At 44.7% G+C, this 113,400-nt stretch overlaps 3 protein-coding genes and 1 long non-coding RNA gene across 8 annotated transcripts; 2 read left to right on the top strand and 2 right to left on the bottom strand.

The window, feature by feature from the left end:
- Window positions 1-6,733: 6,733 nt before the first annotated feature.
- Window positions 6,734-17,701, bottom strand: LOC120750565 (uncharacterized). Of its 2 annotated transcripts, none has more exons than XR_005700046.1 (4): window positions 17,610-17,701; window positions 16,097-16,190; window positions 10,996-11,309; window positions 6,734-7,823 (listed from the first exon to the last, which is right to left on the bottom strand). It is a non-coding gene; the product is annotated as an uncharacterized LOC120750565 (long non-coding RNA). The 2 variants fall into 2 exon arrangements; XR_005700047.1 differs by lacking the exon at window positions 17,610-17,701 and adding an exon at window positions 16,927-17,104.
- A 6,997-nt stretch (window positions 17,702-24,698) lies between these two features.
- Window positions 24,699-65,612, top strand: GPCPD1 (glycerophosphocholine phosphodiesterase 1). Of its 4 annotated transcripts, XM_058419987.1 has the most exons (21): window positions 25,243-25,351; window positions 32,653-32,738; window positions 36,130-36,214; window positions 37,115-37,202; window positions 43,397-43,472; window positions 45,326-45,367; window positions 46,176-46,299; window positions 48,621-48,864; window positions 49,879-50,041; window positions 50,124-50,256; window positions 50,474-50,528; window positions 52,045-52,137; window positions 53,175-53,252; window positions 54,094-54,133; window positions 54,878-54,939; window positions 55,793-55,858; window positions 56,632-56,768; window positions 57,479-57,614; window positions 57,966-58,126; window positions 60,787-60,889; window positions 63,831-63,967. In XM_058419987.1, exons 2-20 carry the CDS (start codon window positions 32,690-32,692, stop codon window positions 60,839-60,841), a joined length of 1,887 nt encoding a protein of 628 aa, XP_058275970.1. In that variant the 5' UTR covers window positions 25,243-25,351; window positions 32,653-32,689; the 3' UTR covers window positions 60,842-60,889; window positions 63,831-63,967. The 4 variants fall into 4 exon arrangements, with proteins under 4 accessions (XP_039915506.1, XP_058275970.1, XP_039915505.1 ...); XM_040059572.2 differs by lacking the exons at window positions 25,243-25,351; window positions 60,787-60,889 and adding an exon at window positions 24,699-24,765 and having other exon boundaries at window positions 63,831-65,612; XM_040059571.1 differs by lacking the exon at window positions 60,787-60,889 and having other exon boundaries at window positions 63,831-65,612.
- Window positions 65,613-65,749: 137 nt separating this feature from the next.
- Window positions 65,750-75,049, top strand: MAL (mal, T cell differentiation protein). The gene is made up of 4 exons (XM_040059574.2): window positions 65,750-69,818; window positions 73,609-73,776; window positions 73,883-74,008; window positions 74,177-75,049. The coding sequence occupies exons 1-4, from the start codon at window positions 69,732-69,734 to the stop codon at window positions 74,249-74,251; spliced, it is 456 nt and encodes a 151-aa protein (XP_039915508.1). The 5' UTR covers window positions 65,750-69,731; the 3' UTR covers window positions 74,252-75,049.
- Window positions 75,050-77,747: 2,698 nt separating this feature from the next.
- MRPS5 (mitochondrial ribosomal protein S5) lies at window positions 77,748-98,817 on the bottom strand. Its single transcript, XM_040060553.1, has 11 exons — window positions 98,751-98,817; window positions 97,115-97,252; window positions 90,626-90,751; window positions 90,071-90,304; window positions 87,810-87,844; window positions 82,614-82,704; window positions 81,902-81,948; window positions 81,481-81,538; window positions 80,641-80,703; window positions 79,552-79,688; window positions 77,748-78,288 (listed from the first exon to the last, which is right to left on the bottom strand). Exons 1-11 carry the CDS (start codon window positions 98,815-98,817, stop codon window positions 78,064-78,066), a joined length of 1,221 nt encoding a protein of 406 aa, XP_039916487.1. The 3' UTR covers window positions 77,748-78,063.
- Between the last annotated feature and the right edge of the window lie 14,583 nt (window positions 98,818-113,400).

Here is a 113,400-nt window from a genome sequence, read left to right as displayed (position 1 = left end):
GACATCCTGGCTGTTTTACCAGGGCTGCAGGCAGTGTCGCGCTGGATGCTTCTGGAGCAAAGAGACCGCGGCAGTGCCGCCTGAGAGCGTGTGCACGGCACAGCCAGACATCCCGGGCACAGGGCGAGGATCCGCCCCGTCACCGTCCGGGCAGGCAGACGGCAGGAAAGCTGCCGGCAAAAGGAGCTGCCGCGGGAGAGCTGGCTGGGCTCTTTGGCACGCGTGCTGGGAGAGAGACTGGGAAGGAGCTGCTGTGGAAGCCTGGGAGTTACCTGGGGCAGATCGAAGCTTAGCTCAAGTTCCCTGCACTGAGGGAATAAACCTGAGACCTTGGGAGGTGGGACATTGGGAAGATGCTAATAAAGCCCCGTTGGTTCAAGACCTTAGATTTATAAGGTCGAGCTCCCGCCCTGTAACCGAGTTTGGACACTTATCCCCAGGTAAAAGGCTGTAAAATGCCAGGCTAACCACGCCCCTGGTCTTTGGATGCTGCCTGCGGTTTGTGCATTAAATCCTATCTCGGAGCTATCCATTGTACCCATCTCGTTTATTAGCCACTTGCAACCCAGCCAAACCAGGACTGGGGTCGTGGGGATCCCCCCACTCTCGATAAGATGGGAGTATTTTCCAAGAGCCTTTGCACTTCAGAGTTACTGTGTTTAGGACAAAGTCACTAAAAGGAGGAAAATCAATTTGAAGTCCCGTGGCTGGGGCTTTGTTTTTCGCGCAGTTGAGCTGGCTTGAGCTGGGAAAGGTCTCCACAGGCAGAGCCTTTGGCTCTGTTTGCGGGCACAGCAGTGACACTGCCTCGCCCTTACAGCATCTCTGGAGCCAGGCCTGGGCATTTGGGGTCACTGCACAAGTGGAGATGCAAACCTAGCTACACCCTGAGCTGTAACTGACCCTGAACTCTGTTCTAGTACTAGGCTACCTCTTGCCAGTCACGTCTGTCTCCAAGAACAACCCATCACTCTCTGGGGGCCTTCTGTGACCTGGAAGGCAGCATTTCATTTCCTTGCAGGGATTGGGGCTGGAGCTGAGCTGTGGAATGCAAAACATCAGCAGATCTGCTTTATTTAGCAGTGGCAGCACAGGCAATATTACAGCATCCAGAAAACAGCCATCTCTGTGATTTCACCCCACTGGATCCTGCCAAGTCTCTGCCACTAGAAAAGCTCTGTCAGTGGGGAACACGGCTGGCTCCTGCAAAAAGCAAGGAGCTCCAGCAAACAGAACTGCCAAGGAAGCTGCAGTACTTATTAATAAACACACACAGCTTAGCACTTTCTGTTTGTCATACTATCTTTGAACTTCATTTTCCTCCTTTCCCTCACCAGGATGAGGAAGTCCTGCAGAGCTGGCACCCCCACCACTGTAGTCTACACATTGTAATCTTTATTCCTTATGAACTGCCTTGTCAGTAAAAAGATTAAGTTTGCCTGTAGTATTTAGGGCAAGTCTCTAAGTGTGTACTACGCTCCCTTTTATCAGCATCTTATTGTTAGCACGTGATAAAACTATCCCAGCAGTCATTTCTGAAGCTGGTTGAAACAGAAGGTACCTGAGAGCCAGGAAACTCAGAATTAAACCCCACACTTGACATTTAACAAAGATCAGAATACTGAGAGTCAGCTGGGGAAAAGGAAATACATTTTGACTGTTTTCAGTGCTGACAGTCTCAGGGCCAGATTGTACAAGCTGTGAGGTTCCATGTCATTGAAGATAATGTGTACCTGCCAGCTAACCATCTTAAATATTTAATACATGACATGAAGAAAAAGAGTCTGTTTTCACAAACAGCAGAACTTGCACGTTCATGTCTTTTCAGTCCTTTCCCGTTGTCACACCACAGGGGAGCCTGCCTGCTTCCTTGTTTCTTACACAAAAATAGCTCAAAGTTAATTTAGTACCTCAAAGCGGAGTAACAGCTGAATGAATAGAAGCTAATCCAGGAAGTGGGCTGAAGGGATGCTAAGGAGATGTGAACAAGGTTGTTGATTTTTACACCGTTGAATTTACGGAGATTGTTCTGTTGATTAACAGAAATGATTAAACCAAGGTTTGCTGTCTATACTTCAGTGGTTTTGAGTTCACTCTTCACCATGAACTAGTCCTTTGTTATCAGAACTAAAAGAAAAAAAAATAAAATTTAAAAAATAATTAAATTTATTAATTGCATACACTCAATACTTAAATTTATTAGATAAATTATAAAAATACTTAAAGTTATTAATTGCATGCATTTTACTTCTCAGCTGGAGACACTGTTACTAAAACAGATGGAGTGTCAGGCTCCATCCTAATTTCCATTCTGAAGCTTTCCCCAAGCACTGCAGACAGTTTTAGTGGCCTTTGCTCTGGAAAATCCTCTTGTGGTTACCCCAGGAATGAGTGTTTATAGGCTTCAGGCCAGTGTGAGTGCGAAACAGCTCTTCAAACCCACGAGATGAGAAACAGCAACTGGCAACTCATCTCCACTCCTTCCAAACCAGTGAGGTTTGCTGACAGTGCTGCGAGTGGCAAAAAGCAGAGGAAGGCTGTAAGAAAAGCTCTTTTTCACCACTCCACTATCCCATAAAATGTCAGAAACGTGGCATTCTCAAGTAACTTTTAGTATGATCATCATTCCTTCACCTGTTGTCCTTCGTGTGCACACCACAGTACAGCTTTGAAAGTGCAGCTCAGCTGCAGAGGCAAAACACATTAAAAGCTGACTCCTACCAAGGCCAGAACAGGGTTAGCATGCTTGTGGGGAAAAAAGAGAGGTTGGTTACCCTAAAACTCATTGAATTATCCATCTGTGTTAGCTGATCAGGTCAAGAGTATTACAGACCCTCCAAATTTGCCAAAGTTTTCAGGCGGGCACATAAAAAAACCTTTGTGCGTTTCATGTTCTGCCACATCAAAGGCAATCACTCAAAGCAGCAAACCTCCCTCTAAAGGGTCACTTGTACTCAAACTGAAATACCCCTCCTGGTCCTTGCTATCTCCAGGCAGTGATAACTGCGGGGCTAATGCCTTTCAGGGTTTGGACTGGGCTATGACAGAGGACTGGTTGCTGACTCAGGTTCCTGGTTAACTCTAGGGTTAACATGTAAGCTATTTTACCTGTCTCCCTAACTTAGAAGAGAATCTACCTGTCTTTCTCACCCACAGTCCAGTGGCATCTCCCAAGTTCCTCATCAGCTCTGTTCTGGTTCTTCTCTTCAAGATAGGTGAAGTTTAGGAGCAGCGAGCACTTGCATTACAAAAGTGGGTCAGCCAGGCAATCCAGAGCATTCTTGGCCTTCTCTTCCCTGGCCATAAGACAAATAATTTTTTTTGCTTCCTCCTTCAGTAACAAGAGGTTTAAGCCTTTTGCTTGCTGCAGTCAACACCCTGAGGTACAGGAAGTTTCAAAGACCACATTATTTTCTGGTGTACCACGTGCCAGTAAAATCGACTTCTATTTTTTTTCCCTCCTTTTTTATGAATCTCTTGTTTCGGCTGTGACTTGCTTTTCCTGGTGTCTGACTTTTTAAGGTGTCACTTCTAAACTAAACATGAAATCATGGTGTTAATACCATGTCTTAGAATTTTGTGATTCCAGGAGAAATCGGTTCTCTCTTCAAAAAAGTAGTTTACTGTGGCAAAGGTTTGGCAATGTGGATGTTGAGGATATTTCAGTACAAGCAAGAGCAGGAATTTTTTTTTTTTTCTTACAATGCTGTACCAAATCTCACCTCTCTCCTTTGAGATGCTAGAATGGGTGCAGAGGCATGCCTTCCAGTGCTCTGAATGATATTACCTCCCCTCTTTTCTGGACTACCTCCTTGGCATCTGCTGCTTCTTGAACCCGCTTTGAATGAAAGCTTTTTAGGACCTAACACTATTATTTTTGTTCTGAACAAGATTTTAGCACTGTGGATGCCGATGTAGTGCTCTGTGGGGCCTTATTTCCTCTCTTCTGCATCAAAATCCACAAAAATAAAACAAAAGCATTATGTGACTCAGGAGTAGGCACAAAGCACACTGTAATTTAGCTCTCACCTAAGCACAACTCGGGTCTCCCTTAACCAGCATCCTGTTTCCTTCTGCCAGACTTCTCCTCTTGCACTGCATTCCTGTTTAAGTCTCCACACCCACACCCTTGCATTCCTGCTGCCCAGGAGCTCTGTTCATCCCAACGGCTCTGCCTGGCTGTGACAGCTGCTGCCCATGGCAATGAGTATAAAGCAGAGACGTTTGGAATTCCTGAGCTCAGTTTTAGTCTTCCTTTGGGGCAGAATCACCCTTTAACCATTGGTTTATCCTCTGCTGTTTATCTCCTTGCACTCTTGGAGCGAGTGATCAGCAGTCTCTTGAGCTTCTCAGTCACTGCACACACCAGCCAGCAACAGGACTCCTTCCATTCCTTTAATTTCCTTTAATCTGGCAGGGAGCATGTGTCTGAGTTTCCAGTCCTTGTATTCCTGGGATCTGGATGGAAATTGTTACAGCTGGACCTTCATCCATCTGTACACGCACAAATACCCACCAGGGATATGTCATGTTCTCATGCTGTCGAGCCTTCGGGGAATTTCCAAAAGATGCTTCCAGCCTCACTTGAAATAAACAGTCACAGGAGAACAGTCACAGCCTGGCTCCTTGCCTGGATCTTCCAGGGCTTGATACAGCATGGAGGTAGAACAAGGAGTGTCAATTGCAGTAATTATGCACTTCTCTCTACTGTGTTTAGGAGCTGAGCTCATTTCCTCGGCTGTCTACACTGCTGGGGTGTCTCCCCTGTCCAGTGGCAGGCTTTTGTTACCACAAGCACACCGGGCTCTGAGCTGATTACCTATCAACCTGCTAGATTGGATCAAAAGTTCAAAAGTAACCTGAGATTAGCACGTCCACGTTGACCCTGTTTTTCCTAGAAGCCAGATCAAAGTAGAGTCAGGTATGTCACCTAAAGGGGTGGTGTTTGTAGATGGGTGATGATGAAGAGTGAAACTGGAGGGCAGAGATTGTAGAGTGCCCAAGGAAATCACCCTCTGCTCCCACACAGTGATATCTGTTCCCTCAGCAGCTGAATTGTTTCAGGGAACTTCTGGGTAGTTTTTGCAGTTGTGAGCACATAATTTTACTTTAATTGAGTTTCCATTCGTAGGACATAGACTTGACAATGGCTTTGGTATTCATTTTACCCACCAGTTCTAAGAGAGCATCTTTATAACTTAAAAGGGAGGCTCCATTCTGATCCCATTCAGAGTTTCTTGATTTGAGATGACAGTCTTATGACCTGCCCCATGTGTTGTACTGGGGTACGTTGGGGCTTTTGGGTTGGGGTTTTTTTGGGGTTTTTTTTTTTGAGAAGTTACACATTTTCCTATAATTTCTGGGAGAGACACTGCTGAGCTGCAGCTCTCTGCACAGACATGCTGCTCATGGAAAGTGGCAAGGATATGCTCAGAGAGAGCTTGGCTTCTAGCTATTCTCCAGGAATCTACCTGGGCAGGGCAGAGCACAGCAGGGCAGGGCAGGGCAAGACAGGGCTTTTTCCTGAGCTGTGAAGTGCTCACAAAGTCCTGCTGGTTTCTTTGAAGGCCTGGCAGTAATACCAGAACAAAAAGAAAAGTTTCTCTTTGCTGCTTGGGGCTATCTCAGCAGTGAGAGAGTGGGTTTGGGCTTTCCTTTTCTGCGCTGTCAGCAGAATAGAAGCACAATGGAAATTGTCCCCCAGGCTGGAGATCAAGAGGAGGGCAAAGCTAAACCTGGCAGGGTGAAGTTCTAATGCACAAACTGATCTTCCCCTCAGCCTGGATTTTGAGTATCCACGTGAGCTGCCCCGACCCAGTGCCACCAACACTCACAACATGCTGTTGTGCAATGAATCTGTGTGAGCCCCTCAGCAGGAACAGCAAACTGTCCTTCTGGCCAACCACTTCACTCTTCAGAGCTCCAAAAGCCCTCACTACTACTGGAAGGTTTAAACTAACTATGTTTGTTGTTTAAAGAGGTTGTAGCCTTGTTGCTGCCATCTTTCTGGTTGAATTTATCCACGACCTCCCACAAGTATGGAGAGTCCATCCTTTAGGAATAGGAAGAGCCATGCAGCTTCCAGAGCTGGCAATGCTGCAGCTCAGCCTGTTTCTCCGTTCCCAGGGCTCACACAGCCTGGGAGAAGGGAAACAGAAGCCTTGGGCTTGCACTGAGGCAGGAGAACCCCACAAGACCTCTGCCCTGCTGGAGCAGGATTCCATACACTGCATTCCTGAGTCAGCTCAAGTCAGCCTTGAGCTGGGATGAAAACATCAGACTGCCTTAAACCTGGAGAGTGAGCAGATACAGAAGAGACCCTGCCCCTGGCCTAAGGGTTATTTATTGCCTAGAGGCAAAGACACTTTGCAGATAGAGAGCTGTTCTTAGTCTCCAATGTAAGCTCCTTAACTGCTCTTCTGGAGTGCTCCCTCCCTATTCTTTTATTTTTAGATTAGCTATTTTTAAGTGATTGCTTGCTGCCTACTTAGAGGTTTTTGATGCTCACATTTCTCAGTACTGAACGCTGCTTTATTTGCAATTACATCACACCAGTTATTTATCTACTGGCTGGATCACAGAATTTGACCTTGGCAGGCATGGGAACAGAGACCTCTAATTAAAAAAAAAAACCCAAGTCACTAAAAGAAAAAAAAAGAAAATTAAAATCAAAGCTGCAATGACTCAGTCACTGGTTCACAGTACACTGAGAATAGAGCAGATTCTCGGGGCGGAGGCCTGTTTTCCAAGAGTGATGCAATCTGTGAGTCCTGACCTCTCAGCACTTTTAAAACCAGGCTGCAATACACAGAATTTGTCAACGTACTTCAAGGCTGCAGTGGGAGGCTCCTCAGCCTGGGAAATTTCTGTTGCCCTTTATACAAAAAAAGGAAAGATCAGCGTGCCTAGGTATGGATACCACTGTGGCTCTAGTAAGGGATCACCTGATGGGGAATGAGAAGTTTGTCACCCTTTTTGCCCCAGGAGGGATCCCAAGTACTCTGCAATGCAGGCTTGTGTTTTGCTGAAGGTTTCTATGAGCTGTCACCAAGTCCCTGAGCCCAAGACAGCAACAGGCCAAATGTTCGTCAACCTGTTACCACTTCCTTTTATAAAAAAATAACCCCGATTGTGGAGGAAAAAATATCAGCACACGTGAACATAACTTGAAATCTGAGGAGCCTGAGCTGCCTGTGTCTCTGATTTTGATCAGGCTTTCAAAATCAAAGGATGACAGGCCTGTCAAACCACAACTGCTCTCCAACAATAAATAGAGGTTTGAGGGTATTTGTGTGTAGAGGCATCAGAAACAGCTGAGAAGTAGGAAACATCTCTCTGCTACCTGAGCAAAAGACATCCCTGTGTGCTCGTGTAATTTTTCCTCCTGATGGAGACAACTGTGGTTGGATCCCAAGTGCTCAGATTCACTCAAATCTGCTTTTGGGTGGAGGAAGCAGCAGCCTTCTGCCTGTTCTGCACCCCAGTCCCATCTGGAAGTGACACAGTCACCAAAGCACACTTTCAGTCACCGTGGCTTTGCTCGGCAAGGCTTTCAGATCCAAAGCCAGAAGACCGAAGTCAAATGTTTCCAAGTCAGAAGATGACCGAGCTGATAAGAAGTATCGGATTTCTGGAATGCAGGCATTTTGGAGGAAAGTGTATCACTTTTCAGTGGCTGTTAGAGTAGATGAACTTCTCTGTCCAGCTCATACATATTCAACCTGACAAAGGTAAGCTTAAGCAGCTTTTGGCTAATCATCTCCAGGAAATACAGTACACAAGGAGGGCTTCTGATACATGACCACAGCATCAATAATGAATCCCTGTTTAAAAAAAAAATTAAAAATAATAATAAAAAAAAATCCCTATTCTCCAACTACAAAACTGAAAAGGCTGGATTATACCCCAGAAGCTCCAGCTGGTCCTGTTCCTCTGACCCAGGTTACTCAGAGCAGATGCTGCCCATAGCAATTTTTGCTGCAGCTCTGAAGGAGTCAAGCCAGGAGCACATTCCGAACAGCAGCAGCAGCACAGACAAGCAAGCCAAGACACCTATGGTGCATTTTTGAAGATCAATGAGGAGCTAACCAGTAGCTGCACTTAGGCCTCCAAATCACTGCTGAAGCTTGTATATAAACAGCACAGAGGGGTTTTTTTTTTTTTTTTTTCTATTTTTAATGCTAAAAGCAAGGACTGAAATAGTTTCTATACAGTATCTATTCTTACTTTCATACCAATGTTTCTTCTTGCTAGAGGTCATGCACCTCTTTTCTCTTTTCTTTCCTTCCTTCCCGCCTCTCCAGCTGGAGTTTGGACACACACAGAGCAGCTCAAGTCCCTTGAAGCTGGGAGAGGCTGATCAGTTCCTACTGTGGCCACATGGAAACCTGTGCCTTCTTTTCCAGCATCACAAAGTTGTTTAGAAAGCAAGTCAGCCCCTCACGCTGCTGCCTCATGTGGTTGTACCTGCTATGGCAAGACTGTCAGTCAAGCTGTGTGTGTCTGTGGCTTAGAAGTACCAAATATTCTTACCTCCACTTGACCTTTTAAATCAGAAATTACAGCAAAGGCATATTTAATATTTCAGTGGCATCTGTTACTGAATCTAATCTGCTGCTGTCTCACCATCGGGGTAACGTGGAATTACTAAATAACAGCAAGTTGCCATAGATTGGAATGAAATCTCGTCTTTTTCGAGTACAGCATGTTCCATCTCCCAGAAATTAAAACAGCTACGTGATCCTTGTGAGAAATGTTGTTCTGGCAATAGATGCATCCTCCCTCCCTGCATTTCCTCCTCCTTTGGTTTTATGTGAAAAGAATTCCACATTGCCTCATAAACATCATGTCTATTGATGCTTCCCTCGCCCTCATAAACCCTGCTTTGGTATTTGCTTAGCAATTCCCTGGCACTACTACCAGTTTCCATAGCAAAGGGTGCTAAATGAGACTGTAACCACAAACTCCAGGAACTGCCAAGGACTGAAAGTCAACCAAGCCACACATGAAGCAGCACAAAAGTGCAAAATATCCTTGGAATACCCCTACTGGGAACTTCCTGAGAGACAGTGGGAAAATGCTCCCTTTAGAAATCCTGTCCTGAGGTGAGCATCCAGGGCCTATGAGACACCGAGCTGAAAACGCCAGCCTAGATCTGATATGTCCAAAACTGTCATAGGTAGGGCAGGGAACACACCACAGCCAAATCTGCCCCTTCTGCCCTAAAATGGCTCAGGGTAGAACAGCACAGACAAGGCCAAAGAAGGACAAGCTGCTCCTGCTGGCTGGCAGTGATGTCTGCTCCAGAGGCCACACAACCAGCTGCCCTGTGCCAACAAGAGAGCAAAGGATGGACTTCCACAGCCCAAAAGCTGCTGCCAGAAACCTTGCACTGATGGAGGATACCCCTAGCAGCCCAAATTTGCCCTTCTCACCCGGGGTACAGTCAGAGGGACAGAAATTCGCCGTGCAAAGCTTGCTCCTTGTTCCTGTTGTCTCACAATCTCTGAGCAGGAAAAGCATTACCTCATTCAGGATGAGCATGGATACTGATCCATTAATTGGACACTTTCTAGTGCTAATGGTACATTTAGGTGCCCCTTAGTGCAGCAGATTTTTGCATTAGCACTAATGGCAATTACCCGTCCAGCTGCCAAGATACAGGATTAATCTGAATTTTCCCCTTGAAAACACAGTTTTTTGTGTTGTGTAAGCCTTAAAAATTACAGAAAAGGTTCAACCTGCCCTAGCCAAGGACTAGAATACAGCTGCCTCCTTGTAACACATGCAGCCTCTGGAGTGCTCCAATTTCTTCCTCAAAGGCCTAGCATGCTTTAAACTAAATTATTCCACCTCCCCTGCTCCCCACCACTCCAAAAAATAATTGAGATGTTGTTTACATGGTCCCTTGCTCGTTAGCTTTTAGGTTGTACATGCTGTTTTCTTTCAATATTTCTCACGACAGTAATTTTTACTTTCCCTGCCAAGAAATAACTGACCACTGATTCATCACAACGAATGCCAGAGACTAGAGATCTGACATCTTAGCTATTTTTTAAAAATGCCTTTAAATACATTTTTTGGACCAAAAATTATGTCCAGAAGAGTCCCTAAAGACCGTGCTACCTGCCTCTAGGGATGGCATTAAATTTCTGCAGGTAATAATGCAGCTTCTCAGTTACTGCAGCCTTGAGCAGCTGGAGGAGTTAATGTCACATTTCTGCACAAACTCTAAGCAAGTACATCTGCATATGTTCTGGGCAGACTTAGGTAAGATATGGGTATGGGTTTTAATCAGCACTTGGGCTTTCACACTGATTTTTAGCTAGCACAGGAAGTCAGGCTGACTGCCCACAAGGCTCTTCAGCTCTTTCCTACTCCTGCTCCCCCTGATGATGTTAGAAGTGGGGAAATATCTGTCTGCTTGTATCTTTAGTGGATCCTCTGCTGCAAGGAGTGTTTCCACACCACAGAACTGTCCTTGCAGCTGCCCACTGTCTGAAGAAAGGCCAGAGGGGTCACTTGTTGGTGGAACAGCATGAGAGCTGCCCCGGAGGCAGCTGGCCATCCGCTGCCATTTGGGTTTTCCTTCCTCCCACGGCACAGTCAGACCTGCAGTTACAAATCCACAGGCTCTGCCCTAAGCCTTCCCACAGCAAATGCCAACAGAGAGATTGTCACGCCGTGAGTATTTGGCTGGAAGGGACCTTTGGGAGTCACTGTCTATCCCATCCTCCTGGATGATTGCCAGTGCTAAATCAGGTCTGCTGTGGCTTTGTCCAGCAGAAACTTGAACCCACTCCAAGGGTGGAGGTTCCCCCAATCCCTCTGGTGACCTGCCCCAGGGCTGCCCATCTTCCCCACGATGACGTTTTTCCCAAGCCCCAGTTTGTGATCTTTGCCTCTTATTACACCAATTCCCACCACCAAGCAGAGTTTGGCTCTGGCATCTTTTCAGCTGCCCTTCCAAAGACTGGTGGCTACTATTACATTTACCTCCTGGCCGTGCCAGTGCTCTGTTGCTGGCGCTGAAGAGGTGACACTCTTCACAAATGGAACGGTTGTGAGCACTCGGAATCTCTCTCTCAGCCGAGGTTGCCAGTATTTGCAAACAAACCACGTAACATCCACGCCAGTGGGTGTGTTACACGATCATGCGCCTTGAGTCAGAGCGCCAAGGGCAAGATTCTCTGCCAGGAATCTCTAAGCAGCTGCTCCTTCAGTCCTCCTGCATCCCCTGTGGGATAGATCGTATTGCCTGGAGCTCAGAGGTTAGTCAATCACCACCACGTAAACAAAAAATACTAAACCTGTAAAAAAGACAAGAAGGATCGCTGAAGGATGTTTATTTCCAAGACAAGGCTCAGCCACATTCATAGAAATCTTGTGAAGGACGTGCTAAAGGAGACTGCTGTGGAGCTAAGTCCAAACCAGCGTCACAGCCCAGTGTTTGGGAAGGGCCCATGTGGACACGATCGCCGTCACTCCGTGCTCTCCAATCTTAGTGACAGAGCTCAATTCCAGTACCTTCTATATTCAGTACAGAGGGGGAAAGGAACTCAGCAATACTTAAAATAAAAACAAAATAGATCACTGAGGGTGGGCAGCCTAGCTTCCCTACAGGCCAGCGCCTAAGTCCTTTAGGCTCTTCCTTGAAAGCCATTGGTCAAAATTCCTTATTTAGAACAAAATCACAGCAGCAAGGAGCTAAAGCTTCCCCCAGGCCCAAAGCTACACACGAACACTGATCAATTCCTAATGACAGCTGTACCTGGCTCTCCCTTCTCTCGTCTGTACAAACTGCCTCCCCAGCCCAAATCAGGTGCTGGAGAGGCAGGACCACAGTTCATTAAATCCTTTCCAGCCCTGATGTTCCTTGAATGCCTTATTTACTTGTTCCTGCAGGAAAAGGGGAAAATAGGCGTTTGGTGTGTCCTTGACAAAAAGAGGTTTTAATAGGATTCAGAAAGGTTTAAACATATTCCCCCCCGCAGGATTGCGCTGCATTTTATGGAGAAGTCAGATCCCAAGGGTGTGTAATTCCTGCCTCCCAGAAAGGAGTTGTCTCAGGCTTCCAACAAAACGTGCTGGAGCATCACGATCACACACTGTGATTTGCAGAGGGTGAATTTTATGGGGTTTTAGTGAAGTGACCTAGAAAAGGCTGTGAGGCTCCCCTTATCTCTCGATACCTACACAGGGATATGATTCTCAGCTGCCAGATAAGAGTTTGCATCAGTGATTCATTGATTTGCAGTGACTTAAACAGAGCTGCTTGCTTCCTGAGCCAACATTTCACAATATTTGGGCGCAGGACCTGCCTCCCAACCACCCTGACGAAGTTGTTTATGGAAAGGAAGAGATTCTTACTAGACTGGAGATCACCAGACACACTAATTTTAAAATGGTGTCATTCTGTGACCTTCTAACTGCAATAATCCTCACTGCACTTTGCCAGCTGAGAGGAAGATCTTACCATGCTGACAAACGGGCCAAGGATGGGATGGTTCGACTGCACTACTGTGATCTTGGTAAATTAATTTCATGTACTTGTGCCTTGTATTCCTGCTTGTCAAAGCAAGCCTCATTTCCTCCCCAATGTGGTAATGCTGCCTGTTCAGGTGGTGACTTTTCAAGACAGGACAATGCAAAGCAAAGCACAACCCATGAAGAATGCTAAAGCAATAATCGATGTCGTGCATTTTTTGGCACCAGTTTGCAGAAGTGATTTGCTGGTTGTAAATTGCTGAGAGCCCGTTGAAAGAATTGCAGAGAGCCCTGGTTTTCAGAAATGAGGCAAAATCTGCTTTTATAGTGATCATCTGTAAATTCTTCCTAAGTGAAATCATCTTTTACTTCCCAAAGGAACAGAAAGATTAAATAAAATCCTGAAGTGGCTTACTTTCAGTACTGGCAAAATAAATCAAAGTGAGAGACGTTATGAATCTGAGATGTGTAGGATTAAAACAAATTTGGGAAGACAAAAGGAAGAAACACAGAGATAGTTATAGTTTGGTTAAAACAGCACAGCTCATGTCACTCCTTGCATACCCTGAGCTGAGCTCAGCAATAAACCAGGGGCTCGGACCTTTTCCTTTTCTAACTCAGGTCTGTTCATAAAGAAGAAATTATGTTTGCCTTGAGAATTACTAATTTCTGGTGTGTTCACTAAATTCTTTTAGGTTGACAGTTGAAGTGCTGTGGATCACACGGACAGACTCATTACTTGACCGGTAAAAAGGATGTGAAAAGATCCATAACTGACTGATGTCAGCTTCCCCCCCAATTTCCACTTAAGCAACACTTCAAACTAGGTCAGAGCACTAATTAATTTTTGTATGAAAGCTCTCCTCAGCCCATCCAGCCTCCCATTGGCTAGTTAATTAAAATCAGCGCCATTATTTGGCTGCTACTTCGCAGCAAGGAAAAGAAAAAGCTAGTAATTACCCACTGGGGGAATAAATTAATTAGGTTACTATGTGTTAATGTTCAGCGGCTCTCTTGTAGCCAGAAGCCAGAGTTCTTTCTGTCCTGCCTGGGTTTCTGGAAGGTAACTGGGTCACAGGAACATGTGCCTTGGCTTCAGCCTTCGCTGCGCTTCCTCTTGACAAATCTTTGTTGAAGATAATCTCCTTAAAATAGAGGCTGTTCCTTCCTGCCTTCTTGTTGGAAACTGGCTCCCTGAGCACCTTACAAGCATCTTGGAAAAGTCTGGGCTTTCCATCCACAGAGCAGCCTCCAGAAAGGCAGGCAGGGTTTCTCCTGAGGCTTTGCTGGCCACCCATGCAGGTTCCTGCCCAGGTGTGCCCCAGATGCCTATCTCTCACGGCTATTGTCACATCCAGGTAACACCCAACACGCCTTGGCAGCGTGGAGCTGGAAGCTTCTGTGCAGCAATATTTAGGCAAGGAGCTGATTCCTGGTTTGGGATAGATCTGTGCCACTCAACTGGCAAAAAAGTGCTGGTGCTCACTAGCCCTTTAAAAGAGAATCCGACGCTGATAAAATGCCGTTTATATCCTGACCGGTGAATTTATACTGTGAAAAGGCAATTTCACGTTTTAGATAGATGAGGAAGAGCTAAAGAGGTGAAACAAGATAGTTGCCAAGGGAGTTAATTCAGAGAGACCATGGCAAGCAGAGGGGTTGAACTAGGGATTAAGAGGACAGAGGTTCTCCCCTAGCTGGCCACCAGCACAGTTCCCCTGCACCTGAAGGAACTTGCCTGTGCTGCACCAGAAAACTCCTGGTGTTTGAAACTGTGCATTTTGTGCTGACAATACACTAAGTCCTAAAACCAAGCACCATTTTCTCAGTTGTTCACATTACACCAGCAATATCCATAGGGATATGCCTCTTGCACCACCTCTGAGATGAGTGCCACAAACTTGCAAGCAAATCCCACATTTTTGTCTCTGCAAAACCTTTCCCACTGATAACTGAATCCCTAATGCCAAGGTTCTTTCCTCCTCCTTTGTAGGGAAAATTGTTGGCAGCTTTTCTCAAGCCAGTCTTCATACCCCATGGTTCCTTTGCTATCTCTATCTAAGATGCTGCTGTTGTTAGAAGTGCCAAAAACAATGCAGTGATTTGTCTCCAAAAAATAACAGTCACATCTATTCTTTGCAATCTGAGTATAATTAAAGACTAATGAGGCTCCTTCCAAACCCTCAGGTCTCATGAATTCTTCACCTGTCTTCCAATTTTAAGATTTTTGTCTTCCAGATCTTATCTATCCATATCTATCTAAAGTTTATCTGCGGTTTGTGCAAGATGCAATCGCACCGTGAGATAAAGAAGACACAATGATTACACGCTTCAGAAGGAAACAATACTGACTGATTCCTATTTTCATTCTAAAAATACTGATTTAGCCTAGGATTTGTTCCCTTAATACCACAGTTGAAAGGCAATGTCCGAGGTAAACAATGACAATTACCTCCTCTTGCCTTTTGAATTCTGGCAGTGACAGTAAAAGAGGCGTTTTACTGCTCATAATGTAGCACGTAGTTGTTTACTGGTCATAAAGTAGCTTTGCACACCGAGATATAAAGCAGACAAACATCAAAAAAATAGAGTTAAGATCTCAAATCTTCTGAATTTGAAGGGTTACACACTTATATTGACCCTGTAGGCTTTGCTGACCTGCAAGGAGGACTGGTTCCTTTCCTTTGCCTCCCACCAGAATCTACAACGTTCCCAACCCTTGCCCTCCTTTAAAGAGGCATTCAGTGGAGAAGTCACTAAATCATTGATGGATACAGATGTTGGATCAGGCCTTCAGCAAATAAAAAAATCACTTCTTGAGCTGAGGACAGCTGAGTGGAGTGTAGGTAGAGGATGTATGGACATAGTTTCCAGATAATAATTTATTCCCATGGATAATCCTCCATTGTGTAAACAGTCCCACTGAACACAGGGATTACAAAACAGTTAAGGGCAGGAGGATGAAACCCTGAGATAAGTTGCAGAGTAAACAACATATATTACAGCTATGAATTCATGTGTGTAACAGGCAGATAATGAAGTCAGGACGGCCATAAGTCACAAAGCTTCACTGGATTCTGAGCTTATCAGCAAAACTGTTCTCGGAGCAAAGCCAGAGTGCCATTTTTAAATAGAGCTACTGTCCATAAACTGAGGCCGTGACCTATCTGTGACTGGGCAACTAGAGGTGACAAATCACCCAGGGAGTAAAGTTGCAACAGGAGCTCAATGTTTTCTGTTCAGGTCACTCTCCCTCTCAGCTAGTGCTAATTCTGCTTTATTTTTTTGACGTGCTTAATTTCTTTTGCCCAGTACCCTGAGAAAAGTCAAGGTTTACTTATCTAGTGTGTTTATATTTTCCTGCTTTCTAGTACATTCTGAATCCATACACTGGTTTTGGACTGTATTGACAAAGGGAATACTCATCATGAGGCTGTCCCATGTCATTTGCAAACCAGATTCCCAGCACCTGAAGGGATTCAGGATCTGCTGACTATCTTTATTCCTATTTTCATTCTGCTGTACTACGATTTCTGTTTTAATTTGCCACTTGTTCTTGGGGTTTTCTTGTTGAGATCTGGAAAAGCCATGCAGCATCTTTCCCACTTACCCTCCCAGGGGTGCAGAGCAGGATCTTGGTCACACAGGGCAGAAGGTGCAGGACAGCAGAGGCAGAGCTCATGTGCCACTTCTGAGGGAAAAACCTGCGGCACAAAATTAATCTTTAAGACACACAAATGGGAAAGGGATGCTGACAAAAACTTTTCTACACCAGAACCTCTAATGTTTAATTTTAAAACATTTTGTGAGAGGTGCTGCAACTCAGTTAATAAATATAAAACCGTTGCTGCATTTTGTGCATCACTTGGAAAAACAAGCTATCTTTGTTTCTACAGTAGTTTGAAAAATACTTCCCTTGTTGAAACAAAATGAATTTTCTGAATACTTATTTTTGTAGAAACATCTGCTGTGTGGGAAGTTGTTTGATCAAAAAACCATACCTCTTTATTTATATCAGAAATGTCTCAAAGTCTGGAGCATGTTGCAAAACAAAGCAAAGAGAAATAAACAGGAAATAAGTGACCGAGTAGTCACAACATTTTAAGGTCAGTTCTCCTTGCTTTGGATTTATGTTGTACTCTTTCCCAATGTAGTGGGGTTTTTTTGTTTGGGGTTTTTTTTTTTGTGACTCCTCCTTTTCCTTTCCTGCTTTAATTGAATTATTCCCTTTGGTCCTCTAGAGAGTTTGAAAACAAACTTTATTTCTACTTCACACTGCATGTGATAATTCCTATGCACAAGTCACGAAGATTCAGAGTATGTAAACCCCTAGTTCATTTACTGCCTTTTCAATTGCTTTGATTGGATTCAGCCTGATCTTTGGTGTGGTTCAGGATCCTTTGCAGAAGATCCATTGGATAAAGGAATTAGAAAGCTCACCTCCCAGTTTGCTGAGGCAAGGCAGTCTCCTGTCTCAGAATCAGCCTGCTCCATTCAAAATCCTCCCAGTAGTTCCATCCCTGGGATTCTGCAGGTGCCTCATGCACCCATTCCCTAGAAGAGTTCTCATTTCAGAAGCACCTAAGAATCTCCACAGATTTTGACTGCATGCACACAGTCCTGAGGTCTGCTGAAAAAGAGGTTTCTGCTCTTGGATTCTCAGTATTCATTAATCTGAAAGACCTTATAGTGGCCTTTCAATACTTAAAGGAGGCTTGTAAGAAACGTGGAGAGAGAGTCCTTTTACCAGGGCCTGTAATATCAGGGCACAGGGTAATGGTTTTACACTGAAGGAGGGTAGGTTTAGATTGGACATCAAGAATTAGTGAGGCACTGGAGCAAGCTGCCCAGAGAAGTTGTGGATGCCCCGTCCCTGCAAGTGTTCAAGGCCAAATTGGATGGAGCTCTGACAACCCTGATCTAGAGCAGGGTGCCCCTGCCCATGGCAGGATGAGATGGTCTCCAAAGGCCCTTTCCAACACAAACCGTGCTATGATTCTGTGCTCTTTAAAGCTTCCCTCCAACCCAAACCATGCTGTTTCACTTCCAGTGAGCAAGGGTGAATGCTTACTCTCCAAAAAGAGAAACTTTTGAGTTTCTTATTATCCTTTTACACAACTTACGTTCAGAGCCTGCAGGATACTGGAACTCTGGTTTAATAAATGTTGAAAACTGCTTCAGCTCTTTGAAAACAGCTTTCAGCTCAAAACTCTTTGCGGCTCAATCCTTTGAATGTAAACAGCAGAAATAATTATAGCTTGCATCTTGTTCTAGAAGAGAGCAGGAAAACACCACAGGCGTGCCATCAGCACTGAGATAATTTCTGTGCTCTCATTTTACTACTCAATGCTACCCATTCATCTGGGCTTTGGAAATATGAAAGTTTTGTATAGTGCCCAACTGGCCATAATTTAATACTATCAGAATTTAAAGGCAAATACTGTTTTCACCTTGGTGGGTGCTGTTTCTGGAGCAGCAGGGCCTCTCTGCAACCGGTACGAGCCCAAGGCAACTGCCAACAAAATTGGTGGGTGCCTCAGGTCACCTCCTTGCAAATCAGAGAAGGTGTTTTTGGCAGCCCAGGGGATTGCAAGGTGCAACAAAAGCATACTCCGTGCCTCCTTTCCTGCCAGTAGCACCCTCAGGGAACCTGCTGCGTTCTGTGGGGTGCTGGCGTGGGTTCAGGATGATCAGTCAGCCTGGGATGGTAGCACTGCTCTTCCTCACTGGGAGCCTTCCCCACGGACTCTTTAAACCATTATCTCACCTGTCTCCTCAGCAGGGTCAGGTCCCTGCAGGAAGAGCTACAGTACAGCACGGAGGTTTTGCCCTTCTGCAGTTTTTCCAGCAAAAAAGCAGTTTCCCTGGATTGTGAGCAGCAGCTGAGCTCTGCAGCTGCAATCTCACTGGCAGAGCTGCCAGCAGCAGCAGGACAGAAGCTCACTCATTTTAGTTAATCAGTCATTTATCTGAGGCCTGTCTGCACTTTATCTGTGCTGCCCATGCACACAGGCTTGGGATCAGGCCAGTACCCCAGCACACTTGGACGTCTTTTGCTCCCATGGCTGAGAGCAGCTGGGCAGGATTTTCAGTGCTTTTCTGTTGGTTTAGTTTTTTCCACATAAAGGAGTGTTCAGATCAAGTAACAGGCTGGCTTTGAGTTCTCACTGCCTCACACCAGTTCCAGCCTAGACTTTGCAGCTCTTATTTTGCTGCCTTGGGTCCTGTTAGGACAGTGTCCATCCAATGCTCCAGTAGATTTTGCAGTGTTTTCAAGAGTTTACCTGTACTTGTCCTCAGTAAACCTGATAAACCAGTTTTTGCTGTCAGACAAATGCTACGCATTGTTCAGCTGTACAATGCATCTTTTATCACTGATCTTGCATTTTCATACTGGTTACTCTTAACTTCGAAAGCTTTGACTAAAAGGTTAACAGCAAACTTGTGAACAGCTTCATATGGAGAGCTGTCAGACTCAGCAAAAGGTGTTGTCATCTTTAAAGTTACATATACCTGTATCTATCCCCAGAAGTTTGAAAATGAGAGTTCCTTCTTCTTCCCAGCAGGGAGAATAAGAGTCAGAATTACTCAAAAAGCTTTCTTGGTTGTATCTTATTAAAATAAATTAAAATAATGATTTTTTTTTTTTTTCTGTTTCCAATGCCGTGGGCAGAATAAGAATGTTTTGTTTACAAGAGTTACTGGCTGAGCACAACAGAGAGAGCTAAGAATACAGAGTAAGTGACATGTTCTCACATTTCCCCTCAGAAGTCCACTTTGAGGTGGCTCACCCTCTGTTTTAAACATCAAGGGATACATCAGCTCAGGCTGCTTTTTGTCACTAAAAGCAGCTCCCTAAAAGTCAAAGACAACTCAGCTTCTGCCTGCTGTCATCCCCACTTAAACCAAGACAGCTCCACCATTCATCCAAGCTGAATTTGAATTGTTCCAGTCCACTGACTCAACACAGAACTAACCTCATTCAAAACCAGCCAACTAACCAGCAACAAAACAAGACCCAAAGCAAACCCCTCCTCACTTTGTGCCAGAGAGCTGTCCTAGTTCAGTGGACTGTTAGACAAGGGCCAGAGAGAGTACAAAGGGCAGACAGGAGTGCAGGAGCAGGGGGAGCAGAGCCAAAATGCTGCAGCCAGATGTTAGTCTGGCTTAAGGCAGGGACACCCTCAACTTCTCCTCAGGCTGACCTCTGCTCCTGAGAAACTGTCTCTGTGGTATGGCTGCATTCCCAGGAACAGCAGTGCAGTAAACCTTGGGTGTTGCAGCAAACATGGGAAATTATACTTAATAACCATAAAGAGGAAGATGATATTTCAGTCGGATTTTAAAGACTTTGACGTCAGTAACTGAAACTTATAACACATTTCTCTGTCACTAGGAGTATGTGTGGCAGATGGAGGAGAAATGCAAGTGGTGGAGGACAGGAAAAGCTAACATCTCCCCCCGATTAGATTTGTCCCATTTACCTTCTCCATATTGGTATATTCAGTTAAGGCACACTTCAAGAAATGTCGAGTCTGGAAGTACAGAGACCCACAGACAATGAGCAGCAAATTTCAGGCCCTGCTGGGCCCTTTGGTGTTCACACAGGTCACTGAAAACTTAATTTTCTTTCTCCCCTGCAAAACACTGGGCACCACCACACCACAACCCCACGTTGTAGCTACTCCTTACCTGCAGAATTCAAAGGAAGCATCACTAATACTGTTATCTGGCAGAGCATAAAGTTCAGCCTCTCACTTCATTTAAAACACAAACATGACCTTTGAAATGGGATTTTAAATGACGGCAGAGTCAAACCTTGCTGCTGTCATCGGAAGTTGGCTCTCCTTATCTTAAGGTGTTCCTCCCTGTTCTAAAAAAAAAAAAAAAGCTAAAAAAAAATAAAAAAAGAAAAGAAATAAACAAAAACATTATCTGTATCATATTCCACAACTGCTCTTCTTTTCCTGATCACTTTCGCCGTCTCTTACACAGTGAAATGGGCACTGCTGGGAAAACTAGCATGGGAGTACAATTCCAGAGATAACAAGACAGAGACAGTAACACCAGAAGATTTTGTGCAAGAACACAAGAGAACGGCTTATAATGGACATGTAAATGGAGCTAGGAGTTCACAGAACACCAAATATACATTCATATTTACAAAAAATAAAACAAAGCTATGTATATAACCTCAGTTTTCTATTTACATACCAAAAATGAGTATAGAACTTATTATAGATATATTAAAACCTAAAAAGCTTCCCATTTGCAATTGACTTTGGTTAGTTTAAATGTGGTACCGTGATTGTGGGGTACTTGAGTCCTTCAAGGGTTTCACAAACAAACCCACCACCAAAACAAACCAAACAAAAAAGCCCCAAAATCAAACAAAAAATTCACTAACCCCCCCCAATTTATATGTTTCATTTCAAAAACTATAAACCAGCTCAGATCAAGAAGCAAATGCTGACACTCTCAAGGCTAAATCATAGCATGTCTCATTTCAACCCAAAATTTAATGCCTGCAGTATTCTATTGGCACTTGGGCTTTTGTGGGGTTTTTTTTTAAAACTTTTTGTTGTAGCATTGTCTATCACCGATGCCAAATTATACATAATAATTAACAGCATTTGAAAGTGGCTGAATTTTTGACAGAAGGAAGTGAAACTTCTTTGTCCTGTTATAAATTCCCTTATAAAAATTGGGACTCTCATCAGTCTCCACGAGACCAAGAGGCTTTTGCCATGCTGACAGCATGGTTCCTTCTTGATATTTTTCACATCCCTTAGCATCACCTTTCTTTGGTGCCCGTAAACTGGTCAGATTTCACATCAGGCAGCTATACAGCAATATTCTCAGTGCCAGAGAAAAGATCACAAGCATATTTTCAACCATAAGCGGTTCTACAAAAGATCAAAGGACATTAATTTGATTGACACTAATTGACGCTGCATGCCTAATGCTTTGCCTTCATTTGCACGGTTTTACCAGCTATTTTTATCCACAGTTACCCACCAGACCCAGAGCAACTGCAGAAAAATCAAGCGCAGTAAGATAAGGAGTGGAATTCACCGAATATTCAGCTGTCATCAGCACTGGTGGCAGTAAAACCAGACCACTAGAACCCAAAGCATGCTGTGAAAGAGGAAGCACAGCTGTGATTTCATATTCACAATCCCTATAGCTACTTGCAGTACCAATGAAACTTAATTACAGGTTGAATCTATAATTCTGGCAGCTGAAGAAAATATCCCATTGGCTACAGAAACAGACAGAAAACCTTGAGGGCATTTTCTTTTTAGCATAGATTTGCCAGTGTATTGTAAACATCGGCCTCAACCACTTATTTTCCTGCACTTGGGCAAGGGTTTGCCTCATTATTTATCAAAATCATTGCAGTCCCGTTGGGCTTCACATCTCCAGGCTGCTTTGATATTCCACCCACAGCACACAACACCTCCAAGCAACTTCATGTTGTCACGGCAGGGAGCAATGAACATTTAGAATATTCTTTTGGCTCTTTCGCTCCTGCTCTGGGGCTTCATCACTCCAGCCAGAACAAAGACAGAACCTTTCACCCTCTGGTTAAGTATTAGCAATCCTCATTCACCTCGTTAATTTTTATTGAATAAGAAAACATGTTTGCCAAGAGGTGGTTTAGATAGGGTTTGTGCTTGCCCACTGGAAGCAGATCTCGTAACCTTGTATTTCTGGATCCCTTTGGGACTTTTGCAAACAGCACCTCAATTCAATGCATGTTTTATGATATAAAACCCCGTTTCCCTTGGTGGTTTTTGTCTGTTTGTTTAGTTTTTAAAAGGAAAGAAGATCATCAGCCGTAACTTTTTGGACAGACATTTAAGAAGAGCTCTATAAACTGATCCACGTGCTCTAATTACTGTACAGTTTTATAGGCTCTTAAAGAGTAGCTGAGACTCGTCTGCTGCATCATGGCAAGGTCTGAGCTTATCTGACCCAACCATATTGAAGCAACTCCTTAGGGAGGGAAAAAGAAAGCGTGCTGGCAGGTTTAATTAAATGCAGACTTTTCTTCAGGTCAAGTAAGTCAACATGAAACAGTATTTTCCATCCCACTCTCTTCCTATTTGTTCCACACTGATGTACATCTTTAATAAAATGAACACTTGAGTATTTCTTGAATCCATTTAGGGCCTAAATGGTAACTTTTAGCTACAGTGAATTATGGAAAGAACTGCAATACTAGTTTGACAAAATAAAGCCGCCTCCCCCCCCCCCCCTTTTTTTTTTTAATTAACACAAAGGCTGAATGAGACCAAGTGTTACATTTCTAGTTTTTAATCAACAACAACAAAAAATCAGCAGTACAATTTTAAAATATGCCTGGCATGACATCGAATTTTTGAAAAGTTTGACGCACCAAACCATGTTTGAAAATGTTCAATTCTATCCCTGCTTTACAGCAAATTCCTTGAACTAATAAATCTTAAAATCAGGGAAGACAAAACAAGTAGACAATTGCTTTTCTAAATACTGTTTTCTCTAAAGTTTCATCTTCTTTCTTCACTCAGTAGTGAATACACCTGGAAAAGTGATGGCTCCTAATGTTTTCCTAAATACCAAGGGTTTGTAACTAGAGTAGTTCACGTCTGTGTTTTAACAAGGGAATCACTTTCCAGCAAGCACTTTCCACCAACTCTCCCTCCTCCTTACCCAGAGGAATTCCTCTTATCCTTTTCATTTTAAAATGAGCTGCTTTCAGCTATAATTTCATTTCACTGCCTTGCTTCTCCCTACCTTTCTTTCCTTGAAGCTTGCAACACGGAGACCTCAGCAGTTTAGATGCATTACACACTTTTCTGATACACAGCATCAGATATTAACATCAATTTTCCCTACAACACCCAGTGGAATATCACGAATTACTTATAGACACAGCTAGATCTTCAGGGCATGAATAAATGGGAAAATGGCCCTCTATTTAAATGGCAGACTGAGGGACAACAACAATGTTACAGCATTCCTGTAACAGCACTAACTCTCAGCTCAAGACAGGATAAACTGTTTCTCTGCGGAGATTGAGGAACTGGATAAATTATCACAACTTCATAGCTCAGCTACAAAACAGAGCACAGCAGAAACACAGAGACAAAGTTTCCCTCTATCTGCTAATATGTTGTTGGGTGAGTTCCAGTGGGCCACCCTTATTGTCATAAAACAATAAGGTTGTGGCCCCAAAAGCAGCAACACCTGTAAGTGCAGCAAGCCTCCCCGGGGTGTTTGCACAACATCGATCCTGAAACAAATGTAAATATCACTTACATTCTGCCTGCAGCTTCGAAACTCCAGCATGGGCATTCCCACTTCGGCTTGCCTTGGCACCACTGCCACGAAGATGCGGTTTTTTGCCATGAAGACGTGTTTTTAGGTGTATCATGAACGACAGCCCTTTGGTTTACGTGGTTGAGCATGGGGGAAACCAGACATGGACAGAGAAGGAGACAGAGCTTGCAAAGAGCGGGGGGATGTCCCTGGGAAGGCCAAGGTGGATGTGTTGGGAGCAGGGTGGATGTGCATGACAGAGGCTGAAGCCTGGGACACCCACACGGGCAGGGCCTCAAGGAAAGCAGGGACAAATGGCCACAAAACAAGAGAGATCAAAGCCCTTGAATAAAGGCATAACGCCTGGCCCCTTATACCACACACACACACACACAAAAAAAAAAAAAAAAAAAAAAAAAAAAAAAAAAAAAAAAAATCCATAGTGGCCTCGGTTCTGCAGGCTTACAGCCAGCTTAAACCTCAAGGAAGCAGAACTCCCCACCCTTAGGGCAGCCCTTACACTCGCAGGCCGGGCACAGACTGAGGCGGGGTGACCTCAAAGAGCGTGCGGACGGCAGCAGGAGCCTAGCTGGCCTCAGCAAAGCCATTTTTCCAGCCCCCACAAAGGCGCGTCCCCACCGCCTCGCCCCTCTGCGGGCCCGCGGCTCCCTCAGCGCCGGGGCTTTCAAGGGAACGGCGCGCGCCCCTGCCGCCCCGCCCGGCCCGCCCCGATTGGCTGCGGCGGGAGGGCCGGGGCGGGGCCGGGGCGGCGGAGCGACGCGTCAGCCCGGGCGGGTCACGTGGCCGCGCCCTCCCCGCTGCGCTCCGCGGGCAGCTGGATCCGGCCGCCGGCCACGCCGCCCCTTTCCTTTCCCCCGCGCTGTCAGCGGCCCCGGGCGGGCCGAGAGGAGCCCGGGCAGCGCCGCTCGCGGCCCCGCACCGAGGGGCGGGCAGCCGGCCGCAGCGCTCGGCCAGGTCAGTGCACGCCGCCGGCCGTAGGGGGCGCGGGGCCAGCGGGAGCGCGGTAGGGGTGTGCCGGCGGCAAGGGGCGGCCGGTGCGCTCCGCCGAGGAGTTCTTGGAGGTCGGGTCGCGCTGCGGCGTCGGGAGAGCGCTGGGGGAGCAGCGCCGCGATCTCTGAGGAGGACGCCGGGGGGATGGCGCGGAGAAGCGCTCGGGAGGGGTGGGTAGGGCAGAGCTCCCCCGCCGTGCGCAGGCGGCCGCAAGCCGCCCCCGAGCCCCCCGGAGCCCCTCGGAGCCCGCCTGCCCCCGCGCTCCCTCAGCCCCGCCCCGGGCCCGCCGCTCTCGAGGAACGGGCCCACCCCCCCGGCCCTCCCCGCGCTCCCATTGGCCGCGGCGGGGCGGCGGGCGAGGTCACGTGGCGGCGGGGGGCGGCTGGAACCGGTTATGGCCGCGCCGCCCCCTCCCCTCCCCTCCCCAGTCGGGCGGCCCCGGGCGGCGGCGCCGGCAGCAGGGGCGGGGAGCCCGCGCTGCGCTCTCCGCGGCCCCGCACAAAGCGAACGGCGAGCCTCAGCGCCGCTCTGCTCCGCTCCGCACCGCCGGGTCAGTCCGCGCCGTCGGCCGCGCGTCGCGGTGGCGGAGGGGGGGGACGGCCGAGCTGGGTCTGTTCGAGCCCCGCGCTCGGGGAGAGGGCGCTGAGGGAGCGGTGCCGCGCTATCTGAGAGGACGCGGGGGAGAAGCGCTTGGTCCGGGAACCCTCAGGCTCCCTGAGAGGCAGGAAGAGCGCGGCTCCGGGGCCGGGGGTGCCGTGCTGGGAGGGCTGCGGGCGCCGCCCGGCCGGGCTCGGCTGTCCCCCGCTGCGGTGGCTCGGTGGGCTGCGGGGCCGGCGGCTGTGTTTGTTTACGCCGCCGCCCGAAGCCCTCGGCCCGCGGCGGTCCCGCGGCTGCCGCATTATGCAAGCGGCCGGGCCGGGGCGGGCCTGGGGACGTGGCTGTGCCGCCCCCCGGCCGGGCTCCCGTGCGGGGCAGCGGGCGGCCCTCGCTCCGTGCCCGGCCGGGCAGGCGGCGGCGGCGGGCCGCGCTCTGCCGGGCGTGGGGGATGTGTGCTGCTGGTCTTTGTCTTGGCTCCGCGCTGAAGGAACGCGGCGATGATGCTTGCCGGCTCGTGGTTTTGATGTTGCTGATCGCGTAGCCAGGCGGCTCTAGTTTAAGGTGAACTTCAGAAGTTAATCTGTTTACCTGCGCTCTCACCGGGTGCAGATTCGTTCTTCCGTTTTTCTCTTTATATATATATATATTTTTTCCTTTTAAGTTAATAGCTTGTCTCGTTATTATTAGTGCTGTAATTTAACAGAGCGCGTAACGTTAGATGGAGGTTAGCCTCCAACATATTTTAAATGCTCATGGCAGGGTGAAATAGTCGATGAGTAGAATTATTTTTATCATATATATTTCTATTCTAGCACTGCTTCCTGTAAAATAACTGTATAAGATGTTTAAAAAGTAGGATAATGCCGTTGGTCTTGGATAGACGCTGGTAGCCTAAGCTGCCATGTAATTAATCTTTCAGCAAAGCATGTAGCCCCTGAACAGAGGGGATCCAGGATTTGGAAGCACGTTAAAAAGTGTTTTGTTGGGAGCTGTGGGGAACCTTATACCTGTTATTTGTCCAAGTCATTCCTAAGTGAGGAATGTTAGTGTGATCACAGAGAGCGAAATTACTCCCTGCCGAAGGTGTTGTCAGCCATACGTAAATAATAAACAACATTTCAGAAAAGAGGAATCAGGCTGGTGCTGCTCTGCTTCACTTACAAACGTGCCCCAGCTGTTTCCTGTCTGTTTCAAGAACTTTGCGAAACTGCTGTGGCGTAGCTGAGGCGGAAAGAGCCCTTCACATGGACAGGGATTTGCCAAATGCTGAAAACAATTACCTTTTCCTTAAAACAAAGCAGGTATATTGTGGGTGAACAGAGAGGGGTCTTGTGTTTGATTGCCACGGCTGACCTAGCCCCGCACACGGGGAGCTAAATTGATACTGAAAATACAGTCCTCGAGATATTAACGTGATTTAATTTCAGAGCTACCACTTGGGCTTTGCCGCTTTCTAAATGTCAGCGCAACCCCGTTGGTAAAATTTCAGCCTTTGAATCGGAACGGGATGTCCAGATCTTGTGTGCAAGTTTGTTTGCTGTCCGGCATTAGCACTGCAATGCAGAAGCAGAGACCTGCTGACTTTCTGGTCGTCCTTGCTCCTGCAGTCAAGGTGCAGCAGGGGGGAAAGGAGGGGGCAGGAAGAGCCCTCTCGTTGTTTGGTCGAATACGAGGGAGGTGATGCTGTAATGCTGTTTCTGAAGTTAATTCTCTCCCAGTGGTTAGAGTGGATGCCCTTAAAAATACATCCTCGGACGCTGTTCTAACACCCAGGTGCCGTCAGCTGCCGTTACATAATATTCTTGAATGTCTAATTTGTTGCCTTAGATGTATTCTGTAATATCTGATACCTTGTTAGGACCAACCACAAGCAGCAGAATCTGCTCATCGTGCTACAAGATTAACCAGATGTGACTTGTCACCTTTGGAATATCTCAGTCTGGGTTTTTAGGCTCACATCTCTTTGTTCAGCGCCGCAGCAGAACCGATGCACGGTGCGTTTTTTGTTGTGCAGCGCAGCTTTTAAGGAGGTAAATTCTTGGCACAGTACCTTTTCCAGCAGTGCTGGGCTGTGTTCAGATTGATGAGGGAGTGCCCTGTGTCAGCCCCAGTGCATGCTCCCAGCTGTCAGATGACTTGGCTGGGACAGTGGCACCTTTCCCCTGCTTCAGCCCGGGGTTGGACTCTCCTCGCTGTTGATACATCTCACAAGTCTCTTTTCTTAAGGCGGAGAGTGTCAGCTCAAAATGACAAAAGTAAAAGCAAAAATACTCCAGCCTCCTAGTCCTTGCCGATTTTATCTTTTCGTGCAAAAAAACCCCAGATATTTTGAAATAATTGAGCATGTTTACTTTTCGGATTGTGCACTTTCAGGACGGTGCACCACGACCTGTGATGAAATGTGTGCTAGCATTATGAAAGATCCTGTTTGTGCATAGGTGGTGCTGGTGGGTTGGCCTTGGCTGCGGGCCAGTTGCCCACCAAGCAGCTCTGTCACTGCTCTCTTCAGGGGGAGAAAGGTGGAAAAAGCCTCAGGGGTCAAGGTAGAGGCCGTTTATTAAAGCAAAAAAAAATTTCTGCAGAAGCGAGGGAAAACAGAAGATTTTATTGTCTACTTCCCCTTCAGGGAAGCGGGGCTTCACTATGTGTAGGGGTTGCTGTGGAAGACAAATGTCTTAAATAACAAATGCCCTTGTTTCTTTTAGCTTTTTAAATTTTTATTTTATTTTATTTTTTTAATCTCCCTTTGGTCAGTTGGGATCACCTGTCCTGGCTGTGTCTCCTCCCAGGATGTTGCTCAGCCGCAGCCTCCTGGTGATAGTGAGGAATGTTGGAGAGACAGCACGGAAACTCTGCTGTGTTATCCACACCTTTCTAGCTGCCAGTACAAAGCCCAGCACTGCGAGGGCTGTTGTAGGGAAAATTAACTCTGTCTCAGCCAGACCCACTACAATGGGCTTCATTTTTCTGCAGCTAACTAAGCAAGTTCAGTAACAGAGCAGGCAGAAGTAACCTTACACCAAAAATCAGATGTTTGAAAGTACTAAAATGCGTTTCAGGAATTTCGTGGCACCTGTGTGCTTAATTGTGTCATTTTAGTTGTCTAGTTACCTTTGAAAAATCCCATTAAACCCCAATCCACCCTTAAAAAGATAGTTTGTAAGCTGTATTTTTTTCATCTCATTTGAAAAATCTGCGCTGCGTATTTTCCCCGTCATTTTTAAATACAATGTTACCCAAGAGGGTTTGGGGTTGATAGCTTTGCATCAGAATTTTTTAGTGTTAGTTTCTTAGCTAGAGATTGATGGCTTTTTGTGGGGAGGGAAGGGGAGAAATGTGACACTTGGGCGTCAGTCTGATGCTTTTTGGCTTTCTTACCAGCCTGTTGCCAAATTCTGATTATCCTTAATGGATATGCTCAGTGTAAGCAGCCATTCTGCGGCCCTTACAGTCAACTTGGAGTTGATAAAATCAACTTTTCATTCGCATCCGTCAGGATAGTTGCTACAAGTGTTCCCTGCCTAATTTTGAAAGCTCTCCTCTCTCTCCGTGCAACAAAGTTCAAGGCCTTCAGGCTTGTAAATCTCCACAATTAAGAAAAAAAATCCCGTTGTACTTCAAGCCTGCCCTTGGACCACTAGAATCAGAACCTCAAAACCTGTTCAAGTTGCTATTAAAAATATCAGTTGCAATCAGTAGAGAGCAGGTAACCCGGCTTCATGGCTGCTGTGGATTTTTATGGCTCTGGAATTTGTTCAGTGTTTGTCAGATGGGCTGTTATATTCCAGGATTGCCCCAGATTACCTGGTGTGTATTTAGCTAATCCTGAAAAAACATATAAGATACGCTGCAGCAAGTAGCTAGCACCTCTTAAATCATATTGGAAAGGTTAGGGAGGTTGAGGGCAGGGCAGAATAATCCACTAAAGCTGAAGGGTTTTAATGTATCACCAGATCTGTAAGCCAGAAGGTTCAAATTCAGGATTTGAATGAATAAATTAAGTCCCTGTCCTGGTCTATTTTTAACTACAAAAAATATTTCGGTCTTCCCCATCCACAATGACCTTTATTACCTCATTTTAGAGGAAATCTGTGATACTTTGTGACATTTTAATAGTTGTTTGTGCTGTGTCATCTTTTCTTTCTTACCTGCGTTTTCTAGCAGTTCTCTTTTAGAATCAGGGAGGGGAGAGTTTGGATTTCCTATTCTTTTCTTCCTAATAATGCTGGGTGGTTTTTTTTTTTGCGATGGGTTGGTTGTTTTTTGTTTTGCTTTTAGCGAAGCGCTGACAAGTCTCTGCCTGCGTGATGTGTCTTTCCCACGAGGAAAACTGATTCAGGTGTTCACCGCTTTTTTTGCCTGTGGCTGTAGTCTGTAAAAGCTGACCAAAGGGAGGGAGGAAGTGTAGCGCAGGGAGAGGAGCAATTGTTTTCCACCCACATTAGCATCTGGGTGCCTGTTGCCGCAGCAGATGTGAATTCAGATTTATTCCTTCTGGACTCGGGGGTCGTTTGCAAAGGGTTGTTGCGCGAGGATTTCTAGTTCGTAAATCTGCTCAATGGATTTTATTAACGTTTGCTGATCAGGGAGCGTTCGTAATTTTTAAAGTAACTGTTCTGATTTACTTCTGTTCCCCGAAGCAGTTATGACGTGACCCCTCTGAGCTGAGGATTCTTTGCATTCTCCTAAAAATCCATCATCACAGGAGTAGGGAGCAAAAGAGGATTTGGCTAATTCTTTGCCAGCTTCTTTGCTTAAGCAGTGCTGAAAATCTGAAGGGAGGAACATCCTGTTTCAAAGATGCCTGACACTCAGAGGTCAGAGAATTTGATTGTTAAAGCTCTCCATCCCCCTTTGGGAATTAAATGATTATCTCTTTTCAGGAACTAGACAGCTAAACTTAGGTTGTGCTTGTTTTTTTGGCTTATTTTTCCTCCCTCCCCCCAAAGTAAAATGGTTTTGTATCATGTCTTGAAAGCACAGACTGCTTTTATAAGTGCATTATAATGTACCACATAGGCTTGATTCCTTAACAAAAAGCAGGCCTGGTTTTTCCTTGCTGTGTACTCTGCTAGAAAAGATATTTTTTCAGAATTTACTTTGAGCCTGAATATAAGTGCAATACCTGTACCTGCAGTTCTGCTAGAAAAAAATCATGCCTTTGCTTGGTGAAGTGGAATTTTTGTTTTCTTCATGCACATCCCTTGGGGAGGTTGAGTAGGTTTCTGAGATAAAATGCATTTTGGGTAGAATTTTGGCAATTTTACAGAGTCAGTTTATCAAAATCTCCTTACAACTGGCTACTGCTCTGTAGGAAAGTAAAATTATTTTACTAGGCAGTTTAGAAAAGCCCACACCTGTCTTGCAGGTAGGAACACAGAATTTTTACAAGATTGGCTAGAAGCTTTGCAGACTGAGGATTTAGGATGATTTTCTAGGAACACTTAGCTGATTTGCAGTAGGACACATGCTGGTTCAGGTGAAGTTTAAATTTGAGTCATTGCATTGGCTTTGGAAACAGGGTTTTTTTGGTAGGTTTTTTTTTTTTTTTTTCCATGCCAAAAGCGTGTTCTTGCTTTGTGGAACAGAGTGCACACGTCAGCTTTCACTCTCCTGCTTTGTAGACTTTTGCAAGGCGTTTTTTTGCCTGTTTCATTTCCCCTTTGGCTCCTCTGCCCTTTCAATTAAAGGCAGCCCAAGCAAGAGCATTTGGTGAACACAGCCAAGCCTCTGACTACTCGGTGTCATCATAAATGCACATAGTCATTTATATTCTCTGCATTACACTGAGATTTTTTTTTTTTTTTTTTGGTCATATTAGACCGGTTTCGTGAGTCCAGTCTTCATTTCAGCGCCTAAAGGTGCCGTGCTTCCGTCTCTATAAATAACTGCTAAAAACAAGTGCTAGAATGTGTCACTTAACAGACACAGTGGCTAATGACACACACATGAGAAGGTTCCTAAAGGATGTGCCCTGCGTGGAATCCCTGTTTGTTAGAACTGTGCTTGTTTCTAGCTTCAGTAGTCTGGGAATGATAACGTTTTAAAATTCGCAGGATGATAAAATTTGCGAAAGACGAACGCAGAATTGGAATATGGGACCAGAAACCTTTGTACTTCTGCTTTTTTTTTTTTTTTTTTCCCTCTCATTTTACTACTGAAAAGTCATCTTCCTGTATGTGGAGAGGGAAAATAAGGGAGGAGAAAAAGGAATGTAAAGTAAAGGCAGCTGTAGTTACAATAGGAATAGAGGAGGAGAATTATAACTGAGAGGAGGAGGAGATCCAGAAGAAACAGTTCTGAAGGTTCACTACCTACAGTAACAATTCTAAATGCCCACAAGGAATGAGGTTTGATGATGAGCTGCTTTTCCCTCTCTTGTTTGGCATCTGACTATTTTTTGATTTCAAGGCATGTTTAACTGTCCTGTGCCCTTTGAAGGGCTCCCCCTTGTAGCAGTAGAGCTAATGAAAGGCAATTTTTTCTTCAGTCTTGTTAGTTCTTCCTGCTGCCGTTATTAAAGGATTGCTGACCAAGATTGTACTGACAAAAAAAAAAAAAAAAAGGTGCTATTTGTCCTGTTCAAAAATAGGAATGGTAACATTCTACTCCCTTGGTTAAAAAACAAACCCGAACAAAAAGCTCCCCGCAGCGATATAAAGAACTGGATTAATTGAAACCATTGCAAAATTTATTCTGCACATAATTAGTGTAATTATTTTGTAGCCCACGTCCAGGTGGATGTATTTTGGTGATGACAGTCTAGCAACATCCGTAGGTGGAGTTTACTATGACTGCTGCTTTTGTAAATAATATTAAAGGATGTGTGTAGTGGTTTCACTGTGCTTTGTAGAGGATGCTGAAGGATAGCGCAGATGAGACACAAGTTACTGTTTGCCAAGGGTCAAAATCTTGAATCTCTTAAAACCTTCCAAGGGGCTTTTTGGAGGCAAAATTAGTCAAAAATAGTTTTGAAAAATCTCAGCTAAAGACTGCTAAATGCTGCAGGATGCTGATACTTGCATATGATATTTGATTAAGTAGTCTTGTTCTTGTGCCAGTGTTGCAGCTGGATGCTGTTTTTTGTGTCTGCAGCTGCTTTTAAAAAGCTTTGTGCTTCTACTGCTCACTCAAACAGTAATATCACAAGTGCTTGCTTCCCTGTGAGTGGTGGGTTTTCTGTTTTCTTTTACTTAGAACAGCAACAAATGCAGCGATTGTTCCTCAAATAATATCCTTTTCTTCCCACTATAGGAGGTTTCAGCTATCCCAAGACAGAAGTTCTGCAGAAATGACCTCTTGTCAAGTCACTTTTAAAGTCAGAGGATCATCAGCACCAGGTACTCAAATCATTCTTTCTCCTTTTTGGATGGTTGGTGTAGGAGAAAACTTAATAGAGTGCTCAAAGGCTGTCTTGTTTGTTTTCCTCAGAGATAAAAGAACATGTCAGTTCAAGTATAAAAATGATAAATAGTTGTAAAATATATTAAGACATTTCATGTATGAATTTGAAAACTAGAGTTGGGAAATGAATTTTACCTCTTTCTCCGAACAAAAATTTCATGAGGTGCTAGAGATTTTGATGCTGACAGAAATGGTTGTGATTGGTTTAAAATCTTCTCTCTGCAGTATCTTTTTATTCCCTGGAAACAAGCATTTGTGTTCTGAACCATGTTATTTAGGCACACGTTGATGTGTTTGTTCTGTTTTTTATTCTCTCTGCATCCCTGTTGAAAGTTTTCACAACTTGTCATCTCTATCAGGAGTTACAGAAAGAATATGCAGCTTAATTCAGTATTCTGTCTATGCAAAAAGGAAAGTGTAAAATAACTTCTGTAATCCAAATGAGGAGCACAAGGTATCGCATCAGGTAGATGATGAAGATCTGGTGTTGATAAATTGTGCATATTCCATTGGCCTTCATCTTCAGGAGCTTGGAGCTTGGAAGGAAGGAGTTGTGGTTTAACCACAGCTGGTAACTGAGGTCCGCAAAACTGCTCCCAGCCGTGTTCCTTCCTTCCCAGCTTCTTGTGTGGGGAAGAGAACAGGAGAAGCCTTGGTGCTGTGAGCACTGCCAGAAGTGACTGAAATATCCCTCTGTTATCAGCACTGCTTCCAGGACAAATTCAAAACACAGCCCCTACTAGCTGTTGGGAAGAGAATTAACTCTACGCCAGCCAAAACCCAGCACAGGAGTCACAGCAAAAAATTAATTGATGATTGCCTAACAGAAGCAGGTGAACGTGGGAGCGGATTGGTGAAATTCCTGTGCCAGGCCAATACCAGATGGCAGAAGTGTTTCCTGTAGTTGGTGGCAAAGAAAATGATAAAAGCATTTGGCAGGTTTTGACATCTGCCCCTTGTTAGACCTCTCCTGTGTTTCCCCTTCATCATTTGGCATTTGGGAACTGAGAATTGATACTCAAACGTCGACATAAAGCTGTTAGGAAGGAGTAGAGGTTTTTACGGCATTCTGGAGAAAATGTTAAATTTTTGAGAGCAAATTGACCTTAGCTCAAAGCTGGTGCAGCTGTACCAGGGAGTATTGCAAGCTGTGCTCTCTTTGTCCTGCTTACACTGTTGTTTCCACAGCTGCGATGGCACTAGCAGAGCTGACTCTGGATGTGTAACTTCTTGTACTAATAGTATCTGCAATGGAAAGTAGGATTAGTGAGAGCTAGATCCTGCCTCCGTGGCTGCTCACAAAGAATGATCTGGAAGTACTTATGGCATAAATAGATGGCACAAAAGGCTGCTTCTCCTTATGACAATATTGATGTTGCTGGGCTTTGTGTCGTTATTGTTGGATCACCGAGGCTGTTGCAAGCTTTGAGTTGGGGCGGAAGGCTTAGATTAGCATTCTTTGCAGTAGCTGAAGGAGCTCTGCCAGGAGCAGCCTTGAATTCCGTTACAGGGAGAGGGGAGAAGCTGAGGACCCTGAGCTTGAAGCACAAGCCCAACCCAAAACCCCACTGTGCTCAGAATTTCCCATGGAGGGCGGTTTGTCATGGATTTCACTTTGGTTTTACTGGGATGATTGAGGCATTGTTTTACAAATCCTAATTCAGCCTCGGTGCAGTTGGTGGAGGGAGTTTAGGGGTGGCTGCACATCCTGTTCAGGCATTGCCTTTTGTGTGTGGTGCCTTACTGAGTGAGAAGTGGTCACTGGATGTTCACACTTCTGTTTAAAATAGGAGCTCAGAGAACTATTCCAGCCTAACCTGTTTAAAGGAATATAATTAGGTGGCACTTCAAAGCTTGGCTGTGTGTACACAAAGATATATTAAGTACTGCTATTTTAAAGGGTTGTTAAAGGAATTTCAAGCTTCTTTTTAATATCCCCACTCAGAAATCTTACCTGTGTGATGTTCAGGTGGTCTTCCCTCCCTGCAAAAAATTGTCATGTGCCTCGGGATAGAGGGGAAAAGGGAAATCATCTGACATAGGCAACTGCCTACAAGATAAATTCATAATGCAGATTTTTTGTCTGCATTTGTATGCTTACAGTGAGCATCCCAAAAGCTCAGGCTTCTTTTTTTTTTTTTAGTGAATTGCAGCAAAAGATTTTAAAAAAACACCAAAGACTGACGTTCAAGGTGTTATCTGAAATTATATCAGTAAATCGCTTTCAGAGAAAAATTATCTCTTTCTGTCTTCTCTAGAAGAGGGTCTGTAGAGGTTTCTTTCATAAACAGGCTTGGTGGTATCCCTTGTTAGTTTAACTGGAGAAAAAGGACACAATTTTAGAGACACAAGGACACCCTCTGAAGTGTCACCTGTGATATGTGGCTTAGGAGAAGGTAGCGTGCACTTGTTGCACACAGCTTGTCTGTTGGTGTCTTGGGATTTTTGTGTCCCCCGCACTACTCACTTTGAGAACATGATATAAGTCAGGGATGCTTGTATCGTTTTTTTTTGTGGCCCCTAACTGTACTCTAAGATTCCATATTTTCTCATTCTGCAGCAGCTTTTTATTATGTCTAAAAATCTTGCTGAAACCCTGTAAGAGCAAAAATTGTTCGTTCCATTAGCATTTATCATTAATCTTGCAGTCAGCTACATATAGGTTTCATATTTAAAAACAAGGGTAAGTTGCGGTGGTCACTTTGGGATATCCCAAAATTAAATATGCTGTTGTGACCTTTTGGGTTCTGCGTGTATGCATGCGTTAAGATAAGGGTGACAATTTCGCGTGGGTTTTTTGTGTAACAATGTTACGTTTTTGATGTCCAGTAAAAGCTGAAAGCATAGAAGCAAAATCATTTCTCTTGGGAGTCAGATTAATTGGGTCTGTTGCCTTGGGAATAATGCTAACAACCTCCGGTTTGTGCGTGCTTTCTGAATTGTTGGTATGAATTTGAGGGAGCATGGACGCAGAGTATCTAGGAAAATAACCACATTGTCTTGAGATGGAACGTTTTACCGTGAATATGTGCCTGCTACATTCACAGAGATGTTTTGAACACCATTCCTTAAGAATGGTTTGGAAGCCAACCCTTTTAAGGGCTGGGCTTGTCAGTAGTCCCTCTCTCAGGTCCTCGGGGTGGCAATGAAAATGCGCTTGCAGTTTTGGGTGGGGTAAGATTCCTCTCTGCACAGGAGGGATTTTAACTGAGTGATTCAGCTGTATATATTTAAAATACTTGGAAGTTTGATTGTAGCCATACTTTTTAATGCCACCTGGCCCGGAGTAATGATGAGTGTGGGTTTTTTCCTGTTTGGGTTTTTTAGGAGAGGTTTTTGCGATATGCGGGAGCTGCAGCGCTTTGGGAAATTGGAATCCCCAACTTGCGGTGGCCCTCCAGACTGAGGATAGGTAAGTTGGTTGGGATTTTTGCTTTTCTTTGGGGGATTTTTTTTCTTCTTTTTTGATTTTTTTTTTTTGTAATTGTTCCATTTTGGGGTAGCTGGAGTTCTGGAGCTACAGATTTATTCTGGCTTGGAGTTTGTAAACTCTTGAGCTGCGTTGTGCTGTTAGTAGAAATCCAGAATTGCTTGTGTTGCCCTTGAGCACTTTGAATGCTTAGGAATGTGTTTAAGAAAATAGGGAACTTGGGCGTGCTTTCCTAGTTCCACATGATGCTTCTGCTGTTGTGGCTGCCATTTCAGTAGTTTAGCTGTAGATACTTGGAGTAAGAAACCGCTTTGGAGCAATTCTCACTCCCATGGCTGTACAGCAGGTTAGAGGAGACATATAGGATAAAAAGAAAGTAAAGACTATGAACAAGTTATTTTTGTGCTAGAAGGTGATGGGGAGGAGATTATTTAAACCAAGAGTTGCATTTGAATTCTTAAGGGGAGGGGGGTGTGTGTATAAGCATGAGTGCACATAAACAAAGTTTAAACGCGATGGGAGAATTCAGGATTTTCTTAAGACGGTGCCAGCTTATGGCAGCTCTGTGATGCAGGAAAACAGGGCTTGTAGGCTGTGTCTGTAATTCTGTCAGGGACTTGCTGTATGATCCTGGATGAGTCTCTGAATCACTTCACCCCATCTGCTCAATGGGAGGAGAATTCTTGCTCTCTTTGAGCACTTCAGATCTGTCGATCAAAAAGTTCACTTCCAGTTCTGAGTACATCTCCTGTTCTGTGCAGGTTTGGCTGAGGTACTCTGTAATAACTTTCCATGCAACAATACACTAGACTTTGTTTTAGAATAATACTTAGATATATGTCTGAGGTGGCTGGTTGTTTTTGTTTTGTTTTTTCTCCACAGTGAGAAAACATGGCAAGCTACTGTAGAGCTTCCTAGAGGAGTCCCTGTTCAATATCGGTATTTTAAAGGATACTTTCTAGAACCTAAGGTATGTACAACCTTTTCTACTTTTAAGCTGGCTCATCCCTAGTAAAAATACTCATACTTGAAATAGAAAAAGGATTTCCTGAGTTAAACATGAGGTTTTTTAGGACTAAGTCTTGAATTGCAACATGTGAAACATTAGAACATTTATGGAAATACTCACAGTTCACCTCTGGAAATACATAACCATATGCTATTAACTTCACTGATATTATCTTCCTCTTTTTTTAACCAGTGTTAGTATTCTAAAAAAAAAACAGTGGTAAAGAAATCCCTGACATTATACTAAAGCTTAAATAATACGGTGAAGTTCTCATAGATAGAATTGAACATGGACTTGGGCAGGGCGTGGATCTCAAGTGATCCAGGGAAGGAATGCATTAGTATGTGATAGCTATAGTGACAGCAGGAGAAAAATGGTTACTGTAGGAGCTGCATTAAAATTTGGAAAGTTTTTCAAATGGCTGCTGATTTGTTTTTGTGAAGCATGAGAAGTGTTAACCAGATTTTGTGCTGCGCAATTAACGCGAGTCAGTCTCTTTGAAGTGAAAAGGTGAAATAAGGGGTGAGGCATCCCACTGTTTTCTGTGTGTTTGTATATAGGTGTTTGCATGACTTGGAGGGGAAAAAAACCACCCAAGAGTCAGAGACAGAGGTGTTTTTACAGGTATTGATGTCAAAGTCGCATATGACTCGAAGTTATGTAAATTAGAGTTTAACGTATGTGGCAGTGTGCTGGTTTGTAAACATTGCACTAGGACAGGGGGAAGTTCTTCACGTGGGATGAGGCTGCATCCAGGAAAAAGATGGGCTGAGTTGGGAAAATGAAGCAGCTACTCTTGAACTGTGTTTTGTAATAACCTTAAGAAATTTAATGCTGCCTTTGCTGTCTTTCTTATTCTATTAATATCCTGTAGCTGTTCACCCTGGGCTTTAGTGCCTCATTGAAACTGGGATTATGAATGCTGTAGCTAAATGGGCAAAAGAGTTACAGAACCATCTCATCAGTATCTTTTAAAAGAAAGTTTCAAATTACTGTCAGGAGCATGTAAGTTTTTTTTGTCAGCCTTTTTTTTCATTAAAAAGCCCCACATTTGATGGAGGTTTCATTTCAGTGAAGAATTAGAATACTAATTTCAGATGAAACACATTCCTGTTTTTTTCACTACAGCATGTGAAAATAGTCCCATCAGAATGTGGTATTTAAACTGGTACTTTGAGGCAAAAGAAGGGAAGGCCAATAACAGATTTTTGCTGAGGTCAAACTGAGGCCAGAAGTAGCAGCTCTGATGGGACTCTTACTTTTTTTTTTTTGCATATGCCCCTAAGTTTAAATCTAAACAATAGCAGGCTTAAAAAAGCAGAGCTAGTGAGCAGAGGCTGAGCGCTAGACAGCAGACAGCACAATTTCTGTTTTGCCATTTGCAAAAGTTTACCCTGTGTGTTGGTGAGTGTGTTTCTTTGAGTAGGTGCTCTGTATCGTGCACGCTTTATGCACCGTGTGATGCAGAGTCTGCCAAGGTAAGTATGATTTTTATGCAATACCAGCATAAAGAGCTCCTAAATGCAAAGAGCAGGAGAAAAGGGAACCACCCTACAAAAGGGAAGTCTGTGAATTCCTGGGGTGCTGGGTTATCAGCTTCGTGGTGTCTGGCTTGTACCTGTTAAATGCACAGGACTTTATTTCTTAGAAAATAAAAGTCTTCTGAAGAGAAGAAATCCAGGTGCAATCTTTTCTTCCTCTTTTTGTAAACCTCTTGAAGGCCAGTGAAAAAGTAACAGGAATATCATATACAGTATAGTGCAAGTGAGACAGTGCATGGAGAACTTTAGCATTAAGGAAAAGATGTTTTTAAGTTAATCTATTCTGCATATTGTTATTTCAGATTTTTTTTCATTAGGCATTGCATGTGATTAATCTCCTAAATTTGATAAGCTGATGATATATGACCTCTGACGCTTAATTTTTTCTATCCATTTTATGTGTGGTAAAATAAGTGTAATCCTAACTGTATGTCCGGGTCCGAGTGTATGAATCTGACCTCACATAATTAGTAAATCATGCTAATGACAGATCCTCCTGAAGTTAGTGTTCCCTTCAACAGCAGCTGCATCTGTGGAGATGCCTGAATTGGACATGGAGACAGAGATGGGGTGATACACGTTCACACATGTAAGAGAAGTGGTACTTCCTAGATTACCCATGTACTGCTACAGGCTGGATGGGAAAATAGATAGAATGATTGACATTTTATTTAAAAAACAGTCAAGTCTTTTCCTCACCTCCCTTTGGGAAGATCATCATTTGATCTTAATTTTTTTTTTTTCTTGAAGGGAAAGCATGATGTAATGGAAAGCCTTGTTTGTAGTGAAGCATATTGGTGTTAACATAATTGTGGTTATGTAAATAGAGCAGGTTTTTTTAAAAAAAAATACTCAATGTATTGAAATTGGTAGAATTTTTGCATGAATGCAAATATACAAAGAACATTTTACTATAAAATTGGTGTCAGGTCTTGGCTCCTGCATATCAAAAGAGATTTTACTGTGTCGCAAACATTTTGATCTGAAGCATTTAAAAAGAAAAAGAAGTACACACAGTTGGATGAAATGAGACTTAAGCTCGAGGACGTAGTCGTGGTACCTGTGAGCTCCCTGTGAGGATCTTCCTGGGTTTTAAGTAAAGATTTTACTTTATTTGTGGCGGGGGGGAAGGTGGGGGTTTGTGTGAGGCACACCAAAACTCCCTTGGCTCGAGTTCGTGTTCTGTATATTTTACCTTTCAGAAGAATAATTTTCCATGCATTGTTTGCATGATGCATGTTTGAAAGCCTTAGTAAGGAGCACACAGGCCTTATTCTGTTCAGCTGTTTTGTATTTAATTGTAAATAAATATGCAAGTTCAGGGTTACCTCAAGGCAAGTGTGAAATAACTAAGCTATCTGTGCATGTAGCAGGACTTTAAAAACTGGATTGGAGGGCATTTTTTCACACTTTCTGCTTAATTGCAGAGGTTTCAAATGAGAGTTAAATTTAGTTTTTTAAAATGCAAGTAAATAAATCCATTTGGTGCCGGGACTGTAGTAATTAAGGTGAAACTTAGACCTAGACTCAGTAATTAATGCCTTAGAGAAGCTTTTTTTGTAGATTAAGAACCCAGGGTTATCGTGACAGTAACGAAGGCATTATTATCTGCTGAGATAGCAGATTGTGTGTGAAACTGTGATTGGAAATTCTGGAGCTGTAAAATCTCTCCTGAGCTCAGCATTGCCAGGTGACTTTCATGTGCTGCTGCCTTGCAAATTGGACATGATGGCTGAATGGCTTTAATTATTCAGTTTAGTGCTTAATTCTTGTCTTCTACATGCTGCAGAAATCCAGAGAGATTCTGGTCAGAAATGCAGCTTTAGCAATTAAGTCTAATTTAGCAGTTTCCTATTATTCAAGTAGATTATTATTCTTGAAACACAGTTTTAATTAGTGAAGTGCACTTGGATAAATGCGTTTGTGTGGTGTTTTTAAGATTTGGGTTGGGGGTTTTCCCTCCCCTCTAATGCCTCCTGTGTTGTGTTGCCTTTTAAACATCCACAGAAGTGTTTTCATTATTTAATTGTACTGAGTACCCAGGCAGTTGATGGTGCATCTGCTTTGAACCACTGAACCATTATCCTGGATTCGACCCTTCATTTCAAAAGTGTCCAATGACATCTCATAAAGGAAGAGGGCTGGATTTTTAAAGGAAGTTCTTCAATGTCCTTTAAGAGCTTCAAAATTGCATTAGGTGTTCTGCTAATCAAGACCAAGCAACGTCACGTTTGTGTTGGCTCTTAAAATGAATAAAAGGGTCTGGATTAGTAGGAAAGGATCCACAGTGCCACTTACCACAGTGTTCTACTGCCCACGAGGTGCTTGATGTGACATTTGAGTAGATGCCCTCTAGAGACCCTCCTTTTAGGCAACGTTACCATGTTATTAATATTGATGGCACATCATGGAGTTCTGCTGCTCGGCTGGGCTGCCTCTCAGATGTGGTCAGTGTATATTCCACAGAAATTAAAATTACTGTCTTGACCTCACCGTAACAGTGGCTTCTGTGGCGTGTAATTAAAAGGTTTTTTAAACGCTTGTAAAGCTCAGAGATGGTCTGAGCTGGGATGGAGAGGGTTCTCAGTGATGTCTGTGCCTGTTCTCTAATCAATTGCCCTTTTTTTCCAGGTAGCTTTGCTTGGCTCTTCTTAGTATGGAAAGTGTTGAGGGTTCCTGGGATTAAATGCACAATCGGTCCATTGTATTCCCTTCAGGAGAGGGGAAACGGTGCTAAGTGCATCCAGCATGGTGTCCTTATTGTTGGGATAATGTTACTCAAATCCATTCATCACTTTAGAACCTGAATGTAGAACGAAAAGTTACACTAGTGTGAGAAATAAATTGGTGTTTTCATACAATGTGTTGGGGGGGGGTTTTACAAGGAAAAAGCTTGTGGAGAGAACAGCTTAATCCATGTTAGGGAGATTTGCACTGCCCAGGTTCACAGGCTAAAGCTGTGCACGTGTTGGTGGGAGCCGCTGTCAGAGACCTTGCGTGGTGGGAGTAAATGGCAGCCTCCCTTCTGACAAAGGTGCTCTGCAGCTTTAGGAACTGTCATTGTGACAGGCGAGTGCCACTGTGCTGTGGAAGAAGGGGAAAGAAATTTCTCATCATTTACTTCTCTAGAAATCCTAGGTGTGGTCATTGTGGCAGCAGTGAGAAGCTGGGGACTAAAACTGCCCCGTAACGGGAATAAACCGAAAGCAATAATTTTATTTATATTTTACATGCATTCTGTCTTTAAAACATTACTAAGCAATTATGTGTTTCATTCTGACATGACCTTTAAGTGTGGATGCCTCTGAACTCGTTAGGAGCATTGCTTTATCTGAGACTCACAGAGCAAACCCGTCCTGCTGAGCGCTTATTGAATATTTGGTGTTTGCTGTTAGCTCACCCAAAGGCACGGGAGGTTAAATGTGGTCAGGGAATCTCAAGAAATCCCCTCTGCACGTAAAGAATTTATTGGGTGAGCTGTAATGGAACAAAGCATTACGGTCCTGAGTGATTTTACTGCTGAGTTTGAAGCTTGTCTGGATGTCCCTGTGGGTCTGAAATTACCTGAAGTAATGGGACGAGCTGGCCTTAAAGTTTCCGTGTCTTTGACAATGGCAGCTTTTTTTTTTTTTTTTTTTTTGGAAATAAGAGTTACTTAGGCCCCAAAAACATCAAAATGATAAATTGCAGCTGTTTGACAGTGGCTTTTACATCTGATAGTAACAACTGTATCATGCTGGAGGAGACTTCTCAGGGTGACTGAAGGGGGAATCAGGCATGTTCTCTCTCTGTTAGGTTGTGGTTACCTAAAAGCTTTTACCTAGACAGCTATTTCAAAGTTAAATTGTTCTGAAAGAAGAGATTGTGTTACTGTTCTGCTTATCTGAGTCTTGACTGGTTTTGTCAACAAATGTGTTCTTTTGGTGGCCAATATTTCTTTTTAATGAAAGAGTCTAATTTATCCTGCTCCGGCCAGAATAGACTGCAGGCCCTTCATTGCTGGCTGGTTGGTTCAATTATTTATGTTTCAATTAGATGGTAAATAACTTGCTTTCCAGTACCACAACTAAAATAACTGTGTTTTATAGTCTTTGAATTTAGTAAAGTAAATTTTGAAGGAGAACCCACCCCTGCAACTGCTATGTGCATGAGTAGCTGCTGAGCGCTGTTCGGAATTAGAGATTTGGGGTATGCTTTCCATAAACTGTTGCTGTCTCTTTAGAACAAAGTGAGCGCTCTCAATGAGTTCAGGAATGTATTTCTTTTTTTTGTATCAGAAGGAAACTAAAGTAGCCCAGCAGAGTATCTGTTAGCAGTAAAGGTTTAATGATTCCATGTAACTTCTCTGCCGTGTCAGACTGTCACAAGTTTTGTCATTTGTATTCACAACACATCAGAGTCATCAGCAGTTGCAGGGGTAAGAAGCCTCATCTGTTTTCTCTCTTTCTCCTTCAGTCCCTCTCTCTCTGTTCCCTTCTCTTTCTTCTTCTTTTTCCGTTACTTCCTTAAACCTCTCTAAGTTTAGTAGCTCACAACCATCCCAAGCAGCTTCACGGGTGCAAAGTCAGATGTAACAAAAGAAATTCTTGCAGACATTTAACTTTTAAATTACAGACTATCGATGGTCCCTGCGAAGTCATAGTTCACACGTGGGAGACTCATCTACAACCACGATCAATTACCCCTTTAGGTATGGGCATCAACTGCATCTGTTTGAGGCATATGCATAAGATTGCTGATATGCTGCACACTGGTTTAGAGGGATTGACAGCCATAGCTTTAAAATATTTAAATTTATTAACGTGTGGGAGGTATAGACTTTTTCTTTGCACGACATGGGCCTTACTCTCAAAAGTATATATGTGTATATATGCATAAGTGGCTTCAAAACGGAGTGGATGTGAAATTCTATGCTGTCATCCTTAAGATTATGTGGGTTGGTGGTTTTTTTTTTTTTAATTAATTTGGAATTGTAATAATTTTCTGCAAGTTTAACTCTTTGAGACTAAGGATCCATATTATTTTTTAAAAGAAAATCGGGGTGGGGGGGGGAGGGTGTGAAGTCGCTGCTGTTTTTATTGAAGTGCTATTTAATCGGTAAAATTTTAAACCAAAAATGTTTAATTAGGCTTCTTTAAGTAAATGGATTAATGAAAATAGAAACATGAATGGACTTATTTACCCAGCAGTTTGGCTGAAAGAAAGGGTGGCATGCAGACTTGCTTATAAGTTACTAATGCTTTTCTGAGAGCAGGGGAGAAAGTTTGGGGTGTAAGAGTGACTGAAATAACCCTTGAATGTAGCTTGTAGTTTAGATCCCTTATGCTGCTATGGCATGTTTTATGCACTGTCTTTTCCAGCACCTGAAAAATATTTTCTCCTCACTTAGAAGTTCACATTTGTTAAGAAACTTTCTAATTGTTTGAAAAAAAAAAAAAGGGTCTCTTAGAAAGAAGGTGGTGCCCAAGCAAGTGTTTGTTAGTCATTAGTAGTGCCACGATCGTGTTCCTTTCTCCCTTTGCTTTTTTTTTTTAAATTTCAGTTGAATTACTAGCGTTTCTATTCCTGTAAGAAGGTTATTTCTGTATTTGTCAGTAGCTGATAAGAGAAGCAGCCTATCCTCTGCTAGGGCCCAGGCTTTATCTCTAAATTTAGATAACCTCATTCCAAACAATTGGGATTTTTTTTCCACCCCCCCCCCCAAGTAACACTCAATTCTTCATGAGCAGTTTTTAAGAAAATGCAGCAAACACAGTATGTTAGCACGGGGTCATTTTGATCCTGAGTTGTTGCCTGTGGTTATTAAGAAATTAGTTTAGGAGCCAGATGATTCTTAGGAGAAAAAAAAAAAGGGGTTTCACCATTGTAGAGGCAAAGTTATGTGAAGTTTAACTAAGTTTTGAGAAATGCATGTTTTATTTAGACTATGGCAGTTCTGATAATGCTGGTGAATTTACTTAGTGCCTTAAGATTTCAGTTCTTAAAGCATTGGAAAGAGTAAGGATAAAAGTAAGTGTGAAGTGAGTGCTTTCAATATTTCATGCTAGGTTGGCTTCTGTCATGTGGGCAGAATAAGCGTTTTAATTGTGACTAACTCAATTAAAAAGCTTTAAATGTGCAGCAGGGCGACTTTCTTGTATGTTTGCAAGAAAATTTAATGTCCTTGACGCTGCTTTGACAAGCAAAGCATCTTAGATACTAGTGGGATGTAGTTATCAGCAAAATACTGCAGCAAGCCAGAAAATCGTGCAACATTTTTGCTCTCAGTTCAGATTACTTGAAGTGAAATGTGCTATTTTGTGTGTTGTTGTTTTTTTTTTTTTTTTTGGTGCAGAAACTTGAGAAAAATCATAAATTGAGATCAGCCTTTGTAGAAGGTTGCAGAAAACATGCTGCTTTGTCTGTTTCGGTTTTCCTGCCTTTTTTTAGATACGCATTTTAAAAGTGAAGTGGAAAAGTAGAATTAATTTAACTTGGCAATGATTTTTAGATATGAATACTAATTACATTTTTTCCATTCTTTTCCATTCCTTTTAATTCTAGAAAATGAAATCACTGTCGACGATGGAGACTTTGGAATCTGTAGTAAGTGAGCTATTTCATCTTTATTCTTTACCATGAATTTAATTTAAACAAGTCTTGTAACAGAAGAATGTTTGAGATTATAGGTTTTGAGAAGAATTGCCCATGATAGTTTTCTCAGTTTTTAGAGTTGTTTTTGTATCCAGCATTTGTGAATTCACACTCAGGCTGTTATCCCTTCTAATGTTAATAAAAAGCTGCCAGGAAGAGTGGAAGTGTTGTCACTCTGATAATGTTAAAGGTTGAAATTTGGGAACTTCAAATCATGAGCATGCATTTTTTTGAAAATACAGACTAGATTTAGCTTCCTCTTAATACCTAGCCCTAGAAGAACTCCTCGTGCCTGGAAAAACACAATCACTCACATTGAATGTACTCACTCTGCCTCTGCAGCTGCCAGAAGGTTCTTGTGTGTGCACAAACGTCTCAGTTCTGACCCACCTCTCACTTAATGTTCAATCCTCTGGCACTGAAAGTCACTCTTTATCATGCCTCATCAATCCAATCTTCAAGCTTTTCTCTTTTCCCCTCATATCCTCAGCAAAGGCTCTTTAGGAACCGCTGAAAACCGTGGGGTTTGCTTCAGCACTTGTTTACACGTGATCACTGTTGCTGTTTAATCCCCTTAAAAGCCAGCAGACAACTCTTGGCTGTTCTGGGTAGTTCAGAAAGGCTGCGCCCACCTTCTTGCGTTGGTGTAGATCAGGGCAATAAAGAGGATTATCTGGAAGATGATGGCAAGAGGAACTGCCTAGATCTGCCTAAAATAAGTTACTAAAATGCCTTCTCCTTTCTGTTTGGCTTTTGATAGATGGTGTTGAAACTGTGGATGCCGGGTGGCTGACGTGTCAGACAGAAATAAGGCTACGGCTGCATTATTCTGAGAAACCCCCTGTACTGATATCTAAGAAGAAATTTAAAACATCAAGGTTTAGGTAAGAGCCTGCTCATCCAGCATGCAATTTACCTCATGTTAATTGTCAATACTAGTTAATTAACGTAGCCTTTGAATTCATTTTGGCTTGCTAGTAGCCCGATTTCCAAGTGTTAAAGCACAAATACTTACTCCATACTTGCCTTGGTGTTTCTTGCTTTTTGGCTGGACCTGTAGCGTTTTTAGGTCCGTACTTTAATCAGTTTGGTGCTTTTCTCTGCAGAGGTGCATCAGAAAGCAGGCATTATTATAACCCCAATTAACTTAATTGTCAGAAATGGGTATCTTAGCCCTGGTGTTTGGAGGACTGCGCACAGTGGATGAGGATTTGGATGGGTGGCTGCTCTGGGTGTTGAGGTCAGCAGCTTGATGTCCAAGTGAAAACCGGGCATGAGGTACGTCCCTCGGGGGGTTGGTGGTGTTGGTGACATGGAAACCAGGATGGAGTGTCCCTTCAGGAGTTTGCTGATGACCCCAGCCTGAGAGGGGCAGGCACGCTGGAGGGAAGGGGAGGCCATCCACAGGGAGCTTCACAGGCTGAGGAGCTTCACATCTCACCGAGTTCAGCAGGGCCAGGTGCAAGGTCCTGCACTTGAGCTGGAGCAGTCCTAGTAGCCCTGAGGAGAAGGACTTGGGAGCGTGGTGATGAGCAGCTCAGTGTGACCCAGCCTTGCAGCCCAGGAGGACAAGTGCATTGAGAGCTGCAGCAGGACAAGAGAGGGGATTCTGGCCCCCTGCTCTGCACTGGTGACACCCCACCTGCAGATCTGCATCCAGCTCTGGGGCCCCCAGGATAAGAAGCACATGGAGCTGTTACAGTGAGTCCAGAGGAGACCACGAAGGTGCTCAGAGGGCTGGAACACTTGTGCTGTGAGAAATGCTGTGTTCTTCAGGCTAGAGAAGAGAAGACTGGACAGACCTTTTGTAGCAGTCCCTAAAGAGAGCCGAAGAGGCACTTTGGACAAGAGCCTGGAGTGACAGGACAAGGGAGAAGTGCTTTAAACTGAAAGAGGCCAGGGTTAGACTTGATGTGAGGAGGACATTCTTTGGTGTGTGGGTGGTGAGGCGCTGGCACAGGTTGTAGAACTGTACAGAACTGTAGGTGCTGAATCCCAGGAAGTGTTCAAGGCAAAGCTGAATGGGTCTTGGAGGAACCTGGGTGTCCCTGCCTGTGTTAGGGGAATTAGAACTAGAAGATCTCTAAGATCCCTCCCAAACCAAACTGTTCCATGGATCTGTTATACTTGATTTATTTCCGGTTTTGATTTGATTCCCCCTCCCACCAATTCCAGATTTGCTGATGAGGGGAAGGTTTATTTAATATGACCCTCTTCAGTGAGATTTAATACTTATATTGTGCTGTCTACAGCTTTGCCTTTTTTCCTTGCATGTTAAAACAGGTAGAGAGAGAGCGATTTCTGAAGCCAGCTTCTTGTCTAAATTAAATGGTTGAAATAAAACTTGATAAGCTAGATGCATTCACTAAATACTCTGTCCTAAAATGTTGCATCTGTGATTGTCATTTGCTATGGCAGTGTCATTTTTCAAGTTTCTGGAGTACCTGTGTTGTGACTTCATTTTTTAATGAGGATATATTTTAACGTGGACTTGGTGTAGTAGATTTCTGTGATTGTAATTATTTCTTTGAGATATGACTTCAGTACTTGGCATCTGTGACTGGCAATCCTGCATCCCATGTGCTGTGTCTGTGATGCAGGAAGGGATTTGGTTTGCATCACTGCCATAACTCATCTTGTCTGGAAGGTTTGCTCTGTGTGATCAAGGACTCAGAGTCTTACAGAGAGGCTTATGCTTCTCAGGCCAGCATTTTTCAGAATTTTGTCCGGTTTAAATGTTCATTTAGGCTTTTTCAAGGGGCTCAATCACTTCAGCCCGTATTACTTACAGTTATGTCTGCCTTATCAGAGAGTCATATCAGCAGCCACTGATGTTCAGGCCTTGATCTTGCTGCTGAGTGCAGTTTCCAGTGCTTTTCATTAGCCTGTTGGCATCACGGGTGTCAATCTGTGCAGGAAGGCTGGCTCTTTGGCAGCCCAAATAGCCTGGAGGGCTGCTGCTTCTCAGAGCACCAGCAGAGTTTTCGTATTTGCCCAGGTCCAACTTTCAGCAGTGACCTGAGCCCCGAAATCTGACTAAAACAGGACTCAGGCAATTGCTGCAAACTGTGCTGTTATGTGAGCGGTGGAGTTGAGAAGAACTCTTGTGTTGTCTGAGCTTCTGCTCGAGCTTCCCCCCGAATCTTTATCGTTCCCAGAGGCGCTGCAGTGGCGTAACCATTTGTTTGTGTTTCTGGTTGAGTAGAGTAAAGCTGACCCTAGAAGGCCTAGAGAAGGATGATGATGAAGAGGGCCAAGAGAAGACGTCCCCCACTGTCCCTCAGAAGATGGCAAACACGGTGGAGTTCTCCATCATCACTGACATTGACTACAAGTGTCGGCACTCTCAGCCGGACTGTGGCTACGCTTTGCAGCCGGACCGCTGGATAGAATACACAATACAAACCATGGAGCCCGATAACTTGGAATTAATATTTGATTTTTTTGAGGTATGTCACTTTGACCCCTAAGGAGCAACTCCAGTCTGCCTGATGGAGCTCGAGTCAATTATTGTGAAGATTTCGCTGTTGAAACAGAGCTACTGCCTGAGGTTCTTGATCTTTTGGGTTTGTTTACACAAAAATGAGCCTACTGACTCCCTTTCTCTGCAGAAAGGTTTTTGTGAGCCTGCTTGATGTGGCACAGGAAGTTTTTCAGTTCTGCTCGTTTAGAAGCCCAGTACAAGTTAGACTCGAATCTGTGTGCGTGCAGTATTGCATGCTGTTAGGTTGGCTTGACATTAATCCTTTGTCAGAGCTAAGCTGTGCTCCTCCTGCTTCAGTCTGGACAATGTGTACATGAACTGGATATATCACCACTTTTGAATCTAAATTTTTATACTCTAAGCAAAAGAGATTTCTCTGAACTAACTCGTGCAGGTTAAAACTGGATTCTCGCTACTGTGTCTGTTATTTTGCACTATTTTCTTCCCCCTGAAAGATCTTAATATTTGAAGGGGTTTTTTTAAAAGAAAGCAACTTACACAGAATGAAGTTTTTAGGCATTCTCTTTTTTGGTCTGAAAATGCCTTTGAGATCACTTAAAATCATAATTGTAAAGTGTCTACACAGTTCCTGAACTTGACTATGGTCAAGTGCGCATTCTGTGTATTAGTTTTTCCCTGCAAATGCATACCGAGTTTTTTAGCATTTTAAGCATAAATATTATTCCAGTTAATTTTTGTTCTAAACAGGACTTGGGCATTTTGGCAGACAGACTATTTTGATCTGAAAAGCTTATCGAATGTAAGGGGTGTCAAAGAAAAAAACGTGAGTTTTTTAGATTTCTGTCAACATTTTAATTTTCCTCATAATAATCTGTGACTCGCTGTTACATTAACCAATTTTAGCTGAAATCAGTGTTTCGTGTAACACACAAGAAAACTTTAGTCCTGAGGAGCAAGCCAGAAGAGCTTGTTTAGCATTCTCACTCGGGTTTTGGGTTTTTGTTTGTTCTGTTTTTAGGAAGATTTAGGTGAGAAGGTAGTACAAGGTGATGTGCTCCCAGGTCACGTAGGCTCTGCCTGCCTGCTGTCATCCACAATTGCAGAACTCGGAAAGAGTGCTGGAGTTCTCACACTTGCTATTATGAGCAGAAATCCAAGGAAGACAATTGGAAAAGTTAGAGGTACAGTTGACGCCAGCAACAGACACAGATAACTTTCCTCAAAGCCATCTGCTGTTTCCTGATGTTGCTGTTTCCCTTGCAGTGGACTACATCATTATCAAACCCATCCAGGGATACACTTGTGATATGAAGGCTTCATATGCAAAATACTGGAAACCGAGGACGACTCTGGATGTTGGACACAGGGGGGCAGGGAATTCTACAACGACAGCTAAGTAAGTTGGTTTGCATTTTAAACTGGGGGAATTGTCTGGTGTCGCTGACATCAGACGGGGAAGTGGGCAGTTTGAAAAGCTGCAACCCACAGACATTGACTTCAGCATCGAGTTGTGGGCATGCTCTGAAAGAAAAACCTGGGATTTGTATTTCTGTTGTTTCCAGTTCTGTGCTGTACTGCATCTCACAACCCCTTTTTCTTGGCTGTTGTTCCAGGCTGGCTAAAGTTCAAGAGAACACCATTGCATCCCTGAGGAGCGCTGCTAGTCATGTACGTACGCATGTTTTACACACACAGCACCTGCCTAGTGCAAGCTAGGCTGGCTTGTGTGCTTAATTTGTATGATTCAATGCAATGAACGTAGATAAAATCACTGTGGAAATCGCCTGACTTAGGGGAAGCTAATAGTAGATTAGATTCTCGTTCTCAGGTCCCTTAAAACATCAAAACTTCTATTTAGTACATTCTGGTTGTATTCTAATACAAGGAGAATTTTAATCTCAACCCTGTACAGACAGTTTGAACAAATGAATACAATTTTGGCACTGCTGGAGTCTGTCAGCATCCTCTCAAGTGGCAAAGGCCTTGCTCAGGGGCTGCTGTGTACTGAAACTTGCTGTGTGAAAATGTGACTTGGGAGCTGAGCTGGTGGAATAAACCAATCCTTGCTTTGGTTCTTGCTGCAGTGAAGACTTGAAATGCTAAGACAGAACTCCCAGTTTGGGGAGATAATAGTTCCATGTGCCTAAATTCTGTGATGGAGGTGATCACTTTTATTCCTTCCAGTAATCTTGATCACTGAATAAAACCATAGCTGCTAAATTCCTGTTTTGAGCAATAGTTCTTAATCCCTGAGTGGACACTAGAGGTTTATAGACAGCTTTTAAAATGCTCACAAGAAATATGCATTGAGGCAGAAATTTGCTGTGAAGTCATCAGCAGCATCACCAGAGAAGTGCTTTCATCTCTGCAGATTAAAAAGGCTGAAAGCCACCACTCTGAAAATATTTCTGCTGAGAAAAGGGCTGGAAAAACTCCATGTCCTATTTTCTGTGCTGATTGAAAAAGTGGGTGTCAGGGTGGTGATTGCTGAATGGTATTCTTGGAGGCCTTCAAAGGAATGATTTGCAGACCATCAATATAAGTAAAAAACCCCAAACCTGTCACTGTGTTTCTCTTTCTTTCTGGTCCCCCCTCTTTTCCAAAAGACTGTACTTAGAGCTTTTGGCCCTTCCTTCATTTTTGTAAAGCCTAACAGAAAATCACTTCCAGCTGAAAAGGGCAGGAGAATGCTGGATGCAGCTATTTCTGCTCTTGCCCAGGTTAGAACACACTGCTGCTGTGTCACTCACCAGTGACTCCAGAAGTTTGTTCCTGTGTGGAATATCTGCCTAAAACCGTGGCAGCGTGGAGCCATCACTTGTCTCCAGGTGTGGTGGTGGGGAGGAAGATGCCTCAAAGCCACCTGTGTTTAAAATTCTCATCTTAGTCTTTCTTTGTAATCAGGTTCACAAGACCTGAATCTTACTAGAGGGGTTCACAAGATTAAGCAAGATATATATATGTCTGTATTATGGTAATTAAGATCATTTGTCATATAATTTTTTCATCATTAATAATCCATCGCTGAGCATGATTTAACTGGTAACAGCCAGCTGTATTCAACTTCTTCTTGATGTCCAGGACCTGAGAATGTTTGCCAGTACTTGCATGCAGTTCTGCAGTCCTTGTGCATAAGTAGTTAATGGGGTTTGTTCTGTTGTGTGTGCTTTTGGATTTTCTGTAGGGAGCGGCGTTTGTGGAGTTTGACGTACATCTCTCTAAAGATCACGTGCCTATAGTATACCATGATCTCACATGTTGCATGGCCATGAAAAAGGTAAAGAAGATAATGTCTGCATTTTATGTATAAATAGAAATGCAAAATGTCAAGCTCTCATGGGGATAATTCTGGGCACTCAAGGGATGGAATGGGAATAAATATGCAGCATTACTTTGTGCACAGAGCAGGGAGGTTGAGTTTTTTCCTTTTGATGTTGTAGCAACAGCGTTTCAGCTGCACGGCACTCTTCAAGCCCACATTGTTTACTGTTATTGTTACTGTTTAACTTCTTTGTGACTTAAGATTTGGAAGAAAAAATGCAGACAGCTGCTCTGTGTGGGGCTCTCTTATGCTCAGGCCTGAATGTTTGCATTCTGCCTGTCCTGGTTATCTTCCCTCCCACCTCTGGCAGAGAAACATTGCAGAGCACACTGCTCTGCCTTCTTGGCACAGAGTCTTGTGTCTTCAGGCTCCCACACCCTCTGCAGTGTTGCACTTTATAAGAAGCTTGGTTTTGAACAGCTGTGGAAATGGCAATTTGACTGGGAGGGATGAATATTCAGTGTATCTTCACTCAGTATTGTCTTGCTCAGTAAAAATTTCATAGTGAGGAGGGGAAGGGAGAAATGGACAGAATTTTTTTGACACCAGATCTTTATTTTGGAAGTGGTCTGTGTGTGAATTTTGCCCCAGGACATTTATCTTTTTTTACTAGTTTCTGAGACATTGGACAAGCAGCAGTAAACTGAACTGCCTTGGAATATTTTTTACTGCATTTCTGTACTTGCAAACATCTTTCCTGAATACGTTAACCAATCAAGTTTTAACAGAATAATTATGCTAACATTTTGAGAAGAATTTTAAAGCCTCTGACTTGCATGAAAGACCAACCACTGTGGTTTTTTTCTTGACATCTGCTTTATGCTTTTAAATACCTGTGTTGTCTTGTGAAAATCGATCGTAATCATAAGGCATCACTTACATCTTTATCAGTAAAATAGGAAACATTAATTGCCTTTGCTACTATATAAAAAGTGTGTAGGCTTTTTTGGTGTTTTCAGTGGTGCTTAATTATGTGTTGGTTCTCTTCAAAGAAACTGGACACAGAGCCTTTGGAACTGTTTGAGATTGCAGTCAAAGAACTCACATTTGATCAGCTGCAGTTACTAAAGGTATTGTTACCTTGGCTAGTACAATACGCTGTGTGTAGAGTTTCAAAGGCTGTGTGAAGCTTGGAGGGTTTGGGAGTAACTACAGGGTTTGGGAGAGATCACGGTTTTAAGAATTGTACAAACGGAAAAATTGGGTAGTTCCAAGAAAAAATACTTTTGCACCGTTTTTACAACGTGGATAAATGCCATTACTTCTATCCTCTAGAAATACAGTGTGTAATTTTCAGACGTTAAATGGGCTGTGTTGAACTGCTCTACCTTCCAAGCAGAAGTGCCCTGTCTAGATAATAAAAATAGTGGGCTGCTGAAGACCCTGTTGAGATACCTGCCCTCAGTCAAGGAAATCATCTGGCTGGTCCAAGAACCATATGATTCTTTTTACTTAAAATTACTTGCTCTGCTCCATTTTGTGGAGAGAGAATTGGAACGGAGCGAGGGAGTTGGCTGTGTCTGGCCTGATTCTGGCTCAGTATGTGTGACTGTAATATAAAACAGGTCGGCCCTCTGCACTGGCTTGAAACACAGAGGAGGGATTAATGTTCAGACTTCTTCACATCTTGATGTGGAATTATAGTTTTGTATGGGTTTACCCTTGTCGTGATTCCTGAGTTTTCGGTGAGCAAGTTTTCACTTTGGTTTTGAGCTTTTCTTGAAATCCTTCAAACAGAGTTTGAAAGAAAACTGTGATGTGTACTAGTATGTCCTTTATTCTTTCACAAATTACTGAAACCGTGCCTGTACTAGACTTTAAGACTTTAAAACTATTCACAAGCAAAATGAGTTACATGTTACGTGTAGGAAGATGTGGGTGGAGTGTTAATGCTGCTCTTATGCTCTTCAGCTGGCTCACGTGACGGCCCTGAAAGTAAAAGATCACAATGGTATGTACTAGTTTGGAGGAGTGCTGGGATTGATTTATTACCGTGTAATTACGTAAATTCTGTGGTTGCACCTGCTTGTTGTGATCCCATTTGTCCTGAACGTTTCTAAATGCTTCTGCAGTTAATTTTCTGCATGCTGTAGAGTTCTTTCCTGGGAAGGGAATCTCTGAACAGAAGCTACTCCTTTGGGAAGCAGGGACAGAAGGGTAGGAGGCAAATACATAGATCAAGGTCTATTTCTGGATAATCATAACGAAACTGCCACTAATGTTTCCACCTTACGCTTCTCCAACTGTACCTTCAGCTCTTCAGAACTGCCGACAAGAACTTTGGTAACTGCTCTGGGATGTCTTAATTGGATGTCTTGGCCTTAATTATCCCTTTGGCAGGGACAGCAAATTATCTTGCACATCCTACCTGTATAAGAGAAGATAAAATAAAAACAAATAAGGCTGGACAGCCAAGGCTTGTTGTGGATGTGATTCACTGAGTGAAGTGGTGAGGGATGGGAGAAGCCGTTCTGATCCTTGTTGTGGCAAGGTTTTCAATTCCAAACCGGGAATTGCCAGCACCATCACGGGAGTGTGTCAGTGTTAGAGGAGAAGGTGTAGGTAATCAAAAGGGAGAGCTGATTTCGTTGTTCACTCCTAAAGGCCTTACGATTCTGAGCCACTCTTTTCTTGCTGGTATTACTGGGATTATGCTTCTGTTTGTTTCAATTCAATATTTTATATTTCTTTCCAGCATCCTTTAAAGAGGAGGAGAACTCTGCTTTTGAGACCCAGCCATTTCCTTCTCTGCAAAGAGTAAGTAATGAGTATAGAGCAAGATGATTGGGGAACATGAAAACGTGTGTTTTACTTTCAGCCTTGCACACATATCAAGGGATATTGATTTTGGGGGGGTTTAGGCCTCTGGTATCAATGCTGGAACGGAGAACAGGGGGTTTATTGCTGGACACTGGAGGGTTTTCACTGCTTACAAGTAGCAGTCTGTGTGTGTTCCAAGCTCCTGAGATCACTGAGCTGTGCAGCTCAGGGTGCACTCAGTTTTACACCTGGTTAACACGTGGGCATTGCCTGTTAATGCATTGACAATTGTTTCTAATTTTGAAAGAAGCCCCACCTGGCCTTTGGCAGCTCCTCACAGTGTCTTGGATATTTCTCAGAGCCAGACACTGGGAAATGTTGAGAGAATTTCCAGTGTGCTTCCATTTAGGACTGGTTTATCTCCACCTTTTGAAATCACCTTGCAAATAATTCTTTACAAGAATTTCACATGAAAGAACTCTCGTCACCGTAATGGCAAGCTCCTGGATTTCATACCTCAGACGCTTTTTGCATTCAAAAGGACCAATTTTTCTTTAGGAGTACAAATGGGGCATTTCTTAAATGCATTAAGGTGAATTGACTCGCGTTTGTGCCTTGTCAAAATCTTGTCCTTAAGATTTTATCCACTTTTATGTATTCATTAGCTTAAACTGGAGTAGAAGAGGGTGTATATGTGTGCTGTACAAAATGTTAAAAGCACAGGGGTTTTAATTCTACTGTTAGACACCATTAGCATTAAATTCCAATGTATTCTGCCAGCAATTACCGTCATAGTGCTTTGTTGTCCTCCTTTGCTGTAGGGTCTCTTCATGGTAATTTTTTTTTTCAGGTCCTGGAGTCTGTTTCTAAAGATGTTGGGTTCAACATAGAAGTGAAATGGATCTCCCAACAAAGGGTGAGTAAACATACATGTGATGTACTTTGGTTCTCTGATATTCTCATGGCTAAAACTTGTAATGTGATGTGACAGTTCATGAGCCGCAAAGGCAGAATTTTTGTGGGGTTTTGTGTGTATATACATATATTTTTAATAGTGTATTATTCTTAAACTGGGGGTATATTAGCACCACTCCAACAGATGAACAAACTTACTCTTAAAATGATAAAAAGCATTTGTAGGATTGACTTCCTAATGCAGCTCAGAGTGGTTTTTTTGGTAGGAGACTCTTTTTAAAGTCAACAGATCACAACAGGGCAGGCAGGAAAGTGCTGAGAAACTCAACCTCTCCTGGCCCGGTGCAGGAGCAGCAATGCAAGCAGCTGCATCCTTCCAGGGAAATGGTTGGAGAGGCTGGGGCTGGAAGCCTGGAGCGGGGGAAGGAAGCAGAGGAGAGTGGTAGGTGGAAGTCGATATGCCAGAAATAACAACGGTAGCTGCTCTAATTGCCGGCCTTCAGGGAATTCCTTTGTGTTTTTGAAGCTGTAATGGGCTGTCTAGGAATGCATTCCTTGGACGTGCAGACAGAATTGTGCAGTGAATTCTGTTGCTCTGAGCTCCACCCCTCAGGCTGTCAGTCCCGGAGAGCTGGCAGCAGCACTTAGCAGGCTGCGGGGTGGGTTCTGTGTTCAAACTGGCCAGCTGAACTCTCACTTTGCTCCGGACGGCTCTGAGACCGTTGCTGGGTAGAAATCATTTCAGTGACTCTGACCTGTGCTTTCTTTTTCTAGGATGGACAATGGGATGGCAACTTGTCAACTTACTTTGATATGAACCTTTTTCTAGATATTATTCTGAAAACTGTTCTGATGAACGCTGGAGAAAGAAGAATTGTGTTTTCTTCTTTCCATGCGGATATTTGTACAATGTAAGTTGAGAGAAATAACGTACTTTGGTTTTGAAATTTATTTTTATTTGGTAAAAATTTACTTTGCATTTAAAAATGCGCACCGGGAAATAAATAACAGGTGTTTTACTTAGACAAAAAATTTGGGTGCCAGAATAGCTGAGATCTGAAATGAGCCAAAAATAAGAGCAGAACAAAATTGTACTGGATATTTTTGTCAAGTTGTCTTTCTGGATGCTTCACTCTTAGCAAAACAGAAAAGGTCATGGTTTCTCCTGGTATCTCCAAGTCTTTTGCAGTCATACTTGAGGGATGTCCAAGCCTCAGTTAGGAAAAATCATCTTGTTACAGCATCCAGCTTGGAAAACGCATGGGGCTCTATATTAACCATGATTAGAAATTCCTATCGTGGATCTTCATGATTATCGTGAATCTGTGCAATTGAGAAGAAAATTACAGGACTAAATAGCCTTTTGGGGGTTATACATAAACATTTTGAGGGTGTAGGGCTGAGTTAAACATCGAGTCTAGCTTCCCTTAACCTGTGTGTTAATCTCCTGTGGTGGCAAAAGGACTCATTTGAGCAGTTTTGTCACACAGTTTGATGCTAAACATCTCCTTGCACCAGCTAGGAATTAAAAGAACATGCAGGAAAGAGAGGAATTCCCCGAAACACTGAGATCTAGTTTTTATTTTTTCACTTTCAACTTGTGGACTTTATTTCCTGACAGGATCCGGCATAAGCAAAACAAGTATCCTGTGTTATTTCTCACCCAAGGGGAATCTAAACTCTATCCAGAGCTTATGGATCTCAGATCTCGCACAACTCCGATTGCCATTAACTTTGCACAGTTTGAAAACTTGCTGGTAAGCTGAGGAGTTAGGAATCAAACGAAATTATTACTGCTTGTTTTAAATCTGTCACTTTGGGCGCTAATGCTTTAAATTACGACTAACCTCACAAAACAAATACACTGATATTGGGTAACCGCCAAAAAAATCCATTGTTTCAAATGGGTTTTTTTATAAAGACAGTGTTTTAAAAATAGCACTATAAATAAACTCCCTAATTGTTTGAATTCAATTTGAAAGAATTGAACAATTTTTTTTTTATTATGGATGAAGCGCTAAGGAGCTGCTGGTGTCAAAAGGTTTTAAAAAAAGCTGCTGTAAATGTTTAAAACCCATGGATTTTAATTGAAGTCTTTTGTATTTCAGGGAATTAACGTGCATTCTGAAGACCTGCTGAGGAATCCAGCGTTCATTACTCGGGCCATATCCAAAGGCTTGGTTATCTTTTCGTGGGGTGACGATGCAAATGACCCGGATAACAGGAAGAGGTTGAAGGAATATGGTGTTCATGGATTAATATATGACAGGTACTTAGTTGTGCCTTTTTAAGATAATAACCATAATCACCACCATCATCAAGCTTAGGAGCCGTTGTAAATTGATTGTGGTGGAATTTCACGCTGCTTCTTGGTTGACTGGATACAGAGAGTACAAGGATTCCATAAACCCAGATCAAGAGCGAGTCTAACAGCACTTCCCACTCTCTCAGCTGTACCTGTGAAGGAAAATAACTTCTGTTTTTCCTGAGGTTAACGTAAATGTGATTTGATTCTTTAAAGAACTAGTGCACGGCATACACGTTTAAGGTGTTACTGATATTCGTGATAGTCGTTTTTATTGATGCAGCGAGGAAAATGTTACTTAGTTGTTTGACTGGAAGTTTCAGCGTTCTGCATTAAGCTGTGGGCAATAGTTGACACAGCGTTCTGTTGTGCTTCAAAGCTGTCAATTCACAGTTTTTCCTATTAAAATTAGCTTGGAGTGACTCCAGGGCAAACTGCCAAATCAGTCATTTCAGGAAGCAGCTGTTACATCCAAAAATTCAGGTAGAAACATCAGAATACTGCGTTAAATATTTGAACAAAGGTCTTGTTGTGTTATTTGGTTGCTTACAAAAACCTAAAATTTTAGCTCTTTTGAAGATGAGAAATTCATCGTTGTGAGGTGAAGTTTCATTTGAAAAGCTTTACTAAACTAAAATTTCTGATAAGAAAGTAATTAGGAAAGCATTAAGTGTAACTGAAGTCTCAAATTACAGAAGGCTTTCAAACCTTCTGCTTTAGCAAGAGTATTGCTTTGTATATTGTTTTACCTAAAAATATCCCCAAAAAAACGAAGGTGGATCAATAATTGCCAAAGCCTCTGTTTTATAAAGTGAAAACCGAGAGTCGGTTTCATCATATCTAGGGACAAGAAATCAAATCTATTTGCTTTAGGCTCTCAGTGTAAAAAAAACAAAACTAGTTAACTCTCTTCAGTCTGTTGTTGACTGCTGAGAGTCCTTTCAAGGTTGTGGCTCCGTTGCTCCTCAGGTTTGCCAGAGGTGTCACTCCTTGTGCTGTACAAGGAGAATGTCTCCTATTGATTGGCAGTAAAAAAAAAAAGGAATAATTAGGTTTTTACACCGGGGATCAGCTTCAGACAGGAGACACGGACACCTAAGTCCTGTTGGCTGTTGCAGCTCAGGATTGGGACCCTCTCTAGTCAATAAAAATACCTGTGCACTAGAATGCAGGTGAAAAAATCCTCTAACTCCCCTGTGCAACCACAGGGTAAAGAAATGTCATTCTGTGGTATGCATAAGTTCAAGTGATCCATTGTTGGCGGGGTGTTTTAATCAAACACCGCTGCGTAAAGTGTTGGTAAAATGTCTCCTCGTCTCGTGTCTGCTAATCCGGCCTTCCAGAGCTGTTAATTACTCCTTGTGCAGGAGATAGTCACTGCTGGGGTCAAACAGAAGAGCAGGTGACAGCCTCATTTCTGACTTCATGTTTTTCTTGCTTTAGACACTCCACACTACTTGAATGTTGTGGCTTTTATGTCGAGGCTGCAGGTCAGCCGCGTGTCACCTTGTGTCTCCTATTGTACTCTTTGGTGTGCTCTAAGCTGCAAAAGGACAGTAGAACACCTTTTATCTTGCTTTTTGAACTCCTAGGAGGGCTGAATTCCCTTGTGGATTTAACTGAGCAAAAATTTCTTAACCTTCCTTCACTGTTTAGATCATCCGGATCCTCAGTAGTGTTCATCTCTCCTCTCGCTGCCTGCCTCCTCTGTCACTCCCACTTCAACTTCTTCCCATTTTGTGTAGGGGAGCCCCAAAATTTATATTAACTCCAAAGCTGTTACTGCAGCCTTGTTAAGTGTAATTTATAAATGTCATTTCCCTTTTTTTTTTTTTTTTTTTTTTAATCTGTAGGCCAAAAAAATCAATGGGATGTCCCTTTGCAATTCTTAATTACTTTTCAAGTTTTACCGATTGTGTGAATAAAATCGAATTCAATCTTAATACAGGTTAGGGATGTGACACTTTCTGAAAGTTGCATCAGATGTCTCAAGGTGGACATTTTGAAATGCAGTTTGAAAACCTGGCAGCAAACATTTCCACTCACAGCTGGAGCTGCTGGGTAAAGAGCCAGACTTTCAGATCGTTTGAGATTTGAAGCTGATATTAAGGATTGAAATCGCTGTTGTGTCAGCATCCATATTCTGGGCTGTTTGGAGTTTAGAAATAAATAAATTTAAAACCGAATTTAAAGTGCAGAACTCGAGAGAGAGAGATGTACATGACTGTTCCAAGGTCTAGAAATAAGTAGGGACTGCAGTGATCTGTTTTAGTGTAAAGCCACTTCCTGCTATCTTTGTGTCTTCAAATTCCAGAATATTCCAGGGCTGAATTGAGATGCTGCTTCTTCCATGGGTTCTGCAAAATTTTTTGTTTTCTGAATTTATGGCTAAGTCCAGATACAATACATTGTGTTGCTGTTTACTAGCCCTTTACTTACACCCTGTTAAGTGCTAATTACCTGAATAATCCAGGAAGTGAATAGAGGAATTGTAGTGATTTTTAGGTTGCTTGTACCTGGCACTGAGTTACCGTGTGCCGTAGTTATTTCTGAGATTATGAACTGTGTGCATAGAGATTATTTCTGTAAGCTATTTCTTTTCCAAACTTTAATCATCCATGTAGAATTGGCCAAAACACTGTAGCCAGTTGTGAAGATGGCAGAAAAACTGTGTCCTGAATACCAAAAGTTGGTGATACCAAGCACTGGGCAAAAAAATAAATGCAGGTAGGGGGGATCTGGCTTTGCTTTGCATGGAGAAAAACTGCAAGACTAAATCTGGGAAGCTTACAAATGCCAAAAATCTGAAAAGGCTGATCTCAGTGGGGCAGAGGAAAGAACACAAATGTGCTCCCTCCCCATCCCCTTTCTCCACTTGGGCTGCAGATACAGATATTCTGGGATGCTGGGATGGTATTCTCCTATTTTCCTGCGTTCAACTACCATTCATCTCAGAGTTTAACCAAATTATTTGAATTAAAGGGGCAGCCTCTACAGAAAGGTGCCACGTCTGCCTTCAGGCTTTTATTTGGGCTCTTGCACAGGGAAGTACCTTATGTGCATGGCTGGGTATCTTCTGTCTGCACACAAATCTCATCCTTAAAGTGCTTCTTTAGTCTGATGTTTAGATTTTAATAAGAGAAGAAATTTTGACCTCTTGTGAAATTCTCTGGCTTGGTTAAAACGCTGATTTTTAAAGCGGGGTTTCTGGGCCGGCCGATCTGTTTTTTCTCCTGGATAGGCTTTGTAAACAGTCCAAATAATATTTCTGTATTTGAATATACTTAACTCAGCAAGAACAATGCAGCCTTGTGTTTTTACACCTGCTGGCTGTATATTAAATACCAATGTGGAGAGGGGTGGGTGCTAGCTTACACTTGCATCGTCTTTTCTCGTTCGCTTTACATAACCTGAATTTTGTTTGTTGAACAATACACAGAACTGCATAAAAATACTAAATCAGTATTTCCCAGAGAGCTTCGTCCAAACCCTACGGTTCCTTAGGCTGCATGTGGCATTTGCAGGCAAAAGCTGTGCTTGATTGCTATTAGCATTTAGCTGGCAATCGAATGAAAAGCATTTTAAACACTCCCCAAAAGCAGAGGACTGCTGAAATCTGGGCTGCCCTGTTTGCCTGAAACTGCATGTTACTTGAATAACAGCATGGATATGTGGAGGAAGTGTAGTATGAGTTGGTTCATAATCTGCTCAGTGACTGAATTAAGATGTCGTGCAATGACAAGTCTTAAGTCTTCCCTGTTTTGAGAGTAAGAATAGTGAAAAGCTTTAACCAAAAGCTCCGGGAAATCTTTTGAGCATGAAAACAGTATTTCAGTGCTGCTGCCTCTTGGCTTGTATGTGTTTTCAGAGGTTTCAGGAGCCAAACACATCCGTTTTACTGATTGCAGAGCCCTGCAATGTCCTGCAAGTCTTTTTGTAGAAGGTGCTTCCTCTAAAAAGCAATGTTTAGAGGACTTCTCAGTCTTCTGCAGGACTTGCTTATTAATTATTAATAGGAGGTCAGATGGCGAAACTTTGGTGGATCGTTTTGTCCAAATAATTGTCCTGTTGAAGAATGGAAGATAGGGAGATGAGTTTATTTCTTATCTTTACAGTGATGTTGGAAATAATTAGAGAAATACTGGAACTCTGTTGCTGCAAACTGGTGGTGCGCTTTTGTGGACCCAAACAAAAAGTAGGGTCAAGAAATTCTGAAGTTTTGCTTTGTCTCCTCTGCCTTTGGTTTAAAAGAAATTGTGTGCACACACTGGAGTGGACTGGCTCTAGTGGACAGCTTGAAAGGAGCTTGGAGGGTTGAATTCATCCAGAATCTCAATTGAAAAGAATTTAGAATGCAGCAGGAACTAAAGAGCTTATACTTGTTGTAGTAAAGAACTAGTGATAAAATACTTGCCAGCAGCTTAGAAACAGTCTTAGCCATGTCCTAGGAACAAGGGGCTTAGAAGAACCGTGCTTCTGCTGTTCTAGTGTCTAACTGATGGGAAGGACTTCAGATTCTTAGTTCCTAATGTGTGTTTTTATATAGAAAACTATCCTCAAGTTTCAGTGTTTTGTCTGGAATTCACAGGGAAATTCGTAAGGTCCCAGCTGAGGAAAGCACAGGAAGGTGGAGCTGTTATTTTGTGGAAAGCTTCCATCGGGCAAATTTGGGTCACAGCTTAGGCCTGTATTGGATTTATAAGTGCTGTGCAAGTAATTTAAGTGCTATGCCTTCTGTTTGAATTTCCTCAACCTGGACAGCATCTATCCTCACTTCTAGGAGTTTCTTGACAGAAATTGTCCTTGGCCTTCCTGTGATCCATATCAGTGTTTCCTGTGGAAGTGTTTCCTCCCTGGGGTCCCATTATTGTACCCACCTTTGAGCTGCAGGTTGGTTTTGGTGTCTCGGAGCTGCCAGCAGTTCACAGGTTGTCCTGTCAGGCTAAAAGGGCACCTTGCACTCCCTCACATCAGCACTACATGGTTTTGTTAGGGGCATTGCTTCCTTTTGGGCATAACTTGAAAATGTGTGAGAGACAAAGGGTGGTGAAATAAACCCCAACTCCTTGCTTGAACGGCATTTCAAATCCTGCAGCTTTCTTTTACGTGCGTGAAAACAAAGTGAAAAGAGGATAGACTGCTGAAAGTAGCGTGGAGAGAGGTCAGATTGTCTGGTTTTCACTCTTCACTAATTATTGCGCTGATTATGGCAATTTAAAAAAGTTCTGAACTGGGGGGAGGTGAAATACTTCTTGGAACACTAAGCATATGCACTCCATGCAGTATTGTGCAAGCAGTATGTCACAGTCTGTGCAGATAATCTCAGGGCTCTGGAATTTCTTAGGCTTTGAACTTTGACGCCTGGAACGCTGCTCGTGTTTCACTGCTTTGTGCCACCTGTAAAATCACATTTGTCAGGAGGTGAAGTGAGTAGATCTTTAGTACAGCCACTGAAGCACTAACTAGTCTGTGTAAAGGGAATACCATTTTATGTTGTGAGATGAGCAGCAGAACTTAGGGTGCTTACCCCAAACAAACTGTCTTTGGGACCTAATTTTTGCTCTGTTGAGGAAAAAACCCCCGGTGCTTCATCTGGTGTACATTTCTGTGGACTGCTACTTTATACTGATCAGTGGCTTGTTTTTTCTTTCTTTTCTCTTTCCTTCAGGATATACGACTCAAATCCTGAACAACCAAATATATTCCAGGTGGAGCAGCTGGAACGTCTCAAGAACGAACTGCCAGAGCTGAAAAGCTGTGTGTGTCCCTCAGCTGGCCACTTCAAATCCATGTGAATGCCATCGTAGTTACCTGGGAGAGAAAGCTGTAGATAACTCCAAGAGTGCTGAGATGCAAAAGGACTCATTTTAGGCAGAATGCTGTTTTGTATCTATAGAATTTTCATCATGGGAATAGTTCTGTCTATGCTTTCAGGTTGGTTTGTTTTAATTTTAAGTCTTCAAACAGCAATAACTGCGTTCCTCCTTCCTAACAGTCCTTAGTAAAATTTCAAACAATGTTAAAATACGCAGCCAGTTATAGTTGCCGTTCCAATTTAAATATACAGTTTTAACTTTTTTTTTTCCTCAAATAATCTCAAATCTTTAAAAAGAAAATTATCGCTAGGGCTTTTTTTAAAAAAAACAAAATTAATTAAAGTGGTCTCAGTAGTGAAACTCTGAAACTAAATTGTACAGAAATGACAATAATCTGATACTGAATATGCTGAAAATTTGTTTTGATTTTGATTTTACTTACAGGCTGACAAGCTGTAGCATTTATCTGACAGCAGGGAATTAAGAGAGTGATTTTAAGATACATATAAATAGACCTGGCCTATAAAAAGATCTGATCAAATTGGTACCTCATGTATATGTATTTGCACTGGTAGATCCTCCTGTACAAAGCTTCGTGCCATTTTAAAATATTTATTACTTTTTTTTAGCAAACTGCAGCTCGCTTTCCCCACTTCATTGGCCTTTGTTTCCTCAGCTCTCAGTTCAGTGGTACAGTGCCCGTGCACAGCAATCAGGGAGGAACCACGAGCACGGCTCTTTCTTTAATCCCACCCGGGGCCTGCTGAACTTTTAAAAATGTTGCTAATAATCTTAACTTTACAGAATTACAGTAACATCTTCAGTGGTGGAGAATCTTACGCAGTAACCTTAATGACACAGAGTATGTACCCTGCACAAACTCGACAAAAAATGCATGCTTTATCTATTAAGCATGAACTTTAGGTGTTTGCTGAGGTCCTTGCATCTTTATGGTGCTAGTTACGTGTGAAGGGTGCAAGGACCAGCTCAACAACTTAATCTCCTTTGCCTGAGAAACCACAAGCCTGTTATTCACAAACGTTTGCAGAAGAGGCTGTACCATACGTGGTTCGTCTTACTTACATAATGCAAGCTTACTGGCTTTTGTATTTCGCGGGATTTTTTGGCTTTTACCATGGAGCAAGAATCACAAATGAATTCAGATGATCAGTATTCTGTTGGCTGGTATCTATCCTCTGTAATTTATTACAAAGTCATAGTTTTAGGGTTCTTAATAGATGAGTATGCATGTCCCTTCTCCTCCTGACGTTGCAGGTCATGCCAACACGACAGCTGTAACTTTCTACTGAAGTGTTAATGTATAATAAGAATGGAAGATATTTATTTTTTTTTCTCTTGTAAATTGACAATGAAAACGATAGTATGTACTATATTCTTTATATTCAGCCATTGCTACATATAGAACCGATTGTACAAAGAGTAAAGCCATTGCAAATAAGTGCTTGAGCCTGCACTGCTGAGCAGTTTGAAACAGCTTGTTTTGACTTGTGCATTTTAGTATTTAAAGTTTGTTTGTCCTGCACAAACGGCACAATAGTGATTAGGTATCTGGAAGCCTTCTTTTATTAAAAAAAACAAACCCAAACAAAACCATGAAACAACCCTAAACAAAACTGCAAGTGTGTGAGCTGTGTTTTTGAGAAGGGGAAGGGGGGCACCGAACCAGAATCTTGGCATCAGGAACCTGTGGCTGTTACTTGCTACATTAATCCTATGGGATTAATTCTTAAACTTTTTCTTCTTAATTTTTTTTTCCCTCTTTTGTGTACCCTGTGGGATCCTCTTGACAGGTCTTGAGGGCTTTGCTGACTGGTACTCAACTCCCAGCAGAGTTTTTGTGTCGCTGCTTGTGCAAGCTGGGCAGCACAGCCACAGGGATGTTCTGTGCAGAGGGGGTTTAAAAGCTGTGCTGTGGGGAGCCCCCTCTCAGAATAACCCCAGTGAGGTGCTCAGGAGGGCTCAGGCACCCTGAAAATCTTATTTCCCAGCCTCCAGTGCTCAGGGAATAGCACTTGCCTGCTGTGTGAGGGGTGGAAATAAATCCACCCACCGTGGTGATTTTACGGGACAGTTTTGAGCGGCGTCGGTGTTGGTGTTTTCTTGCTGACTCCCTTTTTACTGAGCAAGTTGTGTCAGCAACTTCTTCCAGCCCTGAGGAGCTTCACCAGCTTTCCTGCTGTGCCACTTCTTGGGGCAGAGGTGGCTTTGCTCCAGCCAAGGGACACCTGCAGAATTTTAACCCAGACTTGTGTGAGCTGTAGAAGGGGAGACAGAATTTCTCTCTTGATTTTGGAGCATTTCCTTCTGGCCCACCCAAAGACCGGGCGCTACATCTGTAGTACTGGTTGCTGAATGCCATTCCCACCCTGGACAGGGAGTATGGACTGCTCCAGCTGGAGCAGCACAGCAGCTCTGTGCCCTGGAAGCCATCTGGGATGGACAGCACGCAGTCACGTACTAAATGACCTCTACAGCCGCCTTGGAGGGACAGCCATTGGCTATGGAAATGATGCCTGTCCTTGTGTATATTTGTATATCCATGTGTGCATGGAGCTGGGCATGGCAGAGCTGTGTTAAGATGCGCAGTGGCACTTTCCACCTAGGAAATTTGGGTGCTACCTCCGAAATTTCTCCAAATAACTGGGCCTTCACGTATTTTCAGTCACATAGATCTTGTACCTTAACTGCAAACGTGCAGCAGAAGTCCTGCCTGGGGAAACTCTTGCTGTCTCCACGTTTGTCTCGCTCCCCTGGAATTACATCCCACATCCTGGAGTTTGGTGCTTTCCTTCTTAGCTGAATCCATCATATCAATCTCCCAGAGCCCAGCTTCAAAGCTTTAAACAGCCAGCAACTGCTTCCATACAGTTCTTAGAGAAAAAAGCCAGCCCTGGCCTTCCTCTTACAGCCTGTAAACTGCTCCACATGCAGGTCTTTGCTCTTTCTTTTCACCGTGTGTGCCCTCAGCTTCTCTCACAAACTCTGTGTCCAAAATGAAAAACCTCCAGCAGCTTCTCCCACAGAGAAGGTCCTGGAAGAAAGATCCAGGGCTGGACTATCCCTTTCTTTTGTAACCTGTGAACTGCCCTGAGGTGATTCACTTTCCCTTCTTCAGCATCCAGACCTGAAGCCCTCCACTCACTGCTCCCACTGAAGGTGTCAGGATATAAAAGATGTTGGCTTTTACCTACTGTCACCATTCAGAATTGCTAGACAATTAAATGTTCTGTCACGCTGCCTCAAAAACCCAAAGGGTAGCTTTGAAGTCAAAAGTGTCTGGACCCTGCTGGCAAAACGTGCCAGGACAAGGAGAAATTATTTCTTTTGGAAGGCAAGCAGCTCTCCCCAGTGTTCCTGGTGCAGATAAGAGGCTCCCCAGGGGCGGTAAAGGCCAGCACCTGCTTTCTGTGTGGGAGCAATCCACTCCCAGGAGCCCTGCACCCAAATCTGGATGCTGCCTCCAGGGTTGAGTACATCCACCAGGGACTGCTCTAACACAAAAGTTCTCTCCAAAGAGCTGCTGCTGCTTTGTACCTCCCAGGGCAGCATCTCCTGCACCACCACCTGTGGGCTGAGGTGCTTTCCTTAGCAAAGGCTTCTTCATCCTCTTTCGGGAGCTCACCTGGGATTTGGATACCAGCTCCAGAACTCTGTATGTCCAGGAGTCTCTTTCAGAGAAACCTTTCCAGAACAGAAAGCTCTTAGTGGTTTGTACCTCCCCAGGGAGCCCTGTCGTGTCATCCTTTTCTTTCAGCACCTGACACGGACAAGAATAAATGATTGCTTTGTAGAAATTGACAGCTATTAGATGAACTTGTGAAAAGATGAGATGGCAAAATGCCAATCTGCTCAGAAATATTTACTACACAATAAAGCTGCTCGTGCAGTGCTCTGTATATTGCACCAATAATATAATAATTATCAAATGGAGATCGATGTTAGCCGTGTCACTGACCGTGGGCAAGTCTCTCACTCAGCCTCCAGGAGTGTTCCCTCCCCAAGGAAAGGATCTTTATGCATCTACAGGAGATGTGCTGGGAAAACTGGGAGTGATCTTTTGTGGGGTGAACAGGTTGATTGTCCTTCAACTTCTAGATGCTGTGTTGTCCTCAGCAGGACGTGTTTGAGGCAGATGTTACCAGCTCTTCGGTTTCTCACTTCCCTAAGCAGGCTCTTCCACATCCCTCTTGATGCCCACCTCAGTCAGGAGCATCCCCATGAGGGGCCTCGTTTGAGAGAGTTTGGTCAAGCCGCTCTCAGCGTTCTTCAGCTCTGAACCCAGTGTTCTTAACCCCCTGCTTCTTAATCTGTCACCGAAAATTTGTAAAGAAGACAGAGAAGGGGTTCTTTAAAGCTGTCCAGCCCTTCCAAATGGAGCAGCACCAGTGCCCCTACCCCTTACAGTGCAGTCACTTGTTCCTCACACCAGTCCCGTGGTCCTAGGAACAGGAGAGCTTCATCTCTGTCCTTCCAGAGACAGTGAGACCCCCCCCTGGGGCTGTGTCTGTGTCTCCAGTGCCTGTGTTCCCGCTGCTCCCAGCTCTCACTCTTTGCTGACTGGTTTCCAGGTCTGCCTCATATCCAAGTCCTCACCCATTATGTGTGGCTGGGTCACTTCAGGGCAAATGGAATCTCACTAGAGAAGTGGGAAATCGGGGGGATGCAGCAAAAACTCTCCCACCTTTGCAGAAGTCACGAAGGGCAGCATGGACTCTGCATTGAAGTGAGAAAAGGCCTCCAGAAAAAAAAAAAAAAGGCATTACCTACTTAAATGTTTTTGCTTCAATAGGCTGGAAATGATAGAGCTCAAGGTCCATCCCATCCCTCCAGTGCCCCACCAGCGCCGTTGTTCCGTGCTTGCTCTGCCGTGTAACCCTGCCCCTCACTTAATCTGCTAATTCAAAGCATTTGCCCCATTTTTCTGATGTTGCAGCCTCCTCCCCTCACCTGCCTCACTGCTTTCTCCAAGCCACTTTGTACAGTTTTCCTTTCTCAAAGGAGCTCCTCTCTTTGCGCTTTTTGGCCTCACCTTCTGGAGTTCTGTGGTTTTTGCTGCGTGCCCAAGTGTGTTAACAAGGAGTAAATATTCCCTGTGAAGAAGAAGAAGAAGGGGAACGACTTGCTGCCATGGACTGCCGACGAAAAGCAAAAATTGAAATGAAGCTGCCGGGGAAGTGTCATCACTTTCGGTCACTTGTGTTCCCTTGGCGTTTCCCATCTCCTCCTGAGCTGCCGGCGGTGCTTTGCCCTGCGGTTTGACTGCCCTCGTCCCTGGCTGGATGTTTGCCCCGTGTCACATCCTGCCCTGCCTTTGGCCACCAGCCGTGCTGCGCGACCGCCCCGGCTGTGCGGGGCCGCTCTGGCTCTCTGCAAAGGACAGGGGAGGCCGGGCCCTGCAGGGGGACGGGCACAGGTGTCCCCTGCTGCCCTGGCTGTCCCCGCGGTGCCGCTCGGCCCTGCCCCGGGGCACGGCCGGGCAGCGCCGCCGCATCTCCCCTGCACCTGCCATGTGACCGGCTCCAGGTCACAGGGTTTGGCCACACCTGTGCCACTCACAGCTGTCCTCATCTGTCAGCAGGGAGCAGAGAGAGCAGAGCAGGAAGGGGAGGAAAGGAGGAGGAAGCGAGTGCAGGAAGGGGAGGAAAGGAGGAAGAGAGAGAGGGAGAGTTGAGGAGGCTGCGTTCGGCGCTGAGGAGCGGAGTGGCCCAAAATCACCGCGCCAGAGGCTTCCGATGTCCTCCTCGGCTTCCACCAGCGTTTTGCCCAGAGGCCTGGCCGTCCTGACCACCTTCCCAGATGTGCTCTTCATCCCTGAAATCGTGAGTGCTGGCCTTTCCCTGCGGGAGGGCCGTGGCTGCTGGGCGCTGCAGGTGTCTCAGGGGCGACGCTTGTCCCCAAACACGGCTCCCTCAGAGCCGCGAGGGGCTGGGGGCAGCTCGTCCTCGGAGAAAAGCCGTGAGGCTCTGAAGCGCTCCTTTAAGTCCGCAGTGGGATTTTTTTCGGGCGCCTTTAGAAAACATTGTAATTTCCTGCCGGGAAAGAAAAAAAAAAAAAAAAAAAAAAAAAAAATCGGCGGGGTTGCTGGTGGGCTGAAACCGAGCCGGGTAATTAGCCGGGAGGTGATTTCAGCACGGGCAGAGGATGAGCTGCTGGCTCGGGGCAGGGGGACAGGGCGAGCTGAGGGAATAGTTCTCACAGCAGAGCCCGGGCAGCGCTGCTCCATCAGCCGCCGGTGCGGGGAATGTTCCCGAGCGAACACCCAGGAACTTCTCTCCGCTTCGTAACTTCACCGAGCAGAGGGATCAGAGTGTTTAATGGGCCGGGGAGCTGCGGTGAAAAGCGTTCTCTCCGAGCGGAGGTGATAGGATACAAAGTCTCAACTCGAACCTTTTGCCGGTGTCCTCTGCCCCGCTCAGGAAACGTGCTCGCCTCACGAGAGCTTGGGAGGCTTTTTTCCAGGTTTTGAGCGCTTTGCTCCGGCATTGAAAGCTCTGGCTGAGCGTTGTAGGGGTGGCGTGCAGATAATTTCACGCTAAAAAACTTTGTCATCTGGCACCAAATCCTCTCCTGTCACCCGGCTTGGTCCACACCCCTGGGATTTACAGCATTTCCTTCTTTCTGCTGCTGAGAACAAGGTAGCAAAGAGGATGTAGAGAAAGGCTTTGCTTCAGCCACTCCAGTGGTGCTCTGCAGAGCCGGTCTCTGCCTGAGAGCATTTGCCCGATTTTTCTGATGTTGCAGCTTCCCCCATTCACCTGCCTCAGTGCTTTCTCCAAGGCACACTTTGTACAGTCTCCTTTTCTCAAAGGAGCTCCTCTCTTCGCACTTTCGGCCTCAGCTTCTGGAGCTCTGTGGTTTTTGCTGAGCTCCACCTTTCCTGCAGCTATGTGAAGGAGGATCGTTGGATATTAATGCTTCCCAAATAACAGGACAGGACTGCCTGCAGACGTTCCTCAGGCTTTTACTGCAACATCAGCCTCAGCGTGGGGCGAGACAATTGAGAGATGGCAACAGCTCCCGTCCTGCGGCCGGAATTCTCTGTGTTTTAAGGCTGTCTACAGCAAATTGTTAACAGCTTACAGACATCTGCATAACCCAACCATTAAAACTACACCTACACCTTATATCTAACAAGAGGTGCTTGTCTCATATGTTTTGCTACTCAGGAACTTTTCACACTCTTCCATAAACAAAGCACAAAACTTCATAATTAAATTTTTCTATTATCTTGCTTAACGTATTTTCCAACTCGCTAACACAGCACAAAACCACAGTTTTATTGTTCTGCGTCCTTGTTCTGGCATCTTTTTAACTCTGGGCCTACATCTGCACTGCTGTGAGAGTTTTCTGCTTTTTCTGTTTCCTGCAGAGGATGTTGAGTGCCTGTGGAGGTTTTGGCTGGGCAGACACTGCCCACTGAGCTGTGTTAGCCCCGGTGCTGAGCCTGCTGTTGGCCTCAGCGAGTTTATTCCCCTTGAACTGTTTGTTTGTAATCCCTGTCTCCAGGGGATTTGGCAGGGCTGCAAGGAGCACCCTCATGCTTTGGTTTGGGTAAGATCTGGAAATGTGCATCCCGAAGGAATGCTTCTGGAAGCACCCAGGATCCACCCAGGAGGGAGGAATGCTGCATGACTGCATTTCTCCATCTCCAGGAAGACCCTGGGCTGTGCAGCTGTGTGACCTCTGCTGTGTACAAAGGAGGCGGCTGCCCTGAATCACAGCGTTCAGAGGGATCAAGGGTTTCTCATTCCGTAGTGGAATCTCAGGTTGCCTACCGAGATGGTAACGAAACCAAACAAAATAAAATTGGCATTTTAAATGCTAAGACAGTTGTGAAATTTTCAGAAGGTCCCACCTGCAGCTCAGATGATCGCCACGTTTGCGTGGGCTGATTAAGAGCTACTATTTTATATTTGTGAGGCTCGGTTTAATCCTTGTAATCTATATAATCTGAAGAACTTTCTGCACGTATGGATACCCAGACCTGTGTGGAAAAGCTGAAACAAGCTGAAAGCAGGTGTGTTTGCTTTGCAAAAGCTATTTAAAGGACACATTTTTTTTCTTAGACTGCTGTCCACATCCTGCTGTGAGTTACTGAAAGCCTCTCAATCCTTCCTTGCTTTTTATGAGTCTTCACCATAAAACCAAAGTCAATAATCAAACCACGTCAAACAGACTTTTCTGGGTGAGTAACCACAGCCTGCAGGAAGGAGAGATGGCGAGTGGTAGGAAGTGAGCTGTGGTGCTCCTGTATCTCGCCCTAATTTGTGCTTGGTTTTAATGGAGCAGCCGTAACGCTTTCCCCCAGGATTTTTAGCCGCAGCACACTCATTTTGTCAGCACGTGAGTGATTAAAAGGACTGGATTAGTGTTCGAGTGCCAGCCTTTGGTTGTTGAAAGAGGGACCAGAACAGCAGCACTTTGGAAAACCCATGTTCACTCAGCTCTTTGGCACATAATTGATGTAACATGTCAATTTGCACAGCAGCACCAAGGAACTTGCCTACAACTGTGGGGTGACACTAATGACGTGACGTCTTCTGAGTTACCATAAATCAGAAACTTGCAAAATGCCTGGGAGGAAATGGAAATGCCACGGAAATGGGAACGAGTGTGAGGTGCTGACTGAGATACATTGGCCATACAAGGGTGAGAATGACCTTGGAGCCAGCAAGGCTCTCCTATCTCTGGATATTTTCCTGAATCCCAGACTGGCTGGTGGTGAGGGGTTCGTGCTCCACACGTGCGGGTTCAGCTCTGGAGCTCCTTATCACTGGATGTTGCACAGACTAAACTTTGCACAGGTGCAAGAAGCAACTGGGCTGACTTGTGGCACAGAAAAGCTGCTGAGAGCGTTTCAGTGTAAAACTTGCCCTCCAGGCACTCCGCCACGCTGAACATCACACTGCCATCCTCCTGTGCAGGAGTCTGCTGGTGAGGGGATGGAGCCTGGACACAGCTGTCCCTGGGTGCCACCAGAAAACCCACAGCAAACTCCCAAGGCTGGCTGAGGAGGTCCCACCTGCTCCCACACCAGCAGCTCTGGTGTAGCCAGTGAAGGATGACCCAAAGAGCTGGAGCAGCAGTTCAAGCTTCCTTTCCCAAGCAGGAGCCGGGAGCCTCAGGCTCATTTCCCCTACCCAGAGAGTCAAACCTCTCCTCAGCCTATTGTCTCCTTTCAGTGAAATTCGCATGGAGCCTTTGTCAGGGCAGGTGCCTGTCCTGTTTGTGGAGGTGAGCTGGCTTTCACACTGCTCCCGGCCAGGGATCTGACACGCTGGGCGTGAAGCAAACACTGCTGTCCTAAATCATCCTCCCTGTTCATTAAACCAGCCCTCAGAAGGGCCTGGACCAGCCTCCCGAGCACGCTGGTGGAGGGAGGGTGTGAGTGGCAGCACCACCAGGAGGCAGGGCAACGGTCAGGAATTCGTTTGGGTCGGGATCAGTGGCAGATGCTCCCAGCCCAACGCTCAGTTTCAAGCGGAGGCCGAGAGGAACTCACGGGCTGTCACCACGCGCAGCGCCAGCCAGAGGCGTGCACGGCTTCTCCTCGGCTCCGCACAAGCCATTTACCCCACGCTCACCCTGTCCCCAACTTCGACTTTGCAGATCTTTGGGGGCCTGGTGTGGATCCTGGTGGCATCCTCGAAGGTCCCGGACCCCATGCTGCAGGGCTGGGTGATGTTTGTCTCCGTGTTCTGCTTCGTCATGTCCATCTCCCTGCTGTGCCTCTACATCTGCGGGGCCCACGGCGGCGGCGGCTGCTGGGTCACCTTGGTACGTGCCTTGGCCTGCGCCCTGCAGAGCGGCGTGCTGCTGCTGCTGCTGCGCTCCCAACCGCACCGGCACCCCGGCAGGTGACAGCGTCCTCCTTGTTCCTTAGGATGTCATCTGCCAGGAGACAGCGGCGCTGTTCTACCTCAGCGCCGCCGTGCTGGAAGCCTACACGACCTACGGCCTCGGCGTGCTGTCCCCGGGCCAGATATACAGGGAGAACATTGCCGCCGTGGTGAGTGCCTGCCGGGAGGGCCGGCAACGGCAGCACGTGGCTCCGGGGTGGCCTCGAGCCCAAATCCTCCAAAAACCATTCGGGGAGGAAGGGGAGGGAGGGAGGAAGCGGCCGCGGCGGAGCCGTGCAGCGGAAAACTGAACTGGCTGCTGTGTTTTTCCATCACAGGTATTTGCATTCGTGGCCACCCTGCTTTACGTGATCCACAAGGCGTTCTCGCTCCTGAGGTGGAAATCGTCCTGAGAGCCTGAGCGACCCTAGGAACGACGGCTGCAGCCTCCAGGCTGGGTTTGGGGTTTGGTTTTCAATGTATAGCCTATAAGCAAGCAGCTTTCTATGTGGGGTCTGGGTGATGAAGACAAGGAGCCTGCCGGAGGAAGGAATATTCTAGCACAATCCGTTTCCCTTCAGTATCTTCCAGGCTGGGTACAGTTTGATATTGGGGCCAAAATAATACAAAAAGCCATCCAGTTTTAAAAAAAACATAGTATAGTTGGGTTTAAAGGGCTAAAATATCCCTGGAGTGCAGTTTTATGTGTCCAGGGTTGTTAGTGGTACCAGGGGAACAGTGAACGAGCAGCACCAAGGAGCACAAGTGTGAAATTGTGTCGTTTTAATTGCTGTGTGCCCGTTTAGGTCTGTTCCCCGCCTCAAACTGCTGCACAAATAAATATTTTCACGTAGCTTCTGCAAACGGTGCGCTGAGCAATGGGGACAACATTCAACTCTGCTCAGGTGCGATGGGGACAACACCCAGCTCTGCTCAGGTGCAATGTAGTTCACTGCAGCTCCTGAAGGGTGCTGCTGAACCCCGAGGCACGCCAGGAACTACCACTGCCTTTGATGGCCCTACAAGGCACAAGCTGGAGGGGGCCCAGCAGCTGCAGGAGAGTTCTCTGGGTGATCAGAATCAACTGCTGCTTTTGGTGAAAGGCTGTTCTCTCGTGCAGTGCCACGGTGTCACTAATAAAGATGGCTTTGCTGTGATTTTGAGAAGGGCTGAGTCCTCGCTGCTCTTCTTTCCCTCTGCTGCACCCAGGAGCTCTGCACCCTGACAGGGCAGTGCCACCACGGGGGTTCAGTGAGTGGCTGTGTGGAGCTCGGCTGCCAGCTGGGGTTAAACCATGATAATGAATCAATTGAAATGGGGTTCACACCCAGGAAGGGATGTTTTCAACAAGCTACAGGTGCCTAAAAAACAGGGGTGTCAAATTATCTCTTCCAGCTTGTGGAGCAAAAAATGCTTCCATTATAAGACTCAAGTTCTTGGATAACAATGAGGACAAGAGGGAAATAAAAGTTGACTTGGAGGCTCCTCTCTTGCTTCATATCCAGGCAAACTTTTGACCTGTGACCATGGGTTGAAAATTTTTAATTGCAAACTAAGGAAAACATTTCTGGGTTTGGTGGGGGTTTTTTTGTTTTTTTTTTTCCTCGCTGAAAACCAGCCTGACTTGTTTCGCTTGTGTTACTGTGACAACAGGGAACTGGTTACAACAGAGGTGGAAAGAGAAATCCCTTTTCAGGGCAAGGGAGGGAACTCAAAGCCACTTTGGACAATGGCACACGGCTCCGAAGTTCAACGTCCACCTGTTGAAACTAGTTGAAACCAATTCCATCACCCCCTCGTCGTGGGGCGTGTGTGGGGGTGTTGCTGCCCGGGTTCTATTCACGCCCCTGAATGCGACACTGGAACACAATGATGTTTCTGCTGGGATGTGTTTACCGAGGCAGGGAGCTGCAGCCCTACCCCGGGCCTCGGGATGAGCTGTCTGTGTTCCTCCCGCACCCAGGTGTGTCCCCTCACACCCCTGTCCCTTGTGGCCATCACACTTACAGCCCACGCCTCGGCACGGCCCCAGCCTCATTCCTTCCTTGTCCTTTGCTTTCCCCTTGCCCACCGCACGCACACCAGTTCGCACCAGTCTGCACCAGTCCCCCTGCGTGTCCTCCTGTCCCCAGGCCGTTTGCTGAGTGCCTCCCCCACAGCATCAGCCCAGGGGAGCTTTTCCCTAGGGAGGGCTGGGCATGTTCCCCCAGCAGAGGGTCAGGAATGAACTCCTGGGGAATCTGCAGCTCTGCTCCCCTCCTGGTGTGAGCCCACATTCAACCCCATGCAGCGGAGCAGGGTGCAGCGATGTCCCTGCACGGGACAGTGACGCAGGGAGGGGTGGCTGCTGAATTGCAGCGATCTGATCTGTACCTTCCCTGCACGCCGCAGAGAAGAGAAAATGGCACCAAAGAGGCTCATCGTGCCCAGCCCTCCTGTCAGCTCCACACAGCCCCGAACCCTGACGTTCCCTGGAAGCTGGGCAGCCCGAGGGAGCTGTCTGGGAAATGGCACAACCCCAAACACTTCCTGAAGGGAACGACGCTGCCCAGAGCTCAGAGCATCTCCCGGGATGGGGGAAGGCCGCCCTTGCAGTTTGTTGAACGCAGACACCCTGATCCCTGCCTGCAGAGCTGCTCCCGGCCTGGCTGAAACGTGAGGCTGCTCCATCCCTGCTTCTGCTCAGGAATTCCAGATCCCCCCAGCCTCGTGTCCCTCCATCGCTGGGATTCCCCTGCAGATGGAACTGGCTAGAACAGCCCATTTAAAAAGCCACAATTGAGGCTTTTTCCCAGGAGTATTTACAAGTGCCGTTCACACTGCTGAAACACTGAGCCCATTGTGCCCCGCAGCCCCACCAGGGTTCATCTGGTTGTGGAATTCTCTTCTCTGCTCCTCTCCAGCTTCCTCAGCAGGACAAGGAGGTCTGCAGGCAATTACGTGCCTATTAAACCAATCTATGCACTTGAAGGCAGGAAAAGCCTCAGTTCCTATTAAAAACAAGATTGCAGACGTATTCATTAACTATGCCCTGATTGTAATCTTGATTGCTCTTGCTTAACTAAGTGGTTTAACCACCATGTTAACTGTTCTCCAAATATTTGCACGTTGCCTCCAGCAATGCAGTGAGTGAGGAGGAGAACTTCCATCTTCTCCTGAACTGCAGGAGAAGAATTTGATTTTTAATAGAAAATTATGGCCGGCTCCATGGAAAACGAAGGAGCTTCTCATTTCACTGTGTTTGTGAGCGGGGAGCAATCTGTGTGCTGGGTAAAACATCTACACAAACCCCAGTGTTAAAGTGAACAAACCTGTGGGAACAGTAAAGCCATAAAAGATTAATTTTATGTAGGGATCTAAGCTCGGCTGAATGCCAGCACACATTCCCCAACAGCAGCTTGGTGTGCTGCTGACGAGAAACCTGGCAACCCGAACACCTGGCAACCATTACTGAAGGTGTGTTTTGAGCTGGAAAACAGGAAAAAAAACCCCCTTCATCTCACTGCTCAGCAGGCATGGCCTTGGAATTAGAATTTTCATTGCAAGAGCGGCATAAAACTCAATTAAATTCACCCTGCCTGTCTGTATACACACAAGTGCTGTTTTTAGAAACCTGCACTGAAATCAGCTGTCATTAACATCCGAACTCCAACTGTAAATTCCCAGGCTGGTCTTGAAGGATTTCTAAGGTGTTTTCTCCCACATTAACAGAGGAGGTGGCCCAAGCACCTTTTTGGCATTTGGGGAAATGCCACGACAGGCACAGGATTTTACCCCTGAGCCTCAGGGGTGTGAGACAGAGTGCACACATCCACTGCCACTACTGCTGCTTGCTTCAGCATCTCCCAGACACCAGCATTTTCCAAAAAAAAAAAAAAAAAAAAAAAAAAGGATTTAAACAAGCCCAAATTAAACCCACTCTGGTGATTCTTTATTGCCTTCACAGTCCTGTGTTCTCCACAGCTCCCCAAGAGCTTGTGAAAGGGAACACGGGAGCTCCCGATTACAAACCATCCTCTGGAAGGGACTGAACGCAGGCGCGAAGCCAAAGCTCAGAGCGCTCCCACCTGCACAATCCCCTCAGACAGCGCTCAGGGGAACTGTGGGAAAGCAGACAGTGCTCCTGCACGGCAGCAGTGCCACGATGGCACCGCCAGCTCCCGCGGCCCTGCTCCTGCAGCCCCGGGCCAGGCTGTGAGCCGCGGACACGGAGCGCCCCGAGCCGTCAGCACGCCGCCCGTCTGACGCTCGCCCAGGGAGATTTCAGCATGCCCTGGGCTTCTTTTACCTCCCTCCACTCCAGCTTTGTGTCTGGAATGTCGGGCTCAGGCTCGGGCTCCTCACGGACAGGCCCCTGGGGCAGGGCCACCACGATGGGCAGGGGGCCCTGCTCCTCCCGGAACTCCACCACGTAGAGACTCTTCTGGTCTGCCAGCTGCTGGTGAGTCTCCTGGGGAGACAAAAGCAAAGCGAGGATGCACAGGGTGGCTTCGCTTCGGGTCAAAATCTACCTTCTGGGGAGAGGGACCCCAGGAAGCAACTCGCTAATAAACGCTGTGTAAATGAGGTGACTCGTCGGGCTTATCTAACTGGGTAAAAACTCAGCTAGCCAGACCTCAGAGATACTGATTAGCCCTACCACGGCGTCCCGGAGGAACTTGCTTCTGGAAAGACGGAGCCTGCTCATTAACATGCCTGCTGGAACATTTTTATGTCTTTATGTGGACGTAAATTTGGCTTCGACAACAGGAAAGCGCCCCTTTACTGCCCAGACAGGTGTTAAATAACGTAAAGATACAAACGTAACATTATTTTCAACTACACCTCTCCCCTGCCTACAAGGTGCTTTGATAACGCTCGGATTTTACAGAGTAAATGCTTACAGGTGACAGGAACTTTTTCCTATTCAGAGCAGTGAAGAAAAAGCATCAAAAAAAGCAGTAATTTCTACAGCAGGCGTTTCTTCTGCTCGTTCTGTGCGAGATTCTCAAAGACAATGACTGCAAAGACAATGCCAGACTTGCTCAAGCCTGACTGCCCTGGGCTGTGAGATCTGTGACTGTCACCAGGCAAAGAGGATCACAACCCCTCAGCTCCTGAGGCTGAACTGGCCAGGACAGGGCGACAGACCTGACAGCTCCAGCTCTGCAGGGCTGGCCTGGGAATGGGAGCAGCTGAACCTTGGCAGCCACCAAAACCGCAAACAAACGAGAAAAGCGGGAACTCCCAAAGGGCTGGCTCATCCTGAGGCTGGTAGTCCAAGGGAGAAGGATGAAATGCTGCTTGTTGGAGCTTTTCCATCAATTCAGCCACCTCCACCCGTGGGAACACCACCACCTCGCTGACAGATCTCAGTCACAGCAGCAAGAAAAGCATCTGGGGCTTCAATCCTTGTGCAGTGAGAGCTCAGAGCACAAACAAGCAGCAGCAACCACACCTGGCCGGCAGTTCCCTCTGCCTGGGGGTTTTTCAGCAGTCACCAAAAGCAAATGAAAGCCCTGGGGTTCAGATGTCCCCTGCAGACAGCAGGCAGAGTCACACAGAGCTGTTCCTGACTGCACAGCTCCATAAAACTGCTGAGCAATTATCCCCTTTGCTGCTTGTGGAAGATTACTTCATTTCAAGCCTGGAATATAAACTGTTTGCCCACAAACTCTTGCAGCACCCATCCCCTTCTGTGCCCATCCCTGAGGGGCTCTGGGAGTGCACCCACCTGGAGGGTCAAGCCCCTAAAGAGAGCTCTGGTGATGTTGAGCAGGTTTTTAGACCCAGTGACCTTGGCATACATGTCCTGAATGCCAATCAGCCTGCAGATGGTGATAATGGCTCGGTGGCAATGCAGACCATACCCTGGGGGGAAAAAAACCCGACCATAAATGAGCATTGCGTGATTATTTAGAACGTTAGATGTTAAAAACGGCTCCAGGGGCTGTGCAGAGGCATCGCTTCCCTTTTCCTGGCCCAGCAGCTGGAATGAGCTCCATTCTATCACCATTTCAGTGGCACGGAGTGAAGGAGGTACAAACACATTTCAAATTCCACAAACACAGCAGAGGTTTGTGTGTCATCTGCCTCCATCTGCATCACCGAGATGGAGATTACCTCAGCTCCAGCGCATAACTGCACTGCACTGGCATTAACTGCAAACCTTAGGACACAGAGAAGAAATTCACCCTGGGGACCAGATGGCTGCAGAGCTGCAGAAAAGCCCTAGAATGTTTATTCTAGTCAGGTTATCCGATTGGAGACCTTGCCAGTTAGCAAACTGAGGGAGAAAGGGGAAACCAGAAACAAAATACACAGACACAGATCCGAAAAAAAACCCCAAAGAGACAAGGAAAAGAAAAGAATCACACCCCTAACTGATGAGCTGTCAGGAAACTTCAGGAAGATCAAAACCAGGAAGATCAAACTGATTTCACAACCAGCAAGGCTGTAAAGAAAGGGAGACCTGGAGTGGGAGGGGTGCGAGAATTTATAGCTCTGTACAAACCCACCAGGGGCTGGAGTCCACAGCCAGGCAATTCACAGCTGAAGGAATCACACTTAGGAGGAGTCAGGGAGCTCCCACCAGTGTCAAAGGGACAATTCCCTATTTGCAAGGGCAAAGCCATGGCAGCCACAGCAGGTATTTCCAAAGAAAAATGATCATTTTCAACATCTGGAACGTGGTAGACTAGACACTACGTAAGTTTAAATTCATCAAATAAATGCCAGTAATAATATTAGCAATTTTAATACCACTCAATAGTAATACCAGTAATAATTATTAAAACTTCAACATTTAAACTTCTTTAATTACCTTTGTTTTGTTTCTTCATGCGGATTTTTGTCCTTTTGAATTTCACAGAGATGTCGTGGTAAACTGGACAGGGAAAAAAAAAAAAGGCATTGCAGATAAATTCTTCTTTCTAGAAAAGCTTTAGCTAGTCCCTTTTTTTTTTTCTGAACTGTGAAATTGGTTTTCCTCTCCCCTGACTTCTTTAAAGAGGAGGATTAGCCTAGGTAAATTTCTGGAATAGATTAGGAATGCTGAAATACCTGCGAATACTATGGTACTATTGAAAAACAGGATGGGGTGCCCCCAGTGAGCCTCGTTAACTTTTGAACTGAGCTCCCACGATACAATTTAACTCATCTTTTTTTGATAATCTGTTTTTTAACCGAAGATTTCTCCACAGGCATCAGCATTCTTGGATTTTCCATACAAAACACTGAAAAAAAACTCCCAGGAAGCATCAGGGTGACCCTTCCAGCCCAGGCCAGCACACAAGGATGGAGTCCCAGGGAAAAGCACAGCAGGTCACTGGAAAGAAAAATGCCCTGACAGGATCTGACTCCCTTGACTCAAACTCAGACCAGATCTAAGCTTGCTATCAAGAGCCTGGAATACTCTGCATTAAGTATCCAAATTTTCAGCACAGAACCATGGAATTGTTTGCGTTGGAAGGAGACTTTTAAAGGTCCAGCCCCTCCACAATGAGCAGGGAAACCTTCAACTAGACCAGGCTGGCAAGAATTGTAAATCCAATGCATCAGATCAGAAAAACTTCATTTAACATTTTTTTTTAATGCTTTTCAAGTAGCTGCAACCAGTTCTTGCAGGCATATTCAGTGCTTAGATTGAAAGAATAAAACTTACTTGTGTGGTTCTGATACAGGTCTATAAAGTGTAAGGAGCTTATTGCTTTATTCTTTGCCTAGAGAAGAAGAGCAGAAAAGATTTTTTTTTCTCCTTGAATTCTTCTGCTAAGCATTTGCAATTTATTGTTCTTCAGTTAATTAGGTATTAAAAAAAAAAAAAAAAAAAAAAAAAAAAAAAAAGAGAAAAACAACTTAGGAGAACAGATTTGCCACATCTAAACTCCACGGAAATCATCTCAAAGGGCTTTTCCGACCTAAATAATTCTGATTATCTGTATCAGGACAGACAAACACATGCACTTACTTCTTTGCAAAGACTACAAATTATACTGATTATTAGGAAATAATAAGCCTAGGTAGGAATTATTTGTAATTGTCATCAAGCAAAAAAAAAACCAAACAAACTTCAATCAACGTACTTTCCTCAAAGCATTCGTCCTGTCACCTGCCTTCCCTATTGCAAAACCTGCAAGACAGAAAGAGGCATTTTACTGCTGAGGAACAGATGATCTTCAGAAAGAGAAGTGGGAAAAAACCAGACAACTTCACAGCCACCTTCAGCATTTCAATTTCCACTGCACTGCACAGATCACACCCAGAAAGTGGTTCAGAGAAAATCACCAACAGTTCAGGAGTTACGAACACCTAACACCTGGATGTCAACTGCTTGTTGGGAAAGGAAAAAAAAATAAAAAAATTAAGGCTTAAGCTGGTTTGGTGTGTTTGACCAAACTTTGTTTCAAACAATTGAGCTGTGGTGACTGCTTCAGACAAAAGAAACAGTCCACTCTGTTTAAAAATAAAGAAGGGAACGAAGAAAAAAAAGCCTGTCACAATTTCAGTTCCATCATTTAGGACATTTGGATTACAGGGATAACATGCTCCATGCAGAAGCTTCCCAAAGAAGAGGCAGGAAGAGTTTATTCAGAGTTTTCCCCTCTCTTCATAAATTTTCCTCCACTCCCAAGGGCGAGCGAAATTCAGCTGGAGGAACACACGAGGCCTTGACTCTTTCATTATCAGCAAAGTTCAGCAAAACTCTGCTTGACCACGAAGAGAGCCGCCTCACCAAAGCTCCCGGAGAACACAGCATCAGCAGAAGTTACCCTGTGCTACAGTGAATGCACCTACCTGCAGCCCCTTTGCCGTTCCCCACAGCCACGAGGGCACGCACTGATTTCTTCCTGCCTTCCTTTGCCTTCATGCAAAACACATTTCTCACCTGCAGAAAAGCACAACACAAAGCTCCTTGTCATTACACGTGGTCCAAATAGTCAGTTGCATGATAAAAAACATGGGGGGAAAAAAATGGGAAGTAATACCCATATTGAGAAAGTGACACCGATACTGAAGCGCCCCCCTCGTGTTTTAACCTGTTTTAGAAGCACTCTCAGAAATTGCTCCAGGTCTGTCGTCGCTTTACGTGAACTGGAATTTAGGACTGAAATCTGCCTGTCATTACAGAGGTGACAGCTGCTGAAAAGGAGATTCCATTTAAGAGAGGGGAAGAAGAAGGAAATGGCCTGAAGCTGTGTCGGGGGGGGTTTAGGTTGGGTATCAGGAACAGGTTTTTCACCCAGGGGGTGGCTGGGCACTGAGCAGGCTCCCCAGGGCAGTGGGGACAGCTCCAGAATTAACAGGAGCACGTGGTGCGACCCCTGGAGCGTCCTGTGCAGGGCAGGAGCTGCACTCAGTGACCCTGGTGGGGCCCTCCCAGCTCAGGATATTCCATGACTCCATAAGGAAGTCCCTGCTTCACAGCCCTTCACCTTACAGGGCCGAACACAGCCCAGAGCGGACGAGAGACAGATGTAAGGTGGGAGGGAGAATGTTCTGGAAACAGGGAGGGACAACCTGACCTGGAGAATGCAGGATGTGGCAAAAGGTCACTGAAATGATGAGACAAGGGAAGAGACTGGGCACACGCCAGCCCAAAGCAGCCTGGGACTGCTGGGGTTCAGAAACATTTCAGATTTTGTCCTTTGCTGAACTTGGCTCACTTTGGTGTGAAAACCACACCGCTGAGGCTGCCCCTAACACCACACGTGAATCCAGAGTGTGCTGCACCCTCAAACCCAGCCGAGACACAGCCAAGCAAGGAGCAGCTCGGCCGAGCACTGATGTAGGTCCGCGATGCAGAACTGTAAATAATCAAACTGTGTAAATATGCTGCTATTTTTGGCTTTCAGTGTGCCGGCTTTACCCACGGCACCCCTGCTGGAGCGGAACCGTGAATAAATCACACAGCTCAACTGTGTGCGCACTGGCTTCTTGCACACTGGGCGAGAGAAACCAGTTTTGGGACTAATTTGAGACCCTCTGTCCATCTGTCCCAGCTCCCTTGGTTTTGTCTATACATTGAACTAAATGTTTATTTAAATATAGACAGTTTATGTGCTGTATGTAATGCATTAAAAAGATAACACATAGCATATATAAAAACCCTTTTCCCAAGATGTGATCCTTCAGCGAGCCACTCTGGTTGTGGTGTTAAACATCTGAAAGAAGATTATTAGAAAGTACCTGGTCATGGTTTAAACATTCTTACTGAAATTCACCGTAAGAAATCCAAACGAAAAAGAAAGCAACCCAAAACCAACAACCCCCACCCCAAAATTCCTTCACTAGGTAGAGATTACGGTTAGGGTTTCCAAAATTTCACCTTGCTTTCATCAAAATAAAGATGCTGTTTAATTCAATACTGAATAATATTAAATTAATGGAATAATATGGAATCAATTCATGTAATATTTAATTAATGCCCACACATTCCAGAGAGCACTTTGAAGAAATAGCAGCCTTGCCAACTGCTTATTCCAATTTTTCTTTGTTCAAGCTCACTGCTGACAGGAAGGAGCTAAAAAACCACGCCCCAGAAGATGAAAGTGCCTGGGTGAAAGGGCTATTTAAAGAAAATGCAAAATAATAATGGAAGAGAGTGAAGCAGAGTCATCTCCCAGGGAGCATCAAGAGAATACTATTTTTGCTCTGCACACACTTTCATCTTCTGTTGCCAATCTCAGTAGGTACCTGAGACAAAAATAGAGCCAGCACGTCAAAAATAAAGGAGGTGATGTTTGTAGAAAACTGCTCATGGATTATTCCTCTCTCTTTCCAGCATGTGGCAATAAAGACACGCTTAAGGAGCTTCTGTGCCACTCTTAAACCAGCAGAGCCTCTGAAAAGTGACTGAAACTGAGACACAACGCCCCCGTCATCAGCTTGCCACTCAAATTAGACTGGTTCTGAAATTTTGAAAGGAAAAAAATTTTGAACACATGCTCAACCTAAATCCCAATGTGCCTCAAATTGATTAAGCTGTCTCCTCGTATCCACCATCCAGTGGTGAAATTCTGCAGAACTCAGCTTTCTTTCTAGGATTGAGGGAAGAGCAGAACCTCCAAACCAAAAGGAAACCACTTCAAATATTTATTAAGAGGAGAAAGGAAAGTAAGTTCCACTCAAAGACAGGCTGCTAAAGGTTATTTTGCTTTCAGCTGTGGGTTACAAAAAGGGTCAGGATCCAACATTTCCTTGGAGGTTTTGTTTCTGTCAAAGCCACATGAATGAGCGGCCAACCCGCCAGCCCTTGGGAATTCCAGAAATCCCGTTCTGGTGGTGATTTCTAGGAACCTGTCTAGGGCACGCTCCTGGCACTGCCACTCCTCTGCTGCTCTCGTGCAGAGAAGTGTCTGCACAGGCTGATCCCCTGCTGGGATGAGAGCCCTCGATCCCAACACTTCCCCAAGGGGTGAGATAAAACCAGAGCAGGGTGCAGCAAGAAAAGCACTTCTGACAGGGCTTGAGTTGGACTCTCCAGCACAAACCTCTGAGTGGCTTTCTTTGTTTATTTAAAATTGACTGCACCATGCCCAGACCATCTGGCTCAGAACCAGAGCTGTCCTGACACTGGGAAAGTTGCCCTGACCCTGCCAATTCCTCAAGCTGCCTTCACCAGAAATGGGCAATGCAACAACAAAAAAAAAAAAGCATGAACAAATCAGTAAGTGATCACCAAGCGATCACAGTTTTCACAACTGGCAGGAGGCAATTTCAGCGCTGGACAAAACCCCTTTAGGACCTGTCTTTTGCAAAGGGCATAATTTATATTTTATCTTCCCCACTGACCTCATGTTCTGTGCCTTCAGGCCCTGCTGAGCACAGGCTCTCACTTTCCAATTTGAATTGCACTACAAGGCAATGACAGCACAGGATGTCATGTAGGCTACTCTTTTTTTTAATTTTTTTTTTTTGCTATGTCATCACGTTCATTTTGGAGAAAAAGGAAAGAAGAACTCATCTGAGGGACGATGACACATGAAATGAAGCCTTCCAGTGGAAATAATAATGGCACCTGTGGATTTTAATTGCCACTGTGATTAGGTTATGTTAGACCCCAGTTAAGCACTGCCACCAATTTCAAGAGTTTGTTCTTATCTCTAACAGAGGAGCAGAGCAGGAAATGTGCCTTAGGCTAGCAGGGAAAGCAAGAAACAGTTAACCCAAGTTCTCTATGGCAACTTTCCTTCTAGCTGACATGAAAATCTGAGCTTGTCTATGCTCTATTTTTCAGCCAGGAGAAATCAAATTACAGCTTTTCTGTTTCTACATTTTAAGAAACCACTTTAATAAGAAACTTCTCTCTTTTTTTTCCCAGCAAAATAGCACAGCCTTTTCAGTGGTAGAATCACGGCAGAAAGGGCCTAGTATATCTTTGTTCATAAGGCAGCCCTTTAAAAATGGCTCTGAGTTTCTTGCTGTGAAGCACAGCTTCCCAGCAAACATTATTTTAATCTCCTGTGCTGTTGTGAAGGTGAAGAGAATGGAAAAGACATCCAGAAATAGCAGCACGTCTCTCACATATTTAAGCCAGGAATGCTAAAACGCTCTATTTATTTCAAAGCTCGTCCTCGTTACCAGAAAATTGTAAGACTCAATTATCTGGAGCTCACTGCTGAGTTTGAACAGAGAAATTTTTGCTGCTGCTATTTTTTCTGCAAAAGCATTCCACTCCCTCAGTTCTCATCTGTGGCAATCTCATGTAACAGCAGAGCCCCAGCCTGCTTCTAAAAGCCTTTTTATTACTCAAACACAATCAGGCTTTGAGACAGATTTCTGTAGCACATGGAAGCACTGCAGAGCCACTCAGCTTTGCTGTTTGTAAATAACTCTGCCAGCACAGAAGGACAAAGTCCCCTGCTGCAGCATCCAGAGTGAGAGTCAGCTGTGACATGGCACAGCAGCAGAACAACATCCTCTGCCCTGCAACGTGCCCCTTCAGGCAACACAAGGCACTGTGCAGGGCCTGGCAACAAAAAGCACTGCTTTTGTGAACAAAAATCACTGCTTTTATGAACAAAAATCACTGCTTTTATCAGCAGTTCCTCAGCAATTCCATTTCTACAAATGGCCTTCACACACAGACTCAGCTGAAGGCCAAGGGCTCCAAACTGTCTTTGCTGTATCAAAGCCCATGGTGCGGCCCAGGCCACTCCAAAAACCCCACTGAGATAAGAGAATGGCTTAACAAGTCACAGATTTTGTCTTCCCAACCCTTCTGCCAGATTATTGAACCTGTTTTTAAAAAGCTCCAAAGAAAGACGTTCCATACGCTCCCAATCCATTCCAGTATTCAAATTCCCATTTGCAAGTCATTCTTTATGCCTAAATTTACCTTGCTTTTTATTTATATCCATTGCTTTTTATCCTTTTTGCAGCAGACACCTAAAATAGTTAATATCTTCCCCCTCTGCAGGATTAATATATATATATATATATAGAAACCAAGCCATGACTTTTAATTACCCAGACTGAGATTACAATACAGCATCGTTGTTTTCCACGTCTCAGGAGATACTAAAACCCACAAGCAAAGATTTGGATTTCTCTGGGGAGCACCCAAACCACTGGACAGAATTCCAACTGATGGTCATGTCAGCAAAAAGCAGAAAGAACCAAGGACAAGGAAGGCACTTGCACATTTATCAGGAGAGGAGAGAAGCCTCAGACACTTTTCTGGAGTAGAGCTGTCGGGCAGCTCAGCTTCTGACCTGCCTGATTATTCTTTAAACTTTCACACAAGGAGCTGCTGTGAATCAGGCTCTTTTTGTTAAGAAATTGTTTCTCACAGCCCCTTCTCTCTGGATTGGAAGGGACAAAGTAACTCAGTCTCTCCTAGGCTGTGCTTGTACACGTCATGCAGCTGAAACGGAAAACCAGACTAATTCCCACTGCTGTGACTTAGCAAAGGCTTGGTAAATAACTGCAAGGTCAAGATGAAGCAGTAGAGAATTCTTCAAAGTCCCCGGAAAGATTTGCAGCGCTTACCTCGATGACTCTTGTTTCAAAATCTTCATAGGTTTCTGTTGGGAGAAAAGCAGGGGGTGAGATTTCCTTGTGGTACTTTGTCTGTCAGCACAACCCCAAAATTTAAAAAGGACACAGCTTCTCTGGAGCTGTAATTTATGAAGCAGTCTCAGCAAGAAGCAGAAAATGCAAGATAAGAATAATTTGAAGCAGCAGGGTAAACTGTCTTCTTCCCTAAATACTGCTCTAAAGCTGCAAATAAAGCTCAAATGTCATCAACACAGAGTAAAAGCTGTAAATCACTAAAACCACCAGATGGGTCACTTCCATTATGACTGAAGTATCATCCAGTATTGTTCAGAATATTCTGAAGCTTTTACCATACAATTAACAGGGATTCAAAGAAATCTGGGGTTTGGACGAGATGACCTGTAAAAAGTCTCTTCCAACTCAACCTATTCTTTGATTCCATGAAACTCCAAGTACTTTACCCACTCTTCTGTGAAATTCCAGAGGTGGAAGGGGGAGCATGAAAGAAAACAATACATAACCACAGTCCTTACAACCTCTTGCTTTTCCATCTTACCCATTCCAGTACAACACAGAAAACTTTTATTTGGTGGAGTTACAGCGAGATCCTGGAGGGAAGCTTGGAAGTGTGTCATGGTGTAGAACTGGGGCCCTTCAGCAAACATGGGTTCATTATTTACACACAGCCTCCAAGATGTTTATAAACACAGTCAGGAACAGTTTAGAGATCTGTCAGTCTACACCAACCTAGATCCCTAGCTCGCACTAAGGAGATGAATCCCTCTGCAGCTCTTCAGTTGCTGAAGAAACCCCATAAACTTGGGAGAAAAGTAATTTGATTTGCAAGTGGAAAATGCTGCCCTTTCTCCACTCCTAGCTAGCACAATGTGTGACTCCAAGGAATCCAACCATGCCACAGTCTCAGGTCAAAAGGATTCTCTGGGTTTGGCAGCTTCAGGTCTGCTCCTCCCATCACCTTGACACTGCTTTGCATAGAGTGAACGTCCCAATTCCCCTGCAAATCATTAATCCTCAGAATAAAGAGGTGCTGAAAGAACTGTGGGGGCCTGAAGATCCCTGACATTTTTAGCAGGTTAAAAGGGAATCGGTGCATGCTGAGCAGAAACTGCTTTTTCTCCACCATGTTTCTCACACAAGCTGACAGCTTCATTCTCCTGTTTCGACTGCAGTGCCCTTTCCTCTTTTTGGCAGAACTCAGCCTGCCTAGAACAGGCTCCACACAGCCAACCTTAACGCAAGTAACCCCATCAGCAGCACCAGGCAAAGGAGAAACAGCAGAAGGTAAAGTTCACAAATGCATAGACACTGTTTACAACAGCTGTCACCTCTTTTAGTGGGATAAACTCAACAGTCTGGTGTTCAGAGCGTGGAACTAGAACCATGGCACTTGCTCCATGCTCCACCACCGATTCAGGGGGAATTTGGGACAATTCATCTCTCAAATCTCCTGTTTTCACAGTGACAGATTCAGGGACAGTCAGCCAAGCCCACTGTCACACTGCTGCCTTCCAGGGAACATTTGCTCTTAGGGTAACAAAATGAAATGCAAACAGTGCTAGAAAATACCACCTGTCCTTCTTAGCTCCTCTTATTATAAACATGTACATGAAGATGGCAATAAGCAAAGCTTCACAATAAAACCTCAGCCCAACAGGAGCTGACAAGTCTTTTTCATGTTTAATTGGCTGAAAAAGATTAGGCTCCTAAATGTTAAAGCTACTCTAGGATCTCTAGTAGTCTAAATAACAGCACTGTAAAATAGTCACCTCTCTGCTGTACATACAAGAGCTCTAGTTTCACTGAATTGAATACTTAGGAAATAAAAAAATAACTTTCATTGTTATTATGATAGTTATTTATTGCAGCTTTTTCTAAAAGCTACATTCAAAGTACGTAATCTTTAACCCTATTTCATCATTTGAACTAGAATTGAAAAAAAAAAAAGATTGATTTATCCCACAGGACCCTTTAAGAAACTATAATAAAAAACCATGACTGTACTTCATGCTCAGGACAACTGATGCTGGACACAGAAAAACATTTCCCTCCTTCAAGCCTCCTGTACCAGTGTGTGACACAGCACAGCACTCTGTAACCCCAGAGGAAATCATACAGTCTGAAATGCAACAGAGCAGGAAATCTCCTGACAGCTCCAGCAAATTCAGCAGTGTTTGAACAAATTTCCCTGAGCAAGGCGAAGGGGAGAGGAAGCAGGTAATGGTTTTCCTCACCTCCATTAGGACCAGGGTCAGGAGGACTCAGAAGGATACCTCCCCAACACTTCCCGCTCCAGCCTCCCTCTCTCTTTATTTTTATTTTCTTTTTCTTCTCCCACATATCTCTCTGCTGAATAATTTCAGTCTGAATTCTCTCTCGTTCTTCTTTTTTCCGCTGGGAAACTTCCTGCACTTTCCCAGTTTGCAGCACAGGAGCGTTAAGGCCAGGCCAGAGGAAACCGGAGCGTCCTTAAAGAGAACAGACAGAAATTATGCTTTGCTCCAAGTTAGGACTGCAACTCTGCACTCAGGGAAAAAAAATGCAACGAAATGGAAAAACCTCACGTATTTCAAATGCATTCTACGATGCAGAATTTATATCTGAAAAAGCAAAACCAACACTGAATAATCACATCAAGATTTTTCTTTTTGTTTGAAGACAGAAAATATCTCAAGCAGTTCTGACATCACAGAAAGGAAATCTGTCCACTTAAGAAATCAAGAAAAAATATATTACAGTATACACAAAAACATCAGGAGATGTCTTCAGCTTGGTATTTGTGAATCTACCTTCACCAATCTCCTGGCCTCTATTGAGGTTCTTCCTCAGCTTCTTCTTCCTTTTCTTCCCTCTTCCTTTCTTTACTCCCACGCCAGTCTCTGCCAAAGCTCCTTTCCATAGCTGATCAGCTGTCACTGTAATAATAATAAAAAAATAACTTCCTTAAGTTATATTCGAGCACAGCTTACACTGGAAACTGAAGCTGAACAAAAAAATAACCCCGAATTCGAAAGCTGCACTGAGAGAGGCACACAGCCATGTTTTTTATAAGGTTTTTCAGAACTGATTTAAACTGATTTAATTCCTAACAAGTACGGTATTAATTTCCAGGTCATGAAAAGAAAATCATTCATTAGTAACTCAGAGCAGCAACACCTTGAAGTACTTGATCAATGACAACCAACTTGAGTCACCCCTAAAAATATCCAAGGGCTGGCCTGCTTTAAAAGCCACAAACCACAGAAAATTAAGCAAAACGTAAACCTGCTGCTGTTCCCAAGTTCTGCAAATACAATGTCCCCCTCACGGCCTGGGTAAGTGGAATGAAAGGAGGAAAACACTTTAACATTAACACTCAATTTAATTTAATTTAATTTAATTTAACACTCATCACAGAGCTCTGGCTCTGTCAGGCCTCCTCAGGCAGTGCCTGTGGCCAGGACCATGCACTGCCTTGGGGTTTCACCCAGCACAGGAGAACAAGAATTAGGAAACATCTTCAGTGGTTAATTGCAAACTCCTGCTCACCCAACTGATGGAACTACAGGACACACGGCAGCTTAGACAAAAAAAAAAACAAAAAAAAACCCAAAAACCAAACCAAGAAAACTACATCAAAAAGAAACTGATTACGTGAAAAGAAACCCCAGATAGATAAGGTTTCACAGAATCCCAGAGGAGGGGCCAGGCTGGAAGGGTCAAATGCTCCAACCTCCATCGTCGGTCACCCTGCGCTGGAGCCGCTCCAGGAGCTCCCTGTCTCTCTCTCCTGAGGATCCCAGAACTGGACACAGCACTCCAGACCGGCCACAGCAGGGCTGGGCAGAGGGGCAGCATCAGTTCCTGATGCAGCCCAGGAGCAGCTTCGGCTTAAAAACAAAGTGTCAGCCGCTAAAAACCTTCCAGCTGATTACAACCAAAAACCTGTATAAAAATGCATCACCTCCTCACTTCAGTTCTTCTTCAGGGAACAATAAAAAGCAAAGGGAGGAGGTAACACATTTTTCAATAAACTCATGCTAAGTCAACCATGGGGCTGCTCCATTAGGTGGAAGGCTGATCATCAATCCTGTTAAGCACCTCACTGTATTCAGAAAACACTGTGTAACTAGCAATTCTTCTTTTTTTGTTAATGATAATCCTGCTAGCCTGGAAACACGGATTCACAATGAAGGTACTTCTATTTTTCCTTGCGAGGCTATTTCTAAGCTGGAACAACCCCTCAGTTTTTTGAGTTTGGGTGACCTCACAAAAGGTCAGAAGAGCTACAGAGGGGCAGCAACAGGGAGCTAAGAGAAAAGAGCAACTCTGGAGCTGGCAATACCTGCCAAAAAAAAAAAAAAAAAATTCTGCACTTTGAGCTGCGCCCCAAATATACACACAATCAGCTCACTTTAACTCCAAGAGAGGAAAGCAGCAAAGGTCACAGAGTAAGGGCACTGCCTTGCACCAAAGGAGAGCATTCAATGCCAACAGATCCACGAAGAACAGGCCAGGCTGAGCCAAGCTCTGGCCTCAAGCGCTGCACAAATTCGGATAAAATGAGAGCCAGATGAAAACATCACATTTGGTCCCGACGTGCAGCTCATCTCATCAGCCTGCAATAATCCCACCGTGTGTTTGGAAAGCAGCTGCATTTAGCGAAACACATCAGGAGCCTGCAGGCTGCGGAGCTCTGTATAGGATGGAGGTATCACGCTGATTTTGAGAGGAAGTGACAGGAGTGGGATAGGAAAGGGACAGGCTGTCACCAGGAAGGTTCCAGAGACGGGGACATTGCTCGTGACAGACGCCACTGGAGAATAAATAAAAACCCGTGTGTCGGGTAGGTCAACCTGACTTGGCAGCAAAGCACCACGGTGATGAGTGAGCGCACACACAGGCAGGAGAAATGGCTTGAACTGGAGCAAATAACTCCAGAGGGAAAGGAGGAGCAGTGCAGTGCTTCCACACTTGGACAGATGCTCTGGGATGAAGACACGACAGCAGATACGCAGTGTCTTTGAGATTTATGGGCTTCTTTGATTTTGCCTTCGTAAAACAGGGCGTTGCAAGAGCTAAAATAGAAGCAGTCATAAAAGCCACTGGACATTTTCAGTCAGTTACCCAAAAGCACAGAGCTGCTGAGTGGGGGGCAAAGTGTCATCTGTAAGATTTTATTTTGTTTTATAGAAGAAGATCCACCACTGAACTGAGCTGAAAGCATGCTTTGTGCAGCTGGTCACTAACAAACACCAAGTGCAAGTCTGTGTCACATCACTACATCTCACTTTATCAGTACCAAAAGGTATTTGTAATACTCTGGAAAGGATTTGGACTTGTGTCTTTTTCTGTTATCCCTGCATATCAGGAATGAGACAGGTATTTATCAGATGAATATTAAACCACAAGTATTAAAAGACTTACTGTAAGCCCCATAAGAAACCAGTATCCTAGATACTCATTAACTGGGATTAAAATCAGATTTCTTTGTCTCCTGCAAGATGAGTTCACAGCCTGCTGCGCATACAAAGAGCAGTAAAGTTGAAAAACTGAAGGGAGTAAAAGGAGGAGAAAAGCAATTTTGTAAAACAGCTAAGTGGCCTCGCTCCTTTCAAACACAAGGAATCTTTTCCTAAGGCTTTTGGTGACAAACAGCCTGCGGCAGCACAGCAGCAGAGACACAGACATTAATATTGACATAATGAAGAGACTGAAGAACTCGTTCTAATGAACATGCTTCTTGCTGCTGCCCACCAACACCACATTTGTGCAGCAGCATTACCTTAAGGAACTCAGGAAGGTCTTTCCAATCACATTCTCTTCCAAGCTTCAGCCTGGAATCCACTCTTTTATTGACAGGTGAAACCTTACAAGGTATGGTATTTCAACCCCATCCCTTCTCCAGACACCATGGACCTGCCACCCTCTCCAAACAAAAACAGGATTTAGAAAAAACCTGCTTCATGCATATGAAATACGAACGAACAGATTTAATTTAATGATAAGTTAATCTATACACGGCTGCTTAATGACCACAATCTTCTTGGATGCAGGCCTTTAACTTAATTAACTCACCCCTTTTACCTAATCCAGAAGCTGAACACACTTAGACCCACACACTTCCTGATTTGAAGGACTTCAACCTTGCTCTCCCATTTTCTGCAGGAATATACAGCTCCCTGCTGTTTCACAGACAGCATTCCAAAAAAGAACTTCCTGCTTCCAGCTCCCTTTCCACGTGTACTCAAAAGAATCCTAGGACAGAGGCTGGCACAGAGCAGGCTACGTGAACGACTCCAAGCAGGATTTGGCAAAGAACTGCAACTGAAGTAGCTTAGGTGAGGAAAATCAGTGCTCCACTGTATTTTAAAGCCTAGGCCTCATGATCTCCTATTCTCTCTCCACCATTTTACAAAATGTGCCAAACAACAACACCCTTAACTACAGAGCATTTAGGGTAAAGCTGCCAGGAAAACTCAAACACAGAGCAGCTGTCTTAAGAGCAAAACCTACAACTCGTTGCAGTGGCTGAACACGACTGGAATCATTTAAGATCTGAACAAAACCCACAACTCATTGCAGTGGCTGAACACAACTGGAATCACTCAGATGTCATTTCCAATTGCATGGATTAACATTCAGCTTCAAGCTCAATTCCTAGGAGTGGCTGGAGTCATTCTCATAGTTGCATTAAAAACCTAACTCCAAAACAACAGCAGTGAACCGTCCAAAACAAAGATGGGGTTTATACACCTTAATCATCTTCAGCTGAACTCATACACTGTTCAAAACCTGTCAACTCAGCTCATACCATCTGTTATCCCTGAGAAGTTGTGTTTCTAATATATTTCCCTCTCAGTTTTGAAAGTGGAAGCCTTTAATTCCAAGACTGCTCGGGCTTTGTGAAGTTACTAATGGAAAATGTTTAACTCCTCCAGGTCGACTCCTCTCCTCCACGATTCAAAAGGGAATATTCTGCAGACGATGACACAAAGAGATTTGTTAAATGAGAGAAAAATGGAACAAAGGCTTACTAATACCAGAGGGATCACTTCAAACTTGTGAGATTCCATGGCACGCTCATCAAAATCAGCGTCCTCATCTCAACTTTACCGACATTGTTAAAAAATGCAAAAGCTCCAATTTATGTGGATTGCGTGAACATTTTGTCTAGGCGGGACTGCAGATTAGTTGGCAGAAAAAAAAGACATCTATGGTCTAATTTTTTCCCTCAAGATTGAATGGGAAAGTTTTGGGGCGTTTTCCTCAAAATCCAGAGACAAAACTTGCGTCCTGATAGAACAACAAAACCCTAGACCTGGAAAATATTCCAGAAGATTCATTCACAGCGCTACAGTGACACAGGGAATAGCTCCACTTAACTGCAAACCTTGAGCAGGCTTCCACAGTGCACTCAGATCAGAATCTCACCTTTTCTGAAACTGGCAACTTGGCACAACGTCAGCAGAAGCTGTAGATTAAAAAAGCAGTTGTACAGATGTAACTCTTTACATCCTTCATGCTGAAACATCAAAACTCTTCTGATGGTTCCACTGATAAGGGCAAGAGGCAGCTCTGTAATTAGTCAACTGGGATGTTCACACTTCAGGAAAAATTCTTTGTAACTTAAAAAAAATAAGTATTTTTAAATTCTGATCACTGAGTTAGACGCGGCTGTCAAAAGGAACAATTCAGCCCAAAGAAAACTCCCGTAAGACTACAAAAACCCATGGTCAGGAGGGTGGAAAGGGCAAAGAATAAGCCTGGAATAAGAAGATAATTTTACATTATTTCATTAAAAACTCACTGAACTATGTCACAGGACAAGAATAAACCCCTGTGTACGTTTTTGTGTCAGAGCTGCAGGAGAGAACTGTCTGGGTAAGGATCAGAGATAACTGCAATTCCTCCTATTTAAATGAATTCCTTCTATTTTAACCAAAGTATTAAAAATAATAGTTACGTTGAAGGTACAGACGATACTAACTAAAGAGCAGGGTAATATCCCCCAAGGAATGATGGAAGATAATTAAGCATCCACTAACGAGAGAGAAAAACCCAGTCACCCTCCTCAGTCAAAAAGCCTTGCCATTTATTTGGCTGACACTTCACTTGACAACTACTTCACACAAAATGGTCACATCTGCATTTTAAATGTTGCCACTCTGAAGCAGTGGAGTGATTTATACTGCTTGTACCCACCTCATTTGAATTCTGAAGGTTTTGCTTTTTACTTCCCTTAGAATAATTAGAAAACACAAAATACTTTGAAATACAAAACCCTGATTCTTCTGAATCTCGTGGCTGCTGTCTCTGCTTGATGCGTCAAGGAGGTTCACTTTCATTTTTACAGGTTGTTACATCTTATTAAACAAATCCCATGGCTTCAGGCAGTTTGCCTAAACATATCAATTTTTACTAAACAACACGGATGCCATCCGAGGAAATATTTTTAATTCAGTCATTTAACGAGACATCTGGAAAAGCTCCCTGGTAAAACAGAGCTCCTCCAGAGCTTGTGAGTACGAACACAAGGCTAATTAAGGAAATAATCTAACCTACAAATCCTAATCACGCCGCAATCACTTGCGGTGCTACACGCTTCATTCCAGATAAACAAAATAACAACAGAGGGTGGCTTCTTATACATTCACATCCTGCTGCTGCTTGTCTAAACGAGTTTTTCCTGCAGGTGGCATCCTCGGAAAGCCTTTTCCATGCAGAGTCTTGCAGGTCACCCTGCAGCCTTTCCCAAGCCTTTGGAGACCTCTCAATTACTGGGAATCAGCCAATGCTCAAAGTTTACTGGGTAAGATGAGCAGCAAGCCCAGCCTGACTGTTTAAGCCCTTTCCTTCAGCAGACGGGAAGAAAACAAATGCAGCATTCTGTCACCCAGCTGCTGAGAACAGGAAGAGACCACCAGTTCTGAAAGGCTGATTCTTGCAGAGCTCTTAAATTCTATGAGTTATAAACAATTCAAATTTCGACTCTCTAACTGCTGCAGTCACCTCTGCCAGGGATTGTGTCCTCACCATTTCTTCTCCTCCCCTAGAGGACAGCATAAGGAACCTCAAAAGCAGGTGAAAAAGGCCCTCAGCCATCTCAGCTCACAGCCCTGAGTGTGAATTTAAACAGCCATCATCCCCCAGGTTAGGGTAAGCACGGGTGAAATTCGCATCAGCAGACACAAAAAAACCTCAGTGCACGCAGATTTTCACCGCTGTGCTTCTCCAGAACGTTATTTCCTTCCCCTCTCCTGTCACAGTTAACATTTTTTACCCAACCCAGGACTTACAGGTATTGAAGAAACTGCTCTTCCTGCACTGCTCCAGGGTCCCAGTCCAGGGGGCAGAGAGGGAGCACCGTGTCTGGAGAGCCCATGCCAGGCTGGAGTAGGAGCTGCAACTCCCCCTCACTGCCACAGGAGCAAACCCTGCGAGCAAAGACACACAAGGGTTCATGGACAGCACCTTTCCTTCCTGAAAACCTTTATTTTCTGGGGAGAAAAACCAGCGACTTTCAAAGGGAACCAGACCTGAGCCTTTTGTCTCGATGCGCAAAGCAGAATGAGGGAGGGAAAACATCGCAACAGAAAACGTCAGGAAGAGAAGGAGGCAAGAACTCTTCAAGCACATTAGAGTGATTTTAATAAATTATTAGGAAGTGGTAGCAGCCTTTTATTTTTCCTGCTTTACCTGCAAGAAAAGGTTAGGGGTTTTTTTAAGGATATTCTTGTGACTAGACTGTGAAAATGTTTCCTTGCACTAAAGAAACTCCACCGATCTGTTTTCCAGCCCCTCTTGATGTTCAGGCTTTAATCAGAGTTCGGCATCACTTCATTACACATTGCCCTGAGGATAAAAAGAGAACTGAAGTTCACTAACTACTAAGATTTTGTTTAAGAAAAGGAAGGCAGGAAGGTTTTTAGAAGACTGTAGAAAATAGAGATGTTTTCCCTTCTAGGTGTACTTTAACTCCTACTGGGTGGGGGGGTGTTACCCTGGTTTTTCTGAGTTTCTTTATTAGCCTTTTGATTTTCATAAATGGAGTCAGATCTTTTAGTTACTGTAGAATATTAGAGCAGTTTTCTACCTTTCCCACAGAAGTAATATAAACAAATCCTTTGTTTTTCATTCTCTGTCCTTTGTTTGCATATTTCTAACCTGAAAACAATTGTAACTGACAATTGGTCTGGCCACTGAGGCTGAGGGGTGGAAACCCCAAAAAGCCAATCTTCTGCTAGACCCACAAATGTATAAAAGTAAAAGAATAAACAAAGGGGGCTCTTCTCTCCGCCCTTTCAGCTGGAAGCTGGATCGGAAGAACCTCTGCAGAAATCTCTTGTCTTCGTGTGATTTCTTTGTGTTTCACGGTGACGGGGGGGGGGGGGGGGGGGGGGGAGGTGTGGAAAATACATTTGAGTTCTGAAAAGTGACGAAGAGGATTGAAAAACAGAGAGAAAAAATACAGAAAAAAAATATTACAGAAAACAAACTCGGATTCCTACTGAATAAAAACGTTTACAACGAGGGGAAAAGGCAGAAAGAACGGGAAGGAAACAACGACGGGTTTCCAAAGGCACAGCTACCCGGTGAGGACGAGGAAGATCTGCAGCCCGCAGCGATCCCCCACGGCGAAACCCCGGAGCCGGGGAAGGCCCGGGGGCCGCTCCCACACCTCACATCCAGGGGAAGGCGGCAGGGACACCAGGCAAAGCGCACACGGATGTGTTAGAGGATGTACGGACCCGCACACGGACGCACGGACACGCACACGGATAGTACGGACCCGCACACGGATAGCACGGACCCGCACACGGATGTCCGCCCTCAGCGCGCTCCCCTCGCCCTGCGGAGCATCCCCCCGCCTGCCCCCGGGGCTGTGCGCGCCCCTGTGCTCTCCCCGCCGGGGCTCCCCCGCTGCCCGCTGACCTCTGCAGGCCGCCCGGAGCGCTCCGCGGGCGCACGCCCGGCCCGCCGCCGCCACCGCCGCCGCCATGGCGGGCCCACCGCCCCTTCCCGGCCGCCGTAGTGAGGCGGCCCGCGGGCTGCCTGAGGGAAAGCGCGGCGGGCGGGAGGGGGGCTGCGGATAAAGCCGGGCAGAGAGGCCCGGGCCGGCGGCCGCCGCTTTAGCGAAGCGTTTGCTGCCGCTGTCCCCCAGCCCCGGCTGCTTTCTGCACCGTAACACCCCCGCAGGCGGGCGGTGGCGGCCGCTGAGGGAAAGGCCCCGGCAAGGCCCCGGGGCCCGGCCGTGTGCGCCCGGCCCGCTCCCGATTTGGGCTCCGAATTCTGCCTTTTACAAGAGATGCTTTTAAATCGCGTCTTTTATAGCACCGCCGGTGCCTCACCGTTCGAACTACGCCTTAAGAGTTGTCAAAGCTTCGTTCCCCGGTGTTGTAAACACGCGTCGTTGAGTGGGCGTTTCGCAAATATGAGAATAAACGCTATATATATGGCGTGAAAATGACTTTGCCTTTATTTCTGCTCGCAACAAAACTTAAGCGTAGTAGTAGCTAATATAATTATGCATAAAGTGTCTGTTTGGTGAAGGTAACATCCAGTAGAAAAATATGGTAAAGACACTGCAAGTGATACGCCAAGTGTCGGCATCTGCCGTCTGAAGAAAGTACAAAATCAAAGCCCAAACTAGAAGTAATAAAAATAAATTAAAAAATAGAAAAGATAAAAGATAAATATATAAAATATTATATATATAATAAACATCAAAAAAACCCACCAAAAAACAGACTAAAACCGCAGCCAAGAAACGCGCGTGCTCTAAAAAAAGCAAACCCAGAGAGTAACCGTGCTAAACAATTCCTAGGAAATAGAAATAGAAATATATAAATATAAACATATAAAAATATAAACATATAAACATATAAATATATAAATATATAAATATATAAATATGATATATAAATATAAATTTGTAGAAAAGTATGAATATACATAATAGTCCCTAAACACACAACAAGCTGCTGCAATACAAAAAGTGTTTAAAGGATGTGTTCAAAGCCGACTTAACCTTGCCCTGGGACAGATCTTTGAAATGTGAACCCAGCCCTAAACCTGAGCGAGGCACTCCTACCTGTGAAAAATGAGAGGTTTTGGTAAAATCTAAAAAGTTTAATAAAAAGACAATCGAAGATGGAAATAAAGCAAAGGATTAAAACGGCCACGTGCTTGGTATTTAGCCAAGAGCACACTTACTGTCTTGGAGAAATTCTTCTCTTACATCAGCCTGTTGTGTATTTATAGATTATTATGTATATTTATATAATTTTAAAGAACTGTTTAGCGTGGCCCCCTCCTTGGGTGTGCTCTTTTAGAGCACGTGTGGGGTTTGGTTGTGGTTTTATTATCACTTTTAATTTGGGCTGTGGTCCACACTTTTTTCAGAGAGTGGATGCTGATAGTCCATGTATCAATAACAGGGGTTTTATTATTTATGTTCACTGGAATTTATCTTGACTAAACAGTTTACTTATATCTGCTACTACTACTATTATGTTTAAGCTTTTGTTAATAAGCAGAAAAAAAAGTAAAGTTATTGCAAGGTTATAGATATGGCATTTATCGTAATATTAGCCAAAAGCTCACAGGACCCGTGCTTGTGAAAAACCAGGTTCACTTTCTTGGCAAAATAGAACAAGTTTAATAAAAAAGGCAATAGGGGATGGAAATAAAGCAAAGGGTTAAAACTTTATCTTTTATTTTTGGGGATTTTATCTGAATTATCTTTGGGGATATCCCTTCAGTACCTTTTCTGTGACATCAGCCTGTTGCATACTCAGAGATCTTTATGCAGATTCATGTTTTTTTCCACGAACTTGTTCACATATTCTAGGAATATTTTGGTCTGTTCTCTTCATCACTTCCAGTTTGGGCCTTGGTCCATGGTTCCTTTAGATGGCAGGTGCTGATAGCTGGCACATCAATAGCAGCATCCTCATGATGTTTCACTGGATGTTATCACAACAACTCACTCATAACTAGGTCAGCTACCACCACGTCTAAGTGGGGTTTTTTTAATGTTAATTTTTATTATTTTTATTGTATATGTATATAATATTTACATATAATATACATTGTCTACAATATGTAATATTTGCATATAAATAGACATACAATGCATTTTTATATTGTATATGTTTTATACAATATATTTTCTATATAATATTTTTAATTTATTTTATAGATTATATGTATGTGTGTATGTGTATGTGTGTGTGTGTGTATATATATATATATATTTTATTATTACTTCTAGTTTGGGCTTTGGTTTATGCTTTCTTTAGACGCCAGATGCCGACACTTGGCATAATATGCATAATATTAGTTGCTACTACGCTTAAGTTTTGTCGATAGCAGGAATAAGAGCAAAGTTATTTTCACATCACATATATAGCATTTATTTTCATATTTGCGAAAAGCCAGCAATATAACGTGTATTTGTGACACGCTCCAGCCTCTTCCCCAGCTCTGGACTGGCTCCAGCCCCTCCACGTCCTTCCTAAAGCTTATCTCCTGGCACTTGGAATATTCCCATTTTCAGGGTGTTGAGCTATCCCAGGTGTCGGGACGTGACCCTGACTCTGTCGCCCAGCATAAAACCAATGAGTCCCTCATAAATTCCTGCAGCTGCGCTCACTGAGGTATTTATTTCCAGTCCTTCCTTTTGGAAGTGTCACGTGGAGAACGAAACCCTCTCTTACATTTATGCACCGGGTGCTGTAATGGAAAAGCTGCTTTCTGCGCGTCGCTTACCCAAGAGAAGGAAGTTGCCTGGTACAAACCCGGTACCCAGGCGGTGAAATGACCCCACCTTGTCACACTGGGACAGCTGCTCAGTGCCAGCAGCGTGAGCAGCGCTCACTTTTCCCGTCTCGTGCTGGTGGGGGATTGCTTTATGCCCTAACCAGCCTCTCAGAATGCTGCATAGATTCAAAAAAGATGGAGGAAAAGTAATTTGCAGTCCTGGAAGCTGGTTCCTGAAGTTCAGTTTAAAGCTTAAGCTCTGAGAGTGTGAATTTCCTCCTTTTCGAGAGTCACTGCACTTATTTTCTTCCCACTCCCTCTAAAAAAAAAAAAAAATGGAGCTACATTTTAAGTAAGGACTTTCTAAAAGGGTCTCAACCCTCTTGGAGCAAAACCTGCATTTAGTATCCCGCTTTGCTCCTGTGAGACACGTATCAGCTCTGCCCTGCACTGGAAGACTTTCAGCAAAGTGATGTGAAAAGCTATTTCTTTGCTGTCTCAGGGGCACTGAAAAAAGAAAATCAATCATATCTGGTAACTGATTTGGATCAGGATTGCCCATCGATTTGTGAAGGGTGCTGCTGCCACTGGGAGGGGCACAACGCAGGCTGAGAATGGACAATACAAGGGCAAGAAAGGCAGGATTGTCCTCTCTAATGCCAGCAGACAAAAAATTCCAGAGGGGATGTGATTTTGATTAGGGTCTCTGAATACTAGCCAAGTCTCAATCTGGTTAATTTGTATCTGCAAGACTGATAATTTTAAACAACTGATAACGTCAAACACTGGGGTTTTGGTTTTTTTTTTTTTTTTTTGTCTGGCTCATTGCTTGTAAATCTCTAATGTTTTAAAGTCACTCCCCAGTGTTTTCCCCTCGTGAAAGCAATATCAAACAAATGCATCACGCTGCTTCGGCTCCTCCTTGGTAGGAACTTCAGGCATGCGGGGAGAGAGCAGAACAGGTTCTCCATGGAAACCTGGAGTTTGCTTTTGTACATCTTGGGGGCTGATGGATGAATCCTGTTCCAACGAGGTGTCAGGAAAGATGCCAGACCAAGGCCATCCACAGGATCCACGAGGCTGTACCTTGCCAGAGTGCTTTTTAGTACCAAAGTGCTTTTAGGGTTTCTGCCAAAACCCTCCTTCTCCTCAGCCAGGCAGCAGTGACCGACGCACCATCTCCTTTGTTTGGTGGCAGCAAAATCAAAATTCCCTTTGCAGAGGCTGCCCCTGCAGTTCCTGCCTGTTTGTGTCACGCTGCTACGAGAGTGCACCTCTGGGAACAGAGGCCAGATGCCGAGGAGAGTGGCGAAGACCGTACAAATGTAGAGGTGCTGTGCAGCTGCTGAAAGCAGGCAGCTTCCAGTGATTTGACGTCTCCAGTGGGTGTTTGATAATACACCTGCTCGTTGATTTGTGGTCAGAAACACGCCTGCCATGGTCAGCATGCTTTCTCCTCCTCTCCGTCGCTCCCCCTCCTTTTTCAGTGCATTTGTCTCACAGTTGTCTGATCCCTTGTTTTCTTCAGGAGTTCTGGCTACTCGGCTTCTCTCATTATTTGGGCATAAGCAGCAGTTTTATGGAGGTGGCGGTGGCCTGTGAATCCCAGGGGCTTCCATTAGCAGGGATATGCAGGACGGAGTTGTAGCAGCTGTGGTGATGCTGCACCGAGCAGCACTGTGTGATGTGGCACCACGTGAAACCCTTGCTGCCTCTTCCCAATGAAAAAATGATCCCAAAGTTCGTACCTAAAGCACTTGCTGGTTGCTCTGCCTGGTTACTCCTTCATTTTTGATACAGCTGCTCAGCTTGGGCCTTGCAGCCGCTGCTTGTGCTGGGAGTTGTTGCTCTTTTTATCTTCTTTTCTGTTAGAGTTGGGATTAAATGCTCGAGAGACGTTATTTAGTGTTGGGACTCAGATGTTTATTAATTCTTATCTAACTTACAGTCTCAGAAGTGGTGTGTTCTAGGTAACAAAGTAGAAAATGGCTCTGTATCTCTCTACCAGGCCTTTTAAGGATTAAGAAATGATACTTAAATTATTGTGCAATTATGAAATGACACCTAAATTATTTTTACTTTTAACCCAATAACCAAACACCCCTGGTCTGCAATGTGGATTTTTCTATCCAATTACAAAATCCCACCCAGACCCGTGAAGAAGAAGGTGAAAAAGAAGGACTCAGCCTCTGCCCTAAATCCTCCATCTTGCTTTATATCTGTTACTATATTCTAAACCCTTAAACTCTGAGTTTCCCACCCTGTGCTATCACACACTTCTATCCAAACTCCACACCCACAATCCCAGTGCTGTCACTCCATTTTGGAGCCTTTTCCATGGGCTCAGGTCCAATGCAGTGTTTGCTTGGGGGTCAGTGCCTGTGAGCACAGAGAGCCTGGAACTCTCAGTGCCCAGGGTTCATTCCTAACAGTTCACCTGTTTTGAAGGCTGTGCAGTCAGAAAAACAGTCAATCAGTTTTCCAGACCAACAAACAAAGCAGGATCTGGCTGGCCCAGAGGCTGCTCACAGATTATCTCCCACCCAGGATAACATTCATCTGGCTCCTGCTCCTCCACACATTTCCCCTGAGATCTAAATATTATCGTTACCTGGCACCAAATGCATCGTAGCTGGTTTCTGTGTGGCAGCAGCCAGACACACAGCAGTAGTAAAAAAAAAGCAGCTGAATCTGCTCTTCACATTATTTGTGTGTTCTCCATCCCAGTGCTGGCAGGAACAACCCTCGCTCCACCTGTCTCACACGCATTGTTTGGAAGATCCCAGCCACCACAAAGGAAGGCAGAAACCCTGTACAGCACCAAGGCATTCACTACCAGCACTAAACCCACAGGTCTGAGCTGGAGTTTCTCCTTTGTCTGTGAAACATTGTACTGAGAGAAGTCAGAGCAGTGTTTGTCGTGGAGACACTCCAGAAGGAGCTTTTCCCTCTGTGGTATCTGCCAGGATAACAGGTTATTTATTGACCTGCAGCATCTCAATTTTTGCAATAGCTACCGGACCCTCAGGGCAACATTCTCTTGCCAATATTCTAAGGTTGTTAAATAAGCTCTAGCAGTCAGTCCTGGGAACTCCAGGTGACTCAGACTGGCAGGAAAAGATAAATCAAAGAGTTCTGCGCTTCCTTTGGTTTGCCTCTTTCCTGTGCTGGTGGCAAGGATGAGCCCAGCGTTTCCCCAGGAGCCACTCGAGGTCCGTAGAAATCAGTCCTAATAGGAGTGACATTTTGCCAGGGACTGGGACATCTCTAGAGAATGTCAGGAAGGCGAAGGCTACCTTGTGAATAACAGGGATGAGAAGTTAAGGCTCAGAAAATAGATGGTTTCAGATGATTGCCTGAGAGGACTTTAAAAAAAAAAAGAAAAAAGCATATTGTCATCTCCTTCTTAAACTACATCTCTAGAAAAGAGGTGATGAGATTTTTCTTTTTTTTCCCCCTTCCTGACAAATCAGAGACTAAAGGAAGTTAAAATTAATGCAACACTCAAAAAAAATATTTAAAAATAACAATTTTTTGCCAATCCTATGAGCTGGTGGAGGTGACCTGGGCCAGGGCGGCTTAGCTGTTTTGTGTCAGGCTGTGAGACACAGGACAAAGGCAGAACAGCTGTCAGACAGGTCTGAAGTGTCTCCCCAGCACACTGAGGGGGGATCTCAGCCCCTTGTCTCTTGGCTGTGCTAGGTAGGCAGGAGCACACCGTCCAAGAGGATGTGAGAAGCTGCTCTGCCCACGAGGAAAGGCTGGGAGAGCTGGGGTTGATTTTACTGTGGCCTTTCAACCCTTAAAAGACAGGGGCAAACTTTTTAAGTCGAGCCTCTTGCACTAGAATGGGGGATAATGGTTTAAAAGCAAAAGAAGGTAGGTTTAGGCCAAGTGTAAGAGATAGATTTTTTATAATGAGGGTGATAAAATGCTGGAACAGGTTGCCCAGAGAAGTGCCCCAGCCCCGAAAACATTCAAGGTCAGGCTGGATGGGACTCTCAGCAAATTGGTCTAATTGAAGATGTCCTTGCTAATTGCAGGGGGATTGGACTAGCTGACCTTTAAGAGGTGATTATCCACTGAAATTATTCCATGAGGGCTGTCGAAAAGCCTGGCAGGTGGCTCAGGGAGGGGAGGCTGGTGAGAACAGGCTTCCACGAGGCACCTGAAACAGGCTGGGGAAGATTCCCAGAGGGCTGCATCATTTCCAACACAGCCCACTGAGACCTTCCTCCTTCTTTTCATTGCTCCCTACTCCTCTGTGCTTTGCACTTTTTATCTCCAATACTGGTTTTACCCACACCACGAGGAGAGACCCTGGCTGATGCTATGAGGTGTTTTCACGGGCTGAGGTCTCCAGGCAGTTACAGACTGACTGGACATGAGCGGAGCAACTTCACAGCCACATCCTGTCGAGATGTGATCTAAGCAATTGTACCAAAATTGAGAGCTGGTATCTCCACGTGCATAATGCATGCTTTGATTTTCTGCTTGCTCGGCACCCTTCTGAAGAAGCCGTGGAAATATTTCATCAGCAAACAAAGATCTCAGCAGAAGCCTGAGGAAACACGCCGAAGGAACGGAAGCCAAAGCAATGTGAGACACTCAAATTTCCCCAAGTTGGATCCTGTCCTGCCCCTGAGCATTCCTGACCTGTGAACAGTCCAACCCAGTGATGAGGGCCCGAAGGACAATGGTGTCCAGGCAGCTGCACAAACAACACACCTGCAAGGATGCCCACAGGAACACTTCACTGCTGAGGCCAAGGTCCTCCTGCCCATAAAAGAGGCAAAGAACAAGGCAGAAAGCTTTAATTTGTATTGGGCTTTTGGGGAAAAAAAAAGTTAAATCAAGGATTTTTGGAAGCCTGAAGAAGAGCGGTCTCCTAAGAAGGAAGTTTAATTTCCGTGCTGAGAAATTTCACTGGAACTCCAACTTCAGTTACTGGGTTTTGGCCTGTGTTTATAGCCAGAAATAATAATAATAAAAAACCTGCTTACAGTAGCTTCTCCCTGTCCCCCCTCTCCAAGTAAAGCAATGAATTTTATATTACGTGCAGTGAATAATTTTTAAAATACTGCTAATTCTTATTAATTAGTTACAAGTTTTTAAAATAGCAAGTTGCTTGAGCCCTTGAAAGCAATTGATAGGGATTCTTTTTAGTGTTTGGGGCGCTCTGCTCCAGAACACACCCTGTGGAATGCTATCAGCACGGTGGGCCAAACCTTTCCCTGGTGGGAAATGGCACAGCCCCATGGATCCCACGGGTTACACCGACCCCACTGCTTCCCCCTGCCTTGGGAAGAACCTGCCTGGTTTGCCAGCAAAGGATGCTTCAGCCTCAGGGAGAAGAACTGAGTTACAGATAGCTGAACCAAGTGCAACGCATCCAGTCCATGGTGTGCAGCCTGTGCAGCCTTTGAAACCACTCAGGGTGTGCAGCCCCCTCCATTCCACAGGGAAAGAATCCCATGAGGGCTGGGGAGTCCTTCAAGACCAGTAACTGGAGCTAAAACTTTGGGAGCTTCAGGGCCCGAAGTGCAGAAATAAACTCTGGTAAGAAAATTTGGTCTCTAGGCCACATGAGCCACGGTGTGAGAGTCATTTAGCAGAGAGAGGAGTTCTTCCTTGGTGAAGGCACACTCTGTCTCCAAACATCCTGTTTCCAAGAAATAGCAAATCCATGCAGAGAAATCTGTTCAGTCCTTATCTTCAGGCCATCTTTAAGAGATCCCCAGAAGAAACCACCGCCCTGATAAATGATCATGCTAGAGGAGCAAGCTGGGAGCCTTGTTCTCACTTTTTGGGTGGCCATTGAGAAAATACTGGTTGTATAGATATCCTTGCAAGAGTGTGAACACCTGACTTCAGAAAATAACAATTCTCTGTCAAGAGAAATGAACGGAGGGTCTTTTGCTTTTGGGACACTAAAAGCAATGCCTTTTCCTTTTTCCTTTTTCCTTTTTCCTTTTTCCTTTTTCCTTTTTCCTTTTTCCTTTTTCCTTTTTCCTTTTTCCTGTTTCTCTGCTTTGAGCCCACCGCTAAGGCTGTAAGAGCCTCGACAAGTCTCTATGGCTTTCCTGATTCTCTTCCCTCTGTTTCCTTCCTGTGTGGATGATGAGTTGGGCAGCATCCAGGCAATTGAAGCCCGAGCTCAGCCAGATGAGTGGAAAAATCCAGGACATAAAGACCGAGATGGAAAATTTGTCTGTGTTCAAGTTATCATTAGATTTCACAGAGCAGGAGAAATACCTGACCCTAAGAGAATTGTTTTTGTGGGCTCTAGGAGTTGTAAGAAATCTGCCAAAGAAATAACATCTCTTCTCCATTTTCTCTGCCCCTGCTTCACCCTGCCCTCTGCAAACTTGAGTAAAGAGGGTTTGGAGGTTTCCATAGTTACACAGCACCACTAAGCAAGAGGGAAAAATAATACCTTGGGGACCACGCAAGAAAAAGAAAAAAGAGATTCCAGTCTATGGCAAACTATTTGTAAGGAAGAGCGGATTGATTCAGGAGTTTTCCATCTCCCTTACAAACGTCATGGGCTGGTGGAAGTTAATGAGACAAAACTTTTTGAATGACTTAAGGACAAGGCCAAAGTATTCCAAAATAAGATTTATGCCAATTAACTTCCATCCTCTGGTTACAAAGCAACGGACAGAGAAGCTGCTAAAAACTATACTCCTATTATTCTACTCAGTTCTATCTCAAGGCTGGGTTGTGTGTCCATTTTAAATTTAGGGAGCGTCCCATATATCCTTAGGAATGTTGGACATCATGGCGTAATAAAGTACTTCATTTTTTTCAGTGGATGCCATATGTTATATTAATTGTTGGGGAAAAAAAACAAAAACAAAATCATCCCACCATTTATGAACAACAGAAGTGAAACGATGGCTTTGATGCTCTGCAGGTGAGGAGGAGCCACTGTGGCTGGAAATGGCCCTTGTGGAAGAGAGAAGCAGCAACAGCACAAAGGGAGAAAATACTTGGTACCTATGGACACAGGAGGAGAAACACAGAAGTCCAAAAGGGGGAGAGCAAAATGTGGAGAAATCCCACAGGAGGAGAAACACAGAAGTCCAAAACGGGGAGAGCAAAATGTGGAGAAATCCCACAGGAGGAGAAACACAGAAGTGCAAAAGGGGAGAGCAAAATGTGGAGAAATCCCACAGGAGGAGAAACACAGAAGTCCAAAAGGCGAGAGCAAAATATGGAGAAATCCCAAGATCGCTGTTTGGGAGGAGTAGGGTTGGAGGCAGGAGAGGGAAGGGTGGCAAGTCCAGGGCAGATGCTCGATTTGCAGGGAGACCTGAGCTGCTCAGATGGAAAAGTCTGCCAGGGCAGAAGCTTCACAGGCAGCATGCCCCCATCCTGTCTGGAAGTTGATGCCCCCCTGCCACGCTATCAGCCGGGATTGAGATGGATGGAAAGCGCTCTCACGAGGAAAGCAATATTAGTTAAAATGTCTGATCGTACATTTAGTTAATTACGGAGCGAATTGCTTTAATGCTACCCGGAATACACAGCTGTGTCTAATGAGCTGCTGGAAGGCTTTCTGGGTGAACTTTAATGCTCTCACCAAGGAAGATTGCTGCAGGGGAAAACGCAGCTGTTGGCACCTCAGACGTTCCGTGTGACAGCTCGCCAACTATTATCTTTAGGGCACAGGAGAGTCTGATCCATTAATATGAAACGTTAAATATTTATGCTCGTCACCAGTGTGCAGTTCTTGTGGCAGCAGAGATGGCAATTTCCAGCACGGGTTAAATAAAGCCAACTCCTCCTTTTCACTCGCCGGCTCTCGGACCTGGAACCGCCTCACGCTTTCCCTGGGATTCTCTGGGGAGAGGATCCATGAGGGATGCCCAGGTCAGACACAGCTCCCCAGCCCTCAGCTGACCTGTCAGGTGGAGAAGAGCAGCACGCTGACAGCATTTTCCTGAGAGCTTGCCCCAGGAGCCTCCTGCTGCCTCAGAGTGACTTTGGGTACCGTGACGGGTCGAGACAACCCGGAGCACTCGGAGAGCTGAGAAGGCCGCCAGGAGCATTTGTTTGCCTTTGCCTGGAAGAAGCACAGCCACTTGGGAAAGATAAATTTTCGGCGCTGTTTTTGACATCCGTAAACAAAGTCAAATATTTTGACTGCAGCGATGCAGTGAGTGCCGCGCATCGCAAACGCGGTCAGAAGCACTCTCTGCCGAGCACTCGATCGGGCTGGTGGGTACTTGGTCTGCCTTCTATTTGCTGCCACATTCAGAAGAAAGTCTGTTCTGAATGTAATTTGTGAACACATTGCTCTATTTCGAGCTCAGGAGACGCTTCCCTCTTATCCCATTTTCGGAGCACTTGAAGGACCGGGTGCAAACCTTCCTGCCTGTATCATTTACTGAGGAAAGAAACCATTAGCTGCAGAGCAAGAGCCATATCTTAGCTGTGCCATTACGCTTATGGCTTGTCATCTGCCACTGATGCCTAGGGGAAAGAGAGCTTTTATTGCAGAATTATGCTGAAAAAGGAGTGAGCACCTGTGTCCCGGGGAAAGCTTGCCTTAACGCGCTCAGCAGTAGCGGCCAGGTCTATTCACGCCTTGCCTTGATGAATATTCTCGTTATGGGTCGTTCTGCTTGATGACTCTTTGCTCGGGTTGCTACAGCTCTAAATGCTGTGGATGCTCCCAGCCTGCTCCCTTGTTTCCCTGGATGCTTTTGCCCCTGCCTTGCAAGAGCCTTTGGAATTACGACCCGCTCAGGGCATAAATTGTGAATATGCACCGGGCCGTAGCATCCCACTTTGCACTCTGCAGCTTTTAGATTGCAGCTTTGAAGGGTGCTCACGAGATATTTAACTGGCTGAGTTGCTGGATGGGAAGTGGCTTGTGCACGGAGCTAAGAGCTTTCTGGAGGGTTTTTCTTTTTTTTTTCCCAAACCAGGCAATTCTTCTCTGAGCCTCTTTGATCTCCAGTAACAAGACCTCCCAGGAGACTTGCAGCTCTTCCTGGCTACTGCCAGGCTAAAGAGAACAGTATTTCCCCCCCATTTTTTTCTCTTATTGAAGCATTTTGCCTTCTGAGACCAGTTTTCCTTCATAATAAACTGGTTTTACTTGTAGGGTTTTTTTGTTTGTTTGTTTGTTTTGTTTTTGTTTTTTAAGGAGAGTTGGATCGGAGAGGAAAAAAAATAAACAAAAAACAAACCAGGAAAAGAACCGAGGCCACCCAAATGTTTGTCAGGGCAGATCTAAGGTTATGACCTGAAAGGAGATTAAGAATGAGAATGTGTCCCTGATCAGTGCTGTGGAGAGAAGAAGAGCCAAGGACAGGCAGAGGGGCTGTGCGCCCCCAGTGCAGTGCAAGCCAGCAGCTCCCTGCACAGTGCAGGGCTCCAAAGCTCACAACAGACACCTTGGAAGTGGTGCTAGGAGTTCTTCATCCCATCTGGGAGTTCGTCATCCCATCTGAGAGTTCTTCATCTCCTGCTTTCTCCCAGCAGGCAACAGCACAGAGAAAAACCAAGAGAAATTTCAATTGTCCCCTGAGACTCCAACCTGTACAAACCCAGGACCTGGATTTCCCAGTTTTGTCCTGGAAGTGACAAAGAGCACATCAGCTCCACAAAAGGAACGACACGTTGTTCTCATCCCTCATGCCCAGTGCAGAAATCTTGTCTCCTTTGCTCTGCCCATGACTCAGAGAAATTCTCCTCCAGGTATGCAACAGACACCTAAAAGCAGAGAGGAGCTGGCTGGTGACAGCCTGTAGAACCATCATAGAAATTTCTGCAGGTCACCTGGGTTCATGCACGCATTTAACTGTCTCCAACTCTCTTGGGTTTGGGGCTTTTTTAATTTTTTAATAAGAGGAGAGCTGTCTGGTCCAAGTAAGTGAAACATTCCAGGCCTGAAGGGGTTTGCAGAGGGAGCTAGGCAGCTTCCTGTAAGAGAGCACATATGTGGAAGTGCCAGAAGAAGCAGCAGGGCACAGCTCAGGGAATGGCAGACGTGCAGCGAGTCAGGAGAGCAGCTGTGCCACCCAGAACGGAGCACAGATCGTTCCTGGGAGCTGGCAGCAGGTGGAACTGTGAGAATTGTTGGGTGCACTCTGGTGCTGGAACACCAGTGATGTGACTTCTCCCTCGGCTGCTGAAGCCAACCGAGGTCTGGGTTGGGTTGTAAAAGGAACAATCATGTTGGAACCCTGGGCATTGAGAGTTCCAGGCTTTCTGTGCTCACAGGCACTGACCCCCAAGCAAACACTGCATTGACCTGAGCCCGTGGAAAAGGCTCCAAAATGGAGTGACAGCACTGGGATTGTGGGTGTGGAGTTTGGATAGGAGTGTGTGATAGCACAGGGTGGGAAACTCAGAGTTTAAGGGTTTAGAATACAGTAATAGATATAAAGCAAGATGGAAGATTTAGGGCAGAGGCTGAGTCCTTCTTTTTCACCTTCTTCTTCATGGATTTGGGTGATATTTTTTAATTGGGTAGAAAAATCCACGCTGCAGACCATGGGTGGTTGGTTATTGGGTTAAAAGTAAAAATAATTTAGGTGTCATTTCATAATTGGACAGTTTTTTGTTAAAAGGCCTTGCAGAGAAAGAGACAGGGCCCTTTTTTTTTTTTTTTTTTTTTTTTTTAACTTTTGTTAGCTAGAACTCACAGCTTGTGAGACGGTACCACAGATCAGAATTAATAAACATCTGACTCCCAACACGAAATATCATCTTGAACATTTAATCCTGAGTCTAGCAGAAAAGAAGATAAAAAGCTACACGATCACACAGTGTCATGGGTGCTATCAGGACACTTGGAATCTGTTGTTTCTAATCTTCCGTGTCTCCACGAGGAGCCCTGGACAGCCACATCCAGATGCTTGTGAGTGCTGAAGAATGGGAGAGCGACAGAAATGCGTCTGGCTTAAAATCAGCTTTGCCCTCCCCTTTTGCACAGCCTCGCCCTGAGTTTTGCCACATTCCTGTGTGCTCTCCAGTGCCTCTGCCCATTTATCCCCCGGGGAGGAATGCCTCTTCCGACAGCAGGAGCTGAGCAAGGTGCCAGCTCCTCCATTGGGGAGGATTGGTTTGGCATCTCCCTGGGAGGGTGGAGGAGCCGGGCCCCAGATCTCCACGGAGATGGGGGCTGCCAAAACACGGGCAAAGGCATGATTTGGGCTTGGCACCAGCCCAGCTGCGGGCCAGGGGCCCGAGGCTCCGTGGAGCCGTTCCCATATTAAGGAAACTTCCCTGCCAGAGCATCCAGGAGCCACTCTGGAGTCGCTCTTGCCCCATCTGAGCTGGGACTGAAGCCTTTCCTCAGCTGCACCCCCCACACTCACAGTCAGACCAGGCTTCCTCACCTCAGGTGTAAATTATGTTAAGACCACAGGATAGCTACTACAGCACCTTTGTTCCTGGAGACACTCTGGACTTCTGCCTCTTTGTGCGCTTCTCGTTTGTGGAGCCACACAAATGTTTAAGAGGAGCTGACCTGCAGCCTCCTTGGTTACCAAGGGGCATGAACTGCTGAATCTGGCAGCTGTGAGCTCTTTCTCTCCAGAGATTTGTCTAACAAATGCTGAAAGCCATTAAAGACCTGAACAGATAATTTATTTTCCATGTATTAGGAAAAAAAAAAACAACCCAGCAACTGCAAAGGCCGATAATAAATGGTAAAGCCATTGAGTGATGCATTCTTCTTATTGTTGGTAGAAAAATCCACGTGGGTAAAGGTGTGCCTGATATTCCTGCTGCACCTGTACACAGGAATGGCTGTGTCCTGACCAAATGCCAATGCCATGAAGGAGAAAAGATGGGAAAACTT

Source organism: Hirundo rustica, chromosome 3 (assembly GCF_015227805.2).
Source record: "Hirundo rustica isolate bHirRus1 chromosome 3, bHirRus1.pri.v3, whole genome shotgun sequence".
Classification (NCBI taxonomy): domain Eukaryota; kingdom Metazoa; phylum Chordata; class Aves; order Passeriformes; family Hirundinidae; genus Hirundo; species Hirundo rustica.
Note: the sequence above shows the minus strand (reverse complement) of the source record. Positions and strands in the feature narration are given on the sequence as shown.

Coding starts and splice junctions, on each gene's coding strand:
- MAL (XM_040059574.2), top strand. CDS start 69,732: ATGTCCTCCTCGGCTTCCACCAGCGTTTTGCCCAGAGGCCTGGCCGTC. Junction 69,819..73,608: donor TGCTCTTCATCCCTGAAATC/GTGAGTGCTGGC, acceptor TCGACTTTGCAG/ATCTTTGGGGGCCTGGTGTG. Junction 73,777..73,882: donor GCGGCTGCTGGGTCACCTTG/GTACGTGCCTTG, acceptor CTTGTTCCTTAG/GATGTCATCTGCCAGGAGAC.
- GPCPD1 (XM_040059572.2), top strand. CDS start 32,690: ATGACCTCTTGTCAAGTCACTTTTAAAGTCAGAGGATCATCAGCACCA. Junction 32,739..36,129: donor CAGAGGATCATCAGCACCAG/GTACTCAAATCA, acceptor TGGGTTTTTTAG/GAGAGGTTTTTGCGATATGC. Junction 56,769..57,478: donor CATGCGGATATTTGTACAAT/GTAAGTTGAGAG, acceptor ATTTCCTGACAG/GATCCGGCATAAGCAAAACA.
- MRPS5 (XM_040060553.1), bottom strand. CDS start 98,817: ATGGCGGCGGCGGTGGCGGCGGCGGGCCGGGCGTGCGCCCGCGGAGCG. Junction 97,253..98,750: donor GCTCCGGGCGGCCTGCAGAG/GTCAGCGGGCAG, acceptor CTTTGCTCGCAG/GGTTTGCTCCTGTGGCAGTG. Junction 78,289..79,551: donor TTAGGGGCTTGACCCTCCAG/GTGGGTGCACTC, acceptor TTGTCTCCCCAG/GAGACTCACCAGCAGCTGGC.